Below are 144179 nucleotides of genomic sequence, written 5' to 3' on the forward strand. Positions count from 1 at the left end.
GTAAAGTTGTAATATAAGGAGCAGGAGGATCCCGATAGGGCTGGTTGGAGGGGTGGTCCAACAAACCCTGAACCGCTTCGCCTAAGACTGTAAAGCCAAGACTTTATTTCCTAAACCTAACAACATGCTTTTGTTGACATCCCAGTTATAGTTGCCACGCACTTTAGTTGCCTAATCCTAACCATGTGCTTTTGTTGATATCCCGGCGGTGATTGCGAAACTGCTCACAACAGAATCTGTGCATTATCTTGGGTAACCAACCAACTAATCTTCAATAGGTTACTGTTAGTTATTTACTAGTTATTACTGTTAGTTGCCTCTGCTGAGCAAAACTTAAGCTCATTAAAACATACCTGCATTTCACCACAGGACAGGAACATCTAAGTGGTCTTGCTGTCATCAGCATCAGTGCAGAACTTGCTGAAAGGCTTATTAGCTAACTAACAGTATTGCAGCCAGGTAATGCACGTGTGCCTCTCTAGGGCCTCCCGCAACTGCTGAGAAATTCCTGTTATATATAAGAGTTTGTTAAGATTTGAGACTTTTCTTATGTTTTGTGTTGGACAGGTTTTTTTTTTCTTTTTCTTTCTTATTGTAAATAATTTTCAACATCTACAGTAACACTGTTAATGAAAGTATTTTCCTTTTATTATTGCACAACAAAACAATTGTGCACCAAATGACGAGAAGCAGTCCTGCAACCAATCAGTCAGTGAATCAACCAACCAACCAACCAACCAACCAACCAACCAACCAACCAACCAATTAATCAATCATTAACATGGAGTCATACAAGGTCCAGCACCAGTGAAATGTGATTCTTTCAGCCCCTTCAACTTCTTCATTGCAATTTATTCATTTTTGCTTCTTACATTGTTGGCTGCTGCTATTATAGTCCATGTTTCCAGACTGGTTGCAGTGTGTGTGTTAATGGCATTCTGGATGGTTTGGGGTTTCCATGGCTTCTGGTTGTGGAATTAATTATCTGCAATTTTGGGTACAGATTTCTGGAAAGATACATTGCTGTTGAATATTTGAAATGTATTTTTTGGTGCTATGAACAGCACAAGCTACGTGCCATCCAGTTCCATTACATTGGAGAAGGCAGACGTCTCTATGGCTGATACCTCCAACGCTTGGCAACTCGCTCTAAAACAGTCCAGATTAATAAATAGCAATATATGTAAGGGACAAAAAGTAGACTTTTTTTTTTATTTAAGGGTGAACTGTCCGCTGTACTGAATGTTGGGACTTGTGCATTGTAGCCTGAAAACATATCACAGTTGGATAAGCTGGCCTATTTGTTAGAAATAAATGTATTTGATATCTGCAACAAATGTTCTGACAGTGTGTCCTCGATAAAGATACTAAACCCCTCCATATACACTTCAAGGTCCAGTACGTAATGTCCCAGAAAATGTAACAATTTCACTAAACTCCCATTACAAGTTTTACTTTACTGCCATCCATCACTTCATACTAATGATCCTACAGGGGGTACGAAAAAAACTGCAAAAACACTTAACGTAAATACCTTAAAAAGGGCCTAACTTGATCAAGCTTAATCATAACTACAAACAAAGCTACACAGGTGGGTCATATTAGGTTGAGTGGCAATTATCAGTAATTTGCAAGCTGTGAGGTTTAGAGGCAACATCAGGAAACTAAAAGGCTCAAAAGCATCTAACTTTGTTCCCAAATTAAATCTAGAAAATCACGACGTGTTAAGACACACTGCTCTGATAAAAAGTAGCAGCACTTACATACATACAGTATAGGGTTAACAAATACAGTCAGGCCAACATGACTGATTGATTTAGCCTTTTGCTGTTTTCATTATTTTGTCTCAAGGATATAAATGAAATCAAACTCAAACTGAGTTCAAACTTTGAATGAACTCAAACTTAAAACTCAATTCCTCAGATGTTACTGAAATAGAGGACACAGCTGTCATCTGTGCTGGTGGTTGGAGGTGGCTGTCGGGGCCACAAGGAGAACTATAAATAAAAGACAGCATCAATATATAACAAAGAAAGTCAATATTCTCCTGACAGCAATCAAACTCTGCACGCGGGGAAAGTAAAGTCACCATGCAGATTTGTTTTTAAGTTGTTTATCCTCAATATGATGTCAAAAATGAACATCTTTACTTCAGTGTAATTACTTTCTGTCTTTCTTTTTTTGGTTCCCCGTCTCCTGCTGTTCTCCATCTCTTCCTTTTTCTTCTCGCCTCAGATGCTTCCCTGCTTGTTTCCTTTCTGATACTATCTAACTTGGAGGGGTGGAACAAGTTCAAAACATGTACCAGACCATGTGCCTGCCCAGTGTGCACTGACACGGTGCGGTGCTGCCGCTGAAGCGATGCTGTGGAGATGATGTAGCCCCCGGGCCACACATGGACGTCAGGCTGGGGTTGAGAACAGTAAATAGCAACGCTATTATTTAACAGACTGCGGAGTCAAACGCCGCTGCAATGTGTGACCTTTACATTGCTGGTGGGCTAATACAGAAATGAAGAGTGAGCAAAGAGAGGTGGAGGAAGGGATTCGGAGGAGAGCAGACACACCCAGATGAACACACGCCCACGCACACACAAATTTGCGCATACGTTCACATTTAAAATCAAGCGGTCAAGCATGAGGATCTAATATTGTTATTAGTGATGCAGAAGATGCTCGCACGCACGCGCGTGCTTGCTGACTGCTTCTGGTTCCACTGTGTTAGCACCAAACACAAGATAGTGTGTGTGAGCTCGTGTGTGTGTGTGTGTGGCAAATCAGGCAATTCTGCAGTGGAAGTTGCTGTCAGACCCGACTATTGCAGGGATGTGCTGATAGAGAGGTTTTAGAGCAGCAGACTACTGCCTAAGGCCTAGAGGAACTCGGAAAAGGAGGAAGGAGGGGAGGAGGGGAGGAGGGGAGGAGGGGGGATGAGGGGGCAAACAGTGGAAAGGAGGAGAAGCAACAGAGATAAAGAAAACAGGAATGCGGCAGAAAATAAACAAGGTTATAGAAATGGGGGGGTGGAGGCAACGAACGAGGGATTTGAGTGAGGTGGGAACCAAGGTCAAGCCAGTGAAGCAGAGAGAGAGAGAGAAGAGAGAGAACGGTGACAAAGGGAAGAGAGGAGGCATGGAGAGAACGAGTGACAATGAATGAGGGAGAGGAAGAAAAGGAGGGAGGGCTGGGGGGAGGAGAGTGAGACCTTTGCATGATAATTTGTTCATTAGGAAAGACCTTGACCGAGAATCTTCTCTCTACATCCCGATCTCCTGACTCCGCTCCTCCTCTTTCCTCCTTTTTCTCCTTCTCTGCCCGCTCCATCCATAACCCCCCTCCCCACACCCTCCTCTGCTTAGTTTTCTCTTTTTCTCCCTCTCAACGTCACCGTTCTCTCATTATAGAATCCCTAGTCAGCAACTCTAAGACATGGAGGCATGGTGAGAGAGAGAACGAGAGAGAGAGAGCTGCAGAGAGAGAGAGAGAGAGAGAGAGAGAGAGAGAGAGAGAGAGAGAGAGAGAGCATGACAGGTTACCGTCATGTGACTTCTTTTCTATTCTGCCTTTCACCTCCTTCTGCAAGCACACTGTGCATGCACATGGAGTATCCCCTTCTAAACTGGTGCTTTCAAGTGCCTCAAGCTAAAATGAGATAAATAAATCCTTTCAAACATAAACGAGAGAAAAGGGGAGAAAGTGATTTTTTTTAACAGGCATGCACTTTGGCAAACAAATGCGAAATCAATAAGGAGTACCCTTAGACATGTAAAGTGTCCCCCATCAGCTGCATACAAAAGAACAGCTTGGGAATCCTTAAGCTCATAAAGTGAAAAAAAAGATCCGCTTTGAGTGAATAATTTACTTAAAGCAAGAAAGTGATGACAACAGATTTCTTCGAGATACACTGGATAGCTCAGACTTCATGGTTTATTTAAAAATTTGTAAGAAAGACAGGCTCACGCGGGGCAGTTACAAGGAAATTTGGGCTTCGCGATCCTGACCCATTTCACGAGGAAGGAGTGTAAATACGGAACGGTAGACGCAAGGATTAAGAGGGTTTTTAAATACCCAACTCCATCTGATGCTGATGGCAGGGGAGTGAAAATGAAGTCACAGCTTGTAAAAAATGCTACAAGACAAAGAATAAATAAACGGCTCAGAAATCCGCCAGCTCCTGCACACCCCCACACAAACAACACAACTTTGACTACATAAAATCTACAATGCCAGAAGTCATTACAAGCACAGAAGATGAATAAACACGGCAACAGCAGTCTTCAAATATTATTAAATGCTTCATCTCAGATCATCTCAGAATGAACAGCATGTATTCAACACTACACCAAAAGAAGTGTGCAGAATTTTTGACCACTATTGGTGCTATAGAGCAATGCTTCGAATAATGGGTCCCATTGGTGGTCTAAGGTGAGGGTCATGTTACCAATTTGGCACCACATTTCATCGGAAGGCTACTTATTTGGTAGCCCTCCTAGGTTATCTACTTATACTTTAAAAATTGCACAGTGGACAATACAACTTGTCCTTGAAAGTAAACAAAAATACTGTCAAAACTCTCTGCTTTTCATGGGAAATTGGAATGTGATTGAATGTTACTGCGCTGACAGTGCTGTTTGCAGATTTGAACTGGCTGGCAGTAGAGAAAGTGGAATATTTTTCATTGTTCAGTATGGAATTGTTTGGCTGATATCTTTGTGCACCAGAACCAAGGGCAGGTGCAAAGAAGCAGTTGGCAAAATTGAATGGGCAAAACAGACAAAGGCAGCAGATGATGGCCTGCATGCAACTACACAGGTGTCTCCTGCAAGGTCTACCAAAGTGTGGAGCAATGTGGCATCAGCCACAGCAACTGGAGACTTGTTTGCCATCAGGAAAGTCGTCAAAGTCCAAATTAGTGGTCACAAAGCACATAATTTGACCCTGGGCCTTCGAGAAATCTGGCTTCAAAACAAGACCCAGAATATTGCCTTCAGGACAATGTGGAAGTTACATACAACTATGTTAAAATTACCAAAGATGACTTCTGAGTCCAAGACTCTTGGTTTAATGGCCAAAAGGACCGAGGAGGTCTTGCAAAGTAAGATAACAGAGATCACGAACATGAATGACAACACCACTCTTGGGTCAATAAGCGAAGTCCAGTTATGTGGGTACCAGTGAACATGTCCAAATTTTACTAACTTTCTGCAAATCGTTGTCACTGTGAAATCGTGATAGTCATTATTATTAAATGTCAGAAGGACGATCAGTAATTCATTCGCAGCATTCCCCTGGGAACTAACTTCAGAAAATACTCCACATGATAAAATCAAATGATCACCAACAGGGAAATGAATGCAAATAAAAACAATGCTGAAATGTAGGGCTAGGAGATATGGGCTGAAATGTAGCAATATTTTTAGGCTTTATTTCAATACATTATATCTCAATATTTTAAAATCTCAGCAAAAGCACTTCATTAATGCTAAAAATTGGAAACAAAATGGAACATTACAATTTATTTTATTATTATTATTATTATTTTTTTTACCAAATTACCTCTTTGATCTGACAATATTGTAGCAATGACCAACAAAATATTAACACAAATCCATTTTTGATCAATAATTATTAGCAATGTAGATGTAATGACAAGCTGGCAAAAGCAAGTAATAAAATGAGTAGAGCTGCTCTAATAAGTTGAGAAAAGTATTTCACCTTACTTTACTTTCACTTTAATTAAGGAAAAAACACAATTTATTCGATATCAGGATATATCAATATCCAATATCCAAGATGATATGTAGTCTCATATCTCGATACGATATAATATCTTTATATTGCCCAGCCTTACTGAAATGTATCACTTATAAATAATTTGAGATTAACTTGTGCATTTGATTGATGTTTTACAGAATGTCGTTCAGCCTGCAAAAATAACAAATCAGTAAAATTTGCAAACTTCCTAAAAACATTGTTTTCCATCTCTCAAATTATATTTAATCTCGTCCTTATCATCTCACCCGCAGCTATCTCAGCTAAAACTGTGTGTGCGCCTGCTCTGAAGAATGCGTGAGGTGGGCACACTCTCACCACACATTCTTCCTTTATAAATACCAGTTTACATGTGGGAGGAAAAGGCATGTTTTTTTTTTTTTATGTACACATTGTTTAAACATCTGGCCCCTGGTGTGTTTCTTCTTCCGTGGTCAATTCAGCTAAAAACCTTTCATCAACAAGGGGTGCTAGGTAGCAAGTGTGATGGGCCATTCAGAGGCTGTATCAAATTTGCATGTCTCTGAGTACTGTAAAAGAGGCAGCCCAGATTAGGGGAACAACAGCTGGCACCCTTGGGAGGAGACTCAGACTAAAGACAGAGCAGCTTGCAGCTTGTGCGCAACTCTGTGTTCACTGTAAAGAGTTCAGAAAACATGGGCCTGAGCAGTGGCGCAGTGGAGCCATTGGGCCAGGAGGAGTTAGGCTTGACTAGACAGGTTGGCAGCAAATCTGTGAATATAATGTGCAGGTCTCAAGCTAATGTCATAGCATAGGGTTACTGTTTGGTGGAAACCCTGCAGGTCCAAAACTGCCAAAAACCTTGTGTTATTAAAATAATTGAACACTGTGCGATCAACATTGGTATAGTATCTTAATATATATGATACTTGCATGCTCACCACTCAAACTCAAATGGAGTTGCAGAGTTTTTGACCAGTGGATATTAAGATTCGTGTTTTGTCAATAATTAATACCAATGGCAGCATCTGAGGTAGAAAGCATATTGCATAACATTATCAAAAATGTACCAGTTTTAGAGTTTATTGTAGTTGTGTGTCATCAGTTTTCCCTGTCATTTAATAAATTCAGCCAAAATCTCTATTTTTAATTTTATTCATCAGACCACAACAAGTGTTAATTTTGTTGACGAAAACTATCACAAAATTTGTCAATGACCTTTTTTTTCATGAGCAAAATGAGACGATGTCGAGCTACAAATAGATCTTGATAATGAAGACAATGATGGAATCTGTTTCATTTTTGTTGATGAAACAGGGCGTGACGAAAATACTGTGAAAAAAAGGCCTATTAGGAGCACTTTATTCCTCACTTCATGGAGTTCCATGATTTAGTCACAAGCTCTTTTTAATACTTTTCAATTGTTGAATATTTGTGAACACTGAGCAAATAGCATTGATTTATGAAAAGAAAAAGAAAAGTGACAAAGTATTGAGGTACGCAGTTTCTGCCAGACAGCGATGGTATTTATATTACAAAAAAAGCGTACTCAATATTATCAGATCTGCATGTCAAAATAATGGAAATGAGAAGTGATAATCAGTTGACAAAAAAAAATTTGAAAAAAATATGTTTCCCTTATCAAAGTTGTATTTGTATTAATATGGTTTTAATGACAGTCAGTTAAATGCAGAGTGAACCACTATTAGTGCTGTAGAGCAATGTTGTTATGTGAGTTCCCGTTTATTTTTGGGGGCGCATATATGTGCTTGTGAAAATTGTCATAAAAGTTGGTTTGTAGTGCTTCAGAAACAGATGTAACAATGCCTTATACCTCAGAGTTTTGTGTGTATTTGAAAAATTCAAATAACTGTGTGTTTGACCTCTGGCTCTTAGAAAGCATATCATTCTTTAAAAATCTATTAAGTGCACAGGTATCACTTTACAGTTTACTTTTCCTTCTTTTAAATGTCAGGTTATAATGTATTGACCTATCTTTAAAAAACAAATTAGGGGTGTTGAAATGCCAAGGCTTTTGGTTTGACTATTCACTATTTAATACTTTATGGGATTAAGCAAATGGCTGCTATTCTTCAGTCTCTCAGTACGCAGTGATGGCGAACCTTGAGAACTCCACTGGCTGGTTTTACCTGACACGGGTTGTGTGGTACCTGCTCAATAGCTATTAGTGCAGCCATGTGTTTGCCTTGTGCCTGCTCCCAACAGAGACTATTTGTGTACTTACTCTGCCTTTTCCTGCAACTATTCCTCCACCATTTTTGCTTTGATAAATACCGCGACCTTGGTTAACTTGTTTTATTAAATGGACACAGTGGAAAAGGAGATGTAACAAGGAAAGCATGGTTTTATTTTATCTAAGCTGTACAGCACAATATTGCACAATAGAGAGAGAGGTTTTGTCATCAGTAGCAAGGCAGCTACGCTTGTGAATACATTTTGCTGGCTTAGCTACATTTAACTTCTCATGGGAAATTCCATTTTCAGACTGTAACGCTGAAACACAGCATACTGCTCCGAGGTGTCCATCTTTGGGTATGGATCAATATGGCTTATAATAGATCTGTTTGGGTATGTTTCACACTGCAGTCTGTGCTCATCTTGATTCCACATCCCTCAGCTCGAATAGCTTAACACAAGCTCAGGTATTGCTTCTTTGGAGAAAACAATGCTTATTTATTTCTAACTTACTGTAGCAACTGCCTTCCAGGAGTTAATGATTTTACAATTTCATGATAACAGAACTGCCAGACTGCAGCAGCAAGTGGATGACATGCCTTTGAAAAAGGGTATGTCAGGTAAAAAATAGATATATTGAAGACCATCCTGTGATGGGATCACACCAGCGTGCAACGTTATCTCATACCAGCTCCTCATAGTCTGACACTTAGCCAGAAGCCCTAAACATTACTGTAATAATGCTGGGAGCAGCTTTTTCTATCGATTTTAACAGGGCGTTGGCATTCAGTATTAGGCAACAAAACTGCTTGGTGAGGGTTAGGAAACGTTAATGAGTCCTGTCAGTCAACTCACTTGACTTGTAGCAAACAACTGACGGGACAACATAACTCAATGTTGACTTTTAGTTTCACACATGAACACATGTCTCGTGGGTCAAAGTCCTGTGCTTGTTGGACCCATCTACTTCTGTGCCTGCCAGCCCATCCTCAGGGAACTTTTGCGCTCTTTATGCTACGTCCGTTGCTCCTAACATCTAATAACAAGGTGAATGGGTTTATATTGGAGTTGGTTGCAAGCCAGGTACATCTCATACGGACACTAAAGGGTGCATTTTGGATTGTCATCTGGCCATTGACCGAACTGTGTTTTGTGACGCTATGGAAGAGAGAGCAAGTGGCAACTTCTCAGGCTGAAAAATAAAGCCAGTGCAAAAGTGCCAAAAATTGCAGTTCATTGAACAGCCACTTGAGGCTGGCTCCAAAACAGAGTAAAGCTCCATCAATCCTCTATGTTTACATAGCAGACTTGCTTGAATCCCACCCATCTCTAAACTCAACCATCATTATGATCTCCACAAGTTAAGTTTTGTGACTGCATCTTTCATGTCTGTGATGCTATCACAAAAATCAGACAAATATATACCTGGCAAAGTACTCAAAACCACCTCTGTGGTCCCTTTCTGCTTCAAGTATCACCAGGACCACATTTTGCCATGATGACACACACAGACTCACAAGTTGATAAAATTCCAGCACTGCTGTCGTAGCTGATAACAAAGCTTGTTACATGTGATATTGCGGTCTAACTTTAAAGAGCTGATGATTTAAAATCCCTCAAATGAACCCTTAAAGTTTGGAAATGTCCTGATGAAAAATGAGATCCACACTGCTGCAGTGAGCTCTTGTGATGCTGAGGACAGCATTGCTTCCAGGGCAAATGTGAAAAGAGGCAGGCAGGGTAGTGACTCCGCTTCATAAAGAGGGTGAGGAAACTACACCTACAGTAACTTATAAATCTTTACTGCTGCATCATCAATAAAATCCTGACAGGGTAGAGGCTGCTCCGTCTCTGACAGGAGAGCCCTGCAAAGGGAAAGGACTGTTTCTGGATAGGTCAGTGTTGGGTTTACACTGAGTCACAGTTTACACTGAGTCACAGTCATGTCACACGGTCAACCAAAAGAATTAATAAAAAATAAACCCAAAAACCTATTGCTAACTAACCCCTGGGCTATCTAAGAGGCAAGACTTGTGTTTCCATGGTAACAATCGATGATATCTGCTGACAACTGACAATCAACTATCAACTGACAAAGGGAGATTTGGGTTTGTTAGAAATGTTGTAAAATGAGCATTGATTTAGTTTCAAAGTTTAATATTTAGGATTAGCAAGTTAGTAGCAAGTTAATGACACATTCAGAGCATCAATTGACACTTAAAAATCATAGATTGTGTGTGCCTACTTCCGCCTTTTAAAAAAGTATAACAGTACAAAAGGCACACTGTTGCTTCAATCTATCGAGAGAGCAATGCTGGCAGAAAGTGACTCATTGTATGAATGCGCAAGTTTATATGACCTTTTCATTTTATCACTCCATTTATTTCCAAGGTGACAGCTGCACATTCTGCAGCTCTTAAACGTGATGTTGCTGATTTAAACATAATCAAGAACTATATTTAGGTGCTGTAATGAAGGATATGTTGAAATCTTTGTAATTTCTGGACAAATCAAAGTGAAATGTATTTTACTGATTGAATGTTATCTGTGATAGATACCAACATACTAATCTATTAGCTGTAATATGCCTGCAGTGTAAAAGACTTCAGCAAATCAGAACCGAGCATATAGGCTAAACATAACTCAAAGTGGTTACTTAATGCTGTGATTTGAAGGAATTTTACTGCATTCATATGCAAGGCATCTTCCTTGGTCAGATTTTCTGCATTACTTGTATACTGAAGGTTTCAATGTAAGAAAGAAGAAAAAAAAACATGACAAGATGCATACAGTAAGCACTACTGTAGTTGCAAGGCTTTGCTTGGTGGCATTTCTGTTGTAACCTAAAAGCTCAACAAGTGGGATAAAGTGCATTTATAATATTTCCTCTCAACTGAGAGTCTGTATGCCTCATTCAAAGAGGTTGTGAAAGGCGCTATTAGCTGATTTCAAGCCAAAACACAACCCCAAGTCATTACATATTGCCACTTTGCAGTGGACTTCCACGTCTACATGTTATGCTCTAATTATCCATCTGCGTCTGCTATTTAAATTGCGGGATGTCGCTATCGTGATGTCAACACAAGTGCGTGGTGGGATAATGCAGCCACAAGTTCCGCCCGCTGTGTTCTCAAGTGACGTGGCATAGTAACATTGCGATTGGTTCTGTCTCACCTGACACAGACGCGAAAGGTAGCATTTGGAGTTGCAATCTCATGCTGAAGCATTATCAAAGTGTTGGTGTTTTACAAGTCCAGAGTTTTCAGAGTGGGCTGAAAACTCTGGCCTTAGACACAACAAATCTCACTGAGACACTAATCTCACTTCGTGGTAAAGCCCTCTGGCTTGATTTAAACTGAACTGAATAAATATGTGACGACCCTGTCTGGTCCCGCCTCATCCCGCGCTGCAAAACAAGAACTGAGAGGCCGTTTACCCTGATAACCACGACCAAGATGCCCAGAGGACACAAAGACGGAAAAGGGTGACAAACACAGAGAAAAGAAGTGGAAAGGATAAATGAAAGATCAAAATACACTGAATGCATGTATTGTGGCTTATGCCCCTGGGGATCTGTCGAAAACCTTACATAGTCATGTAATCATGTCACACACTGCACAGGCCACGTATACACACATACATACATGACAGACAGCAGCATCTCGGGAGCCGTAATTGGCTGAGCCCATTGACCTTGTTCAGTGTGTTCATGTATGCATGCATTGAAGTGCTTATAGGGGTTTCTAGGCAGGCTTCGACTCTGGCATGCAGGTTTCAGAAATTTCTCATTTAGCTACGTAAGCACCTTTTTATTCCTACCATATTAAAATTATATGTGATGATGGATGGAGCTTTAATAGATGAAGCCCCTGGGCTCTTACACCACGCGCGGATGTGTCTGGGTCTGTATGTGTGAAAGCCTGAATGTGTGTGTGCGTGTGTGTGTGTGTGTAGTGAGAGAAAGAGAGAGAGAGACGGGGGTCAAAGTGAAAGTGGGCCTCCTGTCATTTTGATGAGAGGCATAATGCAGAATGGGGGATGGAGGGATGCAGAGAAGGGGAATGTAATACTGACCTTAAATGAGCAGATTTTAGAAAACACACTCTCTGTTTCTGCACCTTTTACATAGACTACTGTACATACAGCAGTAATGTGAAAGCACAGACACAAAGGTATTTGTACATTGCCACAAATACACACAGCAGGCACAAGTACCTACTCTCCAACACACACACACACACACACACACACACACACACACACACACACACACACACACACACACACACACACACACACACACACACACACACACACACACACACACACACACACTGGTTTCCAAAACCCACATGCCTTTGGATGTAGAGTGCTGAGAGGAGAATTGCCGGCGGCAAGAGTTGTCCTATCTAATAACACCCTAAAATGGAGAGAACAGGGAGAGGAGCGAAAAGAGGAGAAGAGAAAAAAAAAAGAGCAAAGTGCTGAATATGTATTTTGAAAAGAACGCGGCCGGTCAGGCAAGCGGGCATGACGGCACAACATGCATGGACAACAGTGCACACAGAGACATGCTCACGGAAAGACACTCGAATACGCGTGCACACACATCCAATGTCAGGCTAAAGGAATTGACGCCTGTTTTGATCTGGGCTGCTAACACTCTTTGTTCACAGCTCTGGGAATATACGGAGACAGAAATATAGGCTGATCTCTCAGCTTGAGCAAACATTCACATGCAAATACACAGCACTCACACACACTTGCACACACACATCAATACACTCCCATACACACAAGGAGAATTCCACATATCTCCATGTTCATATCATAAAACATACCCAAACCAATGGTCTAAAACATCCCCTGTTTAATGTGTTTACAAACGGGAGAAAATGAGAAATATTCAGTGAACAATTCCCTTATAGCGAAAACAAGTCACGTCGAACTGTTTCACTAGATGAGTAACATGCATGGAGGCTATTTTTCTGTACAGAAGATGCTGATGAATATTCTAACAACCACAACAAGAATCACCACGGATTGCTTGGCTCTGTGTTCTGTGTCAACACAGTTTGCAGTCTGTGTTATCCTGCATCTAATTCTCATCCAAGCAACTAATTAGTGAGTAATGGTGCTGATTCTTCTCCATTATTATGTATAGAGTTCTGTCTAACACCGGATCTGTGCTTTTTCCCACTTGGAAGTATCTTTCGCATTAGTCAGACCCAGTGAACCACAGGATTCAGGACAATGGTTTTTGAGGAAATGGGTGAATCAATATATTTGCTGGCGCTCCATGGCGTTGCAGCGTCCCCGTTCTCAGGTCAATTGGTGGAAATAATTTGAGATTTTTATTTCTGTGTCTGAGACATAATAAAATATTGATAACAGCAATAATGCAAGCTTAAATATTTCTGAGCAGTTTATAAACAAAGCCGATTCTTTAGGACCATGTTGTATGCTATACCCTCTACTTGTAACTTTTTCTGCATCACCAGCTGAAACTAGGTTATAAAGTTTCCATCCACTCAGAATTTAGTTTAAAAAGTTTATTAAATAGTTTATTAAATGGTTTCCCTGGCATAAAGTAGGTCATAAGTTATGGCATACATTCCAGTATACTTATTAGCTGAAATTTTCATTTCCTTTTTTTTTCTTTTTTAATTATACAGGAAAGGAATTAAAAGTATTATTAGGTGTATTAAAGTTAAAAGGGGCCTGACTCAGTTAAAAATGTTTTTCAGCAGGTTCTCATTCAGCAGCACAAAAACACATTACAATACAAAAAAATGCAAAAAGACAGCAACACAACATAGGCCCCTACAATGACATTACAGAAAAGAGGTCTTAAGTGGAGTGAGCAAGCTAGTGCTTGATATTTCACTCAGTGGTTGCAGATTTGTCCTTCTAGCCTTCCATCATATACCACCACTTTGTCAGTGATTTCTGACAGCAAAAGCCATCTTTTGTAGTGTTATGATATGCCACCGCAGGACAGCAAGTGTCCTGGCAGTATGTACGCCAAGTATGCCACTGGACAGCTGCAGGCTGAAGCGCTCCCAGTAACCACGCTTTATAAAGAGCTTGAAAGACCTTATAGGGAGGCTGGGAGGGGTGGTCCAACAAACCCCAGACTTTCAACCAGGAGCCCAGTGTTGGCTTCCTGTTTTTTTCTAAACCAAACCACTTGCCTTTGTTGCCTAAACCTAACCACGTGCTTTGTTGACTTTCCTGCACTGGCTGCCAGGTGCTTTTGTTGCCTTACCTGACCTTGTGCATTTGTTTCCTCAACCTAACCATGTGCTTTCGTTGACATCCCGCCATTCGTTGCCACATAATATTGTTGCCTAATCTTAACCACCCACTCTTGTTGCCTAAACTTAACGGCATGCTTTTTTTGCCTAAACCTAACCATTTGCTTCTATTGGCATACCACTCTTATTTGCTACATGTTTTTGTTGCCTAAAACTTGCAATATGATTTTATTGACGTACCGGTGGCGGTTTAGTATCCTAAAACGTCAACAGCACACAAAAGAGGATAACTCACAAATAATATGTAGATATGAAAGTCCACAGATAAAGTGCTGATATGTGACGACTTGGGATAAGAGCATGTTGGTCCTTTTGTCAAATAGTGTTTCTATGTATGTTTGAAATGAGTAATAGAAGTTATTGCTTTAATGAATGGGATCTTGTTTCAGATTTTAATGTAAGTAAGAGCTGTTTTTGTGAGGCAGTACAGGAATAAGTATGCATGAAATTTATCTCCTGATGCAGTCTTTTTTCTGTTTTAACTTGGAAGTAGAGCAGTAAGTGTAGGACTAGAGTTTCTGTTTTCTGAAAAAAAAATGGCTAGATTATGAGTGTAGTTTTGAAAAGTCAGGACATTAGAATTTGAGAGTGCAGTGAAGTGGTGAGTCGAAGGGGGAAGGGTTCCATGGACCTTGTAAGCTCTGTTGTATAGTCTTGCTATTAGTTCAATAATTTGATGATGATGACTTTATGTAGATATGTGTCTGAAACAGAACAGCTGAGATATGGTCGGATCTTGTTATCAACGTACACTTTCTTAATTCTTTGAGTTTTCAGGTTAGATTCTCAAAAAAAGACATTTTTTCCTCACTTTTATCTTAAATTTGTACACACAGCAAACCCCTCTGCATAAGTAACCTGTCTTTTTACTTATTAGGACCAGATCGCCATTTAGCATTAAGGGCCCTACTTTAATGTTGCATGCTTCTCCGGGGAATCATACTGTTTTCCTGGAAAAAGTGCAGAACGCCACGCTGCTAACACACAGCACCACAAATCTGCAGCTAGATATGAATGGTGTGTTTTTTAACAGTTAATTAGACAGAAACAAATAATAACGTGTGGTGAAGCAATTAACATGATTGCATCAATCTCCTGCTATTCCAGTCATAATTCTACAGCATTTTGTGTTAGAAATTCACATCATGGCTTGTGATACAGCAGTGTTTGCTTCGTAATGCATCTCAGGAATAAAACATGAAGGCTGTGACGCACAGGATTAATGAGACTCAAACTGTCCAGACAAACAGAATATTCCTTTGAAGTCCTTGTGACTTTTAATAGACAGATCCTGCTTTTAGAACCAACAACATGTGCATATGTGTCAGGGAACTCAAATTTCAATGTCTGCAGACCACTGACTGCCCAGTGTTTCATACAGTTCATTGATGGATTTAAAGCAGTGGCAGCTCTAGGGAATGGCCATGGGGGGCAGAGCCACCCTGATACAATTGCCCCCGCCTCCCACTACCACCACTGGTTAAAATAATTGGAGTCCAACATTACTGCTTTTAAAAGGCTGTGGCACGCCCATTTTAGCATGAAGGTAGTGGTATCCTGTGAAGCTAGACAATCTAAGGCATTCATTAGTACCAAACTTATTGGCATGGCTTATTAGCAAGGGGGCTCAAAAACTTTCTGAAGTTAGGCAAAGTTTTGGCCAATCCTTAAACTCTTAACTCAAGATATCTGAATTAAAATGGGTTCTATGGGTACCCGTGAGTGTCTCCTAAATCTGAGAAGGCTTGTTCCCAGGAAATGTTTTGTTTTTTTTACCATCAGTGTACTACTTAAAATTAAAGCTGTATATTTGTCTTTTTGAGATACATACCTCATTAAAGTAAGATTGTTGTCAAACTCAAAATGTTATCTGTACCGGTATCAGTCTATGCACATTAGATAGTACCCAAGTGGGCCTGAAAGAAGATGCCCATGTTGGGCCCACATCTACTTGTTACCCTGGTAGCCCTAGCATAATCTATATGGGGACCCACTTGGATAAACCCACCCCTTTGGGTAATTGGCCATTATGGAACCCCTGGACAGCCCTATATAGGGACCATTTTTCAGCCCATTTACTACCCACTTGGGCCAAGGTCACGAGAATTGAATGCCTAGCACACCAACATACTACATTGTTATTAAAATAACTCAACAGACTTTTGGTTTCATATGGGAAACAAACAACAAGCTCCTGGGTGAAAATCCAGACTTGGCTTGACAAATCACCTGCCTCTCCCACCCACTGAATGTGGACTCCCTCACTCTTTATACTACTGTAGTCTCCAAAAACATCAAAACATACCACCATGTGGTGCGTCTCACACCACTGCTTAAGGGTCTGCAGATATGTGAGAGTATCTGATGCTGAGGGCAGCCAGCCAAGTGCTGGTAGTTTAGTGAATTGGGAGTGAGACCAAGTTGAGTTTTCAGTTATGCTTGAACAGCATTCATTATATTAAGGTATGGCTTTTGGTTTTGGTGTGCCACCCCAAGATTTTAAATGACCCTCTGTGAAAAAATTCTGGGAGCACCACTGATCTAGCGCTCTAAACTTTTTTAACATATTACATTGTTTCACTGACTTTGAAGCTCTCACAGCTCCATTTATTAATAAGCAGTGAGGTGACACCATGTGAAAAACAGTGACATCAGCTCACACCCTGTGTAAAGACCAGGTGACAGCTACCCCACCGAGGCTTCACCTCTCATGCCAGCGTGAGTGCTACAAGCTCTTCAGTGTTGTAAACTAGTTTGACAGAGAATATTGTGTGTTGATAAGTCACAGCATGAGGCTGTAGATGAGAGATCTTTGATTCGTGTGTAGGTATCTCACTGCTTGAGGCTGTAATCTTGACACTTGTAGAAAACTTTCAAATAGAACACCACAATATCTATTCTGTAGCAGTGTGGTGTTTCTGTAGGGGCAAGAAGCCTTTTTTTTCGATGAAGTTTACTTTTCTCTTGTAAGAAGTTGAGATTCTGTAGTTCTGTAAATCCATAGGTAATAGGCCAAACTAGGCGAACTACTAAGGCCACATAGTATGAATGTGGAAATAAACAAGTTTTATGCCAATAGCTATGGAAGCAAATCAGACATACATGCTTGAATTTTAACCACCTTTGAATTAATAGCACTGAAATATTTTACTTTTACAAACATGCATCTGAATGTATTTGTTCTGAATTCACCTGTTTGAAATCAAAATATGAAATGTAATCATTTGCAGTCATAAATTGTGATTATGAATATATTTTTTTAAGTGTTCAAAAATCCATGTTCAAGAGTTTAAAAAATATAGTTCGAGATGGCTCAAATCTCAAATCACATTGGTCGAATTTAGATTTAGATTCAAATTCAGCCTTCGAAAGTGCAAATCAAGAATTTCCATATTTTAGAACAAATAAATGTAAATACATAGTTTCCTAGAACAAAAAAAAAAAACAAACAAACAAAAAAAACAATATTTAAGCATTCATTGGCTATTATTGCTGAAATACTTATGTCTCTCATTTGCTACTATAACTATCAATCAACAACTTTATTTTCTTGTTGTTAGCCGTTTGATTTAAGTCTCCACTACACCCCTCTGTTTTCATCCGTGACATGGATAAACTGTTTTTGCACATACTGACCTTTGTCGCCAGAGCCCATGAATGACGGCTGCTGTTAGTGTTGCAGTTACATAAGGACCAGTCTGAACAAGCATGCTTAGCCAAATATTAACATTCAGCTTCAGCCTCTAGGTTTGTTACAAAAGTGGTGTTTGAGTCTCTACTGCTATTAAAGTTTGCAGTGCAGTGTGGCCTCTACCGCAGGTCTTGCAGAAAGTCATATTAATATCTTTAATCATTGTGGACTACAACCATTTAATGTTTAAATTATTCAGTGCTTTGCTTTTTCTCTCTTTTCTCTCATTTATCGTTAATATCTTGTGGAGTGTGGAGGAAAGGAGGTGCAACGAACTGAGAGACAGGTTTATTACAGAGAGCAGAATTGTCATAGAGTGAACTTGTGAGTTGTATTTTGAGGTTGCGTCCCTGCAGACTCCCACTTCCCCTACAAAAGTTCTGCAAAGTGTCACTTGCAGCAGAGGAGCCTTGTTAGCGCTACATATTCAACAACCCATTATTCACAAGTTAATGTCCTCTCGCTTTTTTTTTTTTTATTTCTTGTTACTGTTATTTAATATTTCCACATAATTTGCCTTAAATAGCCAACTGTGAGACAAACAATCTGGGAAATTCAGTTAGTGTCTGAAATTTTGCACAGTCAACTGTAATTCCTGGGCAGACCTCACAGTCAGTGATGCACAACACCACCGCGAGCTAATGGTTGTTACACATCGCTGTGTATAGGGGGATTTGTGACTGTGACTATGATCAGAACATGTTTCAGACGGAGTCATACACATTAAAATTTTGATTCATCACCAGCCATGCTTCGACTTGAAACGATGCAATCCGTGGGTGGCGTCTGAGTCTATGACTAAAATATGAGGCAGGGGTGTTCAAATAGTTGATTAGAGGAAAGAATTCATATATTTTTTTAATACAACATACCTTTTTTGCCATAATGTGGATCATTCAGTGTGCACAAACACGCCGTGGTAAATGGGATGTTAAACGTTCAAAAGGTGTGTTGGGCCCGTTCCCTTGAGTCTTTTATGATATTTCACGCCTCATCATCTGGCATCACCACTTGACTTTCTACTGTATGCTTAATGCCTGCAGGAACACTTATAATGTCTTTGTGTTTGAATTTCTAAAAGGCAACAGGTTGAAGGCTGGATTGAGTAAATGCGTGAATGTATGAGTGCATGTGCATGGTCTTGAGTAGAGTGTGTTTGTGCTTTGGCGGTGGGATTGAATGTGTTTGTGTGTGTCTGTGGCATGCAAAGAAAAGATGAGAGGCAGAGGTGATGCATGTTTTCCTTTTGGCTGAGGATCTCTGCCTTTAGGGGAATTCCCTCGGCAGCACCCCCTCGTTGAAGCCCCGAGGCCACATTTCACACACACTCTCGCACTGCGTTCATATAAGAAATGCGCACACACACACAAATTGGGGTGCACAGATCCAAACGCACACTACAACGCAGACACACAACACCTCCTACTTTTCCTCCTACTTACTTTTAGTATTCTGTTTGGTCCTTTGCGATTATGACAATACCAGAAAACACGTAGAAAGAGATTGAATTAAAACAAGATGGGAGGGTGTGTTTGTGTGACAACAAAAATTTAATCTATTCCTCGTTATTCCAGAGATCCGGCTTTGCATCAAATACGTGACAGACAGGTGTCAAACTTGGCATTCTTTGACAGCCGACCTCTGTGACGGCTCACTCACACACACACACACACACACACACACACGCATGAACACAAAGGTTTCCGTATGCTAATTTGACTCTAATTGTTTGGGGTTAGACTTCCCAACATGAGTCATCACGACCTTTGAGACATAAACACACGCCTGCTCATGCTTAATAATTTCTCCTACATGATATGTTTTTGTATTGCTTTGCCAAATATGCTTTGGAAGAAATATGATTACTGCCAAAATTACCTCCACTGGCAACATATTTTCCTGCCTGGGATGAGTAATTCCTGCAACACAGAAGTCATAGGGAGGGGTGACTAGATGGCGCACAAAGCAGGATTTTGACACTGAAAACGGCAGATTGCATCCTGCATCCTAAATGTTGTTAGCACAAAATAAACAAACAATGTGTATCATGTTAACTTGTGAGCTTTAGAAGTGCTGGTGGGTACATTTTGAACAGTGGCTGGCCATCACAATTTAAATATTAAACAAATAGATTTCCTATTGCTGTTAGGGATGGGCATCGAAACCAAGTTCTATTAAGGACCTGGTTCCGCTTTTTTAAAACTAAAAAATCAATAACGTTTGAGCTTTTCGATACGGCTGTTGAAACACTTAGTAATGCAGGCGTAGCTGTAGCTTTTTTTTTTGTTTTCAGTTCATGAGAGATAATTTAACATTTTGGTTGTCTAAAAACATCTTATTAAGTGTTTGGCTGTACTAACAGACACTCTAAGGAGTTGGATATTCAGTTTTTCTGAGAGCATTTGTTTTAATGGTTTTAAGCCTGTTTTTCACTGGCAAAAATTAGCACTAGCATTATCAAAGTTAACCATCTGTAAATACATTGTGTTAACTAAGCTAGCAGCTCGTGTTAAGGGTATATTCAGCCTATGATTCTATGGGGTCTGTGTTGTACCTTAACGTTTAAAGCGGAAGATGATTTTACGTGACATTTTAAAGTCTGTTTACAAGTCTTTTGGAATATTATTTTATCTGTCAAAAATTGAACAAAGCATTTTGAGGGTGTTGCATGAAATCTGATAAATTGCCTCAAGTGATGTCACTTGAAGGTGGGGCTGGAGACTACAAGTTTAATAGAGACAAAAATCATAGTGGTGTGAAATTAGAAAGAAATGAGTTTACATGACTGCTGTAGAACCACTCCTCATTTTTGATGAGACTAGCAAATGAGGTTACATTAGCTGTAACCCCAACACACCTGTATGTATGTCTGAACTTTCAGCTCTTGAGTTGCATTGTGGATAATGAAAGAAAGCATGGACCAAAAAGAAACAATATTTCTGATTATTCTGCATCAATTTTGACCCTTGACTATTTTTAACTGTTCATTGTGAGTTTGCAGTTTAAAATAAGTGCATGCTAAATCAGAGCAGATCTCCAAAAGAAGGAAAGTAACCATTTTTCACAAAATGCCATACTATTTAAATTGCGTAGCCACAGGTGTGCAAGGGTGTGCCTGTGCCACCCAAAGAGGCAGATGGCACACACAAAAATCAGAAAAAGAATCAATTTTTAGTCATAGCCTTACAATTGTGTTTGGTTTGATTTGTTTTTAAACTTAGCCCACCTCCCTGTCGTCTCCCTTCTGTCAGTGGATTGCTACATTGTGGTTCAAAAGGAATGGGGTGTGAAAATTATGTTAAGAACTACGCAAAGCAGGCAGGCTATTTATCTCAACGAAGTTTCAGTACTGCAGACAGAACGTGTGTCCTACACATACAGCAGCAGCCTCTGTACATAAACAGTGCTGTCCATGGTTCTGACACAACTGCTAAGCTATTATAACATGTATCACTGCCAATCATTTTGTTTTTTTTGTTTTGTTTTTATGAATAACAAAAATAGCCAACCAGTTTTACTTTCTGTTATACAGTTAGTCTGCCCTTTTTCATTTTCTTTCTTTTTTTTTTTTTTTTTTTAGGAAAATCCTGTATTGCATACCTTTAACTACTAACATGTTGATTTCAGGAAACATCTAGCTTTTTTTAAAATTACAAATATTACCTCTTTGTTATTTGGTAATTATTTTAATCCAAGTAGCATTGCATTTTCTGCAAAACAAATTCACAGGTGCAAATTCCATGAGCATAATTTTTAGAGGACTAGGTTGTCACTCTGTGTCTCGGGACCACACTGAAGAACAAAGGTGTCAGACATTGTAATTCAGCTGGTTGTGGGGACAGATTGTCTCTGGGACTGACTCCACTGCGTTACAGCGAGGGGACGACAGTGATGTAGTCCACAAATGGAAAGAAACAAGAGAAAAGAAGCAAAATAAGACAGAACGAGCTGATTGATTATCCTGAAGATTGGAATGAATGGCTGGGTGGGGTAGAGGTGGATACTCTGTGATTCTGTGTGTGTGTGTGTGCGCGTGTGTGTGTGTGTGTGGGAAAGGAGGGCGTGCTGGATAGATAAATGTCATGATATGTGACACTTTCAAATTTACAATTCTGACCCCTAACTCCCTTTGCTCGTCTCCTTCTAACAGAGTGACACACACACACACACACACACACACACACACACACACACACACACACACACACACGCGCACAGCACGCATGCATTGTAAATCAGGTTTGATCTGTCAGAGAAGCGTGTCTTGGCTGTCAGTCGGCAGCGTTTGAGTGTCAGATGAGTGTTTTGAGTGTCAGGAGATGAGCAAATGTATGTGTGTGTGTGTGTGTGTGTGTGTGTGTGTGTCTGCGTGTGTGTTGTGGGGTTGTGTCTGCATGTTTGAGTCCAATTGCTTAACAGTCGTCTGTCACTACCGAGGCTTCAGAGCTCCATCAGTGGGATCCTTGCTCATTTCAGTTAACAGCCCCATTGTCTCCTGTGTGCTGTGCAGAGGTGGTGCTCTTTGTATCTGTATCTGTCCAATTAGCAACTGTTTTTGTACACGAGAATGCAAAACTCTCAGGAAGTGGGTGTTAGCAAAGTTGGTTAAATTGTTGTTGACACAATCTTGAGCTTTATGAGCTACCTACTAAGTAAATGTCCCTTATTTTAGACTATGATTTGTAGATAAAATACATTTCTTTTTTTTCTGATATGCACATAAATACTTGGTCTGGTCATAAGAAGGAGGAAAGCCTGTTATATTTCATTTGTAAACTCATTCTCTCTAACAAACTAATTGCATGTTAAAATTATGCAAATTTTTGTATTCAAGTTTCTTTTACTCAAAAAAAGTTTGCATCCCTTAATGGCCAAAAATTAAAAAAAAAAACTGCAGCTGGGGAATGACTGCAACAGAGAAAAGCAGCACTTTACCCTATAGAATCCTTAAAAGCTTCTAAACACAACCTGACATGTTCCATTTGAAATACAATCCAAAGTTAACAAGAAATTTGGAGAATAATTACTAATTTACATTTTACCATAACATTAGCTGACGATGTCATACTGGGGCCAGAGTAGAAAAAATATTGGAAACAGAGTGTTCAGAACAGTAGGAAGCCATTGGTTTTTGCTCACAGAAACGTCTATGTCTACTTACATGACTCAGAATTATGCCAGTCGAATCGGATGTGGCTGTTCAATATGAATATTCGATAATTTGTTTTATTTTCCATACTAAGTTTTTTTAAATTTTTTCGACAGGGCTCAGCAGACACATTCAGTGTGACAGCAGCATCCACAAAATAGACCAAACAAGCTAACAGTGCTAACAAGGGCAAATACATAAAAACATTTTTTTGCCAACACTAGATATCAACAAAAGCAAGAAACTGCATCTTATTAAGCTGCTATGAGATGTAAATTAACCACTTCTTCACCTTACAGTGCAGTCTCTCTCTCTCCCTTTCCGCAGCTGCTAAGAGTGGGATGATAGTCAAGAGCGCTCACTATGCAGCAAAATTTGGGGACCAAAACATCACCAGAAATGCACTGCACAGAAACAAATGACTGCTCCTCCAACTTTCAAGGGGCAGCCCTACTTTCTACATACATTTTCACTATTTGAAACCTTGGCCATTTTTAATATGAACATCCAATATCCTACCACTGAAGACCTTTACTATGACACAAGGTACAGAAAGGCATAATAGGTCCCCTTTAAATTATTATATAAATCATTAAAAGGTTACCTTATAAGTGAGGTTTGGTAAGCAGAAGTAGGCTAAATTACTTTTATTATACTTCAAACACAACCACTACATTACCATTACCATGATATTTGACATATATATCACTATATATATATTGATATACAGTATATATATATGAATAGTTTTACAGTCTCCCGTAAGGCTCATATTTTGCCAATTTTCACAGTTTTTAAAAGGAGAACATCAAGCTTATCTTTTGTATCCACACACATCCATTGTTGTAGGCTATATCCTGCAGAAAAAAAAGAACAGGCAAAGAAGATCCTCATTTGCATTTTATCCCTGATTCTTTCTCATTTTCCAAAAGACAATTTTTCCCCATTTTCCTATACCCTCCAGAATCCATTGGACCCATCTGTTTCAGTGGCACTTGTGGCTATCATTGGTCACTTTAGATGCCTTTACTGGCTTATCAAATATTAACATCACACCAATTACCCTGCCTTGCTTGACTTAGCAAAGCTTGGGATTATTTATTATTGCTGCCACTGCTCGCCTCCCTCCCTTTGGGGGAAATTACTTAGAGCCACCATTAACTACTGTCTACCGGCTGAAGTACTGTCTGCTGGCTTGGTAGGTGTTGCTCTCTGCTGTACTGCATGTTCCAGGCACATATCAATCAAACAGTGTCGCCAGTAAGTCTGCTCTTTAGAGTCTCTGCCTCTGCTGTTTGTTTTGCATCGTTTTCAGCGGCTATCAGCGCTCATGCTAATTACCCACTTCTTCCGCCAGCTGCTGAAAATGGTTAAAATATGACTGAGCTCAGTGGCTGCCTCTTTAAGTGTTGCAGCACTTTTTATCTGGAGCTGAACTCTTTCATTCTTCCCACCACTTTCTTCCCCCCTCTTGTCCTTCCATCTCTCCTCTCTGTTATCGCCACTTCTTCTTCTCTCTTTTTTTTGTCCTCATACCACCTATCTCCTTGTTTCTCCTCTACAACCTCCCTCCACCCTCTCTTTAATTTGAATTTACTCCCACAATCAGCCGCCGAATCTGTCACTATTTTCTCATTGTGTTAAACATTAATATCCCCTTCCTTTTTCCGTCGTTTCTTCATCTCTATGACAGGGACGAGAGCAAAGGCGCAAAGCTCTTCTGTCATTCAGCGACAGCTGATGAAGAAGAACAGGTTATAATTCCACACTGACACTTACACACACGCACACACAGGCTTTTGATTCATGCCATCAATTATATCAATCCCATATTAAACAGCAAGTGTTATCTTAGTGCTTAATTACCAATTAACAATGAATGATTAACTGACAATTTACAGCATGCAGCTAGTAGATTGAAAATGTGGGCAGTGGCAGTGAACACAACACAAGGACACACTGAAATTAGCCAGGATTTATGCCTGTTGATGTGTGTGTTTGGAGTTTCATGCACTTTGTGTGTGTTTCTTGTACATGTGCTCTGTGTGTGCGTGCACGTGTGCCTGTCGACATGTGCCTGATTGAGCGTGAGCTTAATCAGTTGTATTGGGTTTGTGGCATCGGTGTGACTCCCCACCTTCACGGAGATTTATCACTCCCGCATTGTGAACGCCGTCACGTTTTATCTGAGCACACCCGCTCCATTAATGGAGATGGGAGCGGGGACAGCTTTTCATGTCATTAGGAAAACATGATACGGCAATGATTTAAGACTTCATTGGAATTGTGCTTAATGCATTCAAAACTCAACAATGCACAGCTACTACATAATAAGGAGATGGCATCTCATCTTCTGTCTCTAACCTGGAGGGAAAACTGACAGCTCCCTGATTTACTTATCCCGCGGCGGCATATTGAACACTCAGCACTACAGCCAAATTAACAAGCTTACTTCAGAAACCCATTGCTTTCTATTCACCAGGACCTAATTCATCTCATAATACATATATATATATATATATTTAGACATCCAGCTGACAACAAAACAGCATGTAGGAGCCATTGTAAAGGTTATTCCACCTGTGCATCTGCAGCTTAGTTGCCATGAAAATGTTGGCATTATGCATTTCTGAAAACAGCACATATATATTACATTTACACCTTTCATACACATCATAATAATGTTTCTTAGTCATTGAAAGGTGGAGGGGATGGTGGGTGGTGTAACAACTAGGCAGACCACTGTTCGAGGCCAATGAACAGCAAAACCAATTGTGATTTAGCAAGTTATTGCTGTCTTTCCAGCAGCTTTTAGGCTTGAAAAAGTGTTTTTTTCTGAGATATTGCTGCTTTTCCTGCTGAGATAGTGGCACAAAAAGCGATTTGTTTTTATCGAGACATCGCTGCTCTTTCTGCCGCAATATTGGCAAGAGAAGCAGCCGTTTTATGACAGGACATTGCTGCTTTTCCTGCCTGGATAGTTGCATGAAAATGATTTTTTTACTGAGAAAGCATTGATTTTCACACCAAGATACTTGCCTGAAAAGCATTTGTTTTATGACATGACATTTCTGCTTTCCCTGCCAGAATAATGGCACCAAAATCAGTATAGTTTTTTTTGTTTTTTAACAAAAATATCACTGCTTTTCCTGACGTGATATTTGCATGAGAAATGGTTGTATTTCGCTGAGACTTTGCTTGCTCTTTTCTGCTGGGATAGTGGTACTAAAAGCAGCTATATATGCAGAGTTTTAGTTTTTTATTTACCATTTTTAGTTTTTTAGTTTGGCATGCACAGCGGTTGTTTTCTTTTTATGCAGACAGCACTGCTTTTCCTGCAGGAATAGTGACCCAAAAAGTGCAGATTTTTTTGGCTAGTCATGGTCACTTTTTCAGCAGGGATGGCGCCCCTAAAATTGATATTTTAAGCTAAAACGTTATCATATTTCTCACGATAACAGAGTGTTTTTTGTGCCTACCAGACATTAACCGCAGCATATGTTTAATGCATCCGCAGCATAATATGCAAATCCATGGTTTGCAAAAAATGCAATATTTATTCAGGCAATTGGTTTGGCCTCTACAGTTTTTGTCTCCACCATCCTCTGCTTGAGTCATGATGTTCAAAACGCAGCAGCTGTACAGCAAACAAGTACAAAAAGGGCATAAAAGGGCCTCGGTTGCTGAATTTGTAAGTACAATGTTGTGTGTGGTATGGTAAACTTAACATGACTGCAGAGCTTTCCGATTATTTGAATCACACACTAATTGGGTTGCTGCATTAGAAGCACTTTGATGCTGGATGCAAGTATATTTGCAACTAGATGGAGCAGTGTACCATTGTAATACATCTGTGTGTGGCGCATATATTTACATATTCCTTCATGGATTTGGGATTGAGTTGAAATTGAGCCCAGGAGTTTCTGCCTCTGGTGAATTTAATTTGTTATGACACTTTTCCTGCTGTAGAAGACTGAATTATCTTGTGTGTGTGCCTGCCCACTTGCACATTCACCCTTGGAGACATTCCTCAAAGCAACGACTCATTTTCAATCTTTAAATACGCTGAAAGTCAGATAGACATGCCTGAGCACACTGCACGCACACGCGCGCATACACACACAGACACCTCTATCTATCTGCAAACAGGGCAGGTATGTGAGAACGGGTGTAGTGAGCATCTCCCCCTCTCGCTCTGCAGGAGATAACACACTCTCCTTTAAACTGTTTCAAGGACTCTAAAAAAGAGTGAGACAGAGAAGAAAAAGAGAGCAACTCCACTCGCAAAATATGTCTGTTTCAGAAATCTCTCTTGTGATTGCGCGCTGAACAGTCTGGAGTCCTTTCTGGTCATTTCGAAATGCACTCTGATACACAGAAGGCTCTCTGATAAGGTTCAAAGCAGCGAGCCGCTGTGGTAACGACGTATATTTGTTGTGTCATGCTGAGGCTTAAGACCTAACTTTAAATTCCAAGCAATAGCTCGGCTTGTGTAACACTGCTTCAGCTGCAGCGTCACACTGCTAATAAGGGACACCATGTTAATATAATGCACCCACACTGAGCTTTCTCTGAGGGGACATATTTTAATGGCCTGGTTTTTGTTTCGGCAAGCAGTGTCCTTACCTGTAATACAGCATGTGTTACTTATCCTGATAGCTGGAAAGGAAAGGGGAGGAGTATCAGGGGAGGACACTCACTGTTAAGCCAGTAGAGTTCCTTGTGTTGTTCCAGAGCCAGAGGATTTAACCACTTAACTACTTTGGCACACCACCATAGGTCTAGCTTCTATGAATAGGATTGACCTCTCCTCTTTCTCTCATGCTGCCTCTATTGCCATTTCACTCTCTCCAAGGTCCTGTGCACACAGTGCTGAGCTGCCAAAGCAAGCACACCTTTCTCACGCGCACTGATCTGAAGTAACACACAATGACTCTGTGAGAACGTCTTCACTCTCCTCATGTGTCGCAGTGTTGAATCTATAACTGGCCAGTCTTAAATGGACTAAAAGAGTCACACACTTTTGGTGAATGGTAAACTTAAAACATTGAAACTTTTTGAACCATGGATGCATAAACAGGGCTGGATACAGCATTGCAGGCAGGGCCCTGCTCGGGGCAAGAGCAAGTACACTAGAGACTTTCACTGTCTGAGTGAAATGATATCAGGATATTTCAGAGTGTTTTTGTGATAATGATATTATTGATGAATTTTTTTTTTTTTTTTATGATTAATTCCAAGAACATACAATTGCAACAAAATAAGTGTTCTAGTTGTATATGTCAAAATAAATGGAGTTTGCCTCCAAATATTCAGTAAAAAACTGAACACAAGTTATCTCTCAGTTTGTAAACAATAGCATTAACTCATCGTGAGGTTCAGATACTGCATAAAATACAATAATTGCAACAAAATAAAATCGTTCCAAAGTTATACATCTAAGCCTTTGCCAAATAAAAACGTTGTATTCAATCTATACATGGTTTCACACCACTGAAGCTGCTTTTGCTTTCAGCCACTCTTGTGTTGTTGCTGCATGTAGCAGTATAACACTATTTTGTCAATAAGTCAAAATATCCCCATTATCATGATATTAATTTTTCTTATTATATTAAAAATCTTACCTGTATTATTGTGAATGATATAAAATGGCACACCCCTATTATCCACTGACTTACAGACATCTCTTTCCCAATATAAGTCTATAGGAAAAAGTGTTAGTAATGATTTCACAGTTTGGCTGCTATGTAAAATTGGCTTCAAAGCCTGATGCTGCTCCAGGGGGTGCTTGGTGCTTGACACCCAAAACGTTACAGAACCTCACAGCTGGCACAACAGCAGTGTTGTATCAATGTCTATTCCCCTGTTGAGTTGCATTCCCCTCCTGTTGGATAGTGCTACGGCCCTTCAGACAATGCAACTACCTTAGCTCTGTCAGCACTGTTACTTTTGTTAGCCCTAACGTAAATAAAGTAAAGCTACAGCCACATTATGTTCAAAGCCAACATGACATGACCCCTACAAACTGCATCCACCGCTAGTACAAGACAAAACCACTTGGAACCAGTATGTGTAATTACTAGGTACAAAAAAGGGATATTACAGGTATGTGCAAAGATTGGACCAGACTCAGAAAACTCAAGGAACGACAGGAGCCAAGAGGACGGAAGACCATAGAGGACACAAACACAAGACTCAAATATGGATATTGTTTGCATATATTGAAGGCTGTAAAAACTAGATATACTGCATGCAGTTGTATAGTTCACCTCCATGTTCCAGTCAAGTTGCAGTCAGAGTTTACATCTATGTCTTTAACAACACTGATGCTTCACATACATTTCTCCCCCGGCAGCACAGAGGATCTATACAGTCAGCACAATTTCAAGGTGGACACCCAAAGTTCTTGAGTTATGGCCAAAAACATCTTTTATGAGGTCACCATGACATTGACCTTTGACCTTTGACCACCAGATTCTCAGCACTTTCTTGAGTCCAAGTGGATGTTTGTGCCAAATTTGAGGAAACTCCCTCAAGGCATTCTTCAGATATTGCACTTGCGAAAATGGATCGGATGCAATGTTACAATGACCTTGACCTTCAAACACCAAATTCTAATCAGCTCACCACTGAGTCTAAGTGAATGTTCACCACAAAAATGTAATCAGTTCATCCTTGAGTCCAAGTAAACATTTGTGCCACATTTGAAAAATTCCTTTAAGGTTTCCTCAAGATACTGCATGCACAAGAATGAGACAGACAAGGCCACAGGGACCTTGACCTTTGACTTATAACCACCAAAATCTTATCAGCTGATCATTTAGTCCAGGTGAATGTTTGTGTCAAATTTACAGAAATTCCCTCATAGCGTTCTTGAGCTATCCAAGCACAAGCATGTGCCATCAGCCAAATGTCCAGCTGGTCAGCCAGCCAGCCGGCTGGACAGACGGACATACAGATGGACGTACAGACAGACAACCTGAAAACATAATGCCTACAGCCTTTGCCTATCAGCGGCGCGGAGGTATGAACAGTGATAAACAAGGTGGAATTCCCAAGTTAAGTTCAACAGGGAAGTTTAAATCACAATGTAAATGTATTGACAGATTAACACAGAAAATAACAAACTAAAAGAATAAACTGTGCGCACATAAAAATAAATAAATAAATACTAAAACCAGACCCAGATATATGTTTCAGTGTCGCTTTAAGAATCACCTCACCTCTGAGCTGTATGTGTGAGTACAATTCAGTCCTACCGTGCCAGACGTGGGTGTTCAGTTCACAGCCTCCTCACTGCGGTAGCAGGTGCTGGCTCTTGTGGGCTGGGCTTGCCATCCAGTATTGGAAAAGAGGTTCCTCTGAAATCGCCTCCAAATCTCTGGAATTTCCTCCAGTTGCTCAAAGACTTCCTCCACAGTCTCAGCTCCTGTCACAGGGACACAACAAAAAACCTGACCTATAAATAAGGTCAGATTGTCCCCTTTAGACTCATTCTATGAGCTAGAAAACACAGCTAATGAAATTAACTCAAAGCTCCAATTTGCAACTTCTGTTGTTCATATATTTGTTGTTCAACTCAGTTTCAAAAACCACAATTTCGTTCATATCCAAACATAATAACTAATTTAGAGAGCTACACTTGTAGTAAATACTCAACTGCAGTTAGGATAAAATAAAATAAACCAAAATAAACAAAAACAGCATACATTTTAAATTCAGTCTTTTTATTTTAAATGATCAACGATCTAATATTATGGATGCAAAGAGAAAACACATCATCATCATTCAGGTAGCCTATACCTTTATTTTGAAATTCACAAAGCATGTCTGTGTCACCATTCCTAACAAACAAACCTCCTTATTAAAATTTCAAACACTGCTAGCAGCCTAGCACCATCGTCTTATATCATTACGGGCCTCTGAATTGAAACAAATCAAAATGGCAAAATGACATTGCAATGTTGGCTGCTATATCATTTTCCCATTATCAATATAACATCATGTTGTAATGGAATTTGTGATTTGCACCCTGCTACTCTGTCGTTTTTGTTTGGAGGATTTCTTGTGTTTGCATAATCAACTTTAAAAGGTAATAATATGTCAATGTTGTGTTTACAGCTTCTTTCTACCAGTGCAAGTTAAAGTGACTGAAGGTACGTTAGTATAAAACAATACTTATACTTCTTTGCATCATTTACAAATTTATACTTAAGTATTTTCTTTAGACTGACTTTGATTAAGATTTTTTAGTTTAACTGCCAGTTACATTTCATAATTCAACAGACCCAAAATATGAGAAAATTCTTTTCTACATCAGTGCAAAATGAACTAAAAACCTGATAATAGGGCCCGCTAAAATCTGCATATTTTATGAATCATGCCAAGCTCCAGATTTCTTGGGAGATAATTAAATCCAAAATGAGTCCAAACTCTTGCCTTCATCGGAGATCAGGCTGATTGATTTTCCTCCTGTATGCAATCACACACAGCAGGTATACGTGACTTTTTAGTGCCCTTAGAGCACCCTGCCATCATTGTAAATGTGATGAGAGAAAACCTGAGCGTTATTGGAGTGTAAGAATCAATTTTTAAAAAATATATGTATTGATACAGAATCTTACAAGATAAGAATTTCAATTCTTATGTGAATCGAATTTCCCCATCCTTATTATTTCTGCTTCTGAAGAAACAGTAAAACTATCACTCACCCACCCACCCACTCACTCACTCACCCACTCACTCACTCATTCACCCACCCACTCACTCACTCACTCACTCACTCACTCACCCACTCACTCACTCACTCACTCACTCACTCACTCCACCCACCCACCACTCCTCACTCACCCACCACCACTCACCCACCACTCACTCACCACTCACCCACCCACTCACTCACTCACCCACTCACCACTCACTCCTCACCCACTCACTCCTCACTCACTCACCACCACCACTCACTCACCACCACTCACCCACCCACTCACTCACCACTCACTCACCACTCACCCACCCACCCACCCCTCACTCACTCCACCACTCACCCACTCACTCACTCCTCACCACCACTCACCACTCACTCACTCACTCACCCACCCACTCACTCACTCACTCACCACTCACTCACTCACCACCCACCCACCCACCCACCTCGCCCTGCCCGCCCACTCACTCGCTCACTCACTCACTCACTCACGTATTGTATCAGAAAAAACATTCATGCATGGATTCAATTAAATGAAAATGAAACAGTGAACACACAAATATGAAGTAAAAGTGTGATATGAGGCAAAGAATACACACACACGCACGCACGCACAAACACACACACACACACACACGCACACACACACACACACACACACACACACACACACACACACACACACACACACACACTCATCCCTGCATGGATTCAATTGCCTCTGTGTTTGTAATTATGGCTCCGCAGGAAGTAGAACGGAGCACCTGGGTGCCCTGCAGTGGAATACACTCTGAGTGAACTCTTTATGTTGAAACCTTTCTAATCTAGGAAATAAAGGTTGAACTACTCTTGTGCATGGCCAGTTAAATTCTAATTTAAATAGCGGGACGGATTGTATTTGAAATATTTATGCTTTTCCCAAGTGGCCTATTTTTGCTGGGGAGGTAGATTTACTTGTACACTGCACAGAAGCAGTGACATTCAAAGGATTACACATAATTAACACAATGGTTTTATGTTTCTGCGTATTTGTTTTTTTTTTTTGCCCATCTTGCAATATGAAACACTTAATGTATGCGGTACACAAGAGAAGAAGCCAATCTGTACATAAAAATGCAACAAAAATAAAAGCTTACTCACTTCCATATACACATTTATTATCTCTCATGTGGCTGTCAAGACATACACACACTCAGTGCACAGTGCTTTAGGGGTCTGTGTGGACCCTTTACTTGTATTTTCTCAGTTTCTCTTATTCCCATTTGCCTTTTCACTTAGGGTTGAAGTGGATTTAATCAATAGTATGGGCAGTGGCTTTCACTTGGAATTGCTTTGCCAGTCTATTTCATGAGGAAAAAAATGGTATTTGTAATGTTATGTATTCTCACTCTATTGCAGTTTTACTGCGTGGGCAATGTGTGTTTCTGCAGTGCTGGTTTCTCAAGAAGCAATTTTGCACCATTTGAAAACAATGTGAAAAAAAGCCCAAGAGCAGGTGAAGTGATTAGTATTGTTTAAGAGTTTATACACTGATAAGCGCTGGATGAAAAAAAAAACACAAGAATTATATATCCGAGAAGAACAAAGATGCAAAAAAAAAAAAAAAAAAATTTCTAACTTAGTTAAATGGGAGTTTTATTATGGCTCAGAGACAACACAGTCCACAAGTATGATGTTTTATAATACAAAATATATGGCCATGCTTGGTCGGATAGCCCACCGCAATGATCCAGACTGCAATATCTAACTACTGGACAGATTGCTGTAGAATTTTGTGCAGATATTCATGGTCCCCAGAGGATACATCCCACTGATTTTAGGACCCCTTGACTCTTCTCTAGCCAAATCAGCAGGTTAACATTTATCCAGCAAAATATCACAATAATTGATAGACTGTCACATTTTTTTTTTTACAAATGTGAATGGAGGCACCCTTTGCAGTGGTATGAAACACACCAGGCGGGGACAGTTTCTAAGGCTGTAGGCACATACAAATCATAAAAAGCAAGTAAGTCTGCAATGGGTGAATGGGTAGGACAAACTCAGGACTTTCACCCAGGATCCTGCTGTTTGTGTCCTGCATTAAACCAAAAGTCAATTGAGTTATTATAATGACAACATAGTGTGCTAGCATGTGTAGCATGCTATGCTGGTGTTGCTTTTTCACAAGACATTACATTATGTCAGTAAAAAGTATTCATATTTTAAGTTAAACCATGATGCTTTTTTCTAAACATAACTACTATATTTTGTTGCCTAAACCTGAGGAAGTTAACTCTTTGAAACTTGAACTGACATCTCTTCAAACGCCATTCTAAAGTATTTAAATTTATAAAGCCTTAGAGGCAAATTGATGTGATTTCTTAAAAAAACATGGGGGGAAAAGGCAATGGGCAACTTGGCAATAGATGTTTCACAAATTGCAAGAAATTAGTAATATAAGGTGGATGTACTACATGAAATCAAATGAAGCAGCTAAATAACCCATAAGAATAAATGTTAATTCTTTATCTTGGAGATAGTTTTTAGACAAAATCATCTCAATTTAAGCTCTATTTACTCAATATTTAGGAACAGGTGACCTTTATCAGTGGATGGAGTTGGCTTAATTACCATCACAACCTCAGAATGAAAATTCATGAAACTCAAACTCATTAAATCATTTCATTATATATATATTTCATTTCAGTGTTTGCTTATTTATATACGTGTTTACAATTCACTCTTAAAATCTATCTTGAATCAAAACAGTGTCTGTCCCTTGGATTCTGTGCAGTCCTTGTATTTTCCTAGTCTTCTCTGAGGTTTAAAGAGCGCCTCTTGGCTGTTTGTTTCATGCTCTATTGTCAAAGCTATCATTATGTTTTATGTCACTGCTGTATAGTTACACAGTTACAGTATCTATGCAGGTTTATTTCTCTCTCTGTAAAGCTTGGCTGTGAAGTTGATCTGGTTTAGAAAAGAAGATTCATAAATAAATGACTTACAGTATTTGATTGCATTGTAGCACCTTTCTTGAGACTGGATTTGAAGAAAAAATTACGAACAGTGTAAATGACAGTTGGGCACTATTTAAAGCCTTCTGCTTTTACAGGTTCGGCTGTTCATTATCAGGTGTTGATGCATGTCTGCAAATAATGTCTATTCTCATTATTCAGCTGAGTTACAATTGGACGGCAGATGTGTTATTTAGTACTTCCTCATTTACTGAGCAGTCACACTCAACCTTGTAAGTACATTGCTCTTCATACGGACCTTTGAAAGCCGAGTGGAGTGGAGACTTGAAAGGCCACTTGGACTCTATGGAAACTGAAAACAGTCAAGAGGAAGCCGGCTCACTTGTTTGTGCAGCACAGCTTCTGTGTATGGCGCTACAGGTGTGTGTGTGCGTTTGATATTTATCAAAATACAATTCCCAAGAGAGAGGGAAAAGGAGAGAGGGGTTGAGAAAGAGAGCGAGAGAAATCTAAAGTCAAACTGGAGAAGTGAAACAGCACAGCCCACAGTTGGAACTAATAAGTTCCCCTTCTGCACGGTACCTGTCTGTATGTATTTCTCAGCTGAACAGCACTCCACTCAACCATGTCAACCTGAACATGGCTGAAATTTGTTTCCAGTCAAAACTTCTTCCCATGGACACGTTTTCGATTTTCTTGCATTGCAAATTCATTTAAAACGTTCCTGATAGCAATAAACATGCGGCAGAAAAAAGACATGTATTTACAGACTTATAAAAATACTTCACTTTCTAATACTCCGCTCTGAAAATACTGCACACATCATAGTTAGAAATACTGTAATAAGATGCTCCATTAGTTTGTCAGTGCTAGTGGCGATATGTAGCAGAGGAGCGAGAGGTATAAACTGGTGGTAATTGAATACCAGGATCCCAGTGGGAAGATGAAGGGTAGCCATGCTATTAGACAGAATTAGCCACTCGCTCCCACAGGAGCACACGTTTAGACACACAAGTGCCCGTGTGAATGTGTGTGTGTGTGCGGATATATGTGTGTGCAGAGGACCTGCATTTATGCGTATGAGACCATTTCCATGCAAGCTTTTGGGCCGCTAAAACCCATCACACTCAAGAGAGTTACAAATTTGACATTGCTGGTCATGAATAACCTAACGATGATTAATAAAGGTTCATACATTAACCCTTTGAAACCTGAATAGAACATCAGTGTTCTTGTGCTGCATTCAGATGCCTCTCACGAGCTGTTAAACTTCTGAAAATGAGCAAATTGGTTTGATTTCTTTCAAAAACATGGGGCAATTTGGCAAGAAATGTCCTGCATAATGCAAGAAATTTGTAAAAGGTAAAAAAAGAGACTATGGAAAATGTCCTAATAACCATAGTTGTAATCATTATAAGTATATCCCACACCCCCCCCACCACCACCACCCCCAGGTCATTCCCTTGTTTGTTTTCATTCTTTTTATTTCTATTTTTTTTCAGTTAATTGTCTTGTCACTTTTTTAGCACCTTGCAAATTTTGGGGTTATTTTTTTTCTAAGTTGCTCATTGTCTTTTTCCGTGATTTTGAATAAAATCAAGCTAATTTGCTCAGATTTCAAAGAGTTAAAGCACTGGGTTTCAATGAAAGGCACTGAGGGTTGGATCCAAGGTGGGCCATGTGTTTGTAGGCAAACGGGGAGGGAGGCAGGTGAGCTAAAGAGCAGAGAAAACATGAAACACTTGTGAAAACAGAGTGTTAAATGTCAGTGATAAATATAGAGATTCAGACGAGAGGAAACAAGTGTTGGATGGAGAGAGGCATGAAGCCAAGGTGCAATTGGCGGGAGGTAAATTATTGTATTATTCCAATCCAGTCAGGTGATTCCCTTTGCATTTGCGTCACTCAGTGCCAAATCCTAATGGATAGGTGTGTGTGTGTGTGTGTGTGTGTGTGTGTGTGTACGCGACTTTGTGTGTTTTTGTCTTTGCTGGCACATTCTAAAGAAGCTAAAATAGCTTCTCTTTTACTCCCAGTATTAAAAGCCTATAATTAGCTCGAGCAGAAGGACATTACAAGCTGTTATGGCCAAGGATGGATGGAAGGATTATGTATTTGGATGGGGTGCATGCTTGAACTGAGTATTTGATGGACATATTGTGTGAATGGCCAATCTAGAGGAATCATTATGGGAATAAATGAATGGATGTGCACGATTTGTATGCAGAAATTGATTTGTGAGCGAGACTCCGAGGTCTCTAGCTGACATCGAGCACTTCTCCGTAGAAAAACAGACACTACACGCACCTCCAAAAACAGTCGCCAGAAGAAAATGTTGGTGCTGTGCATTTCTGCAAGCCACAAATTTGTTACGTCTGTGCATTTCATATGTATCATATCAATGATTCAAAAGTGACATAGTATATGAGCTGATTTTGTGATTAAGAGGTGGAGTGGATGGCGATTGGTGTGATGCCCAGGTGGAGACAACTGCAGATGCCTGCCAAGCTGCAGACCACTGTTTGAGACCAGCAAACAACTAAAGCGGTTGCTTTTTAGCAAGTAATTGCTGCATTATCAACTGCTTTTTAGGCTGCGTTTCCACCAAGAGCAGTGCCATGAAAAGCTAATGTTTATTACAGGGACATTGCTGCGTTTCCTGCCAGGATAGCGCCGCAAAAAATGATTGTTTGTTACAAAGAAATCACTGCATTTCCTGCAGGATATTTCGATGAAAATTGGTTGTTTTTAGGGAGACATCGCTATGGTGCTATGAAAAATCAATTGTATTTTACCAAGACAACGCTGCATTTCCTAAGGGGATAATGCCAAAGGAAATTATTGTACACAGAGAAAAAAGCAGGTTTCCTTTACCGATTTGCAAAAAAATTAAGTGATATTTTCAAAATGTTGATCAAACACAATTGCGAGATGACTGCGTTTCCATTAAACGATGTTATGTGACTTTTCCTCTCATAATAAGATTCCAAGAAGCACAGCAAAGGATGTTCAAAACATTAGCAGGTTATTTTCTGTTGCAGCCACCACACTAGCTGTCATTATTTCCAATCGAAGGCGACGTAGGCATGTTATGCAAGCGAAGGGCAAGCCCCTTATGCGTGTGAGTGGCCAGGTATGAGGGATTTCTGGGAGGTGATTTCAGAGAGGAATTGTGGATTCAAAACTTCAGGATGATCCGCTCAACTTTTGCAGAGTTATGTGATCTTTTTTTGAATCCCTTAAATACCACCTCATGCAAGTGTAAAAACTTTTTTTGCAACAAATAGGAGGTTTTTTTTAAATTGTTCACTACATTTACAGCAGAGATTGTGCCACCAAAAGTGGGTATTTTGGGCCAAAATCTGATGTTTTCCTAATAATAATCAAACTGTTTTTTTTGTGCCTAGACTTTTCCACACTGTTAACCACAATGTTGTTGAAATGTAAAGTTTCAACATATCCACTACGCAGTAAAGTCCAAATGTAACATATTCTTGGTTTGTAGAAACTATATGTCAACATATAATCTGAAAGTTGATACACCTTCATGATCCCTTTTGCACAAACATCCTGAATCAGTCAATTTAATACACTGTCTCCCCGCTTTCTTGAGCTTGCCTTGACAGCTTTATTTTTAATCACAAAATATGTCAAAAGTCTATTTCATCAATTTACACGGGGCTTCCGAGTGTAGAGGATAATTCTGGACACAGTTAAATGGTAATCCCATTTCCCAGCTGGCCTTTTCCCTTTCCTAAAAATTCCTGTGGTCTTATGTGACCAGAGAACATGGTTAACCTAACATATGACTTCCTTCCACATTTCACTTTATTTAATCTCCAAACAATATCAAAACCAATTATCTGAGATGCAAAGGCAGTGTAGTGTAGTGTAGCGTGAATCGACAAGATCTCAGCTAAACGTTTTGCTTGATAAAGCATAAAAACTCCATCATTTTGTGAATCAAAAGTAGGCTAAACCAGACACAGGCGCTACAAGTGAAGAGAGGATTTGCATGAAAATCAACTCTCTGTCTCGAGCAGATGTACTGTATTCCTAACTTTAGCAGACAGTGTACATGCAGTATGGTAATGGAGTCTGGGCACTGGGACACTGTCAACTGATAGCAGATTAGGTTATGTTTCGTTGCCGCTCTTGCCTTCCCCTCTTTTTAAATCTGTCTGTCTGTAGCGCTTTCAGATAGAACAACTGCTAAACATTTGTGATGCCAAACTGGAACATGAGGAATCTATTAGAGTTCTGAGCTGCATTTTTACACCTGGCCCTACATTACTTTTGACTTGCCTCATTTTTCCACCTCATTAACTACATATATAGTCAGTGACAGTTTTATTTTGAAGATGAGCCATGCTTTTCAAAGTGTGTATTTACTTCCAGCTGCAGGTGGAACATCTAAATACCTCTGAGCACCAGAAATATTCTACTTGTATTGATAGAGCTTTGCCACTTATAAACAAAGGTGGATTTCAAGCAATAAAAGACAAAATAGCTCATACACAGAGGCAGATGCAGAAATCCTGATTGTGTGCATGGAGTATATCCTTGTTCAAGCTGTTCATTCATTCATGTTGATTTTTAATTTTCATGTCGCATTAACCCGCATTTGCAATTTTACGTTACATTTGAATCTCAGCTGTCTTCAAAACTTGCCGGAGGAAGATTGAAAGTGTATTCTCTATGTCAGGTAACACATTTGTTTGACTGATGCTGTAAACAAGCTCACACATTTGGATATATCATTAAAATTAACAAGCCAATTTGAGTTAGATCTGCTCCCATTCTTACTTTTATGGTAATACATCTCATTAAACATTTTAACCTGGACTGGTGGATGATTAAGTCTCACAGACAAATCCTTTTTGTATAGTGGGGCTCTTGCAAGTTGAAGCCACTGAGATGGCAGTGTATTTTACAAACATAGTTAGAAGTCAGTCACTGGTGATTTACTGGCTATTCTGGTGCTTTTGTGTAAGCGTGAAGGTAGAATGTTATTGAGCTGTGACTGAATTAATGTCCAATATGCCAGAGGCATGAGGCGATTTTGGAGTTGGTTGACACCTTCTGAAAAATACATGTGTTTGGGAAATATTAGACATAGCCCAGCCAACATTTGTACGTGAGCCCCGTGTTGGTAGTAAATGGGCTGAAAATAGGCCCTATATGGGATTGTCCACTGGTTCCATAATGGCCCCATGCCAATTGCCTACATGGGTTCCCAAATGGGCGTTACTAAGTGTCCACCATAACTCCATAGAGCCTATTATAATTCAGTGAGCATTATAAATGACAACATCTCCTAACCACTTACAATGAAGTATACATCAACATCAACAGGTCACGACAGTCACAATAATGCAGCATAAAGACCAGCACCATAAAGGCTGATGCTGCGATATAACTCACAGGTACAATATATACTGTCACTCTCATATAAATGCTGTCAGAAACATCAGTACTACAGTTACAATATCTAAAGCTACTGTCACCCTATCATCATTGTCAGCATTATCAGAACATCAGAAAAACAATTACTGTCGCCCTGTCATCATCACCATTACCATCATCATCATCTTCATCATCATCATCGGTACTACAAGTAAAATATGTACTGTTACTGTCATCACCATCATCACCATCACCATCATCACCATCACCGTCATCATCATCATCATCATCATCATCATCATCATCATCATCACCATTACCATCATCATCATCATCATCTTCATCATCATCATCATCATTGGTACTACAAGTAAAATATTTACTGTTACTGTCATCACCATCATCATCATCATCATCATCACCATCACCGTCATCCTCATCATCATCATTACCACCATCATCATCATCATCGGTACTACAAGTAAAATATGTACTGTTACTGTCATCACCATCATCATCACCATCTCCATCATCATCACTATCATCATCATCATCATCATCATCGATACTACATTGCAATATGTACTGTTACTGTCACCCTCGCATCAGCACTATCACCCTCACCACCATCATCATCACCATCACCATCACCATCACAATCACCACCACCATCATCATTATCATCATCATCATCATCATCATCATCATCATCATCATCATCATTATAATCACCATCATCAGTGCTACAAGTAAAATATATACTGTTACTGTCATCACTCTATCATCGTAATCATCATCGGTACTACAAGTAAAATATGTACTGTTACTGTCTCCCTATCATCACCTTTATCATCATTACCATCATCCTCAGCATCATCACCATCATCAGTGCTACAAGTAAAATATATACTTACTGTTGTCACTCTATCATCATCATCATCATCATCATCATCATCATCATCATCATCATCATCATCTTCATCGTCATCAGTACTATAAGTGCTCTATGTACTGTCTTGTGCAGTGGTCATACATTTTCTTGCAAAAAGTAATGCACTAAAATTCATACATATCCCACAACGAGCCAGTAATGAACGCATAGCCCACATTTTATGGAAGGCTGCGATCATGTCACCAATGTGCTGACAAGGGTATTTAGGAAAGAAGCTGTCACAAAGCAGTTCAGTTACAAGGCAGGTCGGGATGGTAGATGGGCCACAAAACCCAGAACTTTCTCCTGGGAATTTTCCCCAGGTGACCAGAGTTTGGAACCGTGTGAAGTTCCAGTAAACTCTGAGTCATTTTAAGGTACTTCCTCAACATGTTTATTTTCCTTAACCTAACCACACTAACCTCCGGTCATTTGTGGGGTGGTAATTTATAGGATACTGTACGAACCATTCCATGGGGATATGGTACTGCACTTGTTAACACTTCTCTAACATGAGTACAATCTAGAAGGGTCAGAGCACAGGTTCCTAAAGCCTATGGAGCACCTATAGTGGCCTGCTAATAAAGCAGTGTTTTTTTATCATTTGATAAATTGTTTAATTGATTGAGCTCATAAAACTTAAGTTGCAGATGTGTCATGAGTGTCCACGCTTTTTTTTCTGCATCAAAAAAATGGCAAATGTAATTGTGACGGTAGGCTAACATTATCGTCATCGTCTTTTTAATGGAAATGACATCAATGACTTCTTTATCAAGGACACGTCAGGGTCTTGACGGGTTGTCCCATTAGAGAGGATGATTTCAACAATTACTTGAATAGGAGAACTAGGGGTAAAAATAAAACAATGTGATTGGGCCTTTGGGTATATGGATGTCTTGATTTAGTCTCCATTGTAAATGAGAGTGCAATCAACTTCCTTTAATATCAGAATAAAATACTTGTTCAGGCTTTTTTCATTCCAGGCTCATACTTTTAGAATGGAGGTCTCCTCTGAGATCAAGAGAAGACAAGCGCAGTGCTAAAGTGAAAAAATAAATTTAGCTTGAATTAAACAGAATTTAATTAAAAAAACCATGCTGAGCTGTGTATTAAAGGGAAACATAACGCACAGCCTTTTTATTTATTTGTGTATATATATATATATATATATATATATATATATATATATATATATATATATATATATATACATAAAATAGTGTCCTTGACCAAATAGCAGGACACCCTTTGTTGGAGCTATTGCTGTTTTGTTTAATCTGATTTTCTTTTATCTGTTGTTATGACTTATTATTGTTTGGGAAATCCAAGTCCCTAGAGACCAATTTTATGTATATATTTTCATCAAAAACTGGAAAGAGTTGGATGATTATGCAGTGGGTTTCTCAAACGGGAACTGAAGCAGATGACACAGCTATAATTTGGTCTCTCAGATGCTCCATCGACAGTCTCAGCACACACTCTGCCTCTCTGTCACTGATGGAGAGTCACGACTTCTCAAGTTGAAGAAATATGCAAGCGCACAGTGACACACACCCAAACACACACACACACTTGCTTGCACACCCTTGCAGAAATGCTCACACGCGCGCGCAACTTTTTTGCGTCTGTTTAAGCCTTCTGAATTAAAGAGCGCCTGCGTACACATTCAGATAACGCTCACACACACATAAACACAAACACACACATAAATTTAAAAGACTCAGATTCATGAAACCACATAATGAATAGTAATCATAGGCATTTCCATAACGCAAAACATAATCCCTGATGAAAATTCAGAGGAAGAAATGAATTATAGAGGGGAAAAACAGCCACGCACCAAAACAAGTGCAATAATGTAATGAATGATAATGCGAAAGGGAGGCAACGCGGGGTCGGCAGTTAGAGGAAGAAGCAACGCTCGAGGGCAGCTGTGCATGCGTGTGCGCATGTGCATGTATGCGTTCACTCCGACACCCATGCCTTTATCATAGAAATGCAAGTTTAATTTCTAGACAGTATGCCTTTAAATGTTCATCTGCATGCGGAGGCGGGTGTGTATGTGAGTGTGACTGTATGCGTGCGTGTGTATGTAATCTAACGGTTTATGCAGTGAAGTTAGAGCTTATTAAAGGGAGTGTAAAGCAGAGAGAGTGTAATTACCAAACATAAATGAGAAGCTCTCACCCAATGCATTAAATTACCCTGAGAGAGGAATGCCAGCTGATAATTGGACTTTCTCATCTTAGTGTGTGTGTGTGTGTGTGTGTGTGTGTGTGCGTATGTGTGTCAGTGTAGAAATAGGGATGAAAACCATCTTAAGTTGAAAGATGTTGCACGATTTTGTACTTGCGTCTGACTCTCTTCTTGAGAGAGAGTGTGTGTGTGTGTGTGTGTGTGTGTATCTGATGTCCTTCCTCTGTGGGAGAAACTGCTGTTGCTCCTCTTGCACACTTCCAGGGTGATAAATCCGTCAACGCTCCAGTTGTGACAAACCATGGCTCACTTTAGGCTTCACCTCCCCTGAGTGTGTGTGTGTGTTTCAATGTGTGTGTGAAAAATACTGTATATCCGCATGTATATGTATGATGAAAAAGCCTTATACAAAATATTTTTTTTATCTGTGTTTTCATTGTGTGTGTGTGAGAGAGAGATTAATTGTGTATTGGTGTTAGTATGTCAGCGGAAATGAGCGCTTGTGTGTCCGGGGAATGTTTGTGATTAAGACTGATCGTCTATCGATATATGCGAGACCCAGCATTAATTCAGCCATGTAGGCGGTTATGTGTGACCGGAGATATGTATACCGAATTTGTGAATGTGTGTGTATGTGTGTTCCTCCCCGTTGTGTGTCCCTGAGTGCATTTCCCTCCTCCTACTCCCCTCTCTTTCCTCTGCACTGTCCTTGCAGTGTCCTTCTCTCTGCCTCTCTCTATCCTACTCTCTCTCCATCTCCATCTCCTGGCCTTGCTCTCTCTATCTCTTCGTGTCTTCTTCTTTAACCCCCTATTCACACACACGTGCACACACACATCTCTCTTCCTCTTCCTTGCCCTCCCTTTTTTCGCTCTAACTTTCTGCACCAGGGGAATAACATGCTTCAGAGCTTTCAGCTGGAGACACAGAGTGTAGCCTCCAATCAGAACTGCAACTAGACCTTTTGAGTAAACACGGACGCAATGTTGGCATGCACGCACACGCGGTCAAACGCACACACGTGTGCACACGCATGTAGGGAGTTTTGTGAGGGAAAAACGTATGAACCTGCAATGAAATATTTTTTTAAAAATCACCTTAAAAAGCTGAAGCGCAGGGCAGATGCCAGCACAGAGGCAGAAAGATGAAACAAGCTGTCAGAGAAGAAAACTTGCAGCAGATTAGAGGGGAAAGACGAAGAGAGAGAGAGGAAGAGAGAGGGAGCAGTGGGCAAACAGAAGCAGAGAAAGAAGGCTTGCTGGGAAGGAGCGCATAAAAAGAAATAAAACAAGGTAAACACTCTTAGCCGGACTGACCAACGTAAGTAGACAGAAACACACAGAAGCAGTGAAATAGGGATAATGGGGATGGAAAGATGGGCATTAAAGCAGACAGCACACAGAGCCGAGTGACAGACTGACAGAGGGATAAACCGACAGAGACACAGCGAAGGGGTTAGTTTGCTAAATGGGTCTGCTTGATAATTGTGTTCTGTGACAGCTGACAGTAGCGCCACTTAATTAAAGCCAAGCAGGAAATGACTATTTATAGAGGCTCTATCCCATCAGCACTAAATGACATGGTGTTTTATTTCCCTGCAACCGACTGGCCGCAAAACGCTGACTTTATTTAATTCGATAAGTGTGTGTTTGGAGGGAAAGAAGGGGGTGTGTATGTGTGTGTGTGTGTTGGAGCCAATGGGAAGAATCTGTATGACTATTTTGGCGTGTAATCCGTACAAAGTAGCAAAGATATATCTATATAAAGAAACAAATCAGCATTATTATATAAAATTGCCCCAGGCGACTGAAAGCAAGCACTATACTCACTTAACACACACATTAACACACTCCCACCAAACACATGCGCAAGTTCACACACACACACACACACGCAGAGACACAGCCACACGCAGTCGTGTCCCACGACAATGCACAGTTTGACAGCATTCTCCCTGACAGTTTGAAATGTCAGCCCCAAGTGTCCGTCCAAGTGTGCGGATGATTGTGTGTGCGAGTGCGTGTGCGCGCGAGGGTGTGAGGTTGTAGAGCTACCATTTCCTGGATGTCAGCTATAAAAACTGTTCACGGAGGAATCCTGCTGCCTTCTTGTCTGACTGCCATGCACTCGATTGGCCTTGAAGTGAGAGAATTTGAGAGACCCAAACACTGGATGGCCCGAGTTAACCATAAACAACCGAAAAACAGAGCAGGCTTCTGTATCCAAGGATGCACTCAAAACTTTGCTGAATTTCTCGGTGTTGGGTTCACTTGTTGATTAACCTTGGCTGAGTTGCATTAAAAGTATTAGAACTACTAGCAGTTCTTAGACTGGATGGTGGGTTGATTTTGGTGTGATGCCATATAGCTATGCTTGTTTTGAGAGTTTGTAAATAGAATTTAACATGAAGGCTGTGCTGATTTTTTGATTGCTTAACTCTAAACTGCTCTGTTTAGTTATTAACCCTTAAACCTGGGCAAATTGACTTGACCTCTTTCAAAAAAATAAGAGAAAGGCAATGAGCAAATTAAGAGGAAATAACCCCAAAATTAGCAAGAAGTTATAAAAAGGACATAAAATGATCTGAAAATTATTACAAACAAAACAAACAAGCAAAAACAAAACAAACAAAAAAAAACCCACAATAAAGTAAAACAACACGACACAAGGAAATTACCTGAAAAAAACAACTTAAAAAAATATAATTCTGTAAAATCATTTCAAATACATAACTATTTATAAGTATAGTTCCCAAATTGACATTTTTTTCCAGCTTTAAAAAGAAAAAAAAATCTATATCTACTTATTTCTTGTAATTTGCTGGACATTTCCTACCAAGTTGACCATTTCCTTTATGTTCCTCTATTCCTCTTTATTTCTGTGCTGTTGATTTTCAGTGTTTGGGGGAAGTTAAATGCATGAAGTTCAATTACTAGTTTAACTACAGTTTTAATCAGGAGAGACAGGTGAATAAAGGAAGGATAATTGCTTGCAAGTGTCTGAATATGCAGATGATGTGATCATTAAGATATGACAGAGGACTCTGGTACTAACATTCTAGCGTAAGAGCTTGAAATTGAGGGACAGAAGATGATATTTATGGCGCTGCAACTCGCAATTGTGAGAGTCAGGAAAAAAAGTAGGTTTTTCTTTAATTTAGTATAAATATTAATTTATCCAGTGTGGTCCTTATGATGGAGTTGGTAACATATCATAAAAAGAAATATCAAACTAAAGTAGTTTTGAGGACCCTACAAATTGACTGATTTATTCTAAGTCATATTATATTAAGTGGATAATTTTATTTTAAATCACTAAAATTATATAGATTATATTATCCTACAGTATATTTCTAAATGCAAACAACAATGTGACAGAGGAAACGGATTTTAATGCCCTTTTTGCTTGCATGATCCCTTACTATATTACAGATGATGTCAAAGCAGAGTACCTTAATTTCCATATAAGGTTCTGAAAGATTTAGTTTGAGCTCCAGATTCTTTTGTAGTCAAATAATTTAATTTAAATAACAAATAGATGCCACATTTTCAATGTTCTATATTGCTGCCTAGTTAATATTGATTTAGCTGAACACCAGTCTTTTTTTCTCTGTTCTGCACTCTGGCGAAGGTCTTTTGCCTTTGTAGGGAGTATTGTAACAACTGTTGACAACTGACAGTGTTGTTTGGTGATCGGGTTGGATTTTGTGTCAGGCAGTTAGAAGGCAAACCATTAAAAAAAAGTTAATTCAAACTCTCTGAACTGTTTAAGCCCAAACTAAACTTCATTTCTCCAAGCAATCCTCCCTAAGTATCTTCAAAAAGAACAAAATGTCAAAGGTTACAGTTAGCCATTGTTGTTCATCTGCTGATTCTCCTCCTGTTTTCACTCAATGCTGAATAGAATATTCCAGCCTTTTCTCCTTACACTGGAGTTACATCAGCATTTAAAATTTGGATGCCTTATTTCCTTTATCCAAGCCTTTCAGTTCAGCTCGCAAGACATTTATTGTAATACAAAATACTGAGTCAGGGTGCTGTGTAAGAACAATAGCAGCCATGTTAAAATACCTGTAGTTTCAAGTATTAATAGACCTACAGTAAGTGAGTCCAACCGTGTGCCTCTCTTCACCAAACAATTCATTTTCAGAGATAATGGGCGGAGAAGAAGATATTAAAAAAAAGTATCAAGGATAAATTCAGTGGTTTTCTTCATCCTACTTGGAGGACTATGCATCAATATTTTCTCAGACAGGCAAAGCACAGCTCCTTTAAGGACTGCCAGCACTGTTGGCACATGAAGAACAGAACACAAAACCAGAACAAAACACATAAATGCCTGCTGGTTTCATCCATACTAAAAATGAATTCTCTGGAGTCTGGTAGACTTTCTTCTTCTCATCGAATCCTTCTGTTTCCGTGGATGTTGCCCAATCCGGCACTTTTTCTTCTGACTTTTTGTGTTCTTAGGTTTTATTTGTTTGATTCTACACAACAAGATGAATGATGACAAAAATCCAAATGTACACATGCTTTCCTTAATTGTGGCCCAACAATGGCAGAAATGTTGCTTTTTAGTGTGTCAGACCCACTACAAAAACATGTCTTCAAAGAATAACTATGAACTTAAAGAGGCAATGTATATGATTTAATAGCATGTAGGAGTGAGGTTGCAGATTACAACCAATTGGAATACCTCCTATCTAGAACCAGTTTTTGGCTTGTCCATCCTGGGCCACTGTAAAAACAAGTGTTACATGGTGCACTCCTGGGTTAAAGTCCAGTTTTGTTTGACCCATCCAACTTTCCTTTCTGCCTCTCTACACTAACTTGTATGTAACCAATCCATTCATGATGCAGGCAGCTGTCTATTCAAACACAAGAAGCAAGTATATATCTCCAACCTAAGCCAACAAACACACGTCCATTCTGAGTTTCAGGTGATTATATATATATATGTGTGTGTGTGTGTGTGTGTGTGTGTGTGTGTGTATAGTAGTAGTAGTATATATAGTTCTGATAATATATTGCAGTTTTGCTGATAAATCCCCCTAAATCTTACACACCACCCCTTTAAAGACATCCAAGGCTCCTGCTCTACAAAGTGTTTCATTGAAAAAGGCTTTTTCATGGGTTTCTGATTAATTAGTCAACAAATAACAACCTGTGTGGTACAATGAAAAGATCACAAAAAAGTATTCTCTGAGCATCTAAAATCTGTTGAGCCCTTCTTGCTTCTCTTGCCTCCTCTCATTTCCTTTCCATCCTTTAATAGATAGACACAGGCAAGAAAACCAGCCTCCTATTTCTATACAGTAAGTCATTCATTATTCAGTGTGTGCTTTGACCTTAAAGGGATCGACTTTAAGGCTAAATCCTACTGTTTTTTGTCAGGAGGAAAATATGACAAATGTATATCTCAGGAGTTCAACCTTATAGGCTCTGGAAACACACCACCAGCCTCAATCAAACATGTCGTTCAGACAAGTGTAGAGATCTTGTTAAACTGCAGCTTGTATTTCCTCACTACTAGTATGCTGTTGGCACTCCCTCGTTAGAGGGAGAGCTTGAAATTTTCCTCCAAAATAACTAAAAAAGAAACATCTGAAATGAACAAATACCACGCAGTATACTGCTCTAAATCCATTCTGCAATATGTACCCTTTCAACTTTGAAGGTCATCAGAAACTAGCTGTGTAATTATTTCTTCAGTTCAAACAAAGCATAGTTAATTAGCATTTAGTTACTAAGCGACAGAAACTTTGTTGGAACAAACTTACAGAAGATGGTAGACGATGCCCTGACATGCAGCTTTTAAATCCAGACTGAAGGCATTGCTGTTTTTAATCCTATCTGCTGTGCTCCTAAACGTTCCAAAGTGCAGCGCTGAATGTGATACTTAATTTATGTTGATTTTGCATTAATTAGTTTGTTAATTCAATGTCCAAGTCATTTTTGTCTTTTGCAAATAGATATTCTTATAATGTAGAGTGGAGCTCTGTGATTCATCACAGAATATCATGCAGTTAATTAGCATTTTAAAAAAACAAACAAATGACATCTAGAAATACCACCATTATTTGCTGTGTCCATGGTTACTAAAAGTAACTGGCGAATCTGTCACTGGTAGCAACTTGGCAGAGCTTACGTGGAAATGCTTATTGTTTAGACTTGTCCTTCCCAACCACACACACAAAAAGCCATTCATTAAGTGTGTTGTACAGGTACATGCAATATCATGTACACAACTACATGTCATTGCATTACATTACAGTATATTGCATTATATTGCACACGACTATCATTACAAATGTTATAACACATGATTAAAAAGGGGCCACAGTGTTTGCTCACCAATTCCCTTGATAACAGGCTGGTGTGGGTGAACAGAGCTAGCTAAGGGCATGTCACTGGGGTGTCAAATCACAGAAAGCAGCATTTCCAAGGCATTGGTTTAACAAAAAATGATACAAATACAAGATTTACAATACTGATGACGAAAGGTTTGTGTCCTGTTTCTTTACTCCATTTTTTTCTGTCCAGCCTGTTCTTATTCCAAGGTTGTCAAAAAACTGATGTTAGGTCAGTGGACTTACACATCAAAATGTGATGTGTTAGATACCCCTCCTGTGTCAGTTTTGGACGTGCTTGTTTTCGTTTGTTACATGTGTTGTGGCTTTACATTTTAAACTTCCATTTTCACAGGAAAGGTACACTTTCTGCTTAGTTATCGCATGCAGTCATTTTCAAAATAAACCTACAATGTAGGTAAAAAAAATAGTTTTTAGGTTTACATCCATAGGTTTCAGCAATAAAAGCATATGGTCGGGTTTAGGAAAAAATGTAGTTTGGTTTAAAATTAATGCTGTTGTTACTAACCTAATGTAACATCATGTGACATATGTCACATGATGTTACTACAATACTGTGCAATACTACACATACTAGGACACTATGTTGATATTCAAATAAGTTGATTGACTTTTGGTTTCATATGATACACATGTCATAAGTAGACACAGAAGATCACTGACAAGAGAACATGTATTTTGACAAGATGGGAGTGAGACCAGGTTACCCTCAATGTGTGATATCTCCTGTGTCTCAGAAAGTTGCCACAGTTTGCCTTTGGTGTCTTCCTGAGACGCACTGGGCATTGAATAAATTCCAATGTAAACCCGTGGCAGTATTTGATACTCAAAGCAACTGACGCAGTACAGAGAGCAAGAAACTGTGTAGGTTGGAGGGTTGGTCAAAAAAATACAGGTCTTTCATCTAGGAGAGCGCTGTTTGTGACCTGTGTGAAACCACAAATCAGTGCTGTTTTAATGTGAGGTTGCGTAACTTATGGTCATCCCTCACACACTAACAACACTCACATATGTACTTTTGTCAAGTTATGTACTTATTTTAACCTAAAACATGTTTTGTCCAAACCTAGCCAAATAGTTTTTGTTGCCTAGACCTAACTGCAACCATTTGACAACTTTAACCAAGTAATACAAATGAGCTCCACCCAGGAGACAGCTGTGTGTCATATGCAAACATGTGTGTCTCTGGTTGAGAATCACATGCCAAAGCACAAGAAAGCATTGGTATTTGATGACCCACGATGACAGCATGTTGTTTTTTCATCCATTACTCTGTTCCTGAACTGTTCATGTTCTGATGCCTTTTCTCTTCATCCTTTTTTTCTTGCTCTTTTTCTGCTGTACTTTAAAATAGTGCTGATGAAGACACCGACGTGTCAGTTGAAGTGCCAATGATTCACAGTCATCAACACCTGCTTACTCAAGCCGATAAAGTAAGCAGAGCGACTTCTGCTTACACTTTTGACATTATGTATCACATACCTTTTTTTTTCTCTCTCATCTCACTTTCTTTGCTGCCCTTTTTTTTTCTTTCACCATTATTCTTCTGTTTTTGCAGCCACCTCTCATTCACACCAACTTTGTCATTGTTTCCCTGCTAACTTGCTTCCAGCTATGGTAAGCTGCCATGAGGCACTATTTCACCTTGTTTTACTTTCTCTCTCTATCTCTTTCTCTGTCACTTTGTCTCTCTCTTTTTTTCGCACTCGTTTGCTCTCTCTCTCTCTCTCTGCATCTGGCTGTGTCCCATAGCAGTGCTGGCAAAGCAGAGAGCAGATGAGACCGTGTTAAACAGTGTCATCTGCCAACATATCCAGCCCAGAAAGCTGCATTGTAGTATGTTGTCTGTGTGTGTGTGTGTGTGTGTGTGTGTGTGTGTGTGTGTTTGCGTGTGCTTGTGTGTGCATCCACAGGAGTACGTACACTATTTGTCACGATGCGTATATTGCCTCTGTGTTAAAGTGTATGCTGCTCAGTGCGTCTGATCAGTTTTTTTTGTGCGTGTACAGATGTATACAATCCAACAGCAACAGCTCCTTGATGTGCCATCTCTTGAAATGTGGGAGTAGCGACACACTGAGACTGTTTAACTGAGAGGGCCCTTGGCTTTGAACACTGACAGCCCTGTGGCTGGCTGTCTCTGCCATACAGTGGCGGTCGTTCAAAAGTCACCATCTTGATTGGCAAATCAAAGGCATCTACCGCCAAGTGCTGTACTGCAGATACATTTCATACGGAAGCTCTCTCCTGTATAAGGCGGAACCCCACTAGGCGAGGGTGTGACAAAAATCTTATAAAGGGGCTGGGGAAGTGACTGACTGTTCTCTACTGAGGACTCAGAGAATGTGTTTTATTTATTTATTTCCTATACATGTCGAAAGTCTGATGTCTTGGCAACTGCTAGTTTTCCAAAACATTTCAAACACACGGCTGGAGCATTTATGTCTTTAGACAGCCTGATGGGAATGTTTTGATAGGGAGGTATTAGCTCCTCGGGGCCTGCAATGTTTTGAGGAAATATTTGTCATATGATTTACATAAAAATGTAGCGTGCCATGATAGTTTAACTTCGGCTCCTTGCCGAGATGTCACGCGGGACTGATCTAGTCCGTACTAGTGCGGCGACCCCAAATATTACTCCTCAAAAGTCAAAAGAGCCATCAAGAAACGCCTCTTCTTTTAAGAGTGTGATGTATTACTAAATCGTCACGCATCAGTGGTGGTGACACCATTTCAATGATGGCACACTGCACCATATCTCGACAGATGATTAAAACTCTGCCCTGATTTTCTCCCCGTAGATGACTTGAGTGTTGCCAACACCGTTGTTATGATGCATAACAACTGGAGGTCATGACCTTGGCGAAGGACTGCAGTGCTGTAGAAGTAAATCTGTGCATGTGTGTGTGCTTTGCATGTGTGTGGGGTTGTGTAAAGCCCTGTGCGCCTTTGAGCACACATGAAAAGCATCCTCGCAGACTGCCGTGGCTCCCATTTGATATGCTGTACAATTCATAGATTGCTACTATTAATACCCATTCACTCTCCATTCTGCAAATTATCTATTTACTGCAGGGTGGAGGTGGAGGTGGCGGAGGGGTCTGAGAGCATGATTGTGATTTGAGTAATGCTTTCAGAATAAAGGGAAGGCACGGAGGCAGAGATGGAGAGAGGGAGAGAGAGAGAGAGAGACAAGCATAAAACAGGGAGGGAGAGACAGAGAGAACAACTGCAATAAGGTAAGGGATGGGAGAGATGAGTGCACAGAAAGTAAGGGGATTCAGTGGAAGGAGGGGGAGAGAGACAAGGGAAAATAGAGGGGGATTGAAATCCTCCTGGGATGCACAAAGAGAGGAAACACTTAAGATGACTCAATTCATCACAATCACTGCTACAAAAGAGAAGGAGGGAGAAAAATGAAGGGGAGAGATGCAAAAGAGAGCGAGAGTATGTACTGCAATACATTAGCAAGACTGGAGTAAGTGTATAAAAAGGCTGTACAAAAATTATCTGGGGGTTGGGGGGATGGGAGCATTTAAAATTAGGCTCTTATAATATTTGATTTTGCTTTGGGGAGGGAAGTACTACATTTTTTTAGGGGCACAAATTAAGTTACAGTGGCTCTTTTGCTGTTTATATTTGGTTTATAGTATTTTTACGCCTCTGCAAAGACAACAGCCATGGCCGGACTCGTAATTTTTTCAGTCTGTCTATCCATCCACCTGTCTCATTCTTGTGAACGTGGTATCTAAAGAACCCTTTGATGAAGTTTCTTCAGATTTGGCACAAATGCCCACTTGGACTAAACAATGTACAGATCTCAAAGCTAAAAGGTTGAGGGTACTGTGACCTCATCTGACTCATTTCATGAATGTGATATTTCAAGAAGGCCTTGAAGGAATTTCTTCAAATTTGGTGAAAACGTCCACATGGACTCATGGAAAAACTGACTGCTCAAAGGTCAAAGGTTGAGGTTACTTTGACTTTGTCTTTCTCCTTCAATGAACACAATATCTCAAGAAGACCTTGAAGGAATTTCCTTAAATTTGGCACAAACATCCTCTTGGAATCAAGGATAACCTGATTGCTCAAAGGTAAAAGAATAAGGTTACTGTGACCTCACCCATCTCATTCTCATGAACGCAATATCTCAAGAACGTCTTGAAGGAATTTCTTCAATTTTAGCAAAAATGTCCACTTGGAATCAAGGATGAACTGGTTAGATTTTGGTGGTCAAAGGTCAAAGGTCAAAGTCGGGCTGACTTCATAAAAAACGTGTTTGTCCATCATCATAGAATGTATAAATCGCTACCAATATAGCTACCATGACATCACCCAGTGGTTTGTGGACTGCCATGTTTAATCCTTGAGTTCAGCATTTATGTCGTAAGGGACCATATTTGGAGAGAGGCTGGTGCTGTGGGGGAGCAAGGGGTAGATCTCACTCAAAGACTGAAGCAACACCTCGCAAAAACCTGTCAAGTGGCCCCACTTTAGGCCTCCATAAATGTACATGGATGAGTTCTTACTGTATAGTTGTCATGGATGATGTGTTTATATCTGCTGTTGGGCATTTTAACATGGATGTCTTTGGGAATTGACTATGTCTTGGAACCAGCCCTGAGTGGCCATTTGATAAACTGCAGTTTTTGGCAGTTGGCTTCATTTTTCAGACTTGGATGTCGCTGCTAGGCCGTAACTTAAGAATTCATAAGCTTATAATGACAAATTTCACACAAATGTCTAACAGAAAAAAATGATAAAACGATGGCATCCTTTATTCTAGTTTATGTATTACATGTTCTCAGAGGTGCAATGCCTTTAAACGCAACACATAAGGCAGCCTTTTTGATTTTGGGATTGGTTAAAAAATATTATTGTTTTATTGTTAACTGTTGTTTAATTATGATAGAATAATGTACATAAATAAACAGCTATAGATAAATCATGATTCATTTTTCAACTGACATCCAAGAAAAACCCAATACTGGGTTAGTTTGAAGACTATACAATATACATTCTTATAAAAGAAAATACACCTTATCCTAATCTCAGAAATCTAGTCTTCACAGGAGTCTTCATTTATATTTTCATATCTTGTTTATGAGGTTTTGTAGTTTACGCTATCAGTAAGTGAAGCTGCTTGAAAAACATCCTTTAATTGCAAAAAAACATCAGGTAAAGGCTAAAATATCAATAAAACTAACAAAACAAAAAGACTCGCATAGAGTTCCTCCTGCAGGTGTTCAAGCTCCTGAAGTACTCTCAGTCCTCTACTAATGGGTACCTTATTTGGTGTCCTTGGAGATGCTGCAGTGAGAGGATGCTTTATGATCCACTTAGTGTTGAGATGTGTTTTGGAAAAGTTTTTAAAATTTTTTTGCAATGTTGAATTTTACAGAAAGAGACAGTTTTGGTGCATTAAAAGAAAGGGGCCTTGAGATACATGAAGTTCATCCTTTTTTGGCTATGTATTGTTAACATTTTGAATGTTTTATCTCTGGTTTGGTCCACAGTACCTAAGAACAACTCTTTGCTTGTTGTTCTTACCTTTTCCTGGCCTAATTTGCACGGGGGATATAGTGTACAATCATCCAGCCTGAACTGAAAGTTCTTGGGACTCAACTATGAGTTCTAAAGAGGCAATCATCTAATTAGTCAACCATAGCTAAAATTAACAGTTAAAGCTAAGTTACCTGCAGTTAATCAGCTTTCCATTCACCCAGTGACCAAAAATATGTACAAGAATTCCAATGCCCTTGTACACATGTGCTTCAACTAATGGCAAATTAGTTGAAGCACAACTAATTAATTTTTAATAATGGTGCTGTAAGGTGAGATTTATTTTTGTGAAGATTTATTTCATTCAGACAAATAAGTACATTTCATTAATGGTACAATCATACATTATATGCTCCCCTTTAAGTTAATATTAGGAACTACATAGTGCGGTGCACCTTCTCTTTAGGGTCAAGGATGGTTTAGATTGCAGAGTGATTTGAGTGATGAGAAGTGACAAATCACCTTGCTGTGTGCTCAGTTGAGTTGTTGTTGTCCTACTGATGAAGCAGACATTAAAGTGACGAAGAAACTGAGAAGATGTTGTCTCTGTGCTTTCCTTACCCACAGCCCTTAAATAATTCAACTTGTAAAGTTAAGGCTGGAAAAAGGCAGACTTACAGTGCTATTCGACTAACGTAAATGTCTTTATTCTGATAACTTTGTCTAGGTACAGAAAAAAATTATTTTATTTTAAAGAAAAAAATTCTTGTTTTTCCTTCCCTACCATTTCCTTTTCCTTCATTTTCCCATCCTTCCTTCCCTTCCTCCCTTCCTTCCCTATTCGGTAGTAACTAACTAAATTGCTATGGGGAAACAAAGTGGAGTTAAACTTAAGTATTATTACTTTGTAACATTACACCACTGGTCTCTAGTGGATTTTACCATCCACACATCCTAACAATAACAAGACAGCTGTATGGCTCCTCTCGAACCTGAGCAGGAACAGGACAGCACCTCACAAATTATGCTCTAGGTATCATACTGCATCTGTTGCTGATATTCTGGTATGCTGCTACTGTTATGTCAACAAATGCACATGGTGGAATGATGCTGCATATGGCTATGTTTAGATTACACAAGCACATGGCAACCAATGCCACGACGTCAACAAAAGTACATGTTGGCATGAGGAAACTAGGCAAAGGAGGCACATAGTAGACAGCAGGCGTAGACATCCAGACAGGAAGCAAACACTGGGCTCCTGCATGAAAGTCCGGAGTTTGTTCAATTCAATTTGCCCCTCCTGCCTGCTTTATAGGGACTTTTGTGCTCCTTACATTACGTCATCACTGGCAGCATTTCAACCTGATGCTATCTTGCAGTGTATCATGTGGTTGCAACAGGTTCCATCCAGCTGCATTCTCAACTGATGCCAACGGTCCTTCGGATCATGCTGCCACGGCAGGTGCTGTCTGTGCGTATAATAGCACTGCGAATGGTACCATCCAAAAGCGTTCTCAGCTGATGCCATGCAAAAGTGGCTTTTGGTGTCAGGTTCTTACGCCAAAAGCGCAGAGCAACTTTATTTGACGACTTAGGAATGGGAATGGGCTAGAACCATGTATGGCAGGGATCCACTGCAGGAATAGGACAACAACTCACCCCACCCTTACACCAATACTGATTCACCGTAACACATTAGTTGACTCTATGGCTACGGCCTTAATAAATAGAGTAATATCAAAAGTAATACTTAATAAGGCTCTACATGTAGATGAGAACTTGACCACCAGCTTTGTGCTGTAATAGTTGCATTGTGTGCCTTTTTTCATTTTTGTTTGTTTTTTTACTCAAATATAAAGGATTTGAGTCAGTGTTCAAGTGCATATCAGCATATACAACAATTGCTTTTCTGAAGAATAAAAACTCAAGGGTTAATGTTCTTCCAGCTGGCAGAACATTGGTGTTAAGAGTAAGCAAGAGGGAGTCGGTTACATAACTGCAACAAGGATGCAGCAACATTACATATCTGTACTCTATTATTTTCCAATTAATTGAGGTGATGTATTTATTGAAAAGTCTCCATGTGGACGGTGCAAATGGGAGATTATTTCAAATGAGTTTTATGACATTACAAATTGTGTAGATTCACCACTGAAAGCTTAATAAGGGAGTTTTGCTCACAGCATCAGCTCATGCTTCGTCCTTTGACAGCATGAAGTAGAACATCAACAATGTATTTATACCATGGCTCCACTCTTAAGATCACTGCTCTAATTGTGCTCCCTGCTGTGTGGTTATTCAGTGAAGGGAGGTGCAAGAAGGACAGAGTCAAGTGGAAATACTAATAACGCGAAATAGGGCCTTTAAAGGCAAAAAAATAAATAAATAAAAATAAATGTCAAACTCAAACCCTGCCTTTCACTAATGATAATCATCCTGTTCCTTACGTAATAGCAGGATGACTAACTGTGTGACTGATGCAATATACAGGTTGAGCTTTCATGAGTGCATTCACATGTGCACGCATATCCGGCAGGCTGCACGTACAGGTGCTCAACTTCATACCAACACTGTGGAGGAAGTTCATAACTCGGGAAAAAAGAAACTCTATATTGAACCACCTCTACTCCTGAAAGAGCTCTCTCTCTCCCGCAGAACGTGTATTGTAGAGAGAATGAAAAGTGAAAGAGTGACAGGCAGGTGACGAGGTTCATCCACCAATCTCCGATTAGCTTTATTAAAAATGTACCAAGGACAAATGGAGGACGGGGCCTTGGATCTCTCGGGATACCGCATGAACTCACTGAAAGGCAGGAGCTGTCTTTCAGGTTTGGACAGCGTGGACCCGGGGTGCACAGACACACACACACACACACACACGCACACGCATGCACACACACAAACACAAGAGAGGGAAAACTGTCTCAGCATACATTCTTTGAGAGGCAAAATGTGCCAAAGAGAGTTAGAGATGAAAAAGAGGTGAGAGAGGCAAAGGCAGAGAGTCCCAGAGAGAGATTGAGAGTGAGGAGGAAAGACATAGTGGAGAGGCAGAAATGCAGAAAGTCAGTGCGAGAGGGGAGAGAGGAAAGGAGAGAGGAGGGGAGGCGAGTGAGGGGGCGCTAGAGAACGATAGAGTTCTGGAGAGGTTAATTGGAGGTTGAGGCGTGATGATATGATTCAGAGAGATCATTAGCATTCCTGAGCTAAATATTAATGACGCCAGCGCTCAACTTCAGTCGCAGGAACACAGTGCTACTGCAGGTGAGGCCCCAAAGACACAGTCAGAGGAATGGGAATGCAGAGTTTGCAGCACCAAGAACTATAAGCCATAAATGTTTTACACCTTCATTAACATAATTTGATGGAAGCTTTTTGTCTGCGCTTGGTGGGTGGTACTGAAATCCATGCCAGGGTAAATTAGATCAGAATGCTCACTTAATCACTGCAGATTTTTACAATATAAATTGCGCTATTTTATCCCCCATTCTTTTTTTTTTTTAACACAAGGAGAACCCCAGACAATAGGTTTGAGTCTAAGCTTTGAACATGCTGATGTTGTACATGGTGGATATTGAGCTGAATGGCCCGGGAGCCTCAGTGGCACTGACAGATACAGCGCTCAAGTAATTAATCATAAGCACAGAGATCAAAGTTCCTCTCTAGAAACTCCTGCAGATGGGACTATTTAGTGTTTTTGCTTGCGTGACCACGCTGCTCCGAGCACGCATGATGTGCACACCTGTACACTCACACAAATATCCCCCTCCGGATGCTGCAACCTGCTCTGTATTGTGGGTTATTTGCGGCGGTAGATTGAGAGGCCCGGGCGTTTGAATGTGTTCGGAGACATGTGAACTACAGTAAGTGGCTTTGAAATCCACAGTGGCGCAGTATTAAAGAATTTCTCCTATTAGTGAGCTGGCAAATGCTCACTGGAATGGAGACAGCTTACATGAATCATATTCATTGTGTGTGTGTGTGTGTGTGTGTGTGTGTGTGTGTGTGTGCACGTGTGTGCGCATGTGTATGTGTGTGTGTGTAGAAAAAAGCCCCTTTTAAAAGGGAATCTAGGAGGATGGAAGAAAGGATTGGAGAAAAAAGGCATTACTCTTGAGGTAGCAACACAGGAGCAGATCTACAAAACTATTAATCTCTTCCTCTGCCCCCCCTTCCTCCCCTCAGCCCGCCTGCTTTCTATCTCTCCCCTCTTTCTCCTCCTCTTCTCCTATCTCCTCTTTTTCCTCCAGAGCCCTTCTCTGCATTTATTTCATTAATCCAACTCTCCTATCCTTTTCCCCCCGCTCACACTACTCCATCTATTTCTTTCACTTTACATCTCCCAACTCCGCTCCCTCTCTCCAATGCCCCCATCTTCCGCCCTTTATCACTCTTTGTCTCCATCATGACTCGCCCCGCTCACTCACTCCCTCCTGCCCTCCGCCGTGTCCATATTTCACTCTCCCTCCTTTCTCATCCTCCTTTTTGACCCCATCTCCTCCTTGTTTAATCTTTTGTTTTTCTCCATCTTTTAGTCTCTCATTCTCTGTCTCTCTCTGGCACTTTCGATCCCTTGCGCTCGCTCCCTGTGTCCGTCTCTATTTTGCTCTTGCTCTCTCAGGTCTCTCGCTCTCTCTTTCTCTCTAACCCACTTCTGCACTGCCACTCTGCAGCATGTTGCAGAGATTCAGACCTTGCTCTTGCATGTGGTCGAGGTTTCAAAGCCGCAGTTCCCACCACAGGTTCAAACTAAACACACTTTAACTAGGGTGCGCGCGCACACACACACATACACAGACACAGACATACACCCACAGTCGCAGCTGCAGTGGTTCTGGCTCGGTGGCTGAGGCTGCATGGGGTTCCTTTGTGGGTGAGGAGCTGTACTGCAGCGACTCACTCTTCATCTTTTTTTTTCTTTTTTTTTACCACCCCTCTTTCCTGTCTGTCTCAAGTGCCCCCTCCTCTGCCTTGCTCACATGCCCCCACCTCCTCCCCTCCTTCATCATCCTCCCACTCTTCTCCCCTGCCCCTTTATTATCCTCCTCCACAATCAGCCTCGTTTTTGTACCGTACATCCAGCTGTCCTCTCCCACACCTACAACACCCCCCACACTACATATTAGTCCACTCACCCTCTGTTCTCCGGCCTCTCGAGTGTCACCCCCACCCTCCACGACCTTCCCCACCCACCCTCGGCCCTGTTGTCTGCAGAAAGGAATACATCTCCGTATCTTTCTCTGCACCACCGCCCGTCGTCACACATTCATCCTCATCACTTCCCTTTTGGTCCTCGACACCCAAACCACTGCCCCCCACCACCACCAGTATACTTCAAGTATCGACTCCATGCACACGGTCACACACTTGACATGTTCTCTCCACCCTCTTCCTGTTTGGCTACGCGTCTTCTCGGGCCACTAGTTACACCGCGTCTCCAGCGATGCGGTCATGTGCTGATGTATCCCTTCAATGCTTCGCTCTTATCTCTCCGAGGACTTTTTTCTACCTTCATGCCTCCTTCCTCCCCTTTTCCCCCCTGACCACCTCCACACACACTCCCCCATTCTTCAGCAAAGCCCCACAAACAGACAATAAAATCTTCCTCCCTCCTGCTTGTCTCCCTCCTGACCTCTTTAATCTCATCCATCCTGTTTGCACCCATGGCTCTCTTTCTCCATCCCTATCTCCCCCCCAACACATCAGCCTACACACAATGGCTGCAGTTTAATAACACGTTTTTCTGTCTTTAAAGAGGAAAAAAAAAACTTCGTACTGCACACACCTACCAACTGTGAGTCTTTGCTCCGAACAGTCAAATCTCAACCATTGCAAATCCCTAAGGTTGATATTGCCTGTCCTTTGTTTACCCCGCACCCCACCCCCTCCTCCTCTGTCCTCCTCCCCGCAAAATTATATCCAATCATTCTCACTTTTCTATGCAGAGGCCTCTGTAATGATAAGATGAGTTCAAGCTTGTTTTTAGCTAATTATCCTCCTTTATTTATTTTCATGGGGAGTGACTCACTTCCTGGAAACATGATGATCACATTAATGAAACACAAGCAACTCCTGTTTCCAATTAATCGTCCTGCGTCTGCGTTGCTCGGGCAGGAGGAAGAGGACAAGTGAGGAGTAAATGTACGTAAACATTCTAAAGAAACAGGCTACAGACATATATGTTTTTTTTTTTTGATAAATACTGAAGATGAACACACAAAAAACATATTAAAGGGATAGTTCAGATTCTCTTGATGTGGGGTTGTATGGGGTACTTATTCATAGTTAGTGTATTATATGCAGCAGATGTCTGTCAGCATGTCCCGAGGTTGGAGAAACAGCAGGAATACTGACACAGAGGCTAAGCAATATACTGCTGTGGATGGGAACCAGCAACAAAACATATTTTAGCCACTTAAAAAATATTTCCACCTAATAGTTTCATTGTACCCTATACTAAGAGTATTTTCACCGCTTTACTTTTACGTCAGAGAGCTCATTCTGATGGCAAAGTCATTAAGGACTTCAGTTTCCCATCTATGCTCTTGTCAAAGCCATCAGCTTCCACTGGCAAATTTTAATTCATTTTAGCAACTCTTGGTACTACGAAGCTTTGTGAATATGGCTCCAGATTCATACAATTACACAAAGTAACTGATGGTGGCAGCAGTGTGTTGAAATGTTAAATTACTGTTTTTATCAATGTAGTCTGGCTTTGAAGAGAAAGATATAATGGCTTCAGTTCACTCTTAGAAATTTGTGTCTCATAGCAACATAAAGCAGTGAAAAATACTCTAAATATAGTGTACACTTGAGGTGTTATTGATTTATTTAGGTGGGACTTTTGATTTAGGTGGCTAAAATACATTTTGCTGTAACCCCATACACAGCTGAACCTTGCTTAGTTTTTGGAATGGTCTCCAGCCAGCTTCTGTAACCTCAGTGCCAATTCACATCTACTGTAAGTAATACATTAGGCAGGTTTCTGTAAACTGAATGTAAAATATGTCTTATGGAAACGCATCAACTTTGAAAAAACTTTGAAAAAGTCATATTTCGCAAAACTGCTGGAAACTGTTTTTTCGCTTTTATAGGTCACATGAAACAAAGAGTGTTGTAGGAACTTGTTCCCGCGGGCATGATGCAGCAGGTGCTACAAGAGGTGTTATTGCATCGCATAACTCTTAAAAAGTTGAGTGAGTTTTGAATCCACAGTTATTACCTCCCAGAAATCCCTCTTACATGGCCTCCCACATATATGGGGCTTGCCTTTCCATTATCACTAGAAGAATATTTTTGCTTCGACTGGAATGCAGTCATCTCGCATTTGTGTATTATCAACATATATAAAATGTTGCTTAAGTTCGCTCAAATCTGTAAAAGAATCCTGCCTACAGTCTATCGATAAATACCTTACACACACCCATTTTAAAACATCCAAACTACCGCTGTAATAGACAAGTTGGAAGCAAGAAAAGAAAATAAACTAAAACTAAAAGGTTAAATCCACAACAGGCATACATCCTTAAAGAACCCTCCAGCAAAACACTGATGTGCTTCGTGCTCGCTTGTTGTTAGTTGCTATGAGACACAGTTGGAGAAACTTTTAAATTAAAGATGTAATTAGTTGTCTTAGATTTCCTTTAATTGGGGAAAAAATAACAATAAGAAAAACAGTCTTTATTTGTGTCTTCTTCTTCCTCCCACTAGATCACATTAACACTTCGCCTTGTTTGTCCCTGCCATCTTCTTCTCCGCTGCGATTGCCCATCGCCTCATTCTCTTTGTCTCCCACTGTCTCTTTCTCCTTCTTCCTCCCCCTTCAACTAGACACACAGGCCTCCTTTACCTCTGCAAGTGTTGCATTATTAATTGACCTGCATTGGCCATACAGTAGAGAAAACACTCACAGCCTGACACAGCCAGTCATATGAAAATATAAAAAAAAATGCCATGCAAACACATACTCGCAGCTGCATGAGCGCTTGCATACATATGCATGGCCGCGTGCATGTGTCTGCTGTGCACTGTGTACTTTTTTGAACATGTTATTGTTGTTGTTGTTTTGTATAGAGCATGCATATATTCTATCTGATCCTGTTACACATGTTAAGGTAAGCCTGGGGCAACTCCCCTCTGAGGCTTCACTATTACCCCAGTCATGATCACAGCTTTGCTCCCTGGTGTGCATCATGTGCCTTTGCCTTTGTCTGCATCTTTGTTTGATGTCTGCCCCGAGTGTGTGTCTGTGTGTGTTTGTTTGTGTGTGCCTTATCTCTGATGCTTACTTCTGCTGTTTGTGTGTGTGCACGCGCAGTGTTAACCTGTGCGACCGATACACATGACCCGATAGTAAATGCTGAAATACACCCCCAAGACAAATATTGTGTCATAAAATGCTTCATAGAAGCAACATGATGTGATCAAATCATCTGCTAATTTATTCCAGACAAATCAGCAGAACAGACTGGTAACTAGGAGCTTATCTCGGCTAATAACGGTTGTCGTCAGTGCCAGTTTCTGCGCGCTAATTACTTTTGTTGCTTTGCTTTTTATTTTATTATTTAGTGAAAGGCATATTTTGTTTTATCTCTGAGTATTTTGGCGTCAGGTTGTGCATTTAATCCCCTCACGCACACTCCTGTTATTTTACCTATTCTGAATATAAATGAACGGATTGAAACATTATATCATCAACGAGTCAGTTTGTGTGTACAAATTACTTAAATGTTATTTACCTGAATGCTTTGCGATTGGATATGGAGATTTGCGATTTTCACGCCCTGTTAACCAAACATGAGTGTGTGAATATGTGACAGATACACAGAGTTAAAGCGTTTTATCCTCATTGGTCACGGCCATAATCTTAAGTCTTGTGATTGGATACGGAGATATTGCTCAAGTGCTTTAATTGCTTGAAGGGTTTAACGCATGTGTCTTATGGCCACAAGGGAGTTTCTGTGTGTGTGTGTGTGCATGCGTGTGTATGTAGGTGCTGCTCCTGTACAACTGTGTGTACCTTTGAAAAGTTCAATGCCACAGTCAGTTCATTTTTATCCAGTTTTGTCACACACAAACACCTCCTCGCCCACGCACACATGCACAAACATGAGCACACACACATACACATGCACAAACATGAGCACACACACACTCATACACACACACAGCGCCACATAGAAAAAAATACAACAAAAGGAAGATAAACAGTGATTATTTACAGTGATTTGTTTACAGCCATTCAGATGAAAATGTGTCACACACTCTAACACACACCTCACCACCACAAAATACAAATAGGAATCCAACTGGTTTTATAAACACAGGAAATGTCAACCCATGTGCTCACACAGGAAACAGATGAGGACACGCTGAAGAACAACCCGTCTGATTGACAGTTAGGTTTTCCGGGGTGATCAAATGTCCTCACTTTAACCTCTCTCCCTCCCTCTCCTCCTTCCTTCCCCCCTCTGAGAGTGATAAAGCACTCTGTTAAATATAAATCAGTAGAGTCACACCACGTCAGGAGTCTAACTCTACCCTGTAGTCTCATCAATCACCAGCATACCCTACACACCACTCTGTCTCCATCTGTCTGTCTCTCCACCTCCTATCTGGGTGTTTTCTTGACTGGGTTTACGTCACAAATGTGCGCCGAGTAGCAGGGCCATGCACAGATCTGCAAAGGAGCAGGGACCCCGAGTTAGGCAACAATTCTTGAAAACAATACACACCAACATAATTTACAGCATAAGCTGTTAAAATTCTGGCTACCCATATTCAAATGGAATTAAACATGGAATCTAACAAGAAATCGCATCATACTGTCGTCATTGTCCCCTGCCCACTGAAATCAGTGGGTGTTACGATAAATAAATAGGAAAAAAACCCAGACTTGGGCAGAATCACAGTATTATGGTATACCAGGGTATTTACAAAACCTAAAGGTATGTTTTTTCACCCCTATTTCTATGAAACTTATTGTATGTAGTGCACAGCACGCATCACCAGAGCTCAGTCTCTACAGGTGGAACAGGCACCTGAGCTAAAAGACATCACAACACCTAGTGATGGAGATCCGGTGGCAGAGTGAAACTGTGGAGAATAATGGCAAGTTTTTTTTTTCTAAACATCTAAACAGGTGATTTAAGGATTTTTTTTAACCAAGACAGTTTGGGTGAGCTTTATTTTGTTTCTGTTGAGTTTGAATATAGTGTGTTTTATGATGGGCTAGCAAGACTATTAAGCCTTGTCAGGTGAGGTGTGTGTGCGTGTGTTGTGGGGGGAGAACACCTACACTGTCATATGCACAATACCCTGGTAAAATTTCAGGTAGTATGAAGGTATGACATATGACCTACCACTCAAGCCTTGAAGAAATTCTGAAGTTTATAATGTCATTTGAGCTGACTTTCCCTTTGTATTTCTCAAAAACTGTACCGTAAAATTGCATGAAACTTGGCATGGACATAGTCAGGGTCACCCTGAATAGAAATCCTTTTACTATATTATATAACAAATTTAGGGAGATTTTTTAAATGAAATTTCTAATATGAAAAAGTTTAAAGTGAGTTTTTTTCCCCTGCCATATGAAAAGTTTGTATGGCTGTAGTCAGGGTCATCCTTTCAGCTAACCCATGAAATAAAGGGTTGTTTTTTCTTTTTTTAATTTTTACTTGATAGGTCAAAGGAGATGAGGCTATTTGATGATATTTAAACCTTGGAGCTCTCTTTTCATAATAAAATGCGAAAGTAGAATATCTTCAAATTTTAGTGTTGAGTGCTGCAGGGATGATGTTAAACATAGCCCTGGTTCCCTCAACAAAAAGCTACCTGGATTTTTTCATTGGATTTTGGATTACTGCAGAAAATAAGCTCTGTATTAAACAAAAGTTTATTATAGTTACATATTTTGTCATTTGTGAATATAATCTTCACAAATTAACACCACTCTTATGATTTTGAAGCATAAATGCAACTGCCAGAAGTAAAAAGCTATTGGTAGGCTATAAACAAACTACACTATGGTTACATGACTTCAACGTCACTGCCACAACAGGAGTGTAAAGCCATATTCTCATTAAGCCACCTGTTAGCAGCTATATTTTTTTAATACACGTAAGAATTCAAAATTCAAGAGGGAGGTATTTACAGGTTTCATGTTTTAGGAAAAAAAGGGAAAATCTCTTAATTTTATGTTAACAACAGGCCTTATTTCAGACATCTAACCAAAAGCCCATTGAAAAAAAATTTTGAGACTTTGAATCTGAGACAAGGGAACCTGGAGTGCTAAAATGTTAACTAATTTTTGGGTTCTAGGACTCATTCCTTCACCACTCTCTCTGAAACTGGATTTCATACAATGTGCAAATTAATGCGACTTTTTGGTTGATCCAAGCAACCGTATCTTAACAGACAAGCAAGTGATAGCTGGCTTGACTGGGAGTTCTCAAAAAATGACTCATTTGACCACTTGCAGGACCACTTTTAAACCTATGTTGCCAAACCGATTTACAATTTGGAGGTGATATAACACTAACACTGTAAATATAATGTGATAAATAATCACACAAAAGAAAACTCATTAATTAAATGTTGCTTAATGTCTGTCTGCTGCTTCCTGAGTACACTGGCTAACAGCAGCCATTTCATTTTTTTATAGCTAAATTATTATAAATTGTTAAATGCTGTACTAAGGGACAGTCCTTCACAAAAAAATGAGAATGACCACCACTCACGGTAGTGTGGACAGCAATGTAGCGCTGCCAGTCAGAGCTAACAAGCCATGAGCAGCTACTGTCAGATTCTCAGTTACTCTGCCGGGAGTCTTGTGGAGCTTCAACAGGCACTCGAAGCACATTTTTGGCCCTTATAGAGAGTTACTGTGTGGATATCTGCGTTGCAGCTAAGCACAAGAGACTCTGCAGTTCATGTGTCTGTGGAGGAGTTTCAGCACATAGCTGTGGTCCTGCTATTTAACGCTGTTAACATCTTTTTTCTCACAGAGAAGCTGTTATTTTTTTCTGAGTTTACTGCAATAGACAAGAGTTCACATTTGCAAACTTCAATCTCTCAGCCTGCCAGGTTAAGAGATACTGAATGAAGTTCAGATGAGGTGCTTATACATACAGGCATGCATCACAGACATCTCTTTATCCCATCCTCAGCAGGTGTTCTTCAAAACATTGTTTTGTCGGTGGGTTCACAACCTTGGAGAGTCTCTTTCTGCCTCTGTCTCAGTTGGAAGCTAAATTTCATGACTTTGTTTCTAATAACACTGACTAAAAAGGTGAAGTCTGTATACCACAACTGCTCTAAAAACATTTGGTGATGCAGCTACTAAACACTTAAAACAAGAAGAGAAGAAAAGGACAAGGTCTTAGACAGAGCAGGCCTCAGTCAGGGCTGAAATTGGCCAGCTGGTGTACTGGGCATTTTACTGGCAAGCTGACATGACTTCTGGGCCAACACAACTGTTTGCTTGTGCCTGCTCTTTTGGTCTGTCCATAGATTTATTATTTTTTTTAAATATTGGAAATAGCCACTGTAACGCCACCAATTAGTTTGTAGACTCCCATTCTGAAGCCTCATTTTTGGCCTTTTTGCCATCATCATCATGTTATTGTGGATCCAGAATTCACCATATTTGGACAGGATGGTGGCGCTATGGAGGGGTGGATTTGACTCATAGACTGTAGCGACGCCTCACAGGCAGCCTGTCACTCAAGCAGCCCCGGCCTTAAATATGTGTAACTTAATGAAATGCAAATGGCCGAGGCAATGAAAAACAGATGTTGTAATGAATGTTAAGATTACCTGCAGTTTATGGAACTTTTGCATCTTTTTCAGCCTCAAAGGTTGCTGCTTGGGTCCAACCAGTCCGTTACATGTAGATCGGTTTATTAAATTAATGGACACTTGGCTGGTCCAATTACATCTTTAAATCCCCATCTTTAAAACAACATGTGCAAAATCAAGGGTGCCAAAACTAAAGGGAGGCACGGAGGAATTGACTCAGACTTAGACCCTTTGAGCAACATGATGCTCCAAGTAAACTCACTCAGCGGCTCCTCTAGTGTGAGCACCTAGAAAAGCAAGATACAATGGTTACAGGGATCTACGTTACCAGGTCATTTTTGTCCCAGTCTAGCCCTGGCCATAGTGTAATATAATCCAACACATTCTCATCCCAACTCATCACACGGTGCCGCTTTGTCATCTGCGTCTACTTATGACATTTTAGGTATCCTTCTGTGTCAGCTATTTACGCTCCAGGATGCCGCTTTCATGATGTCAACAAATGCACATGGTGGGATGATACAGCACGTCATTATGTTTACATAACATGAGTATATGGCAACCAACGTGCACCATCATGATGGTTGGGATTAGGAAAAGAAAGAAAAGAAAAACTCAAATTCAGACAGGAAGCGAACATCGGCCTCCCATATGAAAGTCAGTTGTTTGTGGGACCCATCAACCACCCCTCCCGCTCGCCCTATGAGTGCAGCCGCACTCCTGAAATTATACTGTCATTGTAAGCACTGCAATGTGACGCCATCCTTCCACATTTCATGCACACACAACCGGTTTTCAAGTGAAGCTGCCCATGCACGTATCATGTGGACACACCTGGTGCCGTCCGGCTGTCCACCCAAGTATAGTAACTACACCACCATTTCTGTCCGGCCATGTTCTCAGCTGACGCTGCCCCGCCGCGTTCCCAGTGGATGAGGAAGGTGGCTTTTGGCATCACATTCATATGCCAAAAGCACTGACAGAGTGGACATATGTGACGAGTTTCGGCTGTATAATCACAAGTGAATAATGTTTTAAACTGCCGATGCATGCATGACAAGTTTGTCAGTGTTAAATATCTTACGAAAGCTCTGAATATAGCACAGTTGTCAGTGGGTTCATATGTTGTGTTTACTTTTTCACTAAAGAGGAACAATTCTTGCTCATGGATGACATTGTTTATTCGTCAGTCCTTGTCAGGCTTGCTTATGCGTACGTAAATATATATATATGTAATATAAATATGTATGAGAGGCACAAACTGGGACTATGAGCAGCCTGTGTTCTGCAATAGGTGTCACAGTCTAGGGGCATCAACATATGCAATACACATCATAATCGTGGCTATTACACATTTAGGGAGGGGAAAGAGGATTTGACTGAACTAACTTTTAAATCCAAGCGCACATATATGAGCTCATTTTAAGCAGAAAAGCTGTTTTTACACACAACGTGCATTTCATTTGAAACATCCTAGATGTAGAGAACATACTAGATTGTGATTATCTGTACGGCGTGAAAACAAAACAGCGTAGAGTTCCTCTTTAATGTGGTGTACAGCGGAGTACATCACTAACAGAACAGATATGCACATTGAAAGCCACAGACACACAAGGTCAGAGTCGAAATTGATTGAACTTTGAGTTCAACTGTGAGGCATAAAATATGGAGAACATTCAGCAATGTCACTCTGTACATACACAGAAAATAGCTCTGGTCAGTATGATTATTAAGGCAATTATGTTGTTGCTAATGTGAAGAGATCCTAGAGTTAACCTGGAAAATTAAGTAATTTATAACTTTGGGAACCTGATACTTTTTGGCTCTACTTCAAGATCTGGCTCTTATTTATACTGATATGAAATTGTAGAAAGGAAAGAAGAAAATCAGTACTACAAATTCTGGATGGAATTGGATGAGGCAGGAAACAGCACTTTGAGGGTTCATGTAGACGTGAGATCTGGTTCAAACCAATTTGCCCTTTTTAAAAGAATATTCATATTTTACTGTGAAAAACAATAAAACTGAAAACTTAGAAAACTGACATTTCTGTCAGAACAGAAAATGATTTGTGTAGGAGCTTGGAGCAAAGGGTTTGTACCAGCTCTTCCAAATCTGTGGTTGGAGTTTGACCAACTTGCTGTTTCAGATATTTTCAAAATGGTTTGATTATGATTGAAATGATTTCACTGGTGAAATGATGGCTGTAGCAGTAAAGCCTCATAAGTATGGTTCTTTGTTCTGGGTATAATTACATTATGTCAGCAGGGCTCACTCTGCGTGAATGTTCCTGAGCAGGAACGGAACAAACTTTCACAAAGTAGCTGCGTGATTATAATCCTAAAATGTAATTTCACCATGTGGCCCTGTACTTAAGTGTAAATGGTGCAATAACCTGTGCTGTTTCTTGTTCGACTCGTTTTATAATGCCCCCTTCCTCACCACACACGCATGCAAACACAAGCTTCCTGCATTATTCTCCACCTTTAGCCAATTTCCTTTTTACCAGTGTGAATAGTTTAACCTCATGCACCTCCTCTATCTCCGTTCGTTCTTACCTCCCTCGCTTCTTCCACCTCTCTTGTGACAGGCTGCCACTGATTCAGGTACTGTAGATACACACACACACACACACACACACACACACACACACACACACACGTATTTATGTTGCTGCAGACAAGGACACAAACCAGCAGGAGAGAGGTGATCGCTCCAGGCAGTAGTTTGTTAGCTACACATTACCTCGCTTGCACCCTGGGAGCCTTCTTACAGTGACAATATTTACATCCGCCGCATGATATAACTCGGGAAACTTTTACAGAAAATCTAATAAATCAAAAGTTATGTGGGCGTACTTAGCAGAAAAATCTAAGGCATTGAGGTTTTGGCGCATTGGACCGATGAATAAAGATCACAGGTATGGCATGCAACCAAATGCATTCTCTAATTTATGCTACACAGTGGGCACGAGAAACATTGGTTGCAGGAATACTGTGTTATAGAAGACAGCAGGGAGCAAAGATAAATCACTAGTAAACATATAGGGTGAGACATCTACAGTAGCTATAGCATCACCACCTGCAGTTTTTGCCAACTAAGCAGTAAAAAAGTATATATTGTGCCCATTGTCTCCGATGAGATGAGCCTCTTTGTTTGTGTGCTTTTGCATAATTGAGTTATTTTACACAGTCATGTTTAAAAATGTGTGTTAGTGTAGAGACAGATTGTATTTTAATCATTAAATAGGATTAAAAGTGTTTCTCCAGCTTCTCAAAACTGCTGATTGGCTCAAATGTCAAGTGAGCACTAAACAAGCAAACTTACTGATAGTCTTGTTCCGAGGAAACAATGACGCAGGTTGTTTCTGGAGCAGGACACAATGATCTGGACCTCAGGGAGCCTAAAGGGAATGAAAGCAGTGGATTGTGGGTGAGTTGAGGTGAATATTAAGAGAAGTAATACATATAAAGCTCAGTTTTAATGATGATATTTTATTTGATATCAATTTCATTGCTTATCATGTACTGAACAATTGATGAGATAATTATAGTGGCTCATTTATTCAGTGAAAGTTGCTTACCTAGCAGTATGATGGACCTAGATGTTAAAATTGTGATCATTTACAGAGTCGTTTTTGAATATAATGATGCACAGCCCACAACTGTTCTTGAAGGATGGTCCATAACCCACGGAGGACGCGTAAAAATAGTAAAGAACAGCTTGTGCATCAGCATTGTAGTGTGTATGTGTGTACACTGCACACAACATGCATTTTCTTATTCTGACCTATGGGCAGACACTCATATCACTGACCGATTAACAAATGTAAATGTGCACACACTTGATTTAAAATGTGCATTTGAATCATGTGCAATCAACCGAAATCAGTGAATGAAAACGTTAATTGCATTAGGTTCTCTAGCAAAAGGTGTCCCGTCAAACAAATAAACTCATATCATCCCTATACCGTTTGGGTATCAATTTAAAAGTACACCTAGATGATCTAAATCCATTAGAACTATCCTGCTGTTAATTTTTTGTAATACATTAATTTTCCTTAACTTCTTTTTGGTGACTTTTGAATTCATTTTTCATGGTGGTATTGCATTAGACACCATTATATTGAGCTGCATACAACAGAATATGTCAGATACACGTAGACCCCGTGACCCTGTCATTATTGTTTACAGTTGTAAAAAATAATGACACAAGTAACCAGTACTGTAAGGGCATTAATCACCAACAATGGATAATGCCACAAACTCACTTTGAGAAATGTTGACTAACTTCCAGATCTGTGTGGTATTAATGAGTGGGTAGAAGACATTTGCACATGGCCCATTTTTATTGGTGAAACATTGTGTGCACATAGTGTAGTTAAAGATTATTCTGTCCTCTTAGTTTTAGTTGTATGTTATGAAAATGGCTATGGAAGTACATAGAAGTACATGTGATGGGCAGAGTAGTCTGCAGAGTATTCTGCCTTGAAAACATTCACCAAACACCAGATTATGTTGGAAAAATAGGATGAGTCAGGAGCTTGGTAAAGTACGAGAATCTCACTTAAGTCTAACTACAATCCAAATATGGTTACCCACTGGCAAAAACAAGGCAATCATCAAACAGCCACGTGGCAAAAACAAGGCAATTATAGACAGACGTTAGGTATTATAAGCACAGTTAGGAGGAATTATCAAGGCACTTTCCCAAACTTATCAGGAACTAATTGCACCCTGATTTGATGGAGAACAGCGTGACTTTTCAATGAACTCATGAACAACAATATAATAACCATTTAATCACATAAAAACCATGTTTTTTGCAGAGATAATACATGATCAGAGCAGTGTGATTAACCAAAATAAAAACAGAAAACCACCACACGCCAACCAAAATAAAAACAGAAAACCACCACACACCAACCAAAATAAAAACAGAAAACCACCACACACCAACCAAAATAAAAACAGAAAACCACCACACACCAACCAAAATAAAAACAGAAAACGACCACACACCAACCAAAATAAAAAGAGAAAAAGACCATGCACACCAGCCAGCAATTCCAAGCATGCAAGTACCGACAACAGATTTTTTTGATTGCATTACCTATCGCCATGAATCGAACATCAAATACCATGACATAGACTAGAGTTTTGTCTTGAAATCAGAAATCCTTGCTTAAATAATTCAAAATACACAATCAACTTGAGTTTATGATCAATGCCAGCCATTTACTTAGAGGGATACTTTGCCGATATTTAACCAGCTTTGTATTACAGCAAAAGAAAGTCTCTCTCTCTCTCTCTCGACCCCAAACATGGAGTGTAGAAGTAGGTCAAGAGACAATGAGAAAACAGTGCTGATCAAATATAAACCAAGATTGTTACTGAACTGCCTATTTCTCACTTAAAATGTCCCAAGACACAATCAAATATAAACAAAGATTCTGTTACTGAGTTGCCAATTTCTTGCCTAAATCTTTTGTGAAAGCTTACCTTTTAACTGTTTCTGGATCATTTTTACCAGCCGGTCACAACATTGTTTCCAACGTGAAATACGGCCAAGACATAATTACGTCACCCACCAGCGGGAGTGTTTATAGGTCTGGTGCGTTGCAGTGCATTCTGATAGTTAAAAGGTTTTCTACCTCTTGAACAAAAGCAAATACCACAGTCCTGTTTTAGTAGTAGCATCAGTTTCCAAAGTTTTTGCATTTTTCTGCTGTGTAGATAAAGTAGTTTAGTAGTAGTTTAGTTTCATGAAATCTTACTTATTCAGTTTGCTATGAACAATGATGATGCACTCAGCTGAGTCACCAGTTAACAAGGTCACCTCTTGCTCTGAAACGATCATGACAATATTTCGAACTTCTGCTGTTATCGATTCTAACCACTGAACACACAACAATCAGACGTTTTGATGCAGGTAACAAATACAATTCAATGTTTAAAGCTTAATCTGGATGGCTGGGGCAAAATGCCACCTCCTTTGCTAAAATGCACAAGCATTGTTTTTGATGGCATCAGCTGTAAAAAGGTCTACTGTTCTGCATTAGATGCTAAAGGTGGAAGTAATGAGCTGGCGCCTCTCTGCAATGTCAGGACTGAGAACAAAGCACTGTGCTTTTGAGAACTGTCATCCTTGTTTTTTAGGGAGATCTTTTATTTCAAGTGCAGTTGGTATTTTACTCCAAATAATGAACTTCAAAGATCTGATATGTTTAATTTTTCATGATTTCCTCTCTTCTGTGATCTCTGCGGTGATCTTATTTTATGATTTAATGAGTTACACACATTTTTCATCTTAATTATAGTCTATTCTGGTCTTTTGTCTACAGTGTAACATGCTCATCCCTGCAAAACAAGAGGGCTCTAAGTGATGTCATCAATTAGAATAGAATGAATGTGTTTGTACCGACCGTAATCCTCAACCCAGTCAATGAGATCTTCAATTAGGCCTTTTATCATGAGCCAGACACACATATGCACACACACCGACAAGTCTGAACACCCAACAAACACACTGCACATGCACACACAGGCAGAAGCACACTCACACTTGGTCCATTTAGTCATTCATTTCATGCAGTCATTCATCATGCATTTTTAAGTGCTCCTAACTAGCAGTGTGGCAAAGGACCTTAGTACACAATATCTGTTATTGGGTTGCTAAAATCTATCAATGCATCACGTTTACACTGAGAAGAATTTCACGTACGCTCACGTGCACACTACCAATTAACCATCGTATTGATTTGAGGCTTTTCTCCCAGACATGTGTCAGTGGGCATTGGACTCTTGTAAGCATTTTGGCGGACAGGATTGCACTGCAAAGCAGGTGGTGTTAAAGACTGAGTTCTAATGATGTTTAGTGCTGACGAACATATCCCATCCTCAAATCAATGCACATGTCAGTGTGAAGTACTTATGCAAAGTTGGTAAATGCACCTCTGATGTGAATCATTTGTAAACGTATAGATCTGATTTATGACAATGTCTTTGGGTTTTCATAGCGGTTCAAGCCTCTTGGTTATTGGACTTAAAAGAATTACTGATGCAAATCTGTACCTCTATCATCAATTAACCAATTGGCATATTGATTTGTTCAGCCATATTCCACAGAGACTGAAGCCAATACATTGCTCCACCTTGCATCATTTGGTTTTCCCAAGTTAGTTAGAATGGATCCTCGTAAAAGTGACAGAAATGAAGAAAAAGGGTGGAAGCAAATAAATGCGGAGAACCCAAAGTGGAAAGAAAACAAACTAGATGAGAAAATATCAGTACTAATAAAGAAAACATCAAATGTGTGTTTTATTCATCTTGTGCTCCAGTTTTTGTTTTTTGTTTTTTTTCTCACCAAGTATGTACATCAATACAGTGATGAGACTGTCGGAGCGCTGAAGCTGAACTTCATCATTCAACATTTTGAGTAAATGCAGTCGGCCCGTAGCCACTCCGTTTCCTCGCAGCTTCACACGCGACGCGCTAACCTCTTACACCTAATGGTGCATAACAGATTATGTGCGCATTGCTACACGTGGATCTTAAACACTCTGGTTACACCTTATGCTAGACATGAGCAAACATATTTGAACACAGATGGTATTGCTTCCCCATCCCCCCATAACCTCGCACAACCATTCATTTCTATCACACTTGACTGAATCAAAGAGACATGCTGTAGTGACGGTGACTTTGAAAAGAAGTACTGAGAGAAAAAAAATCCCCAAAAAACTCTGGGTGCAATATATCAATTCACATGACAGCCTATTTTATTAAATGCCTGCAATACTGTTAAATGTGTTTATTGTCAATGTCGGTACTAAAGCCAGCGTATCTGTTATTAGAGCTGAACAATATTGAATTCACATTGACATTGAAATATGGAAGAGTTCAGCACCAGCATAACAAATGCTTCAAGTGGACATTTTAAATTTGTTTTATAAAGTGTACAATCTGGTTATAAAAGTTAGGTTGAGATGTCTTCAGCAGATAGATATGGACAAAAAAAAAAAGATCTGCGATGGAAAATTCATGCAAAGTTATAAATATGCATAGAGATTAGGGCTGCTTTTAGTGTTTATTTTCATTATCCCTCAATCTGCCAATCATCTTCTTCATTAATCAATTAAAGCTGCCGTCTGTAACTTCTATGAAAAGAACTTTTTGTCATATTTGCTCAAACTGTCACTGTATTCTTAAAGAAGTACATTAGATGGATAGCTATGCCCCCCCTCCTCCTACTATTGTCTCTGATGGAATTCATTAAAATCTGCCAAAAAAAAAAAACAAACTACCAATTACAGCCTATGAGTCTTTATGTAGCTTTCAATCATTTTTGGCATTTTTTGCTTTTAATCCAAAGGACAGAATGTATGATGATGAAAATATTTGCCAGTTAATCTTTATCTAACTAATTGACCAGGGTCCTCACACAATTTCATAGACAAAATTTCCATATCTTTTCAAGGACCTATTATGAAAAAAAAAATACTCGCGCAGTAACTTTTGAAACATATCAGTTTCAAACTCTATTCAAACACATTTTCAGCTAGTTTGCCGACATGTTCGGAGAGACAGAACAGAAAAGGGAGAAAATAAAGAAACGTACGTGATGGCAAGCAAGACGTGACACATCAAGCATATTAGAGCTACATTATCTCAACAGATTTAAAAAAAATGGCTTAATGTTTTATTACATATCCATGACACATTCACAATTTCATTGCAAACAACAAAGTTCCATAGCTTTTCCAAAATGTTCCATGACTTTTTCAGGTCTGGACAAGAAAATTGTGAAATTCCATGAATTTTCCAGGTTTTCAATGACCATGGGAACCCTGATTGACTTAATGCAGCTCTAATATAGATTTATATTTAGAAAAAATATATGGTGAATATATAAGTAGAGGACGTACAGCTAATTCACCAGACAAACTGCCTGTCTGTCCTCTTCGGTGTACTGAATCTTTAAATGACTAGCTCAGACAGAGTCAAGCTGCGCGGAGACTGATGCGAGCTGAGTTGCTTCCTTGATATTCTGACGTCCCTACAGCTGTGTGTCCTGTCTTTCTGGGTCATTTCTGTTTCACTCGCCATCCCAGTGGACCTTACAGAGACAAGGCCCCGCACGATAGACAGCGGCGAGGCCCATGACTTCTTCTGCTTCACCACACACACATACACACACACTTAGAGACCAGCTGACACACAGGGATGTTATTCATAAGTTTCTGGGACAATGTCAGCCTCGGTAGAGTTATGAACATGGTGCCTGTGCGACTCCCATTCCCACAATGGCATCTCCTCTCTCCTCTCTCCTCTCGGCGTCACCTACTCTCCTCAGGTCCCTTTTTTCTCTCACCTCCTTCTGCGCCCTGTCTTCTCTTACAATAGAGCGAACGTTTCAAAGAGAAAATACTCAGCTACCATATGCATTTTTGAGATACCAAATAAAATGGATTACACTCCACTCAGAGGCTTTTCGGCATTTCACAGCTATATAAGGAGTGCTTAGAAAAATTTTTTGAACTCGGCTTCAAAATAAATGTAGGCCTGTTTAGTGATGCTCCTCTTGCTGGTGGCATTGTGCCCCCTGTTGCCTCCTCCTCTTCCTGCTTCCTCCGCCCCTCTTCCTCCTGGGCATTCTTGGCCTGGAGGAGCAGGAGGTGACAGATGTACACTCTACCTGCTGCGCTCCCCTCTGACCTCTTCTCCTTCTGCACTCCTCCGTATGCGAGTCCTTACCCCGCCTCCCCTCTTTCAGCTTCTTGCAAACCAAATCTCCCTCTTGCCGCACCTCCTGCCACTCTCTTCCTGTCTACCTCTCTCTTTCTCTCTGCCAAGCCACGCTCTTCTCTCCTCCCTTCTTATCCTCATCTATCCTTCTGCTGTCCTCAGTCTCCCTCCTCCTACCGTCGCCCTCCAACACGTAATATGAGACATATTGACTCTGCACTTTGGTGCAATACACGTCTTACCACACAAACACCCACACACACACGCAGGGAAACCAATAGGTTGACAGATGCACTCCTTGTAGTCGCCAACTATCCTTCTGTCTTCTTCCGACTTCGCCTTGTTGATTCTCTTTCCGAGCTCTGATACCTGATTAAAGTCTTAATGGCGTACATAGGTGTTTATGCGCCGCGTGCACACAGATGCAAACATACAAACACACCTCACTCTGCGGGGGTACAAGACGACAGATGTACTTTCTCCCCCTCCTCTGCTTTCTCTCTCACACACACATAGCTCCCCCCTCGACACTTACACACACATTCCCCCTGTTAAGGGGCTCAGCAGGTACAGTGGCATCTGTACACCCAACCTGACTCATGGATATTTCATGTTGTGGAGCGGCAGCCGGACCACACCGCACAGTTGTGGGTAGGCAGACCAAAGCCTCACAGTTGGAGTCACACCCATGCTGTGCTGATCCACAGTGTGCTGTATATACATTGGGCTTGCCTTTGCTGTAGCTCGTAGAACTGAGTCATCTGCCCTGCAGTACACCACTGCACTACACACACCACTACGCCGTGACTATAGCCTTAGGGTGGAACGTTGGTGTGAAGAGGAAGGAGTCAGGCTTAGAGATGGTTATGCGGCGGTAAGACAGAAATAAAAGCCGAGGGTGGTGGTGTGATGAGCATTCCACCTACCAAGGTGCTTAAAAAACTTTTGCACGCATTTTAATTCTAGCCCTGCAGAGCCTGAACCATTAAATAACGGACAGAAAATTCCAATTTTTTTTTAAATATAAGTGTTTATGGGCCCTTTTAACAAAATGCAAAAATAAAAAAAAATTAAATAAATTATTTTGCATATATGGAAATCATTTAGTCAAATATTTGATGGCATTTATGGCAATTAATCTACCAGATTTTTTTTTTTTTTAGAGGCAAATGCATACATTTTATTATTGCAATTGGAAAAGTTTAACTGTTTTTTCTTTCACAAACAGGAACCTTTTTACAACCATTTTAATGCACTGGGGTGGCAAAAACTATTTCCTGTCTTTTTTTCAGGAAAAGATGGATTCTATATATTCCACAGAAGAAATTATCAGGAAAAGCCACCCATCCTCTAGATTCCCAAGGGCTCTAGTTTTTGGTTGTAAAGGTTAATGAGGCTGTAATGATCCTAGAGGTCACAAAAGGTCATTTTATATCATGAGGTCAAGCTTTTAAAATGCCTACTATGGGGGTGACCATCATCACACGTGGATAAAATTACGCTCATTGAATCTGCAAGTTTCAACCTTCCCGTCATACCCAATATATGCAGTTCCATGAGTGTTTAGGGACCTAAATGTGCAGAAATATTCAAATACACTTTTGCCCAAATCTGCATAGGATTGGCATAAGGTGGGCATGTCTATAAAGGGGACACTTGTGTGTACATATACAACCTATTTTCATTCAGGTACCTTGTCAAGGGACCGCTGTGAAATGGTCATGCCAGTTTTTCCCTTGCCAAAATTTAGCCTACATCTGGAGCAATTTTTCCTTCCTTTCACTACAAGCCCTTATGGCATGTCTGGTACCAAAAGATGCTTTAGATTGCCTAGTTTACATTCACAGCTTAAAAACAGTAGTCCCGCCAGTTTCTGAGAATTAAACACCTGCAGTACCATATTTAATACATACAATTTAAATTCCATTTCACTACATAATATCCTACAAAACATTGAGTAGTTATGAGTTGCTTCAATCCAGAAAACATTCATAGTGAAGTATAATTAACAAAATAAATGTTATTCTTGTCATGTATGTATTCTTCTGGCAGGGTCCTATTTATTCCTATCAAAGCTACTAAGGAGTGCATGAAGTAAAAATTGTAGTATTTCCGTGGTATAAAAGTGCATAATGGGGGCCATAGGGCATGCGCACTAGAGACTTACAGCGCCCAAGCTTGGCCAAGTGAGCCCAAGCAGCTAACTTCTGTCGGCTGAATGGCTAACTTCCAGCTGAATGCTCCGCTAGCTTGAATAGGGATACTATGTCTTAATCTTGCAGCTCTGCTAGATTTTCTAAATGTTATCAGACTGAATCAATCAAATCCTGATAGTTAAAGAGACATTTCATGGGGGTTGTTTGGATGCTCAAAAAATGTATCCCCTGATTTGCAGACATCTCCTTTACAATGTAAGTTGTAAGGAAAAAGACTTCTGGGCCTCATGGCATCACATGACGGATCTGGGCTGTGTAATTTCAATTTTGGCCATCAAGTAAAATTTGCTTCAAAGCTTGGCACACTACTTGGGGGCTTGGATTATATACAACAGGTTTTTTCAGGACAGTATTTTTTATGCGGCTGACATAGAGGTCACAGAAAGTTGTGTATCAAACATGATACATATGGCGTTATAAGGCTAGCAGGAAATCAAGGGAGAAGAAAAAAAAAGAAAAAATCCAACTAATTTATGATGTGTCTTCGAGAAACTGATCTTGCAGGGCTGCATTTATTTATTGCCAATAAATGACGTACATAAAAACATGAAGCGCCCTCTGACAGGCACTCATGGAGATGAAAGACGGGTAAAAATGGGTGGGGAAAAAAGAAGGTGAGTAAGGAGATCTGCATAGACGGGTCCAAAAGATTTTAAAAAGGAAAAAAAAAAGATATTAAAACCCACTTATCTCATCACCTTCCCCTCTTTCCTGACAAGACCCCAGGAAAAGAGAGAGGGGAAGAGATTGACATGTCTTCTGTCTGCCTCTTCACATTAAATGGGAGCAGACATGGACAGTCAAATCCAGATAGCCCCGGGGAGGGAGATTGGTGCAGTGTTCGGGAGACTTTTTATTAAATATAGCCACACTGCCATATAGCTATCTGACTGCACTTAAAATAGACCCTCCACTCGCTGCTGCAGTGCTCTCACTGGAAATGGCATATTATGAGAGCGTGTAGAACACAAAGCGCTGGCGATATTTAAACACTGGTGTTCTACTATGGGCTCGGAGATACTGCGTGCAGGCAATTTGGAGCAATACAGAAAATATTACGGTGATTTGATGAAGACAGATGATGCATGTGAAGTGGGGATTGAGGCCAGGAAATGTGGGGAGCTGCTGTGCCATGAGAGTTAATCATGAATGTTATAGCTGGCCCTCCTTTGTAAAGATTTTGTGTGTCAGTGTTCCTTCAGAGCTGCTGTTATCGCCTTCACTCAGCACTGAAAGGTTATGGATAGCTATGAGTCAGATCATTAGTGGTCAGGGGTATCAATATTGTCATTCAGTATTGATCAGATAGTGATGCCTGAGGTTGTAGGCTTCCCTTAGGGGCTGCGTGTCTATATAATTCAAATGAAGGTTTGTAGCACCCAATAATGTAATAATTTACCAATACTGTGATAACACCTGGAAATTGATTAAAATGTACACTTAACTTGATCAAAAATGGAACACAACCCAATAATTTACAATGTCCCGACTGATATGGTAATTACACGACAAAACAACTGTATCATAATTTAAAGTGATAGCACATATCGAACCCTTACCCAAAACACACATTAAAGCTGTGTTGGTGTAACCACAGGTCACCTGTATTTGATCTAGTTACATAGAAAGGCATCTACTCCACCAGCAGAGAGAGCAGGGATGAAAGTATCAGGGGGATGGCTGCAATCCAATCACTCCCCCCCCCCCCTTTACATGCCAGAAACATTAAGAGCTTATTTATTTTGTCTTCATTTATCCAGCTGTTGCTTTTGTCCCATGCCTGTGTTTCTTCTGTACCAGCAAAGAGGCAAAAGTTAAATAGGGTAAATCTTACATTTTAGAGTTTTATTACATTTTCAGTGAATTATTTTATTATAGGCTACTGAAAGTTTTTCTTTTTACAATAAAGTTTGTACTGGAATGCAACACACATAATATATAACACACACTCAGTGCTGCAGTTTTTAGATATTTGCCCTTTACTGGAGTATTTCAATTGTGACGTCACCTTCTGGTGTGGTTACAGGTGCAACAGAACACACTTTTGATGACATAAAACAACACCTATCAGTGATGCTCAGTGTGATGAGAGGAAAAATATGTGTGTTTTAATTTGAGGGTGAACTGTTCCTTTAAGTAAAAGACCTAAATATTTCCTCCGTGTGGTTATGTGTATGCTTGTTTAGTCCAGCACTTCCAAAATCTGCTTTTGAGTATAAATTTAATACATTTGAAATATGCCAAATGTCCTTAGTGTGAACCTACTGTAATGTCAGGAGAAGATTTTTTTCAGGAACATGTTTTGATAGAAGTGTCAGGACACTGAAAGTGTAACAACCAAAGCCATCAAAGAACTGACTTCTTTGGGGGAAACAAGTAAAAGAAATAACGCTAAACTATCCAAAGGTGCTATTCTGTTCTATTTTAATATTAAAGGCAATGCCCTATGGGCCACCCGGCTTACTGAGGGAGATAAGACATACAGTACATAACATGAAAAATAGCATCTGCAGCACTTTTTTTTATATTCCCATAAAGCTCCATGCTATACCTTTTTACTTGTTATCCCAGATCTTGACAAACACTATGGAGTTTGCAAGTTCATAAGTATCCATATGTGGAGACAGCTCACACAGGGAGCATGTGACAACTACTTTAGCTTCTGGAAAAATAAACCAAGGGCATAAGATAAGTCAAGCCACTTATCAACTGATTGTGAAAGCACAAGAGCACTCACACTTATGTCAAAGAAGTGCTACTTCAACCAGAAATAAGCTAATATTTATCCCGAAAGTGGTGCGCTGTATATACAAAAGAATAGCCTCTCTATATTCCATGCATAAATATGCCATGCCCATAAATTTGGCCTGTATGGACTGCATTGACAAGAACACCACTACATTGTGTGTGGGCTGGAAAATAAGTGTCTCATTTCCAAGCTAACTGACAATGACACTCAGAGTTCATACACAGAAGGCAGTGATATAGCTCTTCATTACATGTATATATAGTACAGTACGGGATGCACAGCAAATCCATTTAATGAGGCACTTTGATACAGATGGCCGTAGTCAAGTGGCTGTATGGGTGGACCATACATCAGCTGGGAGATAGAGCTCCTTTCTCCATCCTAAAGAAAAGCTGACAATAGCAAGCTTGATAGAAGTCACAGCATTACTCGAGGGATGGATGACAATAGCATCACTCTCTGTGTGTGTGTGTGTGTGTGTGTGTGTGTGTGTGTGTGTGTGTGTGTGTGTGTGTTTGTGTGTGTAGGTGGGAGATGTGTGTGCGTGTGTGGGAGGGGTGTCATTTGTCATAGCTGTGGGTTAATGGCACAGTCATAGTGGCAGCAAAAAATCCCACCCATGCATCACCTATGACCTTCGTTGGAACAGGAGGATGACACATCAAACATGCACAGAAATAAACACCCAGACACACTGAAATGTTGAACATCAACTCCTATTTTTTTCACCTTTAAAATAGCACACAAACTAAAATTACTGCAGCGTGGTTGTTTATGCCTTACTAAACCGGTCAAGTTGCTGTTACAGTTTGCATCCATGTCTGTCCACACTCATGTAGCCATGAAAGTTGACAATGTTTCAAATATGGATGTTGCTGTAAATAAGCTACAATTTCCAAATTGTGGATGCTTTAAATGAATCTTCAACTCAGCAACACAGAAGATCCATACAATCAGCACAATTTCCAGTTCAACACCCACGATTAGTATCACTAAGTCAGTATCTGACCAAATGTCTCCATTCTGTTCCTGAGATATGATGGTGAATAGCCAGAAAAGTGATTTTGCATAATATTATGACGTCACAGCTAAGGTGGCCTTTGACTATTTGGATATAAAACATCATCACTCCATTCATTTTATCCTATGAGACATTTGTGTGAGATTTTGTCATAATAAGTGTATGAATTCTTGAGTAATGGTCATGGTGACCTTGACCTTTGATCACTAAAAATAATCAGTACATCCTAAAATCCTAGCAGATGTTTGTGCCAAATTTAAGGTAAGTCCCTTAAGGCCTTCTTGTCCCTTCACGTTAATGACAATGAGAATGGACAAAAGCTCACAATAATCTTGACCTCTGACTAAACTCTAATGAGTTCATTGTTTAGTCCAAGTGGAAGTTTGTGCCAAGTTTGAGGAAATTACCTACAAGTGTTTCTGAGATACTTAGTTCACAACAATGACACTGACCAGATCACAGTAATCTCGACCTCTGACCACCACAATCTTATAAGTTTATCGTTAAGTCCAAGTAGACGTTTGTGCAAAATTTGAAGAAATTCCATCTTATTGAAATGTCCCCTTTATGAAAATGACACTGGCTGGGTTACAATAACCTTGACCTTTGACCACCAAATCTAATCACTTCATTGTTGGTTTCGAGAGGACATTTCTGCCAAATTTGAGGAAATTCCTTCAAGGCATATATTGCATTCAAGAGAATTAGATGGATGCAAGGTCACAATGACCACAAAAACCAAGCATTTCATCATTAGGTTTGTGCCAAATATGAAGAAATTCCCTCAAAACGTTTTCGAGACATCATGTTCACGAGAATAGGACAGATGGACAGACAACCTGAAAACATAAAGCCTCTGCCCATGGCTATCTTCCATGTGTAAAGGCATTAAAAAACATTTCTGTTTGTTTTTTTTTCTTCTATCAATTCAATAACGCTGGACTACTGATTGTAAATCAGCTCGTTAAATATGATGGCATCCATCCTCATTTTCTGAGCATATTCGGAGCTATTAGTGGCATTATGAAACAAGGCTCAGCTGCATTACAAAAAAATAAAAAAGCTCAAATACACATTTTATGAAAAAGTTGGCTTTCCATGTGTTGTTAGTGGAGTGGCTCCAGAATGCATCTCAACATTGGCATCCCAAATTGTCACCATGGCTCTGTTGATACCAATGTTGAGAGACGCTAGGTTTTGCAAATATTGGTTGAACTGTTCAATGTCAAAGGAGAAACATATGTAAATTGTTGTTATAGTGGTGCAATTTGTGCTTCAGCACTAAAAGTTAGGCATTAAAATACCTGACTTCCCGCATTCGCACTAGGCATGACTCTGAAATTGTCTATGATTTGAATAAATATTTTAGCTGAGGGACACACATGGTGTACAGCTGTTACCCACACAAAGACATATGCATGGACACACACACGCAGTCAGTTTGGCTCTGATGAATAAAAAAACCCTCATCAAATGGAGGGAGACATGTCTCATTGGTTAAATGAGCTTTTGCAAGTGGTGCATGCCAAGGTCTACACACATAAACACGCACGCAACGACGTGATAATATACTCATGATCTCACACACACAAATGCACACTCACTAATAGACACACACGTCGACACTGCAGAGCAATCAGTGACAGTTCAGTCGTAGCTCAGTCATGCACCCATAGTTCCTCAGCCAGCCACTGTGGAGATGGCTTTCAATTACTCTAACTCTTTTCTCTCTCTCTCTCTCCTCCTTTTTTCACAAACACCCATCTGCTCCGTCCTTTCCTCTTTACTTCCTGAACTCTTGTCTCTTCCCCTCCTACCAAATCCGCCTTCATCGCCTCATCTCGGTTTCCCCATCTTTCAACTCTTTCCTCTCTAAATCCCTCGTTCCCTCTCTGTCACCTCAACCTGTCTCTGCCCTTCCCCGCTCTGCCAATCCTCTATTCCCTGTCCCTGTCATTGCAGCGCTGTGAATTTGCATTTAAACACTGCGCCTATTCACTGGGTTACAATAACACTGCCGCTCCCCTGATCTAGTCTGAGCACAACAGCAAACAACCAAAAAAAAAAAAAAAAAGACACCAAAGAGACGGCACGCACGGAGGCTGCACACACACGCATGCAGACACAAAGGCAGTGAACACACACAGTTTGGCTTTGATAAAATGTGTAAACAGTGATGTAAAATGAAACGAGGGAAGTGTGTAATGATGACAGACCGGAAGCATTCAGGACACACACGCAAAGACGCATACACATTAAAACACGTAGCGTTTTGCTCATAGTAGTTGGTAAACAGTGATGTGCGTCTGAAAGGGATAGAGTGTCAGCGAGGTGTCAGCACGGCATGGCTGACGCGTCAGTCAAAGGAAACAACGGCCCTGAGCGGTTTCAGTGTGTGTGTTGGGTGTGTGTGAGAGTGCACGGGCGTGTGTGTGTGTATGTCCCTGAGCTGTCCCCTTAGGATGGGATGCCAGTCAACATCCAAGCAAAGGAGGGGAGCAAATGAAATATTGATCTCTGATAAGACATGAAGTACCATGTCGGAGGCTCTTCTCCGTCTGTGGGTGTGTGTTTATCATCTTCTTCAACACACAGATTTGGATAACTAATGTTTGTCATAAATGTTGTCGACGATAAACAAATGTGACAGGATGCCGAAGGTCTTGGTCATTGTAACACCTGCAGGGAGACTCGGGCAAAGGGCCTCATTAGACTATTGTTTGACAGGAAAGCAGATGTACATTTGCAAGTTAATATGAGTGGCTTGTTAAGGCACCCCAAACAAGACCAGTTAGCCTTTTATTTGGCATTAAATTTATACGAGCCTAAGTTATTTTGAATCTCTGAAAGTATTAAAAAATCCAATAAAAGTGTATCTGCTAAGATTTGATTTCCACGCATAAACACATAAACATAGCATTTAATTATTTCTTAATTATTAAATAGATGTACTGAGGAGGACATCTTGCAGTTGAATAATATTTGTCACAGCTCTCCGCTGGTGACACTGTTTCTATTGCTTAAAATAAATCGTTGACACTTCTGCACTGCAATTTAGTGTTACTTATCAGCCGACATATAGGCTATATATTATATATTGATTGGTTGGTGAAACACTGACAACACTAAGAGCCTACAGCCATGCTTTATGGCTCTTTGAACAGCCAGGTCGCCAGAACAAGTGTTGCAATTATATGTTTCTGCAAACCACAAACCTGTGACATTTGCTCATTTCAAAAGCATCACATTACACATCAACATTTGTGAAGCGACATAGTACATGAGCTGATTTTGTAATCAGAAAGTGGAAAGGATGGTGGATGGCGTGACACCTCGGCAAGATGCTTGGCTAGTTGCAGACCTACTGTTTGAAACCAATGAACAATAAAACCAGTTGTTTTTTGCTGCTCTGTTTTCCTATGGCTTCGTATCCCCCAAAGACTGGTGTTTTTTGAGCGACCTGTGGTTCTTTTTTCAGGGTGGATGATGCCACAAAAAACAGTTTTGTTTTTTTTTTTCTTTTTTTACATTGCCTTAATTGCTGCTGGATTTTTTTTTTCCAGAGAAACGCTGCTTTTCCAGCTTGGATTTTGCCCCATAAATGGGTATTTTAAGACAACCTGAAAAGCATTAACCACAGCGTTGTTAAAACATTAAGTTAAATGCACCTGTACATCAGTGTTTTCCAAACCTCTCCTCCAGTTCCACTTGTCCTGCATATTTTAGTTCTCTCTCTGCTCCAACACAGCTGATACAAATGATCAGCTAATTATAAAATCCTGAAGCTGCTTGATAACAAGCTGATCATTTAATTCAGCTGTATTGCAGCAGGAACAGATCTACATGCAAAACAAGTGATTCCTGAGTAGAGATTTGTGCAACGCTGTTGTACATGATAACTTGCAAATGTAGTGAATCAGTGGTTTGCAGAAATGTACAAATCTAACATATTTTTCTGGGGATTGGGTTGCTGTGAGATGCAGTATTTTCACTGTTTAAATTGTAACATCAGCATGCTAACATGCCCACAGTGACAATGCTAACATGCTAATGTTAAGCAGTTACACTGTTTACCAGGTTCATCAATTTAGTTTAGCATGGTAGCATGCTAAAATTTGATAATTAGCACTGAACAATAGTAAAGCAGAGCCCGAACACTATTTGTTTTGCAGGTTTTTGGTTTGAAACCATATTACTGATCAAGTTCTAACCTGATGATGGTAGATGAAGTCAGAAAATGACTTTGCAAATCATCCTGAGGGTGAAGGACTGTACCAGATTTTTAACAAGGAGCAAATGGGCAGCCAATGCATCAATGGTCCAAGCAGAGAGCATGTTAAAGCTTCGGGATACAATCAGAAATCCATGCACTGGAAGACGAGGCCTCAAGAACAACAACTTCCAGCAGTGAGGAAAATCTGAGAAGGTATAGCTGCAGCCGAGAGAGCTACATTACCCGCCCAACAGCTACATTAGTGGCCCCAATCAGTACAATATCATCCCCCTTTACTCCTTTGTCTGGTAGCTGAAACACGAAAGAAAATAAGCTACAGTAGATTTAAATTAGGAATAAAGTGTCGGGTAAAGAGAGACAGTTAAGGTTAGGATTAGGGTAAGGGTAAAGGTTACATCTTTCAACTTATAAGGTGAATCAACTTATAAATTAAAGTTGATTATTGCTATGTTTGGCCTCATTTACTCACAGCAAGTTTAATTGATCAGATTTACATCCACAGTTTAACTGTCAAACTAGTGGGTTTGTCTTGTAGTAGTGGTGCACGTGGTTTGTAGGGGGCATGTCATGTACACTACAAACAGAATACGGCTGCAGCTATGTATGTCTCAAAAAATCAAACACAAAGAAGAGGATTGTTCTTGATTCAGAATGAAGTACAGAATTTCAAAGGAGAGAAACAAAGATCAAAAGCTGTGGCGCTTGCATCCCAAGGGACCTGGGCTTAAGTCATGAATAACAGTCACATCAACTTACTGCAAACAGCACAATGGACGGAGATCGGAGGCTGCAGTTCCCACAAGACTTCGAACCAACCTTAAGGCAAGACATTGTCTTTTGGTCCGAAGAGGCTAAAAAGATCATCACAATCGAACTGACAGTCTCATGGGAAGAGGCCTGTGACCAAGCCTTCAAATGAAAGAAATCAAAATATCAAGACCTACAGCAAGAATGTGTCGAGAAAGCATGGCAGGAATGGTTATTTCCAGTCAAGTTTGGCTTTGAGAATTTCCTGCAACGTCACTGTGGACAATGCTCACACCATCGGAGAAACAGCAGAGTGGATGCTGGGTTAGGCGAGGCAGCAGAAATAGCCTCTTGCAGGTTATGGAAAAGGAAGAAAGAGAAAGCTGGAAGCCAGGATGAGATGGGCAGTGATTTGGCCGGCTAACAAGAAGATATTACAGATCAGGGCCAAAACATCCGATGCACGTCACCATCTAATGACGTCGCCTCCTGACGAGGGCTGCAGTCACCGGACAGTTAATCTGGTCAGACTAAGCAGAGGAACATTTTAGATGTACTTTCTTGCATATAGCACTCCATCGTACAGTTGTCAAGATATTTCACTCAAAACCAAAAACCTCATGGTGTCATGGTGAAAAGAGAAACAACATTGTTCTAACATGTAATACCACTAGACACACCTGTATTTTGTGTATGTATTAGTGGACTTTTGTGTGTGTATTAATGGATGTATTTGAGGTGTTTGTATTTTCAGTTTTTGTTCTATTTTATTTTTCAAGAAGCCTTCTGTAGACAGGTGTTGCAAATTAATATTTCCCTACAAACACGAAACACAGTGCATCTTGCTCTAGCGCATAAATGTATGTTAACGTTCTAATGCCAATATAATGCTGCTATAACAAATTAAATAAACAAAGTAAATAAGTAATTGTGATATCAGCAGGAAAGTCAAAGGATCTCCACAGTCAGAAAGCTTCTTCCTCTGTGGATGATGATTATCTACACAAGATGTCGAGACATATTGAAATACTGACTTAATGATGGCACTAGATGAAATGTTAAGGGTTTTCCACACTTACTACATGTCATCCTGAGGGGGGCATGAATGTGTGAACCAAAGTTCAGGGCAATCCGTCCAATAGTTGGACTTTACTCAAACAGAAGATATCATCAAGAACCGCAAATGTTAGTCCAAAATTTTGTCACAATCCACCAAGTAGATACTGAAATATTTAACTGGATAAGTGGAAACTAACCTTCTGCTCACCCTAGAGGAAAATTCAGGCAATCGCCAAAGACTTATGTATCAGTTCAGCTCAAACAGTTTAAGACCTTGATTCTAGCCTTTTCACCAGGATCGAATAAGGATTTTTTTCTGTGTGCTTTAACACACGCTCATAAAAAAAATATTACCACATAAACCACAAGGACGCTACCAGAGAAAATCTATACTTTTGGCTAAAAACTACTGCAAAGCAATCGAAACCTTGACCCTTACTGCTCTAAGCCCTTCCAAGTTCTGCCAACGACCTCTTATTGATCTATTTAATATCAGTATAAATATACATGACAAATAAATTAAATGTGGTCTTAGTCTTGAAGGGTAAATAAGGTAAAACAGAAAAACAATCCATACTGCTGCATTGGCTCTAGCAGTCACAGGAAGGAAGTTTAAGGTGAGCGTGCACAACACATACACATCCATATGACTACACATACAATATGCACATATGCAAGTGTTTATACATTCAGATGCACGAGTTTAAGGAATAAAGTAGCAGTTTAAAAATAGATTGCAGAAGCAGCACGGAGTGCTATAGACCGCTCTGCACTCTGTCTTCTCATCATCACTTCCAGAGGTTAAAGATAGTGTGCGTCACTTTGTGTGTGTATGTGTGGATATGCATGTGTGTGTACACTCAGCGAGCTCATCATCACTTTCAGAGGTTGAGGAGGAATTTAGTGAGTGTTTGTGTATGTTTGTGAGTGGCTGTTTGTGTGTGTGTGTCTGTGTGACGCAGCTCTGCTCTGTATTCATGTCTCGTGCTGATTGTGCTCTGAATGAATCTTGCTCCAGCCTGCTGGGTAGCGAGTGAGAGAGAGAGAGGAGGAAGAGAGGGGACAGAAGGAGAGTTAAAGGGATGGATGAAAGCAAAGAGGGAAGGGAGGATTAGAGGAGGTGTAGGAGGATCGGAAAAGTGCGTGTGCTGGGGATTTTCTCCCCCCGTGATCAGGTGCAATGCGGAGAAGGTGTTAAGATCTGCTGAATTTGCTTACCCATAAGCTTTAGCAGGTCGCTGCGGATAGGTCACTGCTAGGAGCAGGAAGTGTAGTTCTTCAGAATGATGTCTGATGAAGAAAAAAAAAAACACTTGCATTAGTTCTCTTAAACCCTTTCATCAGATAAAAGTCTATAGGGTGTCTGAGACGATAGCAATTAACAGCTTATGAAGCTGCTAATTCTTTGGACAGCATTTAACACATCTCTTACACATATTAAATCACTGGCAGTTATTGTAAAATGTTCCCCTGCCAGCATTTATCCTGCTGAACCCATCCAAAGTTCAAAACTGGATAGTTAAAGAGAGAGGTAACTCCCAACAGTAGTTTCAGGTCTAAGCTGTACAGTTTCCCATAGTGCAAACAACTGTCCTATATATGAGTGTGGCCTGGTTCTGTTTCCATCTGTCGCAATTTTACACCTCTTTAAGTGGAGACTTTTTTCCCCCAAAATTTCCTGTGTTTAGAAATGCAAATTGACCATGAAACAAGTGGATGGCAATGCACTCAGTGATGCACATAATGGTCTGCATCTGCACTAACTTTGCAGGAGGCAGAAACTTAATGTGCTGAAATACTCCGTCACTAGAGCCACCATTAGTATGTTGAGGATGTTTATTGGCAAAATGTTCAAATATCACTGGAACCAATAGCATGCTATTTTAGCAACCAAATTGCCAGAAAAAAAAGTTTTCATTGAACGTTTCTGAAAACCACAGACATGTTACATTTGTACAGTATTTTGTTGGATATGCTGAAACTCTATATTTCTTCACAATGCTGTGGTGAAGGTGTGGTTAGGGTTAGGCACTTGGTTATGGTAAGGAAAAGATCATGTTTTGGCCTAAAAAATCTACATTTGGTGGGTGCTGCTAGAGAGGCAGGATTGAGATAGTAAAAACTAGTAAAAACTGCCCTGGTTTGGTGGATCAAATGCCGCTGAAAAGTAGGGACTTGTTGGTGAGACACACCCTGGTACTGTGGCTCTAATGCTCCTATGAAAGCAGGAAAGGGTCAATGAAAAGAAACCCAGTTCAGTGACTCAGAAGCTGCTGGCAAATCATGGATGGGTTGGTGAGACACACCCCAGTTCGTTTGCTTAAACGCCACTGGGAAACACTGCAATATGTTGGTGGAAATCACCCAGGTTTTGTGGCTATAATGCCGCTGTAAAAGCAGGTTAAGTTCATAAATAACGCGTTTAATTTTTTTAATAACTTTTATCACAAGTGAACATTCCTGTCTTTAAGAGGCTGTTCTGGGATAAGTTTTAAAGCCAGAGGTATGATACTTGTATCATCAAAATTCAGCGATTGACAGCAATTTAAAAAATAGATCGTTTGACAATCCTCCTGTAAACGCAATGAAGAGTCACCGAAAAATACAGTGGTCTACAGCTTGGCTGGGCACCACCTTGCCTACGAGCCACGGCAGCGTTTTTTGCATGAAACGTTAAACTTTTGTTGCGGTTTGGTCTTTAGCTTACGACAACCACATTATAGGGGCCTAAAAGCGCTTTTGAAAACAGGTTTCAGAGTGTAATCTTTTGCAAATACAACCCCTTCTCTCACTCTGTGAACTGGCAGTATGTGGATCTTGTGTGAATGGTGACATCACTGCTGCACTTAGCGCATGCATTTGGTGTTATTCTATTGTGTGTCAATACAAAGTTACAACGCCGACTACTGACCTAGCATGCATACTACAGTACTTCTGGTTATTTTTGCAGATCCATGTACACAATGTTTTCATATGAATGCAGATTTTTTTTTTTTTTTTTTTTTCTTAACGCAAAAGAAAGACTTTTCTCTTTTTAGTGGGGCTATTCTAGTCTAAATGTGGCCGAATTTACCAATGTTGAAATGTAAATGAGACATGAAATTGTAACATTTTGATGGTTTGCAGAAACATAAAATGCTAACATATGGTTTTTAGATTATATACATTACACTTGACTTCTTAGGAGCAAGGAGCAGAGGCCCTAAAAACAGATTTCCTGTATAAGATATCAAGATTGGTAAGAGCTTGGATCTGTATAACCTACTTTTTAGTAATGTGCCAGGCATTGTTTCTGTCTTCCTCTGTATTCTAAAACAGTGTAAGAATAAAATCAGAATGGAAAAAGGCCAACATAAATTTAAAATGGAGTTCCAGTGGCTACAGCACTTCACATCCAAACACTCTTCCTCACACAAATCAAACTCATGCCTGCAAATGTGAGCTGGACTCCGAGAAGAAAAAATTTCAAACAGAGACACAAAAAGTCTCAAACAGCTTTCAGAATGAAGAAATCCAGAGACCGACCTTGACTCGCTAGGTGAAATTCAACCGCTGTGTACCACACATTGTTCAGTCTATTTTGAATAAACTCTTCTCATGCAAGAATCACCGATGCCATATATCAGTCAGCTAAACAGACGGATTCACACAGAAGGTGAACTCCAATCCATTTCTTGAGCAGCTGTATCTCATTGGTTCATTCATCAAAGCTTGCTTCCTGTCCTCTGTCTCCCACCGGAACCAATTTGTTCATAACCCCGTGAATTCTGGCACCCTCGCCCCCAGTGTGGAGACAAGGACCGCTTCCTACATAATTAGTCTGTACCAGGCATTACCGTCACAGTGACAAAAACACGACCTTATCCAGGATGGTCTGTAATTCTGGTCTGCAGTGAAGGAGGCGCAGAGGGAGATGGAAGGCACTCGGAGGGAGGTGAAGGGAGATGATAAGGTGTGAGCAAAAAGTGAGTGAAAGATTAAAAATTTGTTATAATTAGGTTGTGCTGTTAAGGGACCAAGTAGAATGAGTGAGATGGAGGGAAAAAATGAAAAGATCAGGGCAGGGCAGAATTAAAAAGGAAAAAAGAAAAAAAAACATAATGAAAATGTGTGTTGTCATGTGGAACAACGGGTGTGGCAGACAGGTACATACTAATAAATGGGACAGATAACACACAAATAATATGAAAGCCAAATGTTCAGGAAACACAAGTTGTTTGGGAACAAATCTGGAGATAGATGAGTCTGATCTCCTGAAAGTTTCAGAAAAAAAAGCACACAGTTGGTGCAGAAAATGTGAGAAATATATCTTCTCACCACGGATGGATTTATATGAAGGAGTTAATACGAGAAAAAGGTGAAAAATATAACAGTAGGACAGAAACACTTTGGTGGATTGCGAGGGCCTTTAAGTTGTTGGGGGGATGGATTTGCTGTTTCGTCTGCTTTTAAATCTGACAACCAGAGTTTAATTCCCCACTCAAGATGTCTACTTTAAGGAAAAACTTCATTACATTTTTTTGGATCCAAAGCACCACCTGGTAGTGGAAAACTGTTCATTTACTCACTCATTCAAATTCACTGATACAACCACAGGTAGTTTATATAGCTCCACGAGGATAAAAGAGAGCTTTACTAGGATAAACTGAGCCAGGAACAATAGGCCTTTCTCTATACCAAGTTCGGCAAGTTCGGACTTGTGTTCGAACTTGCGAAGTTTGAACTCGGCAAACTCGACTCATGAAAATAAACTCATGGTAATTCTGCAATTGGAACAGCAACTAGGTTGATGATGCCATTTCAGCTTGGCTTGGCAATAGCCTACTCATTCATAAACAAATAAATATGTAAATATGTTTCGAGATCTATAGCCCTCATACAAAAGGCCAGTGGCGGAAAAAGGCTTATAGCTGTGGACATAGGTGAACAAAATTTCAGATAGGAGAATTGGATTCTGACCAAAAAATCTCAAAGCAGCATTTTGCGAAACAACAAGTAGTAATTCTGAAAAATTATAAAAGTTGTGAGTCTTCTCTCCCTCCACCATTGCCGCCCATTGGTGCAAAATGCATTTTGGGATACATGGCTGCCCCAAGTCCACACAAGCCACATCCCAAAGCATTCTCGAGTAAACGGACAGAGTAAGCCCACATCTGGGCATTTGTACTGAACTTGGCTAGATGAGGACTCTGAATTGGAACAGCACTTGACTGTGGCTGTGACTAATGATGTTTCACATGTCCACAAGAACATAAGTACGGTCAAGAATGCAGATAAAAAATGACTAATGACTGTATCATGAGTACACCAACTGAAACACACATCTGCCAATCATGATGTCAAACCCTTCTTTTATAGCGTCAAATAACTACTTAAAACCAATCCAAACAGACATTTGAACATACTTCAGCAGATTCTTAAAAAGGCCATGAGAAAACTATGCAGAGGATTTTTTTCAAGTTTTTTTCAACTCTTTCATGTACTACTGGGTGGATGCAGTGTCAGTTTCAGCAAATATGACAAAAAATGTTTTTGTATAAGATACTACCAGTAGCTTTCAGAGGATCTATTTCCAATACTTAACCTTTAATTGTTTTTTCTTTTTATATCAGGACTAGAAAACCAACATACAGCGTTCAAATAATTTAAGCATTGACAGTCAGTTATATAGGGACGGTGATATAAAGAAACATCAAAAAGAGATGACGGCAGGTAGATAATCATAAACATACACAGAAATAGTCATGAAAAAAAGTGAGAGAGATGTATTCATACAGAAAGAATTGACAGGATGTGCTTTGCACAGCATTTGAGACTGGTGTTAAAATAAGCAGTGTGCTGTATTGGCAGGGTGTGGAGCACCGAGGTAAGATCTTGCCCTCTATGATTGCCAGCTGCACACAAAGAAGCACCGCTTCGGTCCACAATGACAGTAATGATAGGATGGCGCCCAGCAACACCTACCCTCTTATTAAAACCTGCACATTCTCTTTGTCATGGGCTTAAGGTGACGCACATCCAGCTACATATGCATGCAGCGCAAACACACACACACACACGAGCACGCGTACATTCTGTAAGTGTGGGCGAAATGCATCCTGCAGCCTCATTACGCTTCTCTAAACATCAGTGAAATAAAACTCTAATAAGGAACGAGGGTGGAAAAGGTTAATAACCACCCTTATTAATTTTGGATTAAATACGATGTAATGAAATCACGGAGCTGTGCTCAATAAACTGTTAGATGTTGCACTTCAGAAGAACTACGTCATCGCCTTGTGATCTCTCCCTGCGGCTGTTGTCTTATCCGCTGGTGGAGGGCTTTTATTTTGTTTATTTATTCATTTATTTTTGGAGCAAATGAAGGGTAATTGGAAGAGCGGATATCACATGACCTGAGAGCTTTTCAGCAATTGGTTGAAAAAAGTTGTCGAATTCTCATCCAGTGAACCCAAGTGACTTATCGCCATGGTGACTCATGATTTATGGGAGATTAAACAAAGAAAAGGAAAAAAGTTTTGTGTAAAGGTTTGTCAGCGAGACGCTCGGGGACATATTGTCTGGGTGTCTGTGTTTATGTGTGTGCCTCCTCTTTTTGTTTGTCTCCCGGGATGGCTGGGTTTGATTGCGGAAAAAAAAAGTCTATTATTGTGAGTCACACTTTGTTGAAAATGCCAATGAGACAGTTTGAAGATCAGTGTTGCCCAATAAATATTTACACAACATCATTAACACGTCATTTTGTCTAGCAGCAACATACTGAATTAGACCCAAAATTGTTAATGACTTATGATGGGACCTTTTACCTCGAGTTGTCCTTGAGAAGGACGCAGACTGAATGATATGCTCCTGTTTTTGCAGCTGTGGCTGTTCATGGTCAGAGTTTGTTTTCAATAAAGGTAAAAATGAATCAGGGCCTTGTCTCGACCCAGAAAAATCACAGAAATATATTCTGAATGCTTTAAAATAATTAATATTTCCATGTATAATCAATCCATATTAGTAGTGAATGGTCCACAGAGTTGTAGCCCTGATGAAGGGAAAGGAAGGAGAATATTAGATGGATGAAGGTACAGCCAGTGACATTAGATGATCTTAAATGAGCCAGCACCAGAATAAGGCAGGGCAGGGGGCCAGATATCGCTTTATCAAACCTTTGCAACTTTGGGAACAAAATATTTCATTCAGCTCATGGTGTATTTGCTGAAACCACTGTGCAAATTTTGTTTGGTGTTCCCACCTTCATGATGTCGTGGGAACTCCTTCTCCTCTCCTTTATCACGAGAAATTTGCAACCCAGCGGTCCGAGAAGATTTGGCATTTTACATTTCTGCAAACCACAGATACATGTTGAAACTCTACATTTCAACAACACCGTGGTTAACATGTGTTTAAGATTAGGCATAAATATCACTTGGTTATGGTTAGGAGAGGACTACATTTGGGCTTGAAATATCCAGTTTTAGGGGGGACAATCCCCGCTGGAAAAACAGCAAGAGGTTGCTTAACATACCTTTCTGACTTTTGGAAACAAAATGTTTCATTCAGATCATGCATTCTTTTGTGTTTGTGCTCATTATCTTGTCTGTTTTGCTTTGTATTCTGGCTTTAATAATGTTGCGGGATCTCCACCTCCTCTCTGCTATAAGAAAATTTGCAATTCAATCATTACAAAAAAGGCTGGCATTGTACGTTTCTCCAAACCACAGACTTTAGCATAAAAATATTGAACCTTTATGTTTCAACAATGCTGTGGTTAACGTGTTTAGAATTAGCCACAAAAATCACTTGGTTATAGTTTGAGAAGACTATGTTTGGGCTTAAAATGCTCAGTTTTGGGGGTACAATCCCGGCTGGAAAGGCTGATGAACAAATCGTTTCACATGACACTATCTCTATTATTAAGATAAATATTTTTGTAATTAATTTATATCTTGTGAGATAAAGATTACTGGTAATTAAGATAATATATTGAAATAAGTCCAGAGAATTAATTATTGTATAGCTTTATAATGATGTGGAAGCTAAATAATTGACTATTATTAAGTTATGGATAAGGGGTTGGATTAAATAAGATAGTACTTCTTTCCACTCCTTTTCAGATATGTGAATCAAATCTTGATGTGTTGTTTACATTTTTCTTGTCTTCTTTTTTTTCCACATTTGGAATAAACGACTACTACTACTACTACTACTACTACTAATATTACTACTACTACTACTACTACTACTACTACTATTACTACTAAAGCGCAACATGTTGCAAAAGCCCACCTTTCAAACTTTTGGAACAGAATGTTTCTTTCAGTTCAAGCACTAAGTCCATGTTTGCGTTCATCATCATCCCTGTTTTGCTTTGTGTTCCCGCCCTCATGATGTTGTAGGATCTCCCCCTTCTCTCTCGTCCATTCCCAAGAAATTTTCAACCAAATTTCCAGAAAAAATGTTGGCATTGTACATTTCGGCAAACTTCAGATAGGCCTGCATTACATTTGTGCAGATATGTTGAAACTTAATGTTGCAACAACACTGTGATTGACACATGATTAGAATTAGAAACAAAAATCACTTGGTTATGGTTTGGAAAAAAATCATGTTTAGGCTAAAAAAAATTACCTGATACCGGGGGTACAATCCCTGCTGGAAAATCAGCAATATCTTGGTAAAAACAAACTCTTTTCATTGCACTATCCCTGCTGGAAAACAGTGAAGAATCACAAAAAAATCCATCCATGTTTGGGGGTTTAAAAGCAGATGAAAAAAGCACTATGATTATCTAAAAACAACATCATTTGATGGTTAAAAAAGTGTGGAAAAAAGAAAATGTTCTCAAAAAACACCCACGTTTGGTACGTAAAAAGCTGCTGGAAACACAGCAATTAATCGCTAATCACTATTTCATTTGTTGGTGGTGAACAATGGTCTGTGGCTTTGCAGGTGTACCGCTGTAGGTGCCACACCATCCACCATCCCCTCCACGTTGACGAAGTCTGCTTATATACTATGTCATTTTATTTTTTAAAAATGATGTGATAAGTATGACATGTACAAATGTAACATATTTGTGCTTTACAGAAATGCCCACATTTTCTTCTTGTAACTGGGCTGGAATTTGTTTCTCACAATTCAGAGAATACCATGAATCTCAACTTTTCACAAGCTAAGAAAAATGTTTGTGACAATGCATTTTTCAGCTAATCCAATAGAGTTTTGCATGGTTTATTTACCTTAGGGAGTAAGGGAGTTTTTCAAAGGGAGACAACCCTTCAGTTTTATCAGAAAATGTCAAAATCACCAAATTTAGAGATGCATTTCTTTCATTGGACAGCATTGTTGCATTGTTTGATCTGAGAGAATAGAGGAGAATAAAACCGACCCCCATAAATTCTGACTGACAGACACATAATTCCTTTTCTTTGCAGATAAAAAACAACAAATGTGTGTAGCTTGTTTATCTTACTGGGCAACCATAGTTGTTTTTTGGCATATAAACAATACACTGTAAACATTTTGCCTAGTTTAAAGACAGAAGTTTAACTGCTGTCTAATAGGATGACAACCACCTATTATGAATAATTCCAGTAAGGTATTTCCATGGCCTAGAAAATTCAATCAATACTTGTAAATATGAGCTACTTTCTTTTAAAGCCAAAAACCTGAGAAACCAGAGAAGTCTCATCAAGATGTCATCAAGTATAAAGTAGACAATAGACAATTGAATTGAATTGAATTGAATTGAATTGAATTGAATTGAATTGAATTGAATTGAATTGAATTGAATTGAATTGAATTGAATTGAACTGAATTGAATTGAATTGAATTGGAATGTATTTTGAAGATGTAAACAAGGAAAGTAAAGAATGAACACATAAACATTATTGGGGTTTTTGGGGGGAGTTTTTCCTTAACTGATGTGAGGGTCTAAGGACAGAAGCAAAATTTGATTTGTGATAATGGGCTTTATAAATAATATTGACATGACTTAAACATACAAGGAAATACAGACATATCGAAAAAGAAGTTGGGAGAAGTGCAGTCGATGGAAGCCTGATTTTGTGGACCCATGGAATATTTGTTTATTTTTTTATACTCAAATTAATTTTATTCTATTGCAGTGTTGTTAGTTCTGAAACAGAAATTATATCCATTTACTAAGAACATGCCCCTGGCTGCATTTCGTTTCATCTATAACATCTTTCACTATTTATTGTCTATGGAGCAGCTCCAAACTTTATAGGGTATGGTCTATAGGGAGAGAGGTGTCAATGTTTACTGATCATTTTTGGACTTTATGGTCTTCCACCATAGGAATAACATGTATGGGTTTTGAAAATTGGCGCAGTTCCATTTTAAGGAGTTAACAGAATTAAACTAGAATAATTTGTTCAGTCTTCTCATGAGCTCTCTGGAGAGTTTCAACTCTCAAACAGAGCATGCTGGGAAGTCTGTAAATATGCTTATCATGTCTCCCTAGAAATTTAATTTGATGAGTTCTCTCAGCAGTAATTTCATTCAACTCATCATTTTCAGTCAACAGAGTAAAAGTCAGAAGAACCCAAGTTTTAGGTTTTTAAAAATTATCTGAAAATGAAAACTGGAAGCCTAATTAACATGAAAATGATAAAACATACGTACAGTGAATTCATGGTAAACGTTAATCGATTCCATTACATACATATATGATGTTTCACAGATTATGGGTAAATGCTAGGGGCACAGGGTTCTGTGCTGTACCGCGCATAACTTACACACTGCTGGTACAGCGTGTTCACATTTGTTAATTATTCTAATCCTTTGACACGTCACCAGTATCTGACAGCAATTGACCTTCTGTGCTTCTTTAAGATGTTCTACACAGATTCCAGGTTAATACAGGGAGCTGATTCAGAGTGCACCCGCCGTACTCAGGATGTGTCCTGGACTCAATCAATGGTTCTGCTGTGTCAGCAGGAATATTATGGGGTATTCTTAGTTTATGTATTTTGTAAGCAACTTTTTCAGGCAGTGAGGTGTAATCTAGAATTACCACCTCACGGTATTATGCCTCCACAATCAGTCAAGCTGCAGTTTACATCCATGTCTGTTCAGACTCCTCCGGTAAACAGTGTGTGGGGGTTTGGCTACAAATTCTACAACATGTATGGATCTTCATCCTGGCATCACAGAAGATCTATACAATCAGCCCAATTTCAAGGTGCACACTGTCACTCAAGATTATTGCCACCAATTCAGTATCTGACCAACAGTCTTCCCTTCTGTCCCTGAGTTGTGATGTCGAATAATGGCTGACAAAGTATTTTTTTTCCAGAACATTAGCTTAGTTTAGTTTAGCTTAGTCTAGTCTTTGTCATTTGTCAAAAAGACAGCCTGCAATTATATTGATCATTTACAAGGCATGAAAAGATGGTGTCACCAAATTTAACAAAATGCTAATTTCCATCTGTAGTCCTACAATTAACAGACTGATGCAACACTTACAGTTACAATGAAAAACACACAAAAAGCAGATGCCCTAGACAACAAAGTACAGACGGCACACTTCGGATGGCGCAAAAAAGCACATGATATACGCAATAACCACATCTTTAAAGTTACTTGTGCAAACAATGTGCACACAGTCAAGTTGACTTTTGACCTCCTGGATGTAAGATGCCATCACTTCATAATTTTATTCTATTAGACATTTGTGTGGAATTTTGACATAATTACGGTATGAGTTCTCTAGTTATGGCCAAAAACATGTTTTGTGTGGTCACAGTGACTTTTGACCTTCAAGAAACCAAATTCTAATCAGTTCCAGTTCCAGTGAGTCCAAGTGTGCCAAATTAAAAAAGAAAATCCCTCAAGGTGTTCTTAAAATGTTATGGTCACAAAAATGAGGTGGACGCAAGGTCATAGTTTCTTTGACCTTTGACCGCCAAAATGTAATCAGTTCATTCTTGAGTCCAAGCGGATGTTTGTGCCAAATTCAGAGAAATTCCTTGAGACATCATGTTCATGAAAAGGAGGTCAAAGTGACCTTAACCTTTTACCTCGAAAATTTAATCAGTTAATTCTTGAGTCCAAGTGGACATTTGTACCAAACTTTATGAAATTCCCTCGAGGCATTCTTGAACTATAACATTTATGAGATTGGAACAGACAGATAAACTGGAGATAATAATGCCTCTTCTCATGGGTGTTGCTGGTGAGGAGGCTTGAAAGTATAGACATGAATAATAGAAACAATTTTTGCAGAAATATACCATACTGTCCCTAACTGCACGGATACTGTATAATTGTCTTGCCTTGTCATGTGTGGCTTTTGCAAAGGCACTGAGCAGAATTTCAGTCCCTCTGAAACTCAACCCTGTCTGCCCTTGAAAGCTCATTTAGGGCCCTGTGTAATAAATGCAAAGTGGTCTAGATTACAACCTGGGGAAACCACTGAATAAAAAAATATGGGGTGCTGTATGTTTATATTTGGGTGACTGTATATTTTTGACTGCAAGGAAAGAACAGTCTTAGCCAGGCTCTGTAGAGCCCTATCGGCTTATTTAACTCTTTTAAAGGTGAATGAGAGGAGCTGATGAGATTGCATAATTGAGTTTAACAGGGGCAGCTTGAACAGGTACCAGTGATTCACATCTCTATAATAGTATGCTCAGTGATGCCCTCTCCTCCTCTGTCTGTTTTGCACTGGCTGGTCAGTTAGATTTAGGTTATTATATTCAAAATAACCTATAGGCTACCTTTCTCCTTGAAGGAAAATGGAATAAAAGAGCCAACTATCTCTTCTGCTTGGTCTTCACAATTGCCTTTTCAGTCTCTGAGCTACTCACTTGTGAAAAGAGAACAAGAGCTGCAGTGTTAACTTCAGTGTTAACAACAGTGTCTCATTCACCTGGAGTGACACATACACCCAGGCGCTGACAATACGATGCTTTAAATGTCGTTGAAATAATGTTGAACCATTTGTTCTGCATGATTCAGTTCGATTCAGCAGTGGTTTTAAGAGAAGTAAAACTTGCTAGTATCTCTCAAAGGTGGTAGAACGGTTGTTGCTGTTTGCAAAATATAGGCAAGATAATGTTATCTTATTAATGAATATAGATAGCTCTACAACAAAATGCTCTCTCAAATTTAATCTGTCACAGAAACATGAAAATGAGTATGAACCTAGAGAGTTAGAAGATCAGTGTTTCTCAGCTCATCCTTTCCTCTCTCCCTCTTTTTTCCTCTTTATGGGACAACATGCTGTCTATAAAGAAGGCACTCACTCACTCACTCACAGCAAACTAAGGCCACGTTTAGATGAGAACAGCCCTACTGAAATTGGAAAAGTCCTTCTTTTGCATTTCAAGATTCACAAAAACAACCAAAAGGGCTGTAGTATGCATGCCAGACCAGTAGTTGGCGGTGTAACTATGTAATGACACACCACAGAAGAACACCACGCACATTTGCAAAATGCAGCTGTGACGTTGCACATTGCCAGTTTACACGGCGGCAGAAGGGGTTGTGTTTTTTGCTATTAGAATCTGGAACCTGGTTTCAAAAGTTTCTGTTTTCAGGCCCCCAAAATGCCACAACAAAAGTTTGTTTTTTTTCTTGCAAGAACCATTGCTTTGTAAACAGCCCTTAAGTCTAACTAACTAATTCAAACAAACCTGATGGCCACACTTAGCTGAAGGGCCCATGGTTTGTTTATTTTGTGCTTTCAACCAATCAGTCCAGCCAAAGGTTTGCCAATGATTTGGCAGTCATGTAAGTTGACTGATATAAATTAATGCCAACCCGGTTAGGGTTAGGAAAAAAGATCATATTTAACATTAGTCATGTGAGTTAAATGACATGTTTATTGACTGAATAAATCAAACTTTGAGTTTTAAATTCCTTTGGGACACAAAAACTGGTCTCTTGGGTCAAAGTCTTAAATTGGACCCACTGGACAACTCCCACCCACAACTTTTGCGCCCTCCATACAAAGCCTATTGCTGTGAAAATCTAATAATGATGTTGATGGGCTTACATTGGAATTGGTTGAAAGCTTGTTGTATCTAATAAAGTCGCCAAGGGGCGCTCCTGGCATTACTGCAGTGTGTTTACAAGAAAACTCCACAGGGCCCATTTAACAGGCAAAATCCACAAACACGAGACTAATCAAGAACTCACATTCACCTGAGTGTACCTCGGAGGAATAATCTAGCATTCAGAGTTGTTGAGTCTTTCTTTCTCCCATTTAAGAAGCAACGCTTCTAAATTCTGCTTGATCACTTTGTGATCACTTTTATCTTTATCTGATATGCCTCTCCTAAGATGTTTCCCCTGATGAACACGAGGACGATAACAGAGGAAATAGATTTGTGACTTTATTTTTTTACACATTTGCTCTGAAATCTTGGATTGAGATTTCTCTTTTTAATACTTTTTGGATGTTTCTTTTGATGGAAGGGTGAGGCAGAAGAAATTGGCAATTTAGTTTAGGTGATCAGGCTTGTAGCACACCAGAAATTTCTAACGGTTTAATCGAAATGTACCATCTTTGCTGGTGCTTGTCTTTGCTGCACTGTGGCCTGATACACTGAAGAAGTATTAGAAATGTCTGTTGACCATGATTAAATGCTGAGCAAATGAGTGACTGTCTTATATTGAATGCAGTGTCCTGTGCTACCCTGGAATGCAGCTTGGCAATACATCAAATGTTTAAATTTATTGAAGATGCTCGTGCTATACATCATGATAAGCTGTGTGGCTTATCATCATATATAACTGCTGCCCTACACCCCCGTCTGTGGCTGTGACGCTTGCTCTCTCAAGTTCAGTGCAAGAGGAAAATTCCCCTGTTCTCCTTGTAGTGTTAAAACATGTACATTGCAAAGTTTCTGGCAATAGTACCAAGTGTAAATAAGATTTCTTTTTGGATTGTGTTCTCTTATAGAGTGTTAAAGCAGAGCTTACTGGACTTGTGAGGACCCTTTCTTGACTACATTTATTCCCAAACCTTCAACCAAAGCTTAAAAGTGTGTTTTTGTAAGCGTCCGCCAATTATCGTAGTGGCTCCTTTTCTTTCAGCTTATTTTTGGCGTGCGGATGCAGTCAGCGTAGTTAAGATATCGGGCTTGTTTTGTTTCAAAGTAAGGTGGGGGAAAAAATTAATGGCATTCATTTTTGTGGTGTTTGAAAAACAACTTCCACAGACTTGAAAATTGCTTGTGCCTGGTAATCCATCACAATAAACAGGGAGCCTTAATTTAGTTTTCTTATAGTTGCTGTGTTATTGTCGTTTCATTGAGAGTCGAGGATTTTTTTTCTTTCTTTTTCCTATTATTTCACACCTGCGCTTGCTGTCAATCACCTGACACAGGAAGAAATGGAAGGCTCCACCAGAAAATAATCCCTCAAAATGTCACCTTTTAAAGTTGCCGTCAAATATGTGTCTTTTTTATTTGGGGCATGTGGGGTTAAGGTTGGACAGCTGGCATGTTTTGATAGCCTAAAATATGCTTTTAAATACATGGCAGAATTTAAATAAAAACTGATTACCAGGATATGAGCTATAATTTGCAGTGATGGCTTTGATGTTTTGGTTTTTTCTTATAAAAGTGGCAGATATTCACAGGCTATGTCGCCAAGGTGCAGTACAAAAACAAAATGAATATGAAGTTTACAAATTCAAACATATTGTATTTTATGTGCAAATATGCTTATATAATATTCTCTTGTTGTGTGGTATTTGTTTGAGTTGGACCAATATTGAAATTCTAAGCCAATACCAATTTTTATAATAGCAATTTGTCCAAAAGCTGATAACAAGGTTTTAATACTGTTTATTTTGTTTTTGTTGTGAGTTATTTCACCTTTTGTGCCAGAGAAACAAAGAAATCTACACTTTAAAAAATAACAGTTTTAGTTTCTTCATTACACTGCCTTTAAATGAGCAAAAATTCAATTATACAAATGTATGAAACAACCTTTAATATAACCTCTCACCTAAAAAACAACTTCATAATTCCCTCTCTACTATCTGTTTTATATCACCGTGAAAACATTAACATATTTCATCACCTCAGAACAACAAGGCTCTGACATTTTTATCAAAATTGAATTAATCATATATTCTTATTTTGTGATTACGTCTTCACTTTATGTGAGGTGTTTTTAAGTTATATGCATTTTTGGACTTTTTCTTAAAAAAAAAACCAAAATAGTTCATATATTGTTTGCTATTGAGAATGGAAACACTTTAAAGCTCAATATCTCTAAACAATGCAGATAAAACCTTATAATTCTTAGGTGGTAATTTCTCCTTCAGACAACTGAGTTTAGCATTTAATGTTTGTTTTTTTAAGCCGAAAACTACATTTTCTAAGAGTAAATTAAACACATAATGAGAATATTATAATTAACCCTTACCTAAAACACTGTTTTACTAAACAGAGCTTTAAAAGTGGAACAGTCTTAGTTGAAATTAATGCAACCTTTCTGAGCTGTTAGTTGCAGCCACCGCTGCCTCGAGCTAACATTAATTAGCTCTTCTCCTGCCAATTTTGACACGGATTCATTGTCCACAATGTTGCATGATCTGGGGAAAAAATACGATGCGTTCTGAAAGCTGCTACTAGCCATCTTACAACACAACGGCTGGATTACAGAGCGCATTTGCCAAACTGTCAACAGTATTCTTTCTGTAGGCATCCTGGTCATTAATTTAACTGAAAGTCTGTGGCCGTTAGTCTGGAGCCCTGCTTTTAAGCCTGCGCAAAATTGATGTGACACAAGAGAAAAACATGGGCCACTGCCATCAGTGATTGTCACGTTATTCGCCAAAGGCAGATGGCAGTCAACAAGACAAGTATTGGCCCAAGCCGGTGTTCAGCCAATACATCGGTGCATCACTATTGTTTATTATTATTATTGAAAAAGAGAGACAGCAGGAGCGCTTCTGGTGTCCCTAAATCCACCGATGCTCATGGAAGGGATACTTCAAAAAAAGGAGGAACTTAAAACGAAACAACTGTGATATAAAAGATCCAGGTCCATACGCTCAGGATGGTTTGAGAGGCATGAAAGGCCTTTAATTCATGGGGCTAGAACCATTAAAAATACACCAATGTGTGTAGACTACATGTGAATATGTGAGTGTAGGCTACACCCTGAAGAAGGCGCAAGGTGATACACGTCGGTGTATTTTCGAATGTTTCTAGACCTTTTGAATAAAGGCCTTTAATGCTTCTCAAACCACCTTGAGTGCCTGGACCTGGTTCTTTTATACCACAGTTTTTTGGCTACAAGTTCCTCCTTTTTTCTGTTTATTATTATTGTTTGTTAGCTTAGTTGTTTATTTGTGTTTATTTCTCATTAGCGCTTGCTCTTGTTAGTAGTAACAGATATATAAGATAATATTAATTTCTTTTTTTTTGAGGGTTGGGGCTCAGGGGAAGCTTGCCAAGGGCACTGAATGTTCTAGGTCTGGCACCGTAAACTAGACAATAACATAATCCAAACTTGACCTTTACTCAGTGTTTTCACGAAAAGTTCTTCTTGTTTGGAAATACTTGCCTGATAAAGTCACTCACCATAAGAGACAAACAAACGCAAACAATCTACAGGCAAAACTGTATGCTATTGTATGGATATGCTGAATCCCTTCCTAAAAAATGTTAATTTCTGCCCATCCTCAGGGAATATGGTCTTCATTAAAACAGAAATGCAAGCGAACATAGACAAAGACAAAAACTTGTATAAACTTCATGTGGGCGAATGGTATTGTAAACAAAAGAAATCATTTGGAAACAGTATTTGGGTGAATGGCTGTGTCAAACACACACACTCTTATACACACATAGACAGATTTTCTACCTCCCACTGCAACTTCCCTAAACATACCGAATTTTTATCCCTGACAGTACTTTCCCTCCACCGACACAAAAGGTTGATGACACCGCGGCTGACTCAGCCAGACGGTAGAAATCTTCATTGTGCTAATTAGATCCTTCGCTGTCTGTTAAAGACTTTTATCTCTCCCACATCTCCATGCCCATCTAATCTGGCTTTATCTGCAGGCTCCATCTCAAGGTGATTGCTGAGATAGTCTCTGCCATAGAGTTAAAAGGAACACTATTGTCTGAGTGAGCAGAAATAGTATCTCATTTCCCCTCAGTCAAACTTGTCCAAAGTCAGGCTTCACATTAGTGTTTGCGTGTGCAAGTGTGTGCATCTGTGCATATGGGTCTTCCTGAATATGTGAGTAGTATCGCCATCGCCCTGGGGAAAATACTCTGGATTGGTACAAAATGTCATTTTGTCACTGCAGGCCATCATGCAGCAAACAAAACCAGACACACACATGGAGCCACACACAATAAAGTTAAATAAAAACACAGCTGGCTTGTTCAAACCCCAGACAATTGGTTTTGTTGCAGGATAAACATTTTTTATTCAATGCCACTACCAGCTGTGTTCAGGTCGTTCTCACAGTGTTTATGTACTTTTCTGTTCACATTTGGTTTGTTACATTTGGAGCACCTCAGGGACTCAAACTCCTGCGTTCTGCTCAAGCAAACATTTCGGTGAAAAAAAAAGGGGCTCCAGATGACTTGGATGAGGCGGTTTGAGTGTGTGTTGACACTGCAGTGAGCATCCATTTCAGACAGCTGAACACATGAGACAAGCTCAAAAGCGGTGGCCGTGGATCGCCTGTTTGTAGGCGAAGGGAAAGATGCCTGCAGCTTTACTTTTGTCCAACAGTTTGGCAGGAGCAACACACAGAAAATCCGCCTGCTGCTGCATCATCACCACCACCACCGGCACTTCAGGTAGCGAGGTTCATAATCACTACATTAACACAATCAGGTTGTGCAAAGTGGCTGGTCATGATCTGAATATGCAATGTGATAGAGGCTATCTGGAGGAGTCAGAACAACAGTAGGTATTTACTTCCTGGGGATTGGTGTAGAAAAACATAAGATGAAAATGAGACAGTGTTGTATGCATGCGGGGGATGAGAGGGAATAGCTGCATTGTGCTATGGTTAGAAAGGTTGCTTTATGCAAACTGTCTTTAAATAAGCATTTATAGCAGTCAAAGTTTATATGTTGGGAAAAAAAACGCTATTACAGTTGTTTTCAGCATTGAAATACTAGCATTAAATCAATAGTATCTATATTTTACAATAAACTTTTCTACTAAAATATTCAAACTAAATTAGAACTGGGGAACAACCACTTGAATATGTTGTGGGACACCTTTACTTCAACCCATGTGAAAATGCAATATATGACATATATGCCCTTATATGAAGAGAATAGTTACCATATATGTTAATTTAATGTATAGTCATGCTTCTGAAAAAAAAGATACATACAAAAGTTCTGTTTGTTTATATATGTTATTAATATTTAATATAAATATCTATCTTTCATTTTTATAATTGATATGTACTGACCGACTTTTGGATGAATATATGTATACTGTTTAAGGATATATTATATATATAAACATTAACAACTTACAAAGGAGATTTTGATGGGTTAATTACACATTAATACGTAAACTGTTGAGAGTAAGGGACATGTATTTTATATCGGCTACATACAAGTAACATATATTCAAATATGTGCACCATCTTTTAATAAATAAAATGCATATATGCGTAATTTGTATAATACACACTCATATAAATATATTATTATATTATCTAATATTATATATCTCTGCAACATATCGGGCAGTAAAGGTATTATACATACACAAATAAACACGGCATATTCGTATGGACTGGACATATATATCAGTATATTAAATTAGTTAGTTTATGTAAGTTTTGTAAATATACACAATTGTTTTTACTTTGTGTGTAGATATATATTTCAAAATTCTATATATTTACTTCTTTTAAATTTACGTATGGGGAAAAAAATGCAACTTGGTTGATTTTGGATGTCAAAGATAACTTAAGAATTTCATTAGGTCAACTGATTGTTGTAGTTGTAATAATTGAAGATGATGATGAGGGCAAGCAAGAAATAGTCTAGTTTGATTTGTTAAAAATAAAACACCCAATTGCATGGAAGCAAACTGGAATTTTTAATTCTTATGTCCTGATAGGAAGACTGTTTTTATGACAAACATTTGAACCACTGCCATTATCCATTACCTTAATGGCTGGCTAAATTAATTATGGTAATGTGGTTGTAAAAATGGTGCTGGCAAACATTATCATAACTGTTAATCATTGCCAGGTCTGACATTAAAATATAATCATCTTTTTCAACTCTAATTGTCATCTCAGATACTAGGCTTCCACTTTCCACTATTAAAACAGACAGTGAGTTAACCACAGCTTCTTTGGTGCTGATTAATTAAGTGAAAACAGATTTTTAGGTCAGCAGCAACCTTTAAAAATAAACAAATAAACTTACTGCAGTTAGCTGTACTGTCAAATTTGACCTATGCTGGTTGTGGCCAAACAAGTTAAATTCTATAAGTACATTTTTATACTTTTGATAACTGTCTACCAAAAGAATATTTAAAAAAAAATAAGTATATAGAGTATAAAGACTTCAAGTCATTTAGAGAAACAGAATTCTGTGTGTTTTGTAGATGCCAGACTGTGCCTCAGGCAAAGTACGACACCTTATGGTCCCCTTCAACCTGCATGAAATAGTAAGTCACAGAGGTAAAATAGGCCTCACACTCAGTCCCCCTTTTTCACCTCATGGCTGCACTCAGGAGATACTTGGGGGAAAGCAGTCACTGTGCGAAAATTGATATGTTGTTATTAAACTGCAGTCTGCATGCAACAGATGCTAGTTGCTTCTAACTAACCACTCTCTCTCACTCTCTCTTCAATATGTCATGATTGTTATTCCAAGGTGTCCAACAGAAAACTGTTTTCCACCACTACAAACAGTCTTTCATAAGCTGCAGGTGGGAATGCGAGACAGACAAGAGGCCTTCAAGGAGACGGTAATTAAAGACTGCATGGCATGTGAGTTTGCACCACAGTGAAGTGCAGTATGGATTTAAAGCCCCCTTAAAGCCCGATTAAGATAAATGATAAGATAATGATATTAAATTTGATCTCAGGTTTGTGAGCAAGTAGAATGTTATTCATACTGCCAGAAGTTTTAGGAATTTAAGTAGGACATCTGAAAGGTGTATCCAGTGACCTTAATGATGAACAGTGTGACTGTCAAAAAATCGACAAGTTCTCATGTGTGGGATTACTGAAGTAGTACAACCTAGTTTTTTAAAGCTTAAAAAACTTCTTCAATTATGATTAATTATTCTAACTGTTCATTAGTCATCTAATGTCTTAAATGAAAGAAAAGGTTTTCCTGATCCTCACTGACATATTGAAAACAACATTATGTCATAATGTTTAATGCATCAAAATCAACTTAAATTATATCCCAGGCACCCATTAAGATTATGGGTGAATCATTATTGATTAAGTGCCAATTAACATTAATTCAACATAAACCATAACAAGTATGTTCAGTATGATGTCAGTGTCAGGCTTCAGTGTAAATGTAGTTCAGTGCTTCTGCCTGACAATAAGTCAACGGCGATTCAATCATATGTTGCTATCTGGTCCAAGCTAGAAGCTCTGTGAGGCTTTGGGCTTGGTATTGTCTAAAAAATTACAATACTAGTGCCCTTAAAGTGATACAAATACTAACAGTTTCATTCAAAACTTACAAAGTCAAGGGAGTGGGTTATTGTATACTTTGAAAAAGTTCTAGTGGCATCTCGGGTGAGCTGAACCGCCAAATCACTTGACGTGGGTCAAGGCTAACTGTTAGCACCACATGGCTAACACTACCTATCACTGCAAAAGGGCTATGTGCAAAAAGGATGGATGCAGGTTTCCTTTGACTTGAGAGGTTTCAATACTACTTGGCAGCCTGTTCGTTTTTTCGGTTGATATCGCATCAAGTACAAATACCCAGCGTCCCCAGGTCCCCCCAGGTCCAGCGTGAAGGTTTTAGTGGCATCTAAAGGTGCGATTTCAGATCGCAACCAACTGAAACTTCTCCCATGTGCCAAGCATATCGGAGAACTATGGTGCCCGATGTGAAAAGGCAAAGAGCATAAGGCATAAAGGACTCATGTAGATCGGTTTCTTCCACAGCTCATTCTGAGGTAATGAAAACACAATGATTCTTAATTTGAGGTTATTATACATTTATGGAAACATAGTTATAAATATTATTTTCCCTACATGCCAATATATCCCCCTACTGACGGTCCTAACATGCTGATGTTTAGCAGGTAATATTAACCATTTTCAACATTTCAGCTTAACATGTTAGCATCACGACATTTGCTAACTATCGCTCAAAGCAAAGTACAGCTGAGGCAGATGAGAAGGTTATTAGCACTGCAGGTATTAGCCATAAACCAAAGAGCTGGATATATTAAAAATTTTTACTGATGGCACTAGATATTAACAAAGTCATTCTGCTTCATCTTCTGGGGACCATGGATGTCTGTACAAAATGTCATGGTATTGGGATATTTCAGTGTGGAACCAAAATGTGGACCAGCAGTTTCTGCCTGAGAGCCACATTGCTGCTTTGACTAAAAACAATAAACTTTGGATGGAGTTTTACGCCAAACTGCATCAGCCAAAAAACATCCAAGTCCCCCATTACATTTAATGTGTTTTATGTTGTTGTTGCTTAAATCAACAACGTGGTTGTGTTTGCATCTGTGGCCAAAGACTCGCAGACCAATCAAGCCAAATTTCTCACATTTGGCTGTGAAATTGGCAATACCAACATTATCAATCTGTGTTTATGGTGCCGGGCCCCATGTGCACTGAAGGCAGGACATTGCATCAACATGGTGGCATCTGTCTGTGTATAAACACATGGGCACAGTAGAGTGGCAGGAACTCCTCCAGTGACTGCATCGACTGATCTTATTAAATTTTGAAGCACCTAGCGACATACATTTGCATGTGAGTCAGGTTAATTGATTTATTAAAACTACTAAGGTTCATATTAAGGTTGCATGTGAAGACAAGTGTGTTAACATATTAATATGTGCTAATTAATGCTTTAACTGGTTTGATTAATGGCCTCATCAGCATGACTGGCTATCTTTAATACACTTTATCACAGCGATTATTGCAGGATATTATATAGCTCAAGTGGCTCTTTGACAGTTATATATAAGCCCCCGGTGGCCAAAGGAACAATAGATAAAGGTGGACCATTCCTGTAGGTGTTTAATTTCTACCAGACATTTAATATTTCAACACCTGCTGCAGATATTTCTTCAGCTGTGTCTTGTGATACTATGATGAATGTGTTCCCATAAGACCGTTATGCTCCTGGTTGCATGAGACAGTAAACAGAAGCAACTACATAAAGAAAACTTTACTTTTCTCTCCACAACACTTCCTCTTTTTATCTTTCTGCACTCCTTTTTAAAGGTAACACTGCCATCTGAGATTTTATTTCAATGCTGAGATCCCGCCATTACAAATCTGTCATAGATTTAAAGCATTTGGAATGCAAAGGCACAAAATGTGAGGAATAATGTGCTGTCAGAGGCCTGTCATTGTACACAGTGGTTAATAATAAAGTGCACTGCAGTTTTATTTATTGCCTTGAGGCTTGGGTGAGGTTTATAGCGGTTGGATGATATTGTAAAACATAACGTCAATAGTAATAAGAAAGTAAGAGTGGAGGTTTATAGTTTAAAGTTATATTTTATCCGTAATGAATGAGAGCAAGTGTGCAGCTGAGGACGATAGCCGGACTGAATTGTGTTGTGGAGTGGGTGCGTGCGCGCGCACACACACACACACACACACGCACACACACACACACACACACACACACACACACATTTACCAGACACATTACCAAAACATCCGACTATAACACCCGAGCCCTGAACACCCACAGGGAGCAGTGTCTGCTGGGAAAGCGATGGATCTAAAGTGAGTTTATCACACAGATTTAAACATTAATATCAAAAGCACAGTTGTGAGTCTAAGTATACAGTACACACACACAAACACACACACACACGCTGCCTTTGAAACACTCAGCGTTTCATTTTTAAGAAACAACACATTTCATTATTGCTTTTTCTTCCTCTTTCCCACTTTGCTCTGATCTAGCTTTCTCCCATGACAATAAGCTTGCAGAGTGAGCAGATGTCGTGACAAATTCAAAGGCTGTAGTTGTGTGGGAACTTGCACGTGTGCGTGCGTGCTTTGCAATGAGTTCTACTGTAGCGCTTTTCATCATTTTCGTGTTTTGATAGCAGATAACAAATAAGGTTAACTCTATAACCTATCTTTGGCAACGGCGTTTTACAAACAAGTTTTGATGAGTTACGTAAAAGATCAATTGGGCATTTTGTGAACCCATTACTAATTCACAAGACTGAACTCATGATTAAAGGTTGTAAGTGACAACTAGGCAATTAAAAATGGATAGAGTTCATTATCTAATTACACTAAATTAGTATTGAAAGAGGAACTTGCTATAAAGTTAGCACAGACTGAATTCTGAAAATTATTTTCTTGCATTCCACAATTGAAGAACAAGTTGGCTGAACTTTCTCACATTTCTAATAAATCACAGCTTAAGTTTCTTAATTAACAACACTCACTTTAAAGTAATACTTCACTTCCTCTAAATGACCATTTATATACCAGTCATCCCGTGTTACGTTCAATTTGTGACAAAAACCTTTCTGATATGCTGAATGATTTATCAAAAAACACAAAAAAACAGTTAACTTAAGTCACAGCAACTGATTTTAACAGCAGCAAAACTATATTAACCCTTTAAAATCTGGTTCAACATCACTTTTCTTGTGCTGCTTTCAGACACCTCTCATGAGCTTTTTATTCCTGTAAAACCTAAGCAAATTGGTTTGATTTCTTTCAAAAACATGGGGGAAAAAAGGCAATGACCAACTTAAGAAATGTCCCACAAATTGCAAGAAAGTAGTAAAAGGTGATGAAGAAAATAACATGAAAACTAGTTTAAACAAGGAGGCATTTTTAGAAACTTTTTGAAAACTAGGGAAAATGGTCCAGAGCTCTTTTTTTTCAGGTCTTTTTCCTGTGTGTTTTTGTTTTTCTTTTCTTTATTTATTTCAAATTTTCAGTGTTTTTATTTTGTTGTTGTTGTTGTTGTTGTTGTTGTAACTTTTCGCAAATTTCTTGCTATTTTTTGGGCCATGTGTTGTTAAGTTGCTCATTGCCTTCACATGCTTTTGAAAACAATCTAAACATTTTGCACAGGTTCCAAAGGGTTAAACCATCTGTGTACAAATTCTGACTCAACTCATGCTGTACAATCTAAGTCTCATTCACTCAGTTGTATTCTCAGTTATTCCCAAACGGACAGCTGTTTCCAATGTGGAATGGAACAGAAAGCAAAACTTATCCATAATCTCTTCAAGGCCAGACTCAGAATTACTGACAAAATTGGTAATTTTACCGCGCTGATCGCTGGTAGCTCCTAGTCTTCCACCACAACACGTTTCTGCAATCCACAAATGCATTACATTTGAGACCAACAAACAATAAAATCGGTCATGATTTAGAAAATTATTGCTGTGTTTCTGGTGGCATTTTAGGCAACAAACGTTTGTTTTATGCTGACACATTGCTGCTTTTCCTGCCAGGATTGTGCCCCCCAAACTGGGTATTTTAAGCCATCATATGATTTTTTTCTAACAATAACTAAGTTAGTTTTGTGCCTAAACCTAACCACATGTTAATCACAGCGTTGGCATAATGTAAAGTTTCAATGTATTTCCTACATAATGTAACATATTTGAGGTTTACAGAAACTTACAACATTTTTTTCTTTTGGGTTGCGTTCAATGCCTGGATCAGCCATTAGTTGTGTTTTTGTGTGACTTTGGTTATTCTGAACTAACTACAAAGTTACACAATAACACAAACAAAATAACTGCTGCAAAATAACTGTTGGTGTTGGATCCCTACGACCTTAATTAATCAAGATTTTTCAAAGTTTTTGGATTCTTCATTCATGGTGGAGATGCAGGAAAAACAAAGTTGTCTTTACTAACACAATGTAACACAGGGTGAGTTACTGAATACAAATAATCATTTTGGGGGTAAAGTAGTCCTTTAAAGCAGGAGACTACCTTGACAGATTGCCAATATTTTTTTTTTTTTTTTTTTTACTTTATTTGTTGTCTGTGCAGTTTTGAAAGCATTCTGTATACTGCACTACTGCCATGGCCCAAACCGGCCTTATTAGTAGTCAAAATTCAGTATTTATTTTCATCATTTAAGTAGTACATCCCAAACAAATCACCACACCTCAACCTGGAACAGGTAATGCAATATTCAAGTTTTAGAAGGCAAGCACTGTTGACCTCCCCGCTCCCTGTTCGCTTGTAGGTATCATGAATGAATACCAACACATAGTGAGTGTATCTGTAGTCTGGTCCCCCAGCTCTCCACAAACACCCTTATTCGCTATGCTTATTAACTTTTTAGAGATAGTGTTGCATTTGGTTTCTTTGCTGAGGTTTATGTTTCTGCTCGTTATTTATATTCGGTAACTTCAGTTAGCAAAAGGAGTATACAAGGCCTATCGCCACAAATGGCCCATTACGATGTTATTTACTTGTAATTCTAACCTTATAGAAAATTGACCAATCCACCTATAAATTAGTAAAATATTAAAACTAAAAAGTAGTTATTTTCCTCTCATGAATTTTGAATTACATTCAAACTGCTGAGCTCTAGTTTCACACTCGGCCACACTTATTGCCATTAAGCTTACATCCATGTCCTAATGGTCATCATCATCATGTCACGCTACATTACATTTGATAAGAGACCGTCTTCTCCGAGCAAATATGTGATTTTAATATGTGTGTCAGGGACTAATTATCTGCTGTGCTGAGCTTCATGTATTCTTGCGGGGAGTGATGACGTCAGAGAGCCTATGGACGCCAAATATCAAGCCTTTGAACATTTTTGATTCATATAATAATGCCCTCGACGTGACTTGGCAGACTAAAATTGCTTTATTTTTCTTTGGCTTTGATTTTTTTTCTTAGAAATTCTACTTGTCTGTTTCCTTTTCTACGTCGTCTTCTCCTGTGAAATACACACACACACACACGAACACACACACACACACACACGCTCAAAGAGGCACTCAGCAGGGGGCGAGACATTAAGTTACAACATCTCAAATGTGGCTCAGCATCTTTTCCAACAGCATGTCACTTGAACAAAATTCTTCGGAGAGGGAAGGACTTTATCCCCCCTCAAAAAAAAAAACATTGCATTGTGGGAACACTTTTTGTAAAGAGGGGCAGAGATATAGAGACCTTTGTGTGTTTATAATATGGAGCTAGACTTGCTTGCAATACATAATTGTAATGAATGAATTTTTACTATTGACTGGAATAATTTGTGTATTTATATCCTAATAACCAAATAAATAGAATGCCTTAATTAAAAACTACATGTCAGATTTAGAGCATTGCTTGCTATTTAAACATGACAGCTTGTATTTGAACAGAATCAAGACAGAATAAATAAAAAAACGCACAGAAATGACATTTAATCTTCATTACTCATCAGCTCGCCTACAGGCATATGGACAGACAGTTCATTGCAGATATTTCTACCTGGTGCAAATTGGGACGTGATCCAGTGATGTCCTGGTTACTTAAGTTCTTTTCCTCTGAGACAACTCTTACTCATGTGTTCTCCACGCCTGCCCACCACACATCAGTCAGACTGGGCACCTCTCCATGTCTCTGCACCACTCAGTTTGCACAGTGATACTGAGGTCTGCTGTACTTGTGTGTTCTTACATTAGCATCCATATGACAATTTCATACAGCCACTGATCTCAATTAAATACTGTTGTTTGTGGCTGGTTGCAGTTTTAAGGTTAACTGAAAGCTCTGTGGTTTACACTGATTATGCATCTGCAGCTGTTTGGTTATATGGACATTTACATTTAACAAGTTTTCCTACTGTGAAAAGTTGGCACTTAAGAACCTTAGAGTTTCTGTTCATTTAAATTACAAAAACAAATCAAACAAAAAAATCCTTCATTTAACTAATTTGTTCAGATATTCGGGCCTACGCCCAGTGGCGTTAGGCATTGGCGTCTTAGGCTTTAGACCCGAATGTTTTAGAAATAGCCCCAGATCTAAATATGTATAGAAATGTTTCAAAAAAGAGGGACTAATACTGATAAATAGCCCCGGATAAAATAATCTATCATTCCATTCATACTTGTACTTAAGTAAATGTACTTAGTTACATTGCACCACTGATACAGTTTTTCAAGCCAAGTCAATACAGTTTTCATAGCAGATGTAAAGTATTCTGTTTTTACTCAATTCTCATGACTACTAATATTTTTAATATCAAAATTCATAATTGTTCCAGAAGGAGAGAGAGAAAATAAGTAAATAAATACCAGATTGCATTAACAAAACCATTATAATAGAGTTTATTCATCAAAAATCCTACACCCTACAGGTGTTCAGGCCAAACCCCTCCCCAATGTCCTCAAATACCACAAACACCCCTGTCTACGTGCAATAAAATGGGAGTAAATTACATTTTTTTTTTAGGTGCTCACACCATTGAAAAATTACATTTTGAAGATTTAAAATCTCCATCTCTTTCCAAAAACCATGTTTCCTATGACATTAGATGACTTTCCAAAATGTTTTAAAACAGTTCACTACACTTGGGCGGTATCAATTTGTATTAATTTGATCATACCCTCATGTCTTCCTGACATTCACCCCGGGGTATACTGAGCATAACATATTTGTGTTAAAAAAAAAATAATTAAATAAATTAATAAATAAATAGCTGCTGGTGACAGAAGTCCCCTCTAACCCTACCTCCAATCCCAACCCCACCCGCATAGTTTCAGCAGGGGGGATGTGCTCCAGCCTCCAGTCTGCAAACTTTTAAAACTACAAACATACACATCTAGATTAAGTGTCAATCTTTTGTCAAACTAAGACTAGCTTAACTGCCTTGTTGACTTGTCATTTGAACACACTAATTCAAACTCGACAGAAACAACATAAAATTTAATTAATCAGATTGTTTAGACTTTCCATTGTTCCAATAATCAACATATCTTGGGCGAAGTAAACTCACAAGAGCTACATGTAAAATATACTGTCTCGACTGCTGTTTTTCCCATAGATTGTGTAAATAATGGATATAACCATAGTGACATCAATCAATGAGGACTGCAGTTTTGAAGCTTTGACTTTAACATTTTGGATGTCACCATCCTGGTATTTTTGGAGCCAGAATTGACCATATTTGGATGAGAGATCAGAGCTGTGGAGGAGCAAGGGGTGGATCTGACACACAGAATGCACTAACCGACTTGCAGACAGCATATAACTCAAGAGGCCCCGTCCTTAAACTACACTTTAACTTTGGGCTTTCATAAAACGTAAACAGGTGAGTTGCAAAAAAAAGACCCCCTGCATAGTTGTCATGAATGTTGAAACTAGCCATAGAGACCAAAATCGTATGTACCAGGCTGTAAACATATTTATTTCTGCTGTCAAGTTAGGCATTTTAACATGAGGATTTACTCTGTTTTCAAGTAAACCTCAAGTGGCCTGCCTGCCTGTACCAGTGAAGACTGCCCTCTGGTGGCACATGCTGTGCACTGCAATACATCACCACAATACAGCATGGCTGTATCAGTTTATAGAAAGAATAGTGTATTTGATGGTTTTGGAAAATCTGCCCCTTGGGATTTCTAAACACTAAGGAACACCCTGATAACTTGACACCACCCAAGCCTACTGTTCACAGTAAGGATTACTCAGAGTAACTGCGGCACTGATTTGGAAAACAGATTTTGCAGTTACATTTTATAATTTATGTAATTTTTCAATGTTGTGAGCTACATTAAAACAAAGTTGGATGCTTCTCCAACTATATTTGGGTGGAAACAGAAATCTCACACAGACAGATATCCCAAATGTTTGGCACAAAGAAGCCAAAATTATCTCATGACCAGATACCACAAGAGGTTAAGTAAGAAAATCTGTCTGTGTCCATAATGCATAATAACCCAATCTGCATGCCTATGGGTCAGTAGTAATTTCATAGATTGGAGCCTCATTTCCATTCCCTTCATGTACTGTGCGTAAGAAAAATCACATCATTGTCAGATTGTTCTCCACCAAACACTCAAAAAAAAATTCACATGACCTGAAAAGGAATCCCTGTGTCACTGAAATTAAATCAGCCTCACCGATAAAAGCCAGTTTTAAGATATAAACCTCTGTTGAGAGTTGTTTTGCAGGCTCTATTGTTGTATGGGAGATAGGCTATAATGTATTACAAGACCCCGTTATTCAAACTGGATCTATTATCCACTGAGAAGCTTAATTTTTGCATGTACTTATAAGCAGAAAGAACAGTAATTCACATAATTTATAGCCACAGAGGATGAGGCAATAAAATCGCAGCCATTAAACAGGGGTTTTCAGAGATGAAATTAGTTTTCATGCAATTATGAGTCTCCACTAATTCTTGACACACGGGCACTGAGCATGAAGAGGGGGAGGCGCATGAACGCGAGGGAGCCACACGCACACACATACACACACACCTTTAGAGACACCCACGCGAACACATTGATACCGACGTGCAAACACTCTTCCTGAGGCATGATTGAGTGCCGTTGGTCTTGTTAGTACCTTGTCATCACGGGAGAATGTAGTTAATTAAAAGTGCATGTGATGTTTATTAAGATTGCTTGCAAGACATCCGCCTGCTCTTCCTCAAACCCCTTTCTTAACTTCATTAGCTAAATCCAACACTCTCAGCTCCACAAGTCGATGATTGGCTTCCCACCAGCCGCGTGTCTGCACCCTTTTTACACAACCCGGCAAAAGTTTTTTATGAAATGTTGTTATTCTGATTACTTGAAATTGTGCATGAGTGCATTTTTGTGTGGGTTTGTGTGTGTCCCTGTGAGCAGCACACAGAGGCATGGGTTTGTGCGTCTGCATGTGTAAGTGTGAAGGTCCTTTGATTGAGGATGTCAAAGGTGGCTGCCCACGCAGCAATTAGAAGTGCTGGGAGAGTGTGTGAGTGTGTATGTATGTAATGGGATTGTGGATTCTCTGAAGGAGTTTTTAATAGAGGTGCAGAGACAGATGGCATGCATTCATTACGGCATGATAGGTTAACACATCTGAAAGGTTCCTCCTATCTTTCTATCCCTCTCAATCAAACTTTCTCCAGCCTTTCTTTTGTCGCCCTGTGCTCCAACGCTCGCGGACACAAAGCCTCAGCAATCAATTCATTCAGCTAAGACACAAGACCTGCAGGAGCTGCACGGGCATTGTATCATTTTCTCTTTTACTGGAAGGAAGCTCCATAATCAGATACTCTAGTATGGTGCGTATTCAACACAAAAAACACTCCACTTCAACACAGAAATAGGTTTCAGTTCTGAATGTATTCACTGCTTTGGAGAGGGATATCGCTTGCACAAGAGGAGCTGTGTAGAAGCTCCAATGAAGTCCGAAACCATAATACCTCAATCGGAGAGTTGAAATATTAAGACTACCATTTCACCGTGAAAAAAAATAAATAAAAAATATGGAAATTCCTGAAATATGTGAGATTTGGTCCATTCCCACCAGCCCGCCCGCCCCATGTGCTCCAATTTCCTTTCAGAAGAGATTGAAAAGTCTCTTAGAGTCCTCCGTCTCATTTCTACGCCTGTCAAAGATCTCTACGGTGAAAAAAAGGAGAAGAGTGCTAAGAAGGGTGCGTATAGATCAAACACTTTATAATGTAGCCCAATGAGGCTGGGAACTCCAAACGCCATTACCGGCAATGACACGCTGCCAAATCACCATCAGAACCCCCCTGTCAGCTTTTAAGGAAATAGACTTCTTTTTTTCTTCTTTTTTGGGGGACTTTTGACAGTTAAAGGAGGTGTGCTGAAAGAAAAGGAGACTGCTGAGAAATAAAATGATGGAGAAGAGAAAAAGAGAAAATGGGAGGAGTAGGCTCTAGATAGGATGAGAAGATGAGAGGTAATTGCCTCTATTATTGAAAAGAGGGGAAAGAGGAGAAGGGGAGGGTGAGGAGGGGGGTGTAGACGTGGAGGCAAGGTATTAAAGTCACACCATCCGGCTTTAAAAGGTCACCTGTGATGTCTATGCAGATGTGTCTATTATGAACACACAGCTGTACTATAAATGCCAGGCTGAAAAGTTTTTTGCTTGCTTCAGTGGTTTCGTCACCCAACAGATTCTCTCTCGCAACTCGTCAATATCCCCGCTTGGCCAGTGGCTCTACAGGTCAAACTGACACTCTAGGAACCCTTTAAGCATGAGTTTTGGATCAGGGATGCCGTGTCAATTACTGTTTGTTACATGCATTATGGCTTTTAAAAATAAACTTCTGTTTTCACAAGAAACTGACAGTTTCTGCTCATTAGATGCATACATTCTCTTCAAAATAAACTTAGAACATGGGTAAAACAAACTTTATTTCAAAGTTTACTTCCTTAGGTTTGGGCATGGCAAGGTTTACGCAACAAAAGTATGTGGTTAAGCTCAGGCAACAAAAGCATGTAAAGTCTTTGTTTTTTGGTTACTGGCTTTGATTTAGGAAACAAGCACAAGTGGTTAGTTTTAGGTAACAAAAGTAAATGATAATAAGGTTAGGTTACAAAAATATGTGGTTACGTTTAGACTACGGAAGTACATGACTATGCTTAGACAGATAGTGGGTGGTTAGGTTTAGGCGACAAAAGCACATGGTTGGGTTTAGGGAACAAAAGTGCGGTATTTGGTTAGTTTAGGCAATGACAGAAAAAGTTTGTTTTTGTTTACTTGATTTAGGCAGAAAATGTACATGGTCAGGTTTAGGTTTCAAACGTGTGGTTATGTTTAGAGAAAAACATGGTTTAGCTTAGACTAACTAGATATATGTCATATGAGTTACAAGACATATTGTACATCACTAGCGTAGTATGCAACAGATACAAGCACACTCTGTTCTTATTTAAATAAGTTGATTGCCTTTTGGTTTGAAATGGGAAACCAACAGCAGCCTCCCAGTTTAAAGTCAGATTTCCCATCCATCTCTACTCCCACCTGCTCCATGCAGACTTTCTCACTTTTTATACAACAGACACTCAAAGTGTCAAAGAATGCCGCCACCCAGCGCGTCACATATCGCCTCTAAAGGTTGCCTCTGTGCATTGCCGTCTGATGTTGACGGCCTCTTACCAAGCATCAGTATTTAAGTTAGGAGAAAAATTGGGTTGCTTCAGCCCCTCTCTGTTCTATCATGGTGTACTCGCTATTTTTACAGCGTTCACACAGTCTGTATTTGTCAGATGTGAACCTGGTGTTATTGCCCTTGTAGCCTGAAAAAAAAATGCAATTTTCTCTTTAAATGGAGAGAACAAAAGTGAAATGAGCATCGGGCTAAGAGTTGCCTCTGACCTATCTGTATCTCTCTACTCTATCGGTCTTGTATCTCTGATACTGGAATGCATAAGTGGCTAACCTGTCTTCACCTCTGTCTTGCTTGTTCAGCTCCCTCCCCTCTCCTCTCCACTCCCCTCCTTTCACTCACAAAACCCAAAGGAGGTTTATCAGCACGTCTTTTCTTTATTTTCTTATCTGTCTTCACTCTGCGCTCCCTGTTAAGATCTTCCATGTTACGGTGCTTTTTTTCCCTCTTTTTGTTCAGAGTCATCAACATTTCTCCATCACCTTTTTCTAGTTTAGCTCAAAGAATTGGCATCGCTGTCGTCATTCATCCACCTCTCCCCTCTCTCATTGGCCTTATTCCTTCATGGCTATCCCTCTCCTTTCCTGTCCTCTTTCCCATCATATTACTCTGCATTTCATTCCTCCTTACATCTCTCTTTCTCTCTGTCCACTTCACCTCACCCCATCCTCTTAAATCCCCCATTTCCTTCTTAAATCTCTCCTTTCATCACTCATTTAGTCCCGCTCAAATCCCCCCTTTTCTCCCTCTGCTTCATCTCTCCCTCAGCTCCACTATCCCTTCCAAACTTTGCCCTGCTTTTCCTCTCTTCTTTCTTCAGCCCCCCCCCTTTATCTTCAGTCGCTCATACCCTCCCTCTCCGCTTTTCTCATCACCCGCTTCCATGCCTTCCCCCACCAGCTCTCCCCTCGCTCCTGTTCCTCCCTCCCCTAGCTTTCACCTGCCGCTGTGCTGCCGCTGAGGCTGTCTGTGAGATAAGCAGCCCCAGTGTAGAGCCATCAGCTTCCTGACAAGATACAGCCCCACGTGTTCAGGCATGACCCCACAGCCAGGCAGCCCATTGAACTTGTCAGAGAGAAACTGGCGGCTCAGGGCACAAGATGGCTGCTGGCGGACAATGCGCGACTCGCAGAGGGGACCGTTTAAAGTATGAATTGTTGTTTAGACACACCGGAGAGGTTTGACCTTGTCCACCTCGAGCATGCTGTCAAGAGTTGTAGACTGGATAAGGTTGAACAGGGGGCAGACAGAGAAAGTCTTGGCCAGTGACAGAAGCACAAGCACCAAACTGGGTCGTACTAACGTGTATGTACACACGGACGAGAAAGAAAAATCACAAATTATGCTCTGTAAAAGGATATGACAGATAATAGCCCACAACCAGAGATACGACAAGGCTTACGTACAAAATAATCGTGCATACGTCTGGTATGAGAAAAAGTCATCATCATTCTCGCAGCGAGCACATCCACCCATACACAGTCACTCCTGAATACCTAATCAGCCGCCCACTTACAATCACGCACACGCACATACACGAGCGCACACCACAGTCCCTGTGGGCCTGATGGCGCTGCGTTTGTCTTGTAGTAGGGCCTGTGGCTCTTACCAATTAGCAGAGCAGAAGAGAGAGATTTAAAACATGATGACACCATGGTGTTTTTTGTCCCACGGGCCACCGAGGCCCCAAAAGCACAGATCACAAGTGATCAGATCACATCAAAGTGCTAACACAGGCCAGATGACACACACACACATACTGTACTTACCTCTACAAACACACACACACACACACACACACACACACACACACACACACACACACACACTTTGGAGTAGAGTGATGCACACAGCCATTGTACATGAGCAGTTGCAAGCGCCTGCACATAAAAGATGCCTGCACACAGATGAATTGACATGAGTTGATGTAGTATAATAGATCCTTAACAATTAATATCAAACAAAACCCAGATTGCATCAAGCTGAATCTTTCCAAAGACTTTGTGTTTGAAAGGAGAGAAATCATGGAGTGCAACTTCGCCTTATGAACATAAAGTCCTTTCTTTATTTTAATCACGCTCAATGAGCAAAGGTTCTCTTTGGAGTCAAAGGTCACGATGATTGCAAACAAGAGGGAAAAAATGTAAGGCACTCCAAGTCCTGAGAATAACAAAAAGCCTTTAATATTACATGGCTGACGTCAATGTGTTCCTGCAGAAAGCCTTTGTCACTGTGTTTATGTGAAACAAACACAGACACTTAAGTAGCACAAAAGAACTACAGGTGTAAGTAGAATTGAATTTAATGAAGCCTACACAAAACATCAGACTCTAAAGGAGCTGTGATCAACATTCAGGACATGAACATAGCAGCTAACAACTACTTGCTATGAAAGACACTGTGGAGTATTGGCATCCTAAGCAGAGAAGGAATTCACGCTCCTTCTGTTTGTCTTGTAATCCAAACTTCTCTGTTCCTTGTCATGGTAGGCCAGTCCAGCCATGTGAGCATGTTAGTGCATGTGAGTCACGATGAGTGTCCCCTTGCTAATAACTGCTGCTTTGCACCAGTTTATATGGCAGTTACTGCTGATAATGCCATCCCAACCAAGTGGCAAATGCGTAAGTGCGAAAAAGTGCAGTTCCTATAACAGCCACTAGAAGCTGGCTTCAAAACAGAGAAAATCTGCATAGACACCCATGTTACAATGCCGAAATTTACAGCAGAAATAACCATGTTTAAAGCGCAAAACAGTTTTGGTCTCTATAGCTAATTTTGACATTCAGGACAACTGTACGGGATGTTTTTTTTTGTTTTCATTTTTTATAACTCACATTCATTCAGTACCGAAGTCAGTATATTTAAGGGCAGGGCTGCTTGAGTGACTAGCTGTCTGGGAGGCAATGCCACAGTACCACAGTCTATGAGACACATCCTCCCCATCACTGCTCCATCAAATATGTCTCTCAGGATAACTTTTGGCTCCAAATAAAAACAATACAACAAGACTGCCAAAATGCGTACTTAAGGTATTATAATGGCAGTCTACAAACCAATAGGTGATGTTACTGTTGGTATGTCCATCATTTATACACTTATGTTACTTTAGGTTGACACAATTAGCGCTATTCGTGCTGTTAGCACATTTAACCACTAGCAGCTGGTTCAGCCACCTCCATGTTGAGAACTGCATGCAGACACTGAATCATAGAAATGCTCTGAATGTTGTATACAGACTCTTTAACTAAGGAGAATACTGTTTTTCCCATTTCCAACAAAAAATTGAAGTGTTTGTTTTTCAAAGCATTACCTTAGCTCAGTGCTAAAACTATTGGTCTTGAGAAGACTTTCAATAGATCTCAATCTCGTCCTGACCTGACCAATTTTTACTGGCCCTGGGATTTTAGTTCAATCAAGTTTTAGTTCAAGACCGTAACTGCAGGGATATTGCTTAATAGCCTGTACAGAAATTCATCTCTGCAATGTCTTTGGATTACTTATCAAGAAATTTCTCATGGTGCACTTACACATACACATAGTATGAATGTGAGGAATGTGGATCTTTCGATTAATTTAAGAAGTGCCTATGGTTTGCATGCTCTACATTTTAAGTATAAAATGCTGTGTAACACTTGCATTTGTCTGGTCTTGACTTGGTCTTAACCCCTCACACTCAGGTTTTCATCATGACTTGGGTCTCAATTTAGGTGCTCTTGACTACAATACTGCCATAACCTAAACTATGTGGCTATATCTGCAAGCAACAACAAACATCCCCTATTGAAATAGTAATTTTAGCCAAGAGCATGATGTTTCCCTAACCTTAACAAAGTACTTACATTAAACTAAACCACAATCTTTGTCTAAATCTAACCAAACATCAACCATAGGATTGTGACAATAATGTTGTCCTGTCGATAGAGACGTAGATCAGAAAGCGCTACCAAGTGACATTCCAAAAGACATGGAAAAACGATGGATTTGTTGTTGACCTCAAAGGACCTTTTACTTGAACTTCAACTATGACATCATGATAGAATAAAATGCAATAGTAGGAAGAATTTAAAGATTTTTTTTTTTTTAAAAAAAAAAGGAAAACCACAAATACAACAACCAACAAACTGTATTCTTTTTCTCCTTCTCTGCATTGTTCCCCTATGTATTGTTTTTTTGTTGTTGTTTTCTTTGTAAAGCGTCTTTCAGTATCCAGAAAAGTACAATATAAGTTCAATGTAATATCTTTATTAATACAAATTTAATATCACTCTAAAAGGAGAGGAGTTTTTTTTATCTGAGGGATCAAAGTGTAGATCACAAAATCAGCAACCTCTGACTCAGAGGGTTCAGTTTGAAGTGACTTAGTTAGTTGGAATGTATTTATTTATTTATTTATTTTTTAAATGAGATCTCAAATTCAATGTCACTGAGTTTTGTAACAAGGTGAAATCATTTGTACAACCATAATCCAAGTTTTCTTTTCTTTTGTGTGTGCGAAACTCCTAAATTAGAGAAAAGCAGATGTTTTATGCTACAAGTTCTTTGAGTACTTTTTTTTGTTTTGAACATGTTTGTTCCCTCTAAATAACAAGCATGTCTCTGTGGATATTTTTTGCTATTTTAAAAGTCATTAAGAAGATGGAAGAAGCTATTTTAGTGGTAATTAAAACATAAGTGAAAAAGCCATATAGCTGATCATCATGCCATGAAGTTGAGGTTAAAGGTTGGCATAATGTTTTTGTTTTTTTCCAGAGAAACATATTCTTGTGTGTGGTCGACAGCTGTGAGCAGAGTGATTATGTAGTTCTGTTGGGGATGCACATTTTCTCAGCATCTCTGCATATTTATCCTCATGGTGTTCTGAGATTTGTTAGGAACAAAAATACAAAAAAAAAGGCAGAAATGAACACACTTTTTTTGTGCTTGTGAATGCTCAGTCACTGTGGTATCTTATATTTATTCATGAATCCGTTTTGTCTGTTCTCTCCTTATTTATGTATTTAGATTACAAGAAACTGTAGAGGTGGCTATACAGCAGGAGTTCCCAAGACTCCCTTCTGCCGACTGTCCCGAAAGCTTTGTCAACAAATATGGACTGGGAATCCATCTCGATGTCTGCCCTCGCTGTGAGCAACAGCCTGCAGGAAGACTTTAGATTTAAAGAACGAGCTCCTCTCGCTGAGTTCAAAGTGGGTGCTACAACTATGAAAGATGATTCTATTGGGAGTTAAGGCTTTGAATTAGTTTCTGTCTGTATGGCATTTAGATTGTAATAACCCCCATCTCCCGCTCGCTCTGCTTTTCACACTCTTCCCAGCTTTCATCATTGCTGCATTTCTGTCTCGTCTTTCTGTTGTGCGGTTTTGCATCTGTGTGTCCTGATGCGTTCCCAGCTTGGCCTCCGTGGAAATACCCTGCTAAAATAAAGGCTACAGCTTTACATGGTGCGTGCCTGACCTTGTAAAGAGCACCATATGTGATCAGTTCACATGTTAAAGGGGTCCTGTTGAACTTGTGAACTGCTGTGTGAGTGTTTTGTGGGTGTGCGCCGGGGATTCTGTCGTGCTTGAAGGCAAAGTGCCCTGAGGGGGTCACAGTGAAACCACTCAGAGGGAGGATAAATAACCTCTATCCTCAGTCATTACCCCTGTGTTGTCTTTCCCTATCCCGATCTCCCTGTGATTCAGGAAGGAAGGCTTTCCATTCATCTATTTTTCATGCCTCTTGTGTAGTTTTCATCTGTGAAAAGGGTGCAGTCTAAGCTCTCTGCTTTCCTCCTCTCCCCTAAATATAAGACACCCTTAATATCATCCACAACCTGCAACCCTCCATCAACTCATCTCCCCTCTCTCTGCCTCAGGAGGGGTTGATGTAAGTGTGCGAGCGTGTAGTCCGCGCATTTTTGTGTGTTAAGAGTGCGTCCGAGCGTGTGTGTCTATGCAGGAAAAACAACTCATCTCCTTACTCATCTCCTCCCGGAACAAATGCTTCCTGAGTGAATTTTGCTTTCAGAGGCGCAATCTCCCCTCCAACAATAGTGCTCCCTTTTAAAGATACCAAGAACAACACACATGCACACACACTCACATACACACACATCCACATGAAATCTTCAGAACATAAACACCAACACTGGCCTTATGCTTGCCCTAGTTAAGAGGACATGATGTTCACTGCTCCTCAACGTGTATGAGGGGGGAAAAACATCGGTGTCATGTCAAGAATGACATTAGCAGAGCAGTGGAGTAGAAGGAGGGCAAGAAATGCAGGACATTGCGTGTGTGTGTGGGTGTGTGTGTGTGTGTGGGTGTGTGTGTGTGTGTGTGTGTGTGTAGTGGTGGTGGTGGTGGGGGTGTGTGTGAGACTTTTATGGGTGAGTGAGTTTGCTGGGTGTCTCTCTTTCAATGGAGATGACCATATGTGATCTGCTTGTGTGTGTGTGTGTGTGTGTGTGTGTGTGTGTGTGTGTGTGTGTGCTTGTGTTTTTGATTGTGTCAGATGTGTGTGTTCCCTCTGTTGGTGCGGACAATATACAAACTACACCTAAATGCAATTTATAATTTATTGTTTTGCTTATTCTGTCCTATAAATATAATCAAATGACTATTAATAATTTAGTTTTGTTGAGAATGAATGTGTTTAAAACAGTGGTACAATGGTAGCATAGTGGACACATGACGCATCCAAGACCATTCAGCTCTTTGTTGCACGTTGTCCTCATCACTCCCCCTAATAGGACACGACGTGGAATTGAAAGGGAGGATGCTGTGCACGTGTGTGTGCATTTAACGTATGGGGAGTGTAGTTATGTGTGGGATGAGATGGAGAGGATGGAAGGGTGTGGGAGACGGTGTTTTCAAATATAGAAAAGTTTCAAATATAGAAAAAAAATGTATCTTTCCAATACAGAAGTAACTCCTAAACTCATGTATTTGTCCTATGCAATAACTGTATATAAAGGTGGAAACGGACAAATATGAAGTAGTTATGATGTCCACAGTACTGAGGTCCCACCATCAGACCCAGTCGTGACCACACTGATTGCCACACCATCTGTCAATTATGAAGTCAAATCCCACTTTTTAAAGCATCAAATAACTAATTAAAAGTAAACTTGTCAGAAAAACGAACATTTGAACAAGCGTCAATGTGATAAGCACTACCTAAAATGACAAAAAACATTTTTGGGAAAAAAAAATGATTTGACTTGTATGTTTTAGTTTTGGCCCAACTTTCATCGGCTATCATGAAGGGGGAAGGGTTTATGACCTCTATTGCGGCCAGTCAGCAGGGGGTGATAGAGGTGTTTTGGCTCCACGTTTTGGGTACTGTAATATCAATCGGACAGTGAATGGTCCTATGTAACCTGCCTCAGCTCTAACTGCTAATGGTAAAAGACTGGGAGATACAGATATTTATTTCATCAGTGCATTAATCACCTTGTGGACCAGTAGTCAGAAGTTTAGGTCGCTACAGGAGAAAGGGTGTATTAGCAAAATGCAATGAGTGACCGAGTAAGGAACCTCACACACATCAAAGGTAATGCTTTTAAGTGTGTTGTATTGTATTAAATAAGAAATGCAGTTGTAGAAAAAATAAATGATATAAAAACAATTTTAGCTTTCAGCTCTTCAGACATGAAGTATCAACCACAGTCCTCAATAAATCAGTCTTTTTTTCCTTAAATAAATCACAGTCCCTGTGTAAATTCCAGTTCTCTGTTTTTTTTTTTGGGATGGCTCGCCACAACTACTGAGGTCCCGTTCTACCTTTACAGACACAGGAAGAATCCCCAGTAGAAGAAGATGTCTTGCAGATCAACACAGGAATCCATACAAGGGAACGGAAAGAAAAAAGACCCGGCCTATAAAGGCCAAAAACAGGGTTACTGTGTTGTTCCCATAAACAAAATATACTTTTAAATTTAAATAAATACATATAAACACACAATTTTTATGCATATTCTTTGTAACACAGCTTCTTAATAATTACTTTAACCACTTTTTACTGTAAACTCAATGAACTGAATACATTTCTCAGTATTAACATGAAGCAAACCAGCTGAACATCTCTTTTCCCTCTTTTATCTTTTTTTTTCCTACTGCCACTCACTTAAAAAAAACACAGAATGAGGGCAAATGTAAACAAAAACACTGTAATATAAAACATTTTTAACCACCACATTCATGGAAATAATGCCTCATTGATCCATATTAACATTAGCAGAAGCAACACATTTCACTCGATTTATCAGACTAACTTCAGTAAAAGTTACTCACCAGAGGCTCACAGTTCATGTACACACACACACACTCCAGGCACAGGGCACAATACACGGCTCTCATCAGTCCAGGATCCCGCTTTTTAAGAGACAGGGACATGGGAGTTCAGTAACGTGTAACCTCTACAATTTTAGCAATGGACGTGGCTAACGACTGGAGTTAGCGCCGAATGCTAATCAACACAACTCACGCTCTCCTCCGCTTCTGTTGAAACACACGGTCCGCCATCTACCCACGGCAACAAGGGAAGGCTCCACTCTCTGCTCTGACAATAAAAGTAACTTAAACTTAAAATATCTGGCCCTTCTCAGACAAAAATCGGCATAGTCCGCAACAGGAAGTTAGCACACACCGCTACCTCGAGACGATCCGACAGAGAGAGAGAAAAACCGAAACGCCCAGGCACGCACGCCTGGTGGCGCCTGATTGGTTACACTATCACGCCAACTCCTCATGTCACCCTAATCTTTTACACTTCCAGAAAGGCACATTCACCACACTTAAAATGAAATAAAATACTCTTTTAAAAAACAGATACATGAACTTGTGTGTATTGACCGTTTTAATCTATTTATTAACATATTTATGATTTTTAACCATAAATCCTATTTATTCATTTTATGCAAGACTGTAACTTATCTGTCACAGGAAAAAAAATATGAATTTATTAATTTATTGGTTTAATTAATCAACTGGTGAACTGGACTGTTAATAAGGCCTGGTAACCTGGGTTACACCCTCCCTCCTAAAGGTGTGTATGTCCCATTACACCCATATGACTACAAGTGGCCTTTGGGGATCTTTGAGGAGTATCTGCATAGCCATGGTTCTGAGGGCATCGGCAAAGGCAAGGTTGAGGCCTTGGAAGAGTGACTGACTATAGACAGCAAGGATTTCCCAATTGACCATACTGCAGTCGCTCAGGCTGTTCTTCAGCCTCTGGGAACGTCTGGGAACACTGTCACTCTCACTCTCTCCCATAATGACTGGAGAGGTTCTTCTCCCAGGCATCCCAACTGCTGTTCCTTCATTGGTTCTGTCCACTGAAACGTCCCTCACAAGGTTTGTGGACAAAGCATCCTTCATCCTGCTGCTGTCACTGAATGACAGGTCTGAGAAAACAGGAAGACTTTCATCCATGATGTTTGGTTCTGGGGCAGACCGACATGCTCATCTGGACAGGTAAGGTTTCATCCTCTTCCCTTGAAACATCAGGGGGGGGTGTCCTGGGATTTCCCAAACAGAGCTCTCCTCACTTTGGGGTCATCATTTCTCTGCGCTCTGAGATGACCTCAGCTTTCGGATCCACAACTGCTGAGCTTCCTTTCCATCCAGAACCGTTTGATCTGTTAGAGCTTGGCTCATTTGCATCCCCGGGAGCCGGAGGTTCCTCTGATTTAGATGAAATGATCTCCACGGGTATCCACTGTAATGGTTCCTCCTTCAGGTGCACATCCCTTCCTCTGTCCTGTTTCTCCATGCTCAGTGTCTCTCTCTTTTTCCTACCAGGTCGACAGGAGCAGGAAGTCTACCAACTGAAGTCTGGATTGGTTGTTTTGTCTCTCCAAGGTGTCTCTCCCTTGCAGGTGTCGCTCTGGCCGGGTCAAAAGTCGTGTCTCGAATGAAGTCAGTGTCCAGTGTCTCTCCAGGTAAGTAGTAATGGTAGTCAATGTCTTCTGACTCTTGAATTGTCATCTCCCACCTCAGACTCCGCTGTGCCTTCCATTCTTGACTGTCTCCTTGTTCTAGGTCTGCTGATGGCCTGCTTCGGAGGTTGCTCAGGCTCCGCAACAGGTAAGAATCCACACGGCAGCAGAAGGTCACGGTGTAAGGTGCTGGCGGTCCTTCCTTTCCCCTCTGGCTTGACAGTATACACAGGTAGGTCGCCAGCACGCTTTGACCACCACGCAGTACGTCTGGTCTTCATTTGTCGCCAACTTGTGTTTCCCTCTTATCCGAACGCCCTGACAAGGACACGATCTCCTGTCTCCAGAGTGGACTCAACGACTCTCCTGTCAAACCGCTGCTTGTTGCGCCAGCTGTCTTTGAGGCGCTCTCCATGGCAACTCGGGTAGCTTTCCTAGGGCGGCCCTTTAAATCATGCACATACTGGGAATGTGACTTGGGTTCACAGCTGGAGGGTAGACCGAATGCCAAATCAACTGGAAGCCGTGGGTTGTCTGCCAAACATTAGTTCAGAGGGGCTGAATCCGTCACGTCATTCGCTGCAGTTATATGCTGCACCAGAGGCTTGACAAATTCTTTCCAATGGGATTTGTCCTTGCTTTAGAGTGCCCAACATCTGGAGGAGGGTCCTATTGAATCGCTCCACTGGATTCCCTCTGGGGTGATAAGGGGTAGTCCTGACCTTCTGGATGCCAGCGATGGAGCACAGTTCTTTTATGGTACGAGATTCGAAATCTGGACCCTGGTCACTCAGAAGCTTTTCTGGAAACCCATAATGCACCAGGAAGTTTTCCCACAAGCACTTAGCCACTGTCGGGCTTTTTGGTTCCGTGTTGGTATCGCTTACTGCATATTTAGTGAAATGGTCCGTCAGCACCAATATATCCTTTGTGTTGTTCGTCAGGCTCCACCGACAGGAAGTCCATGCAGACCAGCTCCAAGGGCCTGCTGGCCTTGATATTACACAGAGGGCTGCCCCTTTGGAGTCTTCCCAAGACGCATGCTCACACACCTTGATCTTCTGTTTCAGGCGGACATTCTAGGCCAATAGAAGCGTGACTCACGAGGTCGAGGGTCCGCTTTCTATGCCTAGATGACCTAGATCATCATGTAGGCCTTTCAGTGTTGTGGCTCTGAGTTCAGTTGGTAGAACCAGCTGGTGCGTGACTCGTCCATGTTCTTGCCGTGCTCTGTATAACACTCCACCTTTCAGCTCTAGACGCCCATTCTCTGAGCCACAAAACAAGATCTGGAAATTCGTGTCTCAGGGCAGGTGAGGGGCATGTCTCCAGACTCCTTGTGCTCAATGACCACTCTGAGATCAGGATCGGCGCGCTGCTTTGCTCCCATCTCCTCTTCAGTCCAATGACCAATGACAGGGAGTCCATGGTTATCCTCCTGCTGGAAACCACTGGGCAGAGCATCGGAATGGACGGCGAAGGGACTCAAATAAGTGTGACTGGTGGACATGTGGAGTTTTTTGTGAGACCACTCAACATCATGCTTCTCACATATGGCTTTCACCGCATCTGGAAGAACAACATTTGGAGTCTCCTGCTCCCTCCAGGTAATGTAGAGTGAACTGTTTAATCCTCTCACGCTCTTTCCTCGACACAGCATCATCCTGGAGCTCTCCATGTGGTCGACGAGAAAGTCCGGCCTGCATCCTGATTCTGATTCCCTGCTCTATACTGGAGCTTGAAGTTGTATGTCGATAGAGCTGACAACCACCTGTAGCTCGTGGGCTCCAACTTCAAGGGAAGTCAGGATGTAAGCTAAGGGGTTACTGTCAGTAACAACAGTGAAGTCGGTACCATACAAGTAATCACTAAACTTAGCTGTGACCGCCCACTTTAGTGCATGGAACTCCACTTTATGAGCAGGGTATTTCGCCTCACTTCTTTCGTCAGCCCTCTGCTCAAAGCTATAGCCCCTCATCTGTCCGTCTTGTTCTTGGTATAGGCCGCACCAAGCCCTGTCGTGCTTGCGCCAGTGTGAAGGAGGTACGGAGGCTGGGGTTCGCAAATCCCAAGACAGGTGCGGTGGTGAGCTTGTCAATGATCTCTTCGAACGCCTTCTGACATTCTGGAGTCCACCTCTTCCCAAAGGACTCTTTTGGATGGAAGTACAGGTGAGTTTTCCCTTTTCCTTGACTGTGTTTCCTGGAGAGGTGGGCACCGGCTGTGAGGTCATTTAGGGGTTTGATGATCTTTGAGTAGTTCCTCACAAACCGCCGGTAGTACCCTGAGAAACCCAGGAAGGAGCGCAGCTGTTTGAGGTTCTCTGGTACTGGCCAGGTCTTCTTAACGCCTCAATCTTCTGTGGGTCTGTCTCGACTCCATGCTCGGACACAATAATATGGCCAAGGTACTTAACCGAGGTTTGGAAAACTTACATTTTTCAGATGACAACTTCAAACCGTACTCTTTAAGTCGGTTGAGGACCTGCAGTAATCTTGACTCATGTTGCTCCAGGGTATCAGAGAAGACTATGACATCGTCGATGAAAACCAGCGCTTCCTTGCGTTGAGATCGCCCACACATCTCTCCATCAATCGCTGAAAGTACTTGCTGCAGTAACCCCCCTGGGGCATTCTATTGAATTCCCAAAGCCCAGTGGGCACACCTAACGCAGTCTTCTGTTTATCAGCCTCTTCCATTTCGACTTGGTAATAGCCCGATTTTAAATCAAGGACTGAGAACCATTTCGGAGCCAGTCAAAAGAGAGAACACTTCCTCCAAGTTTGGCAGAGCGATGCATCTCTTATGGTCTGGGAGTTGAGTTTCCCGGAAGTCGATGCACAACCTCACAGAACCATCTTTCTTCCGCACGACAACAATGGGAGATGCAAGGGGGACTCAGACTGCGTATGACACCAGAATTCTAGCAGCTCTTGAAGATGTTTCTTGACTGCATCAACATCATGTGGATGGATAGGTCTGGGTCGGTGTTTGAAAGGGGTGTTGTCACCAAGTTGATGTGATGCTTTACCTTGCTGGTATGACCAAAAGTCCATGTCGCGGTTGAGAGAAGACTTCAGGCATGCTATTGAGCAGCCTGGTGATTCGCTTTTTCCACTCTGGTGGTAAGGGGACTCCCCAAAATCGAACTCCATCCTCTTGGTTTCAGGAGTGGTTGAATCGGCTGGGGCTCCTTCCCCATCACCTGTCGAACAGCATGAATCTCAGCCAACACGGTCCTTGGAGGGATGGTGATGTCGGTTGGGTCTCATTCTCAGCAGGATTGACATTGAGCAAGGGCGCTTGACAGGTAAGGTGCACAGGGAGCTAGCCACCAGCAGTCCGCATGGAAGAGACGACAAAGACGCTACCTCCAAAACAACCTACGTAAACTTGTGAGCACCACTCATGTGAACCTGCCCTTCCACAGTGACGGTGTGCTGCCCGCTGGCACCACTTGGCGGGTGTTGTTTCCTGCTTTGATCAGCCCCAGAGCTCCAGTACTTGCCTGCTTTTCAGCATTTCAAGGATTTTCAAACCACTCTGTAGCCAGGAAAAGATGACTGAGGGCAACAATCGTGCTCTTCAACATAGCTGAGTAAAGGACATCTAATGAGTTGGTGCCAATGAGGATTTGAGGCACACTGCTCACATCAGGAACAACCAACACCAATGTAGGGACTTCAGTCTCCTTGCCCAAAAACTCCTCTGGAAACATCAGGTTGAGTTCTCACGCACTCCAAGGTAAGGCACAGCCCCTCCATTGGCTCCTCTACTTGCAGCTCTACATCCAAAAGATCATCCAAGGATTTCAAGGAATGATGGGAGAGGTGGGTCTGAAAATGACAGCGGGATGGTGGTCACCTGAGACCCTGTATCAGCAGGCAGTTAGCTTCATGGCCTTCAATGATGACTTGAGCAGTGCACTTTGTTCCAACCAGCCTGGGCGGTAGTATGGTGGAGGAGGTGTTAGTATCATTACCATTTGCTAGCCACTCGCTTTTGTCTTTCTAGGGCGCTTTGGTTGATCTTTTCAGTCCCTGTTTGCCCTGCAACAGGGGCTTCTAGTAGTTTAACTGCTGGATGCCAGCACTGCCATTTTGCTGATCCCATTGTCTTTGTCTCTTTCAGCAGCTGTCTCTTTTCCTCGACCAGAAGAGGATTGGGCTCACTCTGCAGTTGACCGCCAGGTGAGCGCCTTCACCGCAGCGGAAACAATACCATGGATCGGGCCTACTGTTTGCTGTCGACTCCTGAACTGGACTGTGTGCTCAATCTCTTGTTAGGTGACTGGTGTCGAGCTGTGATGGAGGAGTCTCTTGAGAATGCAGGCGATAGTATCTGTTGGCTCTGGACTTGGGCTGGAGTTACCTGTGCTTGGAGAAGAGCAAGCTGATGTTTCAATGCTTTTAATCTCTGTTGCCTCTGGTGCTCACTTTTAGTTCCATGAGCTTACTTTCTTCATATCAGCTACTTGTGCTTGAAACGCCAGCAACCTGTCTTTTCAATGTGCTGATTTCCAGTCGTGGTTGTGACAGTTAACTTTTGGCTTTACGTGGAGTTGTAGTCTGCATGGCAGCGACCTCGCTGTATCTCGTTGTTGTTTCTGTAAGACTTCAGCATCAGTTGCGCTCTCTCAGGTGTGGCACAACTGCATGCTGCTAACTGCTGTGCTGCAGCTCTGAACTTTGGGGACAGCAGGACTTGGTTTGTGTAGCCCAAGGTGTCTTTCATGCATCATATTTACCTGCCTGTTTGTCTTCTTCTGTCCTGACGAGAGCACTAGTTCGGCGGGCGAGGGCGGTGCAATTGTTTTCCGCTCCAGCTGGAGATCAGCGATCAATCCATCATTCCAGCAGCCTCGACAGAACTGCTTCAGGAGGTAGCGTTTCGTTTGCTCGCTTCTGGGCGATGCCACCACGCCTGACTGCAGCACTCAGGGCAACTTGCAAGCGGTTCAGATAGTCAGATGGCTTCTCATCATTGTTCTGCAGTGTCCCCATAAACTTGGCTAACAGCTCATCTCCGTCCTCCACAGAGCCATAGACTGAATCAAGCAGCTGAAGGTACATTGATGGCAAGGCTTGAGGGCTGACATGCTTGATGACGCCAGTAGCTGGAGGCAATAGACTGTCTAAGATCTTGCGGGTTCTGTGCAGGTCAGACATGGAAGGATCTGTTAAGAACAAGTCAACATTGGCCTCCAGGTATCGTGAATCAAGTTCACTGTTTGGACGGGAGACTTGCCAGAGAAGGGTCTGAGGCGGAATGAAGAGTGCATGGGAGACATAGCTTCATTAGCTCGCATGACATGTTCAACCACGCACCCAGTTGTACAGCAGGAGGATTAACATCATTCATGGTAAGTAGTGAACGTGTGACTGTAGCACTGTCATCATTACTACTGGCTTTGATAGACAGAGACGCTGGACATTGAGCGTTCATGTTAGCAGTCATGCTTGGTGATGGTGCGGCTGTCAACACAACAGGCTGCGACTGACCATTCACACTGGTAGGTAAGGACGTTACCTGTGGGCTCTGAGCAGCGGCCTCGAGCCTTTGCAAAGCTGGTGTTGATGCTGCTTGGACATCACCTCTCAAACCACACTGACCACGCCTGGGTGAAGGAGACGGAATGACAGTTGGCAGGCTCCTGACTACCTCAGGTGAGACAGAGCCAAGAAGAGAGAGGGCTGCTGCATGACCTGTGATGACACTGTAATATCTTGCCCAGTTGCATCAGAGGTGTTTATTGAGAGTCTTCGACTGGTGCAGTGTCAGCAGGGAGATTCACGCCCTTTCCTGCACTTATCTTCATCAGTTCTGCTTGAGTACACTTTCAAATGACTTTCCACACTTATTTGCAATGGCTTGCAGTTCCTCAAGATACCCCTTTGGTGGCGCTGCTGTTAGCAGTGCTAGTGTAAACACTATCTAAGGAGCGCACTTTTAAAGGTGACATTTGCATCTGCTGAGCTGAGATAGTTTTTTGGCAGTAGGGGTCTAAATGTTTGCATTGCAGAGCTATTTGCAAATTCCACAATGGAGCAGAGATGATATTCTGATTCTGGATCATCAATAACTAGCACTCTGTTAATAGGGCCGTAGCGTTTTAAGTGGCTCTCAAGCTCCTCATCAACTACAGTTTGAGTTAACCCATAAACAATAACTGAGTTACGAACATTTATCTTTTCATCTTCCACTATATCCATTTTACTGTATTTCTTTACTTTTTAATCGTGTCACCAATGATACTCCACTTTCTCCTGGCTGGCTCACAAGTTTCTGTAACCTGCCTCAGCTCTAACTGCTAATGGTAAAAGACTGGGAGATACAGATATTTATTTCATCAGTGCATTAATCACCTTGTGGACCAGTAGTCAGAAGTTTAGGTCGCCACAGGAGAAAGGGTGTATTAGCAAAATGCAATGAGGACCGAAAAGGAACCTCACACACATCAAAGGTAATGCTTTTAAGTGTGTTGTATTGTATTAAATAAGAAATGCAGTTGTAGAAAAATAAATGACATAAAAACAATTTTAGCTTTCAGCTCTTCAGACATGAAGTATCAACCACAGTCCTCAATAAATCAGTCTTTTTTTCCTTAAATAAATCACAGTCCCTGTGTAAATTCCAGTTCTGTTTTTTTTGGGATGGTCGCCACAACTACTGAGGTCCTCGCTCTACCTTTACAGACACAGGAAGAATCCCCAGTAGAAGAAGATGTCTTGCAGATCAACACAGGAATCCATACAAGGAACGGGAAAGAAAAAAAATACCCGGCCTATAAAGTCCAAAAACAGGGTTACTGTGTTATTCCCATAAACAAAATATACTTTTAAATTTAAATAAATACATATAAACACACAATTTTTATGCATATTCTTTGTAACACAGCTTTAATAATTACTTTAACCACTTTTTACTGTAAACTCAATGAACTGAATACATTTCTCAGTATTACATGAAGCAAACCAGCTGAACATCTCTTTCCTCTTTTATCTTTTTTTTTTTTTTCCTACTGCCACTACTTAAAAAAACACAGAATGAGGGCAAATGTAAACAAAACACTGTAATATAAAACATTTTTAACCACCACATTCATGGAAATAATGCCTCATTGATCCATATTAACATTAGCAGAAGCAACACATTTCACCTCGATTTGACAGACTAACTTCAGTAAAAGTTACTCACCAGAGGCTCACAGTTCATGTACACACACACACTCCAGGCACAGGGCACAATACACGGCTCTCATCAGTCCAGGATCCCGCTTTTTAAGAGACAGGGACATGGGAGTTCAGTAACGGTAACCTCTACAATTTTAGCAAGGCAATGGACGGGCTAACGACTGGAGTTAGCGCCGAATGCTAATCAACACAACTCACGTTCTCCTCCGCTTCTGTTGTGAAACACACGGTCCGCTCATCTACCCACGGCAACAAGGGAAGGCTCCACTCTCTGCTCTGACAATAAAAGTAACTTAAACTTAAAATATCTGGCCCTCTCAGACAAAAATCGGCATAGTCCGCAACAGGAAGTTAGCACACACCGCTACCTCGGAGACGATCCGACAGAGAGAGAGAAAAAACCGGAAACGCCCAGGCACGTACGCCCTGGTGGCGTCTGATTGGTTACACTATCACGCGAACTCCTCATGTCACCCGAATCTTTTACACTTCCAGAAAGGCACATTCACCACACTTAAAATGAAATAAAATACTCTTTTAAAAACAGATACATGAACTTGTGTGTATTGATCTTTTTAATCTATTTATTAACATATTTATGATTTTTAACCATAAATCCTATTTATTCATTTTATGCAAGACTGTAACTTATCTGTCACAGGAAAAAAAAATATGAATTTATTAATTTATTGGTTTAATTAATCAACTGGTGAACTGGACTGTTAATAAGGCCTGGTAACCTGGGTTACACCTATCCTACCTCAGACCTCCTATCTGATCCTCACTTAAAGGAAAAGTGTGTAAAGGCCCAGACACACCACACAGATGTCACAGAACTAGCGGCAATTAAAGCCCCCTGCCGCCTCACATCACGTCACCTTGTTTTGGCCAAAAAGTTGCCTTTTGTGGTGTTAGTCTAGTTCTTTTTATCTCCATCACAACTGAATGTCACTCGTGGGGTGGATAATTGATCTGTTGATACCTTCACAGCTGATCAGGTCGATGGATGAGAGAAAATATTAGCAGATTTTTGTAGGTAAAAGAGAGTTTTAGGCTTAGAAGAATGAACAGTTTAGTTGTGCCATTTTTTGGCACCTTTGTTATATTTAGAACATGTTCTATGACATTCTAACTTTGGATTTAGGAAATCCCTAAGGAAAGTAAGATAAGAAAGGATTTTTTCCCAAATTGCACTTAGAAACATGTTTCTATAATACCAAAAATCCTAAATGTCATCCTGAACTGAGATAAGACAGGATTTCATAAGTTCCTGTTATTCTTTCCTCTATCTCTATCAACGAAGAAAGAAAAACTTTTCTAAAAAAAACAACAATAATGCAGCATCACTCAATTTCATATAGAGACGGATTTATGAATTATGTGGCATGTCTGTTTACTTTATATTCATAGTCTTGTGTTTCCTTTATATCTTTGTCTTAATGTCATTTATGTCTAATGTTCTTCGCTTTGAATTGTCTTTTTGAAAGGTACTACACAAACAGCCCTGATTTGCCTTATATGGATATAGATGGGTGTCAAATTAAGGGGAAAATCAGCATATAATGCAGTAAATTGTCAGGCCTCTGCAAGCTGCCAAAACCAACTTGGCAAGATGTTCCCTCATTTGATTTTGATTGCAGTGGAGAGCACTGTCTAAATGTTGCTTAAAAATCCTCCACAGGTGTTTAATTGGGTTGAGATGTGGTGACTGCGGGGCGAAAGCAGATGATTCACATCTGCATTTGTTATGCTTCTCCACTCATGTATTCAGGTTGTTCCTGAAATATGTTGCGTGTTTGCTAATTGAGCCATAGGTACAGGCTGAGAGCATTTGAATCTGTACGTACTGTATATTATGCAAACTGCTTTCAACCATCACAGAGTAGTGGATCCTCCTATAAGCATCATCGACAAGGTGCCACCCCCAATGTTGTTTTGTTTTTTTATCTTCTTTTTTTGGACTTTCAAAAAACCCTACCATTAGAAAAGTGATGGAGTGGAGTGTATGGTAAATGGTAAATGGACCTGCACTTTGTATAGTGCTTTTATACTCGTTAGACCACTCAAAGTGCTTTCACACTATGAGTCCCATTTACCCATTCACACACACACATCTATACACTGCTGGTGGAGGCTACTATGCAAGGTGTCACTTTCTACTCTTATTTTCTTACCATTCATACACATTTATTCACCAATGGAACAGCCATCAGCAGCAATTTGGGGTTCAGTATTTTGCCCAAGGATACCTCGGCAGGTTAAATGGAGGAGCAGGGGATCGAAACCCCTAACCTTTTAGACGACGACTATCTCGACCACCTGAGCCACAGCATTCAGGTGAGAGAAAATTAATAAGCAAAAGCCACATATTGTATTGCACACATATTGTTCTTCAATTGTTTGTTATTATTATTATTGCCCAACCAACATTTCTATGTGGGGCCCATGTTAGTAGTATCATGCAGCAACACAGCTGGTCAGGTTTATGCAAGAAAAGCGAGTGGTTAGGTTTTGGGAAAAACGTCATGGTTTAGCTCTACATTCACACGGGAAGCAAACACAGGTGAAAGTCTGGGATTAGGTAGACCCATCCATCTCCTCTCACACCTGCCCTACACAGATTTCAAGCATTTCAACCAAACGCCATACACCGGCATATCAGCCGGCTGCAACAGGTTACATCAGATGGTGCTATCAACTGAGAATTGCGATAGGTAGAGACTGACCAAGCCTTGGGCTCATTCACCCACTTCAAAAACCTGTTTTTTATTTAAAAAAAAAAAAACAACAACATATAAATAATGTTGACTTGTGTCTTCTTCTGCCTGTGGAGTTCTGCCATTCTGCCATTGTAACTTACATTCTCGTCAAAGGTGGAATTGCAATAAATACCTGCTTAAGATACTACTAATAGCAGGCAAGAAACCAATAACAAGGAAATGGCTCAACAGGGAGCCGCCGACAGTGGGAGAGTGGACAGCCACTGTGAAAAATATACATGAAATGGAGATGATGACCTTTTCTTTAAGACTGAATCGTAGTAAAGCTGAGAGGTATTGGTCGAAATGGCTTTTGTATGTAAACAAAAAAAACAGAGTAGAATAGTTTCTCTTTTTGCTTTCCATGTGGTTCTGTTTGTCCTCTGTGCTGTGTCAGAAGTTTTGATGGATTTGCCTTGGAGAGACTGCCCTCCTGGCAGGTTAGGCTGCTGAACTGCCCCCCCCCAATTACTTATCTATGAATTTCTGTGGCCCTATGTACTACAAGATGCAGTACTGTTGTGTGTATATTCATCTTTTTATTTTCCTGAGACATTCCCCTTGGCGACCTGAAAGTTCTGGTTTGTTGTGTTTCTGTAAAAACCTGAAACTTTGCACTTAAAAATAAAGTATATAAAAAAAAAGGGGGAATTGCAGCTTGACTGACAGAAATAAAGCACAATTTTTTCATTCTTTCACAGCGGTAAAAACGGCAGTAAAGTTTATCTCTTTGCAACTAACGTTACTGCTGCTCTTGACAGAACAGATAAACATAAAGTTACAACATCGAATGCTCTCAGTTCCAAAAACTACAAGGACAAGTGGTGAGTAAGGCAGTGACTGACAAAGCAGGGTTTTTTTTGCCATATTTGCATTTTTGGTAAAGTGTGCACCAATATATAGGTCTGTGGTCTGCACAAGGTTGTGGCGTGCACATCTCTTGAAGTCTGCATGTAATTGCAGAACACATATCCCCAGGTATGGACTAGTAATAAAAAACAAACAATAAAAGAACGGATGTGCAATACAGTGCAGGTTTCTGCCTTTTAATGTTTTTTTGGGGGAGTGACTACGAGGGGAAGCTTGCCTAGGCCATCAAATGTGCTAGGTCCGGCACTGCCATCACATGCATTTCTTTGCATAATATGTTCAGTGTGTATGAGTGTCCATGATTTAGTGGATCTAACCCGCCTTCCTGCAGAGTCGGTCTGGTCATATTGCCATTGAGCCGGGCAAGATGCCCCAAAGGTCACGCCTTGTCTCTTCTTGTCAGTGCACGCAGGTAACATCAT

The 144179-nt window shown here is 40.1% G+C and overlaps 1 long non-coding RNA gene across 1 annotated transcript; it reads right to left on the reverse strand.

Moving 5' to 3' along the window:
* Nucleotides 1-29559: 29559 nt before the first annotated feature.
* Nucleotides 29560-91007, reverse strand: LOC148189874 (uncharacterized). Its single transcript, XR_015776127.1, has 4 exons — nt 90946-91007; nt 71283-71358; nt 70514-70564; nt 29560-30544 (listed from the first exon to the last, which is right to left on the reverse strand). It is a non-coding gene; the product is annotated as an uncharacterized LOC148189874 (long non-coding RNA).
* Between the last annotated feature and the right edge of the window lie 53172 nt (nt 91008-144179).

This window comes from Plectropomus leopardus, chromosome 3, assembly GCF_026936395.1.
Source record: "Plectropomus leopardus strain MGB_pleo_1.0 chromosome 3, ASM2693639v1, whole genome shotgun sequence".
Lineage (NCBI taxonomy): Eukaryota > Metazoa > Chordata > Actinopteri > Perciformes > Serranidae > Plectropomus > Plectropomus leopardus.